Source organism: Megalobrama amblycephala, linkage group LG24 (assembly GCF_018812025.1).
Source record: "Megalobrama amblycephala isolate DHTTF-2021 linkage group LG24, ASM1881202v1, whole genome shotgun sequence".
Taxonomy (NCBI): Eukaryota; Metazoa; Chordata; class Actinopteri; order Cypriniformes; family Xenocyprididae; genus Megalobrama; species Megalobrama amblycephala.
In genome coordinates, this window is record NC_063067.1 from 32,508,720 (window position 1) to 32,652,898 (window position 144,179).

Consider the following 144,179-nt stretch of genomic DNA (forward strand, 5'->3'; position numbering starts at 1 on the left):
ATTTCTGTTTTTTCTGTATGTTTGATATACACCATATGATGAGCTTGAGATATGATCACAGAGGGTTTTTTCACAGCCTACCTGTCTGAAAGAGCTCATTATTATGCAAGTCATTTCAGGTCATTATTATGTGATTCTTTTGTCTTCTCAGGTGTAAATGACCCATTATTCATGATGATTCACGCCTCCACGCATACTGTGTTTCTTGACAAAAAGTGTCTTACAAAATTTAAATCTATCTATTGTTTTACATGAAGGAGTAGACAGCATAATTTTTACATCATTCTGAAGCAAAAACTCTAGTCTACAACCTCCAATACCCAGAAGTCTTGTGAACACATATATAATATTTTTTTGTCCTTATTTCAGTGACTTAAGTTTTTTGTTTTTTCAATAACCACGCATAAACGTTATTCCTTCAAAAATACAAACATGTACATACATGTTTCTCACATATTATGGTAGCCTAGTTTGTGCTGAATACAGTGTAATGACACTTTTTCCATTAATATGTTTAAGAACAACTGAAAAAAGCACAAATCTCAGGGCATGTCAAAACTTCTCCAGGGCCCCAAATCAGCCTCAGACTCCAGAGGGTTAATAATTTTTCTGTGGGATTGCACAAAATAACTATGGGGAGAAAAAAAGCTGACAAATGAACCTTAAAGTGAAGCTGGACCTCTTCCCTCAGAAAAATTCTCGTCGAATCTGCATCAATCATGTAAGTAACTTAGAGTGGCGAATTTAGCTGTTTGATGACCTTTTTGTTTACTGGTTCCTTAAAAACTTATTTTTAAGTTTATTGACCATATCATAATAGCAGCATAAGCGTCACTTTTTAACCATAATGATGTTGATACACGATAAAACTATGAAAAACATGGTACTGTACATGTACATGTACATGTCATATTTCCGGTTTGGAGCAAGTTCTTCAGTAGACCACAAGAGGGCAGTGGAATAGAGGTAATGCAACATTTCTTGAACAAAATTAGAAAGGTTTGTACCTAAACCGATAGGGTAATAGAGAATTCACAGTGTATCTTCTTTTTATTGAACTCAAAAGCACAAAATAGCAAACTTGACCACATGGATGGTTCTTATTTATTTCGAACACTGTACAGCAAACACACAAAACCAAGCAGTAGAAAGTAGAGAGGATAGCCATGTAAACAGAAGTGTCTGCAGGTGGAATCTGAGGGGAACCAATTCTTAAAGTAGTTTTCTAAGCTTTACTCGTTTTCCTCAAAGTTCAAATCTTCAGTGCAACATGTACAGCATAAACAAGGACGTTGCCTTGTAAAGAGACAAAACTCTGACATAGGCTTAGCAGATGGGCTGGCGAAAGAACGCTGTGGTTGATTTGGAATCCATCTATCAACCTTTGCATGGCACTTCTTTTCTTTATATTCAAGAACAGCTCTCGTGTCCTCAAAAATCAGTAACTGTACAAGTTGGAAGTATACAAATTTCCCTTCTGATACCTGCAGGTTGTGTGAAGTGTTATAATTTTCACATAGTGCACAGTCCTGAACAAATGCATTAGTTACACAACAACAAGCCTTGACCATGTTAGCAAAGGTTATTAAGACTCTATCCTGGCCTTCTCTCATCCTAATATAAAGTATGCTATGTTTTTCATTTGGCAATACACACAATTCAAAGCTCATTCATCCATTCAATACTAGAACACATACACGTCCTTTCCAGGATTTCTACTGCTTTCACAGAGGAAACGTTTGTAAAGGGAATCATGGCTCAAGGGTCACGCTTCACTGAAAACCACAGGCTCATGACATTTACACATAAAAGTTGTCATATCTAACAAATCAGAATCATTTCGACAGTGATTAAAAACCATTAGTTCATTGGCACAGCATTATGTGGGAGGAACAGTTTAAAAAATAAAATCACATAAGTTTCATAAACGTATAGAGCAGTAGGGAGTTTGTTATATATCAGCTTGTTGGAAAATAATACTGAATTGTTTTCTGCGATCTCAATAAACTGATTTTTCTTCAAATGCTTCAAGTCTAAATGCACATGCACATAACACATGAAATAATTATGTAATTGTGTCAGCATGTACTGAACTCAAATTAGGTTTTGGCTTCTTTGGACTTCAAATCATTTTTCACAGTTTAACAACACGTGTAGGAAAACGAAATAGAGCATTCAACGAGCAAACGTGTTACTGTTTGTATTGTGCATTTCAAAACTGCTATATGGGGATATTTTGAATCTAAAGTTTGTACCTTGACAAAGTTTCATTTTTCTCTGTTCATGATATCTATAGCATATGTAATGACTACCGAGAGGGGAAAAAAAAAATATATATATTCTGGACATCTGTAAAACAATACAGCAGTAATTTCCAGGGGAAAATGTGCAAGTCCACTATCTTCATATCATGTCTAATATGGAAATAAATACTTTTCAGAGGACCGTCAAAAGGTCTGGCAATCATACATTAATACAGTCTCTCTGGTTTGTAAGGACACTGAACCAGAGCTTTTAGTTAGTTGGATGTATATGAAAACATTTTAAACCCTGCTTTGCCACATGCAGATGAGGTTCAGAATAACAACATAATGTCTGTTGATCAGAGAAGCACGACATACTGTATGTACGCTATCTAGGCTTTTCCCTACAGTTCAGTGTTTGCAAAAAGTGTTATATCTCAATGAGCCCTAGAAAAACTACTCAATAGACACTACTGTCAATCCACTAAGCTAAATCTTCAGCAATGTTCATCAAAAAGCCCCGTGCCTCATGCTTGATGTTAGCATTGGGCTGTCGATAGTACGCTTGGTTAGTTTTCACAATTGTGAAGAAAAAGCAAGAGACTACAATGGCAGCTAAATCGTCTGATCGATGTGACGCTGAGTCTGTCCTTCCCAGACGGTCCTCAGCCGAGAAGTCTGCGCGCCTCTTGAACGAGCATGTCCATATTACCACAGCGAATGAAGACACAAAATAGAAATTACATGGGAAGGAATTGGTTCTGATGTCTGGGAGGCAGCATGTGTTTGTGTGCATGTGTAAATGTTAGTGTTGTTTATGTAAGTGGAAGCAAGAAGCTTAGCATAAGAGGTCTGTCGATGGTGGCGACCCGCTGGCAGTCACTGAGGAACAGTTGCTTCTCGTTGAAGTCCTGAGAACTGAGGAGATCAGGACTAATGGAGAAACAAAGCAAACAGATAAACAGATCGTGTAATACAACCATTTATTAAAGTAGATCTACTTCGATGGCAATAAGTGATTGCTGTTGTAAGATTGGAAACAAGACTTGCAATAGATTTTTGATAACCGCACGGTTTGTTTGTCAGCGCCGTCCACCTAGAGTTAACATGCGGCGCTGACTGAACTGGTTTTGACATGTCATTACACCCTTGTCAAACTGCTATACACTTGCAGGCTCAATATGACAGATAAACACTGAAGTGAAACCATAATAAGCATTTTTGAAATGGATGGATTAATTGTGCATGCAGGAGCTAGCGGTGACAAATACCTTCAATTCCTCATGTGGATCTTGAGTGGAAGATTCTGTTTCCCTGACAACTACAGCCTTGGTTACCAACATGTCAGGGTGCTGTTGCTTGGCTTCTTTTATTGCCATGGCGAGCGCCTTGCGAAAAAGTCATTTATTTTTCAGGTCAAATGAGAAGAAGAGGAAACAAGCAGCCAATGTAATTGTAATATGCTTTGACTAATTCATCTGCACTTTAAAGTTGGTATGAAACAGAAATTGCCATCGTCTTTTCTTTCCTATTGTGAAATATGTCAGAGTGAAACGGTTTCTCAAATGAGAAAAATTTAGGAGAATGCTGATTTTGTTGTTTAATAATAGCCGTGACCTCATTTGATTGACAGATTGCTTGAGGGGAAGGATCATCAGGATCATCGCCGGTGCGCGTCATCAGAAGTTAATGTTTCTGATTAATGATTATGAGGGCACATTCATTTTGAAAAATGCAATGTGCGCAGATATATCATTTATAATAAAAACTGCAACACTACATAAAAAAATAAGAATTGCTAATTTTTCTTTTTCATGGTGACTTTAAAGGGTTATTTCACTACAATTGAAATATGTCTTCATTTACTCACTATCATGATGTTTCACTGATGTTTTCACTGGTTCAGATGAATCGATTTATTGCCCCAGACCTAGTACTTATGCTGTTAAAGTTTAAAAAGCTTACAATGTTTTTTATTTGATTTGATTTGATTTATTTATGTCCTTTATATTATTTATTTTAGCTTTATTTATTGTGTATTTAGCTCTCATGGCATCTTAAAGTTAGATGGTTGTCCTCATGGTGAACCAGTCAATAAATCGCCAGTCATCAAAGAATCCTTGTGCTTGTGAAATTACTGGGGGGAGTTACAGTGAGAATTCATCTACTCTTCACTGGTAGAAGAAGCAATGTTTCGAACCGGCCGTCTACAGAACATCAAGTTAACTCCAAGTTTCATCATTCTGGATTCTACAACCACTGCATACATCAGTAACCAATAAGCAAGAAACATGTAGATGCACAGAGTTTAAAGGCTTGTCAAGTTAAGGCCGACAAAAAGATAAGAGCAGTGGTGGACTTATTCTTGCCATTTGCTGAAAAGAGCTACATAATGAAAACTTTCATGTTCCAAAAAGGTCAAAGAGCATCGTAAAGTCATGCATGTGGCTCCAGTGGTTTAATTCAAAATTTATGAAGCAATGAGATTGCTTTGGGTGCGAAAAAAAAAAGAAAAATCCTCTCCAATGTGCGTTCACAAGGAGAATCTCTCACGTGACGTCACGCCCTGAGGGGAACGCCTGCTTGATCAGCCCTTTAATAATTTTAACGGTCTTTCTGTGTAGCTAATGTGTGTTTAAAATTAAGTGGTGCAACACAACTCGATTTAAAATAAAACCCAGATCAACAAATCCTTGATTAGTGTTAAACTTTGCTTAATTTAATCCTTATTGGTGCAATACACACCCTAGTGTTTTTCACGTTCGCTTTTTAAAAAATCATCCCTCTGTTTTTAGTGATTGAAATCACTGCAGGTGCTGTATATGGATCATAAGTGCCCAAAACTTGCATCTTGTTCACATATTTTTGTTTTTAAGATGGAAAATTGACAGGATTGTGCTGCAGTTACAAGGCTGTTTTGCCCTCCAGGGCTCCGCGACAATCACAGGACTGAAAACTATGAATAGGTTTGGCTAATCTGAGTGAGTAAATGATGACAACATTTTTGAGTGAACTAACCCTTCTAGAGTTATATAAATCGATAAAGTGCACTGAAAAATACCCAGCCCTAGTTCCTTCTGCACCTACCTGATCTTGATCGACATCATCATCACCAGTAATGATAATCCTCTTTTCAATTCTTGTCTCCGAGTAGCCTCCTTTCACTGTCTACAAAACAAAAAGACACGTTTTCAGTCCTCCAAGAAGACCTGTTCTAAACTAGAGGCTAACAGCATGTTTCAGATACCTTTGTAACATGCGTTGTAGTGGCTGATGTTACATTCTCAGTAACCATTAGAGGAGAGCCATCTCTACCTAATGATCCCAAGTTCACCTGTACAAGAATATAATCAAATAACCACTTGTCAAAGCACGAAAACTATAATAAGGTACTGTACTGTAGGTAGCGCTTTCATACATCACAAATAAGGCAGGACATCTGAAGCAAACTCTGGAACTAAAGTTGGAAATAAAAGCAACAGACAGAAAGACAGAGCAGAAGCAGAAACAGAAGAGGGTTTGGAAACTCAAGTTCACCAGATGAAAGAATGGACATGCTTACAGGAGAGACTCTCTCTGTCATAGAGTATGCAGCCTCTCGCATACCACTAATACCGTGGTCCTAAGAGAGCAAACAGAGAAGTTACAATCCAGATGAGATCTACCACAGTGCAGGTAAGTAATAATAGAAAGTAATTACACTTACTTATGTAATTGATGATAATTGACATAATCACAGTCTTCACAGCATGTTCCTCTAAACTATCATACAGTGACATTTCTCCAGTAAAGTATGTATGATGAGCTAAAAGGTCTTTACCGGGTCTGCAATCTCCATTATAGTCGTGGTGACCTCAGAGCCATTGGGCTGCGTCTCGATCTTGACCTCGGTCTTCCTTAGAGCTTGGGAGGCAATGATTTCACTGCTCTCTCTGCTTAGAGGATGGATTGGGGGCGATTCAGAGCTCTCCCTTCTCATCGACTGGGCATTAGCTTGTTCTGTAGAGTCTTTCCTCAGGGCTTGGGCTGCTTTCACTGACCGTGGAGCTTTCTTAGGTACAAAAGGCTTGGGAAAGAAATGAAACAGATCAAGTCAAAACCTGGGAGTGATCATGAGGTTTAAGAAACACAGTGCCAATCAAATGAATTTTGCAGCATATGGTGAGTCATGGTTCAAAAGAAAAGAATAAGAAGCAATGGAAAATATAACACAATTCTGAAATCAAAGAAACCAAACCTGAACTGACTGACTGAACTATGGAGGGCAGCATCAAATGGAATGGAATTAGCATCAATCATGAACTCAAATTCCAATGTAATTTCATGCTTTGCTTTGATGCCCTGTAGAACGCGAGAAAAAAAAAATGGGACGTGATTGCATTCATCAGCACATTTACACATTTACTCTAGTGACCAGTGATTGGGTGAGCCAGCCACTTTGCTAAAAGAGAAAGGATGCTCGTCTACCTCCGGTTTACGTTCCTCCGGTGGCTTCTGTTCTACAACGGGCTTTGGTTTCTCTACGGGCCTCTGAACTTCTACATGTCTCTCCTCCGGAAGGTAGATAGGATCTGCTCCCAGTATAAAGGCCGGATGGGTGGGACGGTCAGAGAGGCCAAACTCAGGTGAGAAGTCTTTCTCCCCCAGCTCAGTCATGCCTCTAGAAAATTCCTCAATACCCGTTTGGAAGTCCATGAGCACAGTGAAGTCCACCTCAGCCTCCAGGCTAGACGTTGAGCTAACAGTGATACTCGAGCATTTGCGCTCAATGCCCAGGTGAGTCTCCTTCAGGTACAGAGTGTCTGGGTCAGGGTCATCTTCCGATACTGATCCCAAGCGTCTCTCCCAGGGCTCTCTCTGAAGAAGCACAAAAAGAGATCTTGGTGCAAGGAACCAGCTGTGCTACAAGAGCTAATGTTGACTGACAGGTAAAACAAGGCAACATAATGGATGTTACATCTTCTTCACATGACAAGAATGAGACAACATTGTGGTGACTGATGGTTAAAGAGTCTAGTAGGGATGCAGGGGTTAGTTTAGTAACTCAAAAGGCTAACTGAAATGTCAGAAGTGTTACATGTCTCTGAGGAAAAACTGAGACAATAATATGCTGATTGAAAATGTTCACCCTAGGGTAGAATACTGCACATCTGTATTTGTATTTCATATATTATTCCTCCGTAGGACATTTTTATAGACATTTTTTATGACTTCATGTTAAATTCATGCTAAGTGCGGCAAGCCTAGGACTTGCTAAACAGTGCCAATGAATCAATGCATGTGGTGGGATGCATTAAATGACATTTCTGTGTAGAACTGTTGTGTAGGATGGTTTGGATCATGCAATCATGCTGTGATGAAGAAAGCAAAAGACAGAAGATTGTAGTGCTTATGTATACAAAAATGTGAAAGCCAAAGAGTTTTAGCAAGGAGGTAGCAGTGGATGAGTGGAAAAATGAGGCACCTGCGCTTCCTCCTGAGGCTCCGCATGAATTGCTGGAGTGGGAAGGGGCTCCTGGAATGTGAGATGAAATAATAGGAAGAGCAATGCAAAGTTAGTGCACTGAAATTTGAGATAACAGGGAAGGAGCCCAGACTAGGCCCTGAACCAACAACCAGACATTTATAGAACTGATCGGATACACTGACTGACACAGATAAAAATGAGAAGTCTTAACAGTGTGAACGAGCGTACATTGCACCACAACAATTGAAAGTTAAAATATATTATGGCAGCTGGGTGCAATTTTGCACTAAGTGCCACTAAAGAGCCTTTTAATCAATCAGAACATTATATCTATATTAGACATCATGATACTCAAAGAGCAGTTTTGCCTGGTTATTACTCAGGCACTTCTTGTCCAAAGTCTTTCTACTGCCAGAACACCATTTCATCAGCACTTTTTCTTGATTTAATTTATTTCCGTTTTAACGTAGCATCTGCTTTGACAACAACAGTTGTGTATGGAAACTGCAGTGTGGGCTTTTGCATAAAATAAAAAAAGCCCTCAAGGTTCCCTGCAGTTTGTTGCAAAATATATTGACCAATTTTTTTTCACAGCCTACTCAAAGAACAAATTCAAAATCCCTAAGAATGAAGTTGGGTATATTATCTTCTAAAACCATTCCTTGTTAAATCAACTTTCAGAGCCCTTCTCATGAACAGTACCATGGCCATTTTTGAAAGTCTTGCAGAAGCCCTTTTGTTTGCAAAAATGGCACTTTAGCATAACAGTATGGTGCACAGGCCTTTGATTCCTTGCAACAACCATTCCCTACATGCCTGGTAAGAGGGAACCAGAGAAAGAATGTTGGAAGGAAAGACCGCACATCAGGTGGAAAGTTAGTGGAACGGAAGCCTGAAGCTTAAGCAATGGAGATTATGTGGAAGATCCTAAGTGTTTCTCAAATGCGCAAGCAGATGTTGAGCTGTGCAGAGGAAGGAGAGGAAAAGAAAGTGGCACATCCTCATCCAATCAGACAGCGGTTACAGTATCTCATACTTCTATCAGCCAATAGCAAGATTAGACAAAAAAACGGACTATTCTACTCATCTCTCCTCAGAAACAGGTTTCTTATGTTTTACCGGCATGTGCGTAATGCAAAACTATAGATATGGATGTGCCGTTTCATGCGATGCTTTAGTTCCTGTGAGTGACAAGCAGATTATCAAGCAGTTGTTACCACTGGTTTCCTCTTGGAAGATTCCATGGTGGAGCACTTGTGAAGACTGTTGCCAGAATCGCTTTTGGTGATTGGTTTGGTGCGTGTATCTCTTGCCCTCTGGGATTTTACAGGCGGGTATAAAGGGGGAATCTGGTCAAAGGCTGGAAATGCTGAATTGGTGGGAAAGTCAAACATAAACAATGGATCTTCAAAAAGAAACTGATCTTGTTCGATACTAAGTCTGTGGTCTGCACTGTTCTTGAGATCTCTTAATTGGGGCCTGTCTTGGACAGACTGTCGGCTATATTCTCTGACTTCCCTATTGTGACAATTACTCATCCAGTCTTGCTTGGAAAAAGTGCCAGTGCTTTCTAAAGCAGCGGAATGTCCGGGCTGAAAGAAGCCATCCAGGGCATTATCGAACCCAGCTTGCTCTTCTTTAGACTTGGTCCCTTCACCTTCATCAAATGATCCTGAAATGCTCTTCTCACTCGGTTGTCCTTGCAGCTTGGCTCCTTTACTGCCTTTCAACTTCTTCGACCTCTCAGGCTTCAGTGGAACAATTCGTTTCACCTCAGACTGCGATGTGTCGCTTGCAGTAGAATCATGTCTCTGGACTGTTGGGCCTTTACCTTTGGGATCTGGTTTAGATGTTTGCTTCTGTAAGGTAGCTCTGGTGTTCTCGGATTCTTTTTCACAGGATTGTCCCTCCCATCGGCTTTCATTATATCGATCTCTCATATATTTGTCAATGGCTGCATTGGGAGAAGCCTCTCCAAAGCTTCTCTCTACATGCCTTGCTAAGTCTTGATTCATGGTCTCGTCTTCTCTATTGGTTATGTACTTTTTATCGCCCCAGAGTCTCTCTGTCGCATATTCTTCGCATCCATTTGTATGAATGACATTCTCTGACAAAGATCTGTCCTGCGGGTGCCCATTATCATATGCTTTCTCCTCCAAAGAACCGGCTCCCTGGAAATGGTTGTACCTTAAAGCAGGGCTTTTAGCACGATTTCTCAGGGGCTTCTCTGGTGATAGGATGGTTTCTGTTAAGGTCCTTTTTACTACATTTTGTTTTTCTCTCATTTCACTGTGTGTGGTGATGGCTTTTTCTTTCATTCTGTCTTCTGTCTCTCTGTTGAATCCAGTGGCTAATGAAGCTACTCTAGGACTCCTGCTCTTTTCGTCTTTTTTACTGATGGGCAGGTCTTTTTGACAACCATCTTGCTTCTCAATCAATAGGGACTCCTCTGAGGCCTATATATCAATAGAGTGAACAGTTTCAATGGCCTGTCAGTGCCAACACTCCCTCTACTGTTACTTGTATAGCGCATTACTTGTATCTTTGCAATATGAATCTGACAAAAACTTATGACGCAAGATAAGACAAGACAACAGTTTTTGATCTGAGGAGGTAAAATTCATGTTATCAAACTTAATGTAAAATGTTGGATGGATGTTTTGAGGTTAAACAAAAGGGAGACATTTATGTACATAAGTACTTAAAATGCCATTTGCTTTTATTATCAAGCAATATCATTGTCTTTATAACAACTAATTAAAGAAAATGAATTCATGCTGTGTTCAAATAAACCACTCCAGCCAGATTCTATTAAAGTTCAAAATTGCTGCTAGCTCTTGACCAGAGGCATGACATGAAATGGTTCAACAGCATCCACTTAAAGAGAGATTAGTCACATAAAAAAAGAGTGCATGAATAACAAATCAAGCATTTGGCACTAAATCTAAGACCGGTACTGACATAAATCTGAATAATCCTCATCAGGAACGTTACAGCAGTATTAGACCAAAATAACACTATTTTTTTTAGCATCTTGCTTTTTAAAAAGTCACCCCACAATACAATCCCTTTGCAGGTTCCAATTACTCACAGATTTTTTCTCCGGAGTGCTGCCGGATGAAGCTCCAGAGAGACGTTTCTCTCTGTGGACCAGTTTGCTGTTGGGCTCTCTCAGCGCTCTTTTCAGCTCATTGATGCTGGCTTGATGTTTTTGCAACACATCCTCCGGTTTATCCAGGAACTGCTATAAAACAAACAGGTCAATCGGTTCAACCACTTACCTCTAGCAATTACTTAAGTGAAGGTTTTCTGGAGACCTGCACAGCTGTTTAAAAAAATGTTTATCTAACAGAGGTAAGTACAGTACATACAGTAAAAACACAAATGCAAACATCAGGCATATGCCCATGAGAATCTTAAGTGTAGTTCTGTTCTTAAAACAAATGAATAGCTTCCCAATGCATGTTGAAATAATATAAAACTCTAATAAACCTATATGAAATGCCACTGAAGTGCATGAAGCATGAATAAAGGTATCCATTCGAACACTTTACATTTTCCTATTTTCAAGGGAAGTCAAAACATTTTACTCTTAACGCTCTAAAACAGGGGTCTCCAACCATGCTCCTTGAGAGCTACCATTCTGCAGAGTTCAGCTCCAACCCTAATCAAACACGCCTCAACCAGTTAATCAGGGTGTACTTAATAATTACAGACAAGTGTGTTGGAGCAGGGTTGGAACTGAAGTCTGCAGTAAAGCAGCTCTCCAGGAGTAGGGTTGGAGACCCCTGCCCTAATATTCTGTGCATAGTAAATATTGTGATGCCAGCAGATTGACAAATCGAACGCCTGCCGTAATAGTTTGGCCCTCTTCTTTATGCCAAAAAATAATCACTACATCTTTTCTTCAACATTTAAGACAACAAAGCAGCACATAAAACATGAAACATGCCGGTGTAGATAACAGATGTCAGATGAAGTGCCACCTTGGCTCAGTTTTCTGTCATTTCCACTAGAAGACAATTACAGAAAGAAAAACTACAACACAGAGAGTGAATGCTCAGGCAGTTGATCGATGAGAAACAGTACCTCCTGTTTAGGACGTGGGGCCAAGTCCTGGTCCGACTGGGATAAAGGGGTGGTTGGGGAAGGGGTATGGTGGTGCAAGCCAAGGAACGGAGGCAGAGGCAAAGTGAGGTAGTGGAGACAGAGAGGCAGAGCATGGTTGAATTCATAAAGCAGGCAGCCAAACAGAGAGAGGAACTCTCATACAGACGTTGATGTTAGCCATGGAAGTACAGAGAGTGAAGAGGTTGTGCCACTGCCTCGGATACAGTGTCAGAGAATTTTCTTAGTCACACATCTATTGAGCAACAATGGCATCCAGTTCAGTGACACAAATCTCCTGATCTTTCTTTTCATTATTCATACATATGAGGTGCAGACTGGTATGTACTGGAAATTATCTGTGAGCATGGATAAGCGATACACCGATGACATCCCTAATCTCTACAAAACCTCTCCAGAACAAATCAATACATGAACTGTTCTGCAAATAGTCTAAATCAACTTGCTAAGACTAGACTAATCTAGCAGTATGGCAAAACGTAAGCTCTGTTTCTGGAGAATGTCCCTGAGCTCCTCCTTACTTAAAAAAGAGAGTGTACTGTGATATTCTGATTAATGAAAACAGATGGGGAAAATGGGACTCATTCTCTAATAATTTTGTACAATTTGCACATGTACATGTTTCATGCAAAATGAAAAGTGGGCCATTCTAAAACACAAACAGTTTATATACTGTAGCCCTACATTATATGTGGCTAGTTTTGGACCTCTTATTTGCCATTATATTAATGTTAATTAGCATTAAATTGTTGCATTAAAGGATTAGTTCACTTTCAAATTAAAATTTCCTGGTAATTTTACTCATCCCCATGTCATCCAAAATGTTCATGTCTTTCTTTCTTCAGTCGAAAAGAAATGAAGGTTTTTGATGAAAACATTCCAGGATTATTCTCCTTATAGTGGACTTCAATGGGCACCAAATGGTTGAAGGTCAAAATTACAGTTTCAGTGCAGCTTCAAAGGACTTTAAACGATACCAGACAAGGAATAAGGGTCTTATCTAAATGTATATGCTTTATATAAACAAATGATCACCTTCCAAGTGCTTCCGCCAGACCGCCAGACCGCCAGACCGCCAGACCGTCGTATTCTTCAAAATGCTTACGCTGTATGTCCTACACCTTCCCTATTCAACTTACGGAACTAACGCGGCGACAGTTCCGTTTTTTTCTGTAATTTGAATACGGAAGGCGTTCTGGCAGAAGCTAGATATTTGACTTCATAACTTATTTAAATATGGATATTTTTTTATACAAACGCTTCTCTTCAGAAGGCCTTTATTAACCTCCCGGAGCCGTGTGGAGCATGTTTATGATGGATGGATGTGGATGGAGACACTTTCTTCAGCTCATACTCATTGATCCCGTTCACTACCATTATAAAGCTCAGATGCGTCAGGATATTTATTAAATTTCTTTTGATTATGTTCATCAGAAAGAAGAAAGTCATATACACCTAGGATGGCTTGAGGGTGAGTAAAGCTTGGGCTAATTTTCATTTGAAAGTGAACTAATCCTTTAAATATTAGAAAGATTTTAGAAAGGCTGCATTCTGTACAACAGTAGCCTAAAACAATGCCTAAATTGCTATTTGGTGATCAGTTACCATTGTTTTTTTCTACTAGAACTGGTGACAAAAGGAAAGTAATTTCAGGCAGGTGACGTTATTTAAATTTGACAAGATTACAAAGATTTTTTGGAATAATGTCCATGGTTGAACTGCACGCATAAGACCAGGAATGTGCATTAAGATAACACACAATCAGCAGTGATTTCAAATTGACTTTACTTGGGAAAAAAGAACAATGACAATCAAAGTGCATTATCCATCTCAGTTCTCCTTTAAGCAGTTGAAAATTAACCATTATACCAAGATGATCCAGCTATGAACAGTGGTCTCATCTGGTTATCAAGAAAAGCCATGAAGGCTGGAAAACTACATGGTCTGCCTTGTGGCTAACAACATAGCAATCATGTTGCTATTTTTTCGAGGCACTCTAAAGCCATGCTAGCAGTGTGTATGCAGATTTAGAGTGCAATTGAGACAATGACAGACAGACAATTAGACACACAGATAGATAAATCACGCTAAAAATACCTCCGTCTTAGAGTCTACAGGAGAGCCTGCCTCCTCCCTCTGTCCGCGAGAAGATGAAGAGAGAAGCGATAGTTAGAGGACAGCAGTGAAGGGTTAGAAGCAGGGAGAACAGTGCAGAATCTGAATTAGACTGAGGAAATTAGCAAATAGGGAGAAGAAGGTGAGTGTACAGGCAGATTTGTAGAGAGGTTGATAAGAGGTTAAATTCAAAAGAATTGTTAACAAAATAGGACAGGCATAGAAATATATTTAAGATTAAGTCAGGGGCAGAGAAGAAAGCCATAGGTAGAAAAAGGTTTTGGGCCCTGCTTCCACCTGGTGTTAAGATGCGTTTTGGTCGGTCGAATCACAAATGGACAAGGGAGACACATTCACGTTTACACCTGGTGTTTTGATCTGTCTCTTTTGTCCACTTTCAACCACTTTTGTCCTGATTTCTCCGAGGGGAGGGTCTAGGGGCAGGTAAATGTATGGGTTTTTTTGTCAGATCTTTCGATCTAATTGACAAAATAAGCTTGCGCAAATCACATATAAATGTGCCCAGAGACGACGGAAAAAATATACAGAGAGCATCAGCATTTCATTTCTGCTCTGAAAGCCGCGAGACCAAGCCGAACGCTGTTAGTGTGTGTTAGAAATCAGGAATGATGAGAGAATATTGTGCTTGGTAACAAACTTGGGTCTTCAGCTGACAAAGTATAAATTCCTTCTGGCTAGCGCGCTTCCCATAATGTTTACGCGTTAGGTCAGTAGGCGGAGAGTATACGGTCTTTAGTGGCTGTTCGAACGCATTCGTCCACATGAGCGTTTCCACTATGAAAGCAATCCGGTCTAATGCGTTTTCAGCTACCTCTGGAAGTGGTCGAAAGTGGACAAGCTCAAAACTTTTTACACCCCATTTACACCTGTATTTAGCACCTGTCCACCTTGTGATCCGATCGACCAAAATGCATCTTAATACCAGATGGAAACAGGGCCTTGGAGTGGAAGGCTTTTAGTTAGAAGGGACAGCAAAGGGGAGTGTTAGTTAAAAATAATGTGATTGGAATTCTTGAAACTAGTTTTATTGAATCTGCTAGGAACAATATATGCATATTGCCACCCAGAGGCAGTATGAACTTAAAACTGCTTCTTTCTCAAAGAAAACTTGTATAACTTATTAGAAAAGAGAAAAACACAACTAAATGAAGAAGCTGACACTAAATACGGTTGTGTGCACAGAACCTTGAGCTCCATAGTCTTAGAGGGAGTGGAGTCACTCTCTAGTTGCTGATCTACTTCGTGTTCATGATCTTGGTCCAGGTCCTGATCCAGACTGGGCTCCAGGTAGTCCTGGTCCAGCTCATCTCTGGGAAGACTATGCACAGGCTCGCAAGAGGTGTGCTGGGAGAGTCTGTCCATAGTGTCCCCTAAAGCAGACTCTGAAAGAGATGCAAAGAAACAAAGCATGTAGGGTAAGAAACCCAAGTTGAGGTAGACATCTCACTTGTAGAAACCTATTCCTTCATCACCCCCTTCAAATCAAGTCTCAAGTAGATGATCTGACAAATATATAGTGGGATCCAAAAAGATGTGATCACAACAAAGTCACACAGAAGTTAGTTTCAAACCAGGCAGCTTTCTGTTGATCAACGGGGTCAATTTGTGTGGACGAAATTGAGCATGAGCAATATCTGCATGTGGATTGTCAGATCATGCCATTTTCTAATGATAATTGGAAATTCTGCAGAGCAACAGTAAATGTGACCTCATGTTAAAGGGTTAGTTCACCCAAAAATTAAAATAATGTCATTAATTACTCGCCCTCATATCGTTCCACACCCGTAAGACCTTCATTCATCTTCAGAACACAAATTAAGATATTTTTCATGAAATCCGATGGCTCAGTGAGGCCTGCACTGCCAGCAAGGCAATTAACACTTTCAATACCCAGAAAGCTACTAAAGACGTATTTAAAACTGCTGTTATGAAGCGACGAGAATACTTTTTGTGCATCAAAAAAACTAAATAACGACTTTATTCAACAATATCTAGTGATGGGCGATTTCAAAACACTGCTTCATGAAGCTTCACGAATCTTTTGTTTTGAATCAGTGGTTCAGAGCATGTTTCAAACTGCCAAAGTCACGCCCCCCAGTGGTAAACCATTGGAATTTCGAAACACTTATCACGTAACGAAGCCTCATTTAATGAAATCACGTGACTTTGGCAGTTTGATACGTGCTCTGAACCACTGATGTGAAACAAAAGATTTGTAAAGCTTCATGAAGCAGTGTTTTAAAATCGCCCATCACTAGATATTGTTGAATAAAGTCGTTATTTTGTTTTTTTGGCACACAAAAAGTATTCTCGTCACTTCATAACATTAAGGTTGAACCACTGTAGTCACATGATCTGTTTAAAATATGTTTTTAGTAGCTTTCTGGGTATCGAAAGTGTTAATTGTCTTGCTGGCAATGCAGGCCTCACTGAACAATCAGATTTTATGAAAAATATCTTAATTTGTGTTCTGAAGATGAACGAAGGTCTTACAGGTGTGGAACGACAGGAGGGTGAGTAATTAATGACATAATTTTCATTTTTGGGTGAACTAACCCTTTAAGAATTTATGACAAATCTACATTAAAACTAGAAATAAAGTTTTGTTCATCCTTTTTCTTTTACATGTTCATCCTTCCATTGAAGCACTAGATGTGGAGGCACTACTAGATCATCTATCTCTCAGAAAATGACTAATTTCAGATTTTGTCACATTATTACATCATAGTTATTGCATCATTATGTCATAGTGCGCCTACTTCTACATCACTGCCTCTTTAGCTCCTCCCACCGATTCACGCATGTCATGAAGTAGTTAATATGAGACAGGCACAAACACAGGATTATTCCAGTCACAAAACAATAGAGATTTCTCTAAGGGTTACAAGACATTTTGAGATGGAAAGTTGTAGAAAAACACAGCCTTTGTATTGCCATCCTTGTGATCCTAACATCAAAAAAGCATGGATGAACTTTATTCTTATGAGTCCCAGTCAGACCACATCAGTAAGACACTGTTCGTTTGTTCGCTTTCATTTTACTGCATACTCGTTTTTAAAGACAGTTTCGCTTGAAAATAAAAGATTATGCCAACTGCATTGGATTCAACAATAATGTCGCAACACACAAGTGTGAGTAACAGTGTTTTTACCATGTGTCACTATTGCTTTGTCGTTTACAGATTGTTACCAAGTACTTAAAACTTTATTTGCCACAGCCAAGACTTATAAAGCATACACTCACCTAAAGGATTATTAGGAACACCATACTAATACTGTGTTTGACCCCCTTTCACCTTCAGAACTGCCTTAATTCTATGTGGCATTGATTCAACAAGGTGCTGAAAGCATTCTTTAGAAATGTTGGCCCATATTGATAGGATAGCATCTTGCAGTTGATGGAGATTTGTGGGATGCACATCCAGGGCACGAAGCTCCCGTTCCACCACATCCCAAAGATGCTCTATTGGGTTGAGATCTGGTGACTGTGGGGGCCATTTTAGTACAGTGAACTCATTGTCATGTTCAAGAAACCAATTTGAAATGATTCGAGCTTTGTGACATGGTGCATTATCCTGCTGGAAGTAGCCATCAGAGGATGGGTACATGGTGGTCATAAAGGGATGGACATGGTCAGAAACAATGCTCAGGTAGGCCGTGGCATTTAAACGATGCCCAATTGGCACTAAGGGGCCTAAAGTGTGCCAAGAAAACATCCCCCACACCATTACACCACCACCACCAGCCTGCACAGTGGTAAGAAGGCATGAAGGATCCATGTTCTCATTCTGTTTACGCCAAATTCTGACTCTACCATCTGAATGTCTCAACAGAAATCGAGACTCATCAGACCAGGCAACATTTTTCCAGTCTTCAACTGTCCAATTTTGGTGAGCTTGTGCAAATTGTAGCCTCTTTTTCCTATTTGTAGTGGAGATGAGTGGTACCCGGTGGGGTCTTCTGCTGTTGTAGCCCATCCGCCTCAAGGTCGTGCGTGTTGTGGTTTCACAAATGCATTGCTGCATACCTCGGTTGTAACGAGTGGTTATTTCAGTCAAAGTTGCTCTTCTATCAGCTCTATCGGCCCTATTCTCCTCTGACCTCTAGCATCAACAAGGCATTTTTGCCCACAGGACTGCCGCATACTGGATGTTTTTCCCTTTTCACACCATTCTTTGTAAACCTTAGAAATGGTTGTGCGTGAAAATCCCAGTAACTGAGCAGATTGTGAAATACTCAGACCGGCCCGTCTGGCACCAACCACCATGCCACGCTCAAAATTGCTTAAATCATCTTTCTTTCCTCATTCTGACATTCAGTTTGGAGTTCAGGAGATTGTCTTGACCAGGACCACACCCCTAAATGCATTGAAGCAACTGCCATGTGATTGGTTGATTAGATAATTGCATTAATGAAAAATTGAACAGGTGTTCCTAATAATCCTTTAGGTGAGTGTATGTTATAAAGCAAATATTTCAACTATGTAACAAGATATTTTTCAACATCAGGAGAATTCAAAACAATTTCACACATGTAATGGCACGGACATTCAAAATTATGTTAATGCAAAGCTGTTACTCAATCATAGCAATGGGTGTTTACTTCTAAGTTTTGAATGTGACACGCCCATCAAAATGGAGTGTTCGAAAAAGATGGTCAAAAATTAACATGCTTTTTGATGTAAAAATCTTGATAACATTATAAGTGGACCTAAGAGAACATTATAAAATAAAATTTAAAAAATGCAGTTCATGACCCCGTTAAGATGTTTTCTGCAATTAATGTTTTTCAAACTGTTATTTTTATCATTTGTAATGAAAAGTCTGTATCAAATCTTAAAACTGCAATTAAAGATGTTTTTTTTAACTAATGGTGTCAGACTTTCAGACCCCACAGTATTCCCTTCAAAAAACAGATTCACTTCACAAGCATTATTGTTTTTAGCAGAGGAATGTGAATGGTGGGTAAAACATTTGTAGCTTAAATGAAAGGTCAATACTAGTAGAGAGGTGAAAATTCAAGTACGATTTAGGCAATTCATGCATCTTGTAATGATCATGGTATCAGAGAAATACTTACCTCCATCTATGCTGCGGGACAGCAGGTACCTCCTACTAATTGATCGTTCAAACTGAGGAGCTGGCCTGTCAATCAAAGCACTGGCCTGGCGAGTCTGGGCTTGGGTCCGCCCACTGTAGCGGAACTTCGAGCCAATCACAAGAAAACCTTTAGGGGGAGGCTCAGGAGAGACCAACCTATAAGAGAAATACCAGAAACAATGTCAGAAGAAAACAAATGTAACATGACAGAATGAGAGTGGATTAAACATTGTGTGTCTATTAAGCCCAGTGCCATCAATGAACAGAGTTGGAGTCAAGACCAGATGCTACAAGACCAATACCATCCCTAGATCCAGACTTGGTATAAGAATTAAGTTCTTAATTAAAAACTTATTTTCTTCCTTTAGTGTCAACCATTTTACATTAAAAAGAAAAAAAGTCCAGATTAAAAATAAAATGGAAATTAACTAAAAATTATAATTAAACAAGAAAATTCATTAAAAAAGGGGAAAAGACTGTGGTCTTATCTGAGACCATTAACCAAGCCCTAGATCCAGAACAAAACCTTAGGTTTCAAACCTAGACCAGGGAGTCAGGTAATGAGGCTTTTTGTGCTCCACAACATCGGACACAATTTCGAACCCCATCTGTGGCTTTTAGGCCGATTAAACATGTTGAATCAGATGGCATCTGCACTGTCAGTGAAGAAGAAGGAACTCTGATTGGCTGCTCAACTTTATTGTTAACCAGTGCATGAGAAGAAAAATGATAGTTAAAATCTTTCCTTTTTACATCATTTTCTCTGAGCATTCTGATACACAAAAAAATTCATAATGACATGGCTATCTGGAATCAAGTGATCAACATGATTCATATTCAGAATGGTAAGTAAGAGCTTATGTATATCTACAGTCCTAGTTTCAATTTCTCTTTTTGAATGATGAATAAAGACTACAGACCCCTGCTGGTATAGGCAATTATTTTCTCTCAAGCAGGTGCACAATGTACGTATGGAAGCTTGTTTCCACCACTGAATAAAAAATAAAAAAGGTAATTGCGACTTTTTATTTCACAATTCTGACATTTTTTCTCGCAACTGCAAGTTTACATCTCACGATGCTGACTTTTTTCTCTATAAACACAATTGTGAGTTATAAAGTAGGAATTGCGAGATAAAGTCGCAATTGCGAATTATAAAATCATAAAGTTCGCAATTGTTGTTATTGTATGTTATTTTTTTATTTTTGCGTTACTTTTTTCTCACATTTGCATGTTTATATTTCGCAATCTGACTTTATAACATGCAAAAAGTCAGTCTTTTTTCCACAGAATTGGACTTTATATCTTGCAATTACGAGTTTCACAATTCTGTGAAAAGAAATCAGAATTGCGAGATTCGCAGTTGCGAGAAAAAAAGAATTGTGAGATAAAAAAGTACATGCTAGTTGACTGTAGTTTTTGCGGTATGTTTAACCCCAACATTTTTGACCCAGATGAATGCGTCGCAAGGTGACAACACAGTCGCTTTCGTCACCACGAGTTCTTTGATGTCAGTTTGTTGTGTCATGGCCTATTGGCCAAGGTCATGTTTAAGTCCTTTGGTTTCTTGCCTAGTTTCCCTGGTTACCCAGTTCTTGTCACCTCGGCAGAGTGACCACCCTCCTCCTTGCTCAGGGCCTAACATACCCGAACCCCCGGGTATGTGGACTAGAGGTCTTCACGGGTCCAAAAATTCATACCCGAACCCGAAGAGACCCGTAAATGTGCTACACGGAACCGACCCGGCCCGACTATTATTTTGAAAGTTGGACCCGAACCCGTGCAGAACCGAGAAATGCCATAAATGTACTACCCGGACCCGTCTAAGCTGGACCCGAACCCGACCGGACCCGTCTGGACCCGATCGGCACATCTATTCCACAGCAAATTGCTATTAATAAGTCAATAAACAAGTTGCGAAAATAAAACGTGTTGTCTTACCTAATATTAGTAGGCTATAGCTTTCTCCTTTGTACCTGACTGTGATGCACTTGCCAAGAAAGTTCATCCGTTATTCCTCTCTTGCCGATTGAAATGCTTAATCCACTCATTATTCCAGCTTTAAAAGTTCACTTGCTGTCACGATGACAAATGCGACTTTGCAGTTTTGCATTATTTCGTTGTATCTCGAGACTCGAGTTAACGCACATAATAAAATAACTTTGTTTGCCCTTTTGAACTATAATAACGATTGCTTGTTCAGTGACATGGCCGCTGACGTTAGCATTACTTATTTGCGGTCATTTCTGTGCTTTCTGAACCGAGTCTGACCAAAACTTTAGATATAACAAGACGGCATAATGTTATTATAAAAACAGGAGAAAGAAAGTGCGCTCGCATGAGACATGCGCGTTAGCTGGAGCAACCTGAAACAAGCTTTAAGCCTCACAGAAAACATTCGTGTGATAGTTCATATTTTGTTAATGATTTGAAATAGGCTATGTTATTTAAATGCGAATGTGCAAGGCTACAAGCAGTTCTTGAGATTTGAAGTTTGTTTGCATTACTGTTGCACACGATAGGAATAATAAAACTCGATGATCGCCGTTCGCTTGCATTAACTCCGCCCGCTCTGCTTCTGATGGCTGGGGTCACTCGTGTTTTTTCACCTTATTTCCCGGCTCATACTTTTCAAGTTACAAAACACGCACAGCGCTGACTGACTCCCAACACGGCCGGGTGATCTCCGAATCAAATCGGCTCGGGTATACACACAATGTTAATCAGACCCGGGAACCGAAGTAATAGATTAGGACCCGACCCGGACCCGGCTGACCATTTAAAATATAGTCCTGAACCCGTACGGGTCCCGGGTCGGGTCCCGGGTCCTCGGGTCTCGGGTCTTCTTTGTAGACCTCTAATGTGGACCAGCATGGCGGACTTCAGCGGTCGAGGCGATCTTCTTTTCTTGGACCAATGATCCTAGATACTTGAAGAACAAGTACAAGACTTGTAGAGAGTTGGAGTCAAGACCAGACACTACAAGACCAATACATCCCTAGATCCAGACTTGGTCTAAGAATTAAAGGGTTAGTTCACCCAAAAATGAAAATTGTGTCATTAATGACTCATCCTCATGTCGTTCCACACCTGTAAGACCTCCGTTCATCTTCGGAACACAGATTAAGATCTTTTAGATTTAGTCCGAGAGCTTTCTGTCCCTCCATTGAAAATGTATGTACGGTATACTGGCCATGTCCAGAAAGGTAATAAAAACATCATCAAAGTAGTCCATGTGACATCAGTGGGTTAGTTAGAAGTTTTGAAGCATCGAAAATACATTTTGGTCCAAAACTAACAAAAACTACGACTTTATTCAGCATTGTCTTCTCTTCCGGGTCTGTTGTATATCCGCTTTCACTCCACAGTGACGCTGCTTCTTCTTCTTCTTTCCTGTTTTACGGCGGTTGGCATCCAGCTTATTGGTGCATTACCACCCCCTTCTGCTCCGGACAGTGACGCGATTAGGACATCCGCGACATGCACACTTATGCACCATTTTAAAAAATATAGCAATACCAAAATACAAACAATGTAGAATAGCTTGAATACAGCGTGCGTCTCCCTCAGACTGTAAACGAAGCTCGGGCGCACCAGATAACACGTCATCAGCTTCACTGTCCAGAGCAGAAGGGGGCGGTAATGCACCAATAAGCTGGATGCCAACCGCCGTAAAACAGGAAAGAAGAAGAAGAAGAAGCGGAGTCGTGAATGTGAATTGACAACAGACCTGGAAGAGAATATAATGCTGAATAAAGTCGTAGTTTTTGTTATTTTTGGACCAAAATGTATTTTCGATGCTTCAAAATGTCGCGGATGTCCTAATCGCCAAAAACAACCACGGCGATGTAAAAGTGCATTACCAACGCCGACAGATGAAAGGATTCAATGGAATCAATTCAATGGAATCAATTCAATGGAAAGGATTCGGGAAGAGAAGACAATGCTGAATAAATTCGTAGATTTTGTTATTTTTGGACCAAAATGTATTTTTGATGCTTACAACTAACCCTCTGATGTCACATGGACTACTTTGATGATGTTTTTATTACCTTTCTGGACATGGACAGTATACCGTACATTACATTTTCAACGGAGGGACAGAAAGCTCTCGGACTAAATCTAAAATATCTTAAACTGTGTTCCAAAGATGAACGAAGATCTTACGGGTTTGGAACGACATGAGGGTGAGTCATTAATGACATAATTTTAATTTTTGCTTGAACTAACCCTTTAAGTTCTTAATTAAAAACTTATTTTCTTAGATACTTGAAGAACAAGTACAAGACTTCAAGTATCAAGTATCTAGGATCACAGGTCCAAAGAAAAGAAGACCGCCTCGACCGCTGAAGTTCTTAGCCGAATTGGCCAGGCAACAGTGCCGTTTGCCTCGCTGTTTGTGTAAGAAGGCCAACATCACTACTGCGACTAAGATACGACTCTATTTAACTTTGATCATTCCTATCGTTTTATATGGATCAGAAACCTGGACTGTTCTTAAGTCGGAACTAAACAAGATCGAGGTCTTTCAAATGCAATGCCTCCTGTTGCGACCAACTTCGGAAAGAATGGATCCAAAAACTGTGGCAACCAGTGTACAATTGAAGAGGCCATCCAGAAGTGTCATCTGCAGTGGTTTGGACATGTCTGTTGAATGAGTGACCTAAGAAACCAATGCATCACCCTCATGGATGCCAAGGCCTTGGCCACTGATCGATATACATGGAGGCGTGTAGTGAACGGGGTCCGAAATCCTGCGGCACCCACAGCAGCGTAGGCTCCGGCCTGACGCTAGCTAGGGAATTAAGTCAAGTCAGGTAAGTCATGTTTAAGTGGAGACTCCAACTCTGTCAATGAAGGTACAAAGAAACAAAACAAGACCCAACGTCTGATTCTCACATTAAAAAAAGAAAAAGAAAAAAGACTGTGCCCAGTGTTGTGGCAATGGTTATATGACAGTGAGCGCCTACCTGAAAAATGTGTGATGTTCAATGCAGACCTTCCACAAGCGCTTAGAGGCACGGTGGTTAGGCAGCTTGAAGCCAATGGTGCTCTCAAACTGCTCGTACTGGGGGTGCAGGGGAGTGTGGGCATGTGATGGGGAGGAAGTGGGGGGTGTGAAGGGAAAGCAGAGTGGTAACGTGTTACTTGACAGAAGATTTGACGAGGTGTAAAATCTGTCTGCTGCTAAAGCTCAAATCAACCGACAGGGCACAATTCTGCATGCCTTTATTTATCAAAACAGTACGTAACCAGAATTTATAAAGAATGCTGCAGAGAACCTGCATAGGAATGAGAGTAAATATTAATATCTTAAAGCTCAAGGTCCACAGAATGGAGCCTGTTATGCTGATAAGATGCTGAACAGTGAAGCATCTTGAATAAAGGCATTGAAATATTGTCGAGCATTCATATCTGACCCTCGCACATAATGGGCAGAGTCAAAGAAATGCCATGCTTTTATGCTAGACAGAATCCCATCGTGAGAGGACAATCAAAGAAAATAACCCCGTAAATGCACACTGCCGAATCCTTAACAGTTAATAAAGGCATCTGCGACTTATTTTGCCTTCTTTCTTCCCTCTCTCCGGATTGAATTCTCTCCTAACCCCATCTCTACTCATTTTCTGCTTCTCTCTCTGTCTCTGTGCCCACTAGGCAAAAATTTTTCACAGCTCAGCCTAATGTTTTAAAACCCTCATCCTTTCCACACTCAGCAAGCTAGCAAACACTAAAGAGCAGAATCTCAAACAATATAAGTAGTGTTTGTCGAGACATAATTAAAGGCATTTTTTAAGTGGCGTAATTAGAAATGCGCCTAAGAAATATTTTATTTCTTTTGTGCGCAGCGGTGGAAGAACACCCACATCAGTCTTCAGAGCACTGGGTAATTTGAAAGCCTGAATAGTGATTTCAAATACTCGAAAAACGTCCTATTCTTTTCTAATAAAGCCACATCATGCAGATTATCCACCCATTTTCTCGCCCACAGCATTAGTCTAAGTACGGCATCCTTATCTAGCTAATGTTTGAACATGCATCTACAAGCGAAAACCTGGAAAATCTCAAAAGACCTTTTTCTCTACCTCTCCAGGTCGGATTTTGATGTAGAAGTTGCTTCTCTTGTAGGATATTTTGAGGATCTTGGGCCAGGCGAATCGGTTGATACGCAGCCGGTCTCGATAGATCAAGAGGCCACTGGCACACACTCCTAGCATGATGTCAATGCCTTCAGAGTCCTTTAAAACACATGAACACACAAAATCAAATCTAGATGCTTAGGTTTTCTGTCACATTTCAGTTTCAGACTGTCGATAGGATTTCATCATGTGAGGTCTGAGCCTGTAAAATTGCAAAATTGGATCACAGGTCCGTTCTAATAGGGTCGTGGACCGCAGGGGAAAGCATTGTTAAATCCGAAATAATAAAATACAAATAACCATATAATCATCACGCAGAGTTGGGATTCCAAAATAAATAGGATATCTACTTTCAGAATGCAGGAGAAAAAACACTAAGCAAAACACTTTTTGACATCAATTTCTTCCAACTTGCAAAGGGCGTGTTTCCAATCAAAATTCAAAGTATTTTGATGCAAATTCATTTGTCACTTGGTAATAGAACCAATACAATTGCAATTTCTGGCCCAGTGTGTGTTTAATATGTTAGGCTGGTAAATCACTTTCTTTTCACATTGTGGGAACTAGAATCACCTATGCACCAAATATAAAGTTATAATGTACCATGTACAACACAGACACTTCTATTCAAGCAGTACCGTTTCATAAATCACAGCATCATACCTTAGCATGATGGAGATCTACACCATACATGGAGAGTTTCTTGGCGTTCTCCAGAAAGTTGATCTCGGCCTCAGCGGGACTCATGCCCCTGGACACAGTTCATGATTTTGATAAATTCATCATTAAATAAACAGTATAAAAACATATGCTATTTAATTGCTTATGCTGTCAATTTAATCTGTTAATTTAGTGTCATTTATTATTTAGTGTATATTTGAGTGCTGTCAAATCGATTAATCATGATAAATCACATCTAATATAAAAGTTTGTTTACATAAAATGTGTATATATATATATATATATATATATATATATATATATATATATATATATATATATATATACACACACACACACACAAACTAACGTCTATTCAATGCTTTAATCGTTTACCATAATAATGTAATTTAATGTCTTTAAGTTATCTTAATTTGGGGGACTTGCTCAGCAAACACTGATAAATGTGATTAATCCAATTAATTAATCAGCATATAATGTAATTAATATGACTAAAATTCTTAATTAATTGACAGCCCTGGTAATTACAGCTCTCTTCTCACCTGTAGGTGCGGTGCAGCTCCATCACCCTCTCCTCCAGCTCACGGGTCTGATTGGGGGCGAAGCGGAACTCGCTGATGTAGTCTGGCCCGTGTTCCTCGGGGTCATAGTCTCCCAGCTCAGCCTGAACGGCGTATGAGCCCAGCAGAGCATGAGTGACAAACGAGCAGGGCAAACGACCTGACAGTATGTCCTCCCTCAGCTGCAGACACAAGTAATACCTGTCCATACAAACACACACGCAAAGATCCAATCACAAACAAAGTCATTAAATCAATTTAAATCACATTACATTTTTGCTACATAAAATAAACTTTAAAGGCACAATATGTAATTTTCTCCACTAGAGGTCGCTTATTCAAAACAAAGGTGTAACTTGATGACGCTTTGATTTCGTGGAATCATGGGAGGTGTTATTTTCACGTCTACAATCGGTGGAAAGAAAACCAACGGGACTTTGGCAGAAATCCAACATGTTCTCCAACCAATACGCCTATATAGGTCGTTTGTCATTTCCCTGAAATACGACCCATAGGAGCATTTACTAAAGTTGCGCCACTATCAACAACAGGACACTTTCATTTTAATGCATTGTTCCCTTTTATCTGCGTCATATTCCGGGTTTCGCGTAGATCAGTTGGCAGAGCATTGCAATATATAACAATATGCAATCACGTGATCATCCAATCGTGGGTTCGATCCCAGGGAACGCATGTGCTCATAAATGACTGCTAATGAGAGACGAGCGCGACGCATATCTCGAGAGCAGTGGAGCTTTTATTATGCCGCAGATGAGTACTTTCGCTTTCTCCGGTCATGTGTATGTGGGGTAACGCAGTGCTGTTTTATCATATTAGACACATTTGTGTGTTGAAAATTGTTATAATGCTACTCTGTGCGTTCGCTCGATGCTACTATGAGACACTTGTTGCACACTGCAGTAAGCTAGACCAATATTAGTTGTAAAACATGGTACTCGCAGAAAACGAGACTTAAACAATAAGACTTGCTGTGTTGAGCTATATAACAATGGTTCGTTTTCTGTCAATGAACGAATCCAAACAGTTGCTCAATTGTCTAATAAAACAATATATATTAAATGTGATATATATATATATATATATATATATATATATATATATATATATATATATATATATATATATATATTAAAATGTCTTGGTGTTATATTAAAATATATTAAAATGTCTGGTGTTTCCATGGTTTCCTACAAAATAAAACCAGAAATAGAGGTTAACGCAGGACATGGTCCATGGATTTTTGATATTTTAATCCAAAAATCTTACACATTGTGCCTTTTCTTAATTTATTGATCTTACTAAATTTATTTTGTCTAGTTGCCAAGGAAACATTTCTCATTTTCATTTAGTTTAACTTGATGTACTAAAAGAACTAAAACTAGAAATGAAATAAAAAAATGTAAAAACTGCATAGACAAAAAAAAACAACACACAACTAAATTACTCAAATTTTAACTAAAATAAAAATGAAAGTGGAAAAGATAATAATAACACCTAATTCAAAATATTAACAGTATATTATAGTATATTAGTAGTATATTATATCTATAGTATCTATTAGTATATATATATATATATATACAGTACAGTCCAAAAGTTTGGAACCACTAAGATTTTTAATGTTTTTAAATGTGGTGTTCGGGTCAATTTGACCCGGAGAAGATTTTCTTTTTCCCGAAAATACTAGTTAATGTTATCGCTTTGGACTGAAACTTAGTGACTTTGTTCCCAAAGGGTACAAAGAAATCTAAAAATTTTTTTGGAAATTTTCTTACTTTTTTGTGGGGGTTTTGTTACCTTGTTACACTTGTGGTGTTCCCGGTCAAAAATGACCGGCCTATAAAAAATAGCTTATAAATCACTCATTATACCATATTTTCACCCAATCTTGGATTCAATCTTTTTGTCAACTTGTTCTCTTTCAATTAGGACTGGTTTTATATTTCTGTTTGCATCTGATTAATCGTGGGCCTCATTTATCTGAGAGTAGGCATCTCATTTTTTGAGTAAAAAACAAATAATTTATGAGTAAATTTGGAAATATGAAAAAAAAAAATGAAAAAAATGGCTACTGTTGATCACACTAGTCTACTCTAATGTTTCACCAGGAATTTTGTTTTGAAACTTTTGTTTTGTAAAAAATATGGCACATAGCCACACTTGTGGTGTTCCCGGTCAAAAATGGCCGGCCTATAAAAAATAGCTTATAAATCACTCATTATACCATATTTTCACCCAATCTTGGATTCAATCTTTTTGTCAACTTGTTCTCTTTCAATTAGGACTGGTTTTATATTTCTGTTTGCATCTGATTAATCATGGGCCCCATTTATCTGAGAGTAGGCATCTCATTTTTTGAGTAAAAAACAAATAATTTACGAGTAAATTTGGAAATATGAAAAAAAAAATATATGAAAAAAATGGCTACTGTTGATCACACTAGTCTACTCTAATGTTTCACCAGGAATTTTGTTTTGAAACTTTTGTTTTGTAAAAAATATGGCACATAGTCACACTTGTGGTGTTCCCGGTCAAAAATGACCGGCCTATAAAAAATAGTTTGTTTTAAAAATTGTGTGTTTTAACGTGTGTGTGTCTGGGTAGCGTGTGTATAAATGTATCGATACATGCACAGGTCCAAGGGCTCAATGTTTGCAAGCACATATGCTCATATGTGTACATGAAAATAATGAACATGCTCCTGAAAACTAAATTGTTCTGTTATTTTCAGTCTCTCCCATTCACTTTCAATGGTCGGCCATTGTGACCATTTTTGACCATGCCTACTCTCAGATAAATGAGGCCCACGATTAATCAGATGCAAACAGAAATATAAAACCAGTCCTAATTGAAAGAGAACAAGTTGACAAAAAGATTGAATCCAAGATTGGGTGAAAATATGGTATAATGAGTGATTTATAAGCTATTTTTTATAGGCCGGTCATTTTTGACCGGGAACACCACAAGTGTGACTATGTGCCATATTTTTTACAAAACAAAAGTTTCAAAACAAAATTCCTGGTGAAACATTAGAGTAGACTAGTGTGATCAACAGTAGCCATTTTTTTCATATTTTTTTTTTTCATATTTCCAAATTTACTCGTAAATTATTTGTTTTTTACTCAAAAAATGAGATGCCTACTCTCAGATAAATGGGGCCCATGATTAATCAGATGCAAACAGAAATATAAAACCAGTCCTAATTGAAAGAGAACAAGTTGACAAAAGATTGAATCCAAGATTGGGTGAAAATATGGTATAATGAGTGATTTATAAGCTATTTTTTATAGGCCGGCCATTTTTGACCGGGAACACCACAAGTGTGACTATGTGCCATATTTTTTACAAAACAAAAGTTTCAAAACAAAATTCCTGGTGAAACATTAGAGTAGACTAGTGTGATCAACAATACCAATTTTCTTCAGATTTTATTTAATATTTCCAAAATTATTCAAAAATAAAAAAAAAAATTACTCAAAAAATGAAATGCCTACTCTCAAATAAATGAGGCCTATGATTATTCAGATGCAAATCAAAATATAAAACCAGTCCTAATTGAAAGAGAACATGTTGACAAAAAGATTGAATCCAAGATTGGGTGAAAATATGGTATAATGAGTGATTTATAAGCTTTTTTTTTTATGGGCCGGTCATTTTTGACCGGGAACACCACAAGTGTTATAGGGTTTTGAACACCACATGAGGGTTAAAAGAAGTTTCGTCTGCTCACCAAGGCTACATTTATTTAATTAAAAATACAGTAAAAAACAGTAATATTGTGAAATATTATTACAATTTAAAATAACTGTGTACTATTTAAATATATTTGACAAAGTAATTTATTCCTGTGATGGCAAAGCTGAATTTTCAGCATCGTTACTCCAGTCTTCAGTGTCACATGATCCTTCAGAAATCATTCTTAATATGATGATTCTGCTGCTCAATAAACATTTATGATTATTTTCAATGTTGAAAACAGTTGTGTACTTTTTTTTTCAGGATTCCTTGATGAATAGAAAGTTCAAAAGAACAGCATTTATCTGAAATACAAAGCTTCTGTAGCATTATACACTACCGTTCAAAAGTTTGGGGTCAGTAAGAATTTTTATTTTTATTTTTTTGAAAAGAAATTAAAGAAATGAATACTTTTATTCAGCAAGGATGCATTAAATCAATCAAAAGTGGCAGTAAAGACATTTATAATGTTACAAAAGATTAGATTTCAGATAAACACTGTTCTTTTGAACTTTCTATTCATCAAATAATCCTGAAAAAAATATTGTACACAAATATTTTGTACAATTGTACACATTAAATGTTTCTTGAGCAGCAGATCAGCATATTAGAATGATTTCTGAAGGATCATGTGACACTGAAGACTGGAGTAACGATGCTGAAAATTCAGCTTTGCCATCACAGGAATAAATTACTTTGTCAAATATATTCAAATAGAAAACAGTTATTTTAAATTGTAATAATATTTCACAATATTACTGTGTTTTACTGTATTTTTAATTAAATAAATAGAATGAAACTTCTTTTAAAAACATTAAAAATCTTAGTGGTTCCAAACTTTTGGACTGTACTGTATATATATAACTAACCATGGAAATTAAATATTAATAAAATATTTTTAAATTTCACTGACGACAACTTAAATGATTCTATAATATGAGTATATATATATACATAGATTACATATATTTTATATATCAATCAACATTATTATTTTTATTATATAAATTTTAATTTATTGTAATTTAACATTTTCTCCAGTCTCAAGTTAATGTGGGTCCATTTCCCCAAAATAGTGCCACTAACAAAACACCACAAGCAGCACAGCAACACTGGCTCAACCAATAATGTAAATTTGGGGTGGGATTATCTGTTTTGATGACCAATACCAGTCAGTGGCAGAGTTAAAGTCAAACCTATTAAAAGACTTTATTTTAGCACTTACGTTTTTCTGTTGCTAGTGCCACAGAAATGACACATTTCAGCTTTAACATGTTTACACTCACCGTGTGATGTCTTCAATCAGCTGAGACGGATCGGGAGGATAGAATTTGACAGCAAAGGAGAAATGCCAGGGACCCACTAAAAACAATCAGACACAAACTCACATTCATCAGACTCAGCCAACCAAGGTTACAAAGCCAATGTGTCTTGTTTTCCCACACTTACCACGGATTTGTTTCTTGATTTCTTTTGAAGGATCTAGCCAATTCTGAAAGAGAGAACAAAATTTCCTCTATCAAGCAGGGCGCACTGATAAGCAAATGCCGCAGTTTCAGCTTAGTCTCCTCCACGGCAGGAGCAATCACCTCATACATATTCTGTAAAACGGTCAGTGCATTAATATTCTGCAGCCACAGGAGCTCTAAAAGAGTAGATAAATGTCATCTCCGGCACACCGCACTCCAGTAAGGTCACCCAAAGCCTGGTGACACACGAAAACATTTAATGCCAGCTCATCTCGGTCCAGAGGAGATGAAAAGAACTGCCTTATTCACATCTCACAGTACCAACCTTCATAAATGACCACTGATACATGTAAAATATAAAAGCGGGAGAGAAATTGTCTCAGAAACTACTCAAAGCTCTAAGTTCAACCCAAGATATTTCCACTGAAAGCCTGGTTATTTTTATCTTCCCACCCGGCCTGCAAATGTCTTTATACTTTAACATTAATCTTCTCTATTATATTTGAAAAATGGCCCATTTCTGTTCCTGGATCTTTCTCTGCCTTTACAAGTGTCTCTGACAAACCATGAACTCTCTGCAGGTCTCGCTTCCCATGCTTGATACATGTGGTTTTCAAACAGAAATCATTCAAACTGCAGTGTGATCAGATTTGTTGGCCTGGGAACAATCCCTGCTGATCACAGCAGCAGGCACAAGAGCCTCAGCTGGGAAAAAGAGCTAAGTGGAACTAGACAGGGATAGCCGTGGCAGTGCATGGTCCTTATGGCTAAACTAGGACTGGGGAGTTCTTCAGAGCATTTCAATCAATCCAATCCTGCCCCTAACAGTCCCAGTCACGAGGACCCTCAGAGCCCCCTAGTAACCACATTACCTCAACCCATTTATGTGCACGACAAAGCCAGTAAAGCTCTATTTTGTTAAATAAAGAGGACAAGGTAGTGGGAATAGATGGAAAACATATGGATGCTCTTGTTAAAACAAGATCATGCATATTGGTCAACATCCCCCGTTGTAGTTACAAATGAGGGAAAGCATAAGATTGCTTTGGATGTCTGCATTTGACAATTTGACAATCAATTTAATCAAATGAGCAATCAATAAATTAACAAAAAACTGTCATCAAGTATGTGCTCTGGTAAAGGATTAGTTCACTTCTGAATTAAAATTAAAAAAGAAAGATGTGAATATCTTGGATGACATGGGGGTGAGTAAATTATCAGGAAATTTTAATTCTGAAGTGAACTAATCCTGTAAGTTAAAGCAATTATATACGAGAAATTCTGTCGTGCAACTCTTCGAGTGTTTGGCCATGGTGATGGGTATGACAGTCTTTTCTTTCATGTAGATTCATACTGTCTTCTTTAGTTAAGTTCTGTTCAGTTAAAATTTCTTTTAGTCAGACAGGAGTGTTTTGTTTACCTGCTTTACTTAGTTTCGGCTACTTCCTGTAGCCTTCGTCAGAAGCGTCACGTGATGTTGCTGTGACGTGTCTTGTAGGCTGCTTATGTTGTTTTGCCAGACAGTAGGGAGAGCTTGCGCCCCCTGCTGTCTGACGCAAACATCAGACAGAATGCGAGAAAGAAACATCCAACAGACAAACAAGAGCAACAAAAGAACAAGCGGAACAGGACAACCTCAAATCAGCCATATCTGACCCTTGCAAGAGGGAAAAATCACATCATGGACTGGGATAATGCCAGGGTCATCCTGTGCTGAAAGCAACAAATATCACCGCTGGATCAGGGAGGCCACTGAGATTCAGGAGACGCACACCAAGGACCATGAACCGAGACAAGGGATCCTAAAGAAATGCGGTCCTGAAGAAGGCATCAGACAGTAGGGGGCGCAAGCTCTCCCTACTGTCTGACAAAACAACATAAGCAGCCTACAATGACACGTCACAGCAACATCACGTGACGCTTCTGACGAAGGCTACAGGAACTAGTAAAGCAGGTAAACAAAACACTCCTGTCTGACTAAAAGAAATTTTAAAACAGGGTATGACAGTGTTGATATGTTTGGTCTTGGCGGAATAGATCTGCTACACTGCTGCTGCTGTTGGTTATTTCTGCTGCTGCTGCTGTACTACTGCCAATACATACACGACACGCTGCTGTGAGCAAATAAGACATGCTGCTGCTGTACAATATAGCATACATTAATTGCCCATAGCAGATCTATACAGGTGGAGCTAGGGAAGGTGGAGGGTATCTGAAAGTGGCGCTGCAACTTGCTACTGCAAATGCTGACCAAGTATTTGAAGGTTGAGCAGCGAGCTCATTGGCTACTGATACAGCAGGAACCAATCAGCTGTACCCTATACAGAATGATGTGATTACGAGCAGATTGAGTTAAAGACCTATCAGCCTGAGCCATCTATGACAGAACATTGTATAAATACGATGGGAGGATGTAACGCTGACCTTTTGGCTCTCCGTGTCACTGAAGGTTAAGCCGAAGTAGTCCTTCTCCAAGAGGTTGAGATGTTCACATACCGCATCCAGTAACACTTGTCCTTTGCAAAGCTTCTGTACACACAGATAAAGAAGAACAGAGAAAGAGCGCAAAAGAATAGAGATTGATTTAGTGTTTGTCATTGTGGAAAATGCCCCCTTACGGTTTTAATCAAAGTCGGGAGCATTCCTAGTCTCTTTACTGGGGCACGATAACCTTTCCTTGAGTAAATGATGATACTTGGGTTTCTGTCATGCAATGTGAAGGTGATTTTTAAATTTTAAAGACACAAGTCAACATCATATTATCTAGTCAGACTCATGTTAACCAGTAAAACACTGGTCAATCATGATGTTTGTAATAAGAGGCCAAAAATCACCACATATGCTGTCAATAAGAGACTTATGCTAATCATACAATTCAAATGGTTCTGATATGTTTTCAGTGCATGTGATCCGCTCTGTGTTATCATGTCTCTGGACCAGAGCAGACTGTGTGCACGCTGTGACAGTTCGCGTGACACTAACGTGAAACCAGACTTCAATGGAAAGCACTGTCTAAATCAATCCCTATCCCCTATATAGTGCACTATGTGCCGTTCACCATGTAGAAAAGAGTAAATGTGTGAATAAGTGATTTCAGCCACAGCTATTTATAATGTAGGGGGCGGGACGCTTCGGATTCTAGAGAGCATTTGATTGGACAGAAAATCTGATGAGAAGCTGAAGTTCAGAGTGATGTCATCAAAATCATTGATCCATATTGGTAAGTTTTGAACACTTATATCTTCTAAATGTGAATTTTGTCATTGTTTTGGAGCACACTAGCTTATAGATAACCCAACATATTAACATATTATTATGCTGCGTTCACACCGAACGCGTCTGGGGCGTCAAATTCGCGCTAGACGCGTCTAGTTGGACGCTTGAACATTTTGAAGTCAGACGCTTCAGACGCGCGTAAAATTCGCTCAATTCGCGCGTCTAAACAAAGTGTGTTCAGACGCGAATTCGCGTCATGGGAGGGGCTTTCATCTGTTTCTGCACAGATCCTCTGAATAAACACATAATCTCGTCAGGTTGAAACCTGTAGCGGCAATTTAACTCGGTTATGTCGGCCGACTTTTGCTAGCTAGAAGGTGGGCTAGTATCAACGGCTAAAATCATGCAAAAAGTCATGCAAAACTAACCAGATTGTCCGATTTCTTCGCTTATTCTCTTCCAGGCAAGGTCCTTTTTATTCCTGTCTCGTAAAAATTAATGACACACTAGAGCTAGGGTGGCCACACACAGCGACATCTTTGTTCTGGTTCCACCGCTGATAATCATAAACACGTTACTACCAAAGCAGAGTCCCTGATTGGTTAACGCGCCGCGAATTTACGCCAAAGTTCAGATTTTTCAACTCGGGCGTTTGGGCTTCAGACGCTCAATTCGCGCGTCAGCCGCGTGAACGCTCAATTCGCGCCGCGCCATTCGCGCGTCAACGGCCGATTCGCGCCGCGCTAGACGCTTGATCGCGCCGCAGGACCCTAGACGCGCGTTTACATTGACTTAACATTAATCAGACGCCTCAGACGCCCCAGACGCGTTCGGTGTGAACGCAGCATTAGGCTAACATATTCATACTAAAAGCCAAAACAAAATGTACATTTTGATTTCATGGGGACTTTAAAGCATGCAGCTAAGTGTGCATTACAGTTTTAATGCATTTCCTTACATATCTAACTAAATATTAAGAGCTGGGCAATAATATATGCGAATATACTATAAATATATTTAGATTACAGTCAAGAAGATAAGAAATTAAACTAAATCATCTGGCCTTTGTTACATGAATGTTTCAAATAACATTTAAGATAGAAGATTTATGTGCTGTTTCTGCAAAAATATAAACCTCATTTCTCTTCAGTCATAGCTAAGCATCTGTGTGCCTTTCTGACCACACCCAGCCATTCTGCACAAAAGAGTGGCATATGCAACACGCCTGAGACACCAGCTCTGGCTTTGCCTTTCTAAAGAAACACTGAGCACTCGCCGCCCAGGGAGGCAGTTTCCCGCGGCGACAGAGATACAGCGCAGCTGTTTCCATGGTAACAGAAATGGTGAGGTTTTATGTGTGTGAGTCTGTGCATGTGTGTGTGTGTCGCCTCCCTGGCCTCTCATGGCTGAAGCACAAGGTTTTTTTAAGAGGGAGAGAGAAAGAGAGAGTAGGTGTGCTACCATAAAAGGCTTCTTAAGTTAGCCAGGGAGCCCCTCAATTACAAAAGCACATTATTTTAATATGTAAAGGTAATTTCATAGTTTGTATTCCAACATAATGCACTTGAAAGACTCAATTTTGAAGGATCCCTGGGTGCAGAAATGTACTTGGAGTTCTGACTAACATCAGTACTGTATTTGTTGCCATTGGTGATTTCAGGCAGTGTTGTACTTTCACAGCTTGCTTCCATCAGCAAGGCTTGTAATGAGACATGCTCTATTGTTTTAATCTACAGTTTTCTGAGTGCAAAGATTTTTATTATTGATGATGTGACAATGAAATGTTCATTAACATGCTTTTTTACTTTAGATATATTAGGCTCTTGAGATTGTGCTTCTCTCTGTGATCAACTCAAGAATCAGCCATTGTTTCAGTGGAGTCAGAGGATATTTAAAGGGACAGTTCACCCATACTCACTCAACTCATTCATTCATCTGTGGAACAGAAAACCAAATGTCTAGCAATACTCTCAGGCTGCTTTTTTACCGTATAATGAAAGTGAAGGGGGTGGGAGGTGGTACTTAATATCTTAAATGAATAGTTCACCCAGAAATGAAAATTCTGTCATTATTTACTCACCCTTGTGTCGTTCCAATCCTGTATGACTTACTTTCTTCTGTGGCACATAAAAGGTATTGTGACTTCCATCGTTGCACACACACACAAAACATTGAGCCAATGCTTAAAACATTTTATTTTTACACAGTAGAAAGAAAGTCATACAGGTTTGGAACGGCAAGAGGGTGAGTGAATGATGACAGAATTTAATTTTTGGGTAAACTAATCTTTTAAACACAGAAACTGCATGTAGCCTTCAAGTACGTCTCAATTAAATAAAATGGCTTTCGATTTTTGAAGCAAAATTTACAATCAATATGTTTTCAAATTCAATTACAAATAATAGTGCTGTCAAATCGATTCATTGCGATTAATCCCATCTAACATAAAAGTCTGCAGTGTGTGTGTGTACATATTATATATTTACAAACTTATGTTAGATTGATTAATCGCAATTAATCGATTTGATAGCAATAGCAAATAAACAATTTATTAGTAGAGTACTTATTTATAAGTTTTATATATTCAATTTATAAGTTAGTAGAGTAATTTTTTTTTTTTTAATTAGTTAGCTGAAATATATATATATATAACAAAATAGTAATAGTAATTAAATAATAGTAATTAATAAAATGTTAAAATAATATTAATATTAATATGTGACCCTGGACCACACAAAATTACTAAAAGTTTAATTAAGATTAAAGTGGAAATTATAACACAAATTCATAATATTCATAATATATGACATAATTCAAAATATTAATAATAGTAATTAATAAAATGTTAAAATAATATTAAAGGTGCCCTAGAATCAAAAATTGAATTGACCTTGGCATAGTTGAATAACAAGAGTTCAGTACATGGAAATGACATACAGTGAGTCTCAAACTCCATTGTTTCCTCTTTCTTATATAAATCTCATTTATTTAAAAGATCTCCGAAGAACAGGCGAATCTCAACATAACGCCAACTGTTACGTAACAGTTGGGATCATTAATATGTACGACCCCAATATTTGCATATGCCATGTTCAATTCATTAGACAAGCCAGTATTAACGTCTGGACCTGTGCACAGCTGAATCATCAGACTAGGTAAAGCAAGCAAGAACAATAGCGAAAAATGACAGATGGAGCAATAATAACTGACATGATCCATGATTACATGATATTTTTAGTGATATTTGTAAATTGTCTTTCTAAATGTTTCGGTAGCATGTTGCTAATGTACTGTTAAATGTGGTTAAAGTTACCATCTTTTCTTACTGTATTCACGGAGACAAGAGCCATTGTTATTTTCATTATTAAACACTTGCAGTCTGTATAATTCATAAACACAACTTCATTCTTTATAAATCTCTCCAACAGTGTGTAATGCTAGCTTTAGCCCGTTAGCCACGGAGCACTATCAAACTCATTCAGAATCAAATGTAAACATCCAAATAAATACTATACTCACATAATCTGATGTATGCATGCAGTATGCATGACGAACACTTTGTAAAGATCCATTTTGAGGGTTATATTAGCCGTGTGAACTTTGTTTATGCAATGATAGAGTTGAGAGCTCGGCGGGGGCGGAGAGCGCGAGCATTTAAAGGGGCAGCAGCCTGAATCGGCACATTTCTAATGATGCCCCAAAATAGGCAGTTAAAAAAATTAATAAAAAAAAAATCTATGGGGTATTTTGAGCTGAAACTTCACAGACACATTCAGGGGACACCTTAGACTTATATTACATCTTGTAAAAAAATGTTCGATGGCACCTTTAATAATATGTGACCCTGGAACTCAAAACCAGTCATAAGTCGCATGGGTATATTTGTAGCAATAGCCAACAATGGGTCAAAATTATCACTTTTTCTTTTATGCCAAAAATCATTAGGATATTAAGTAAAGATCATGTTCCATGAAGATATTTTGTACATTTCCTACCATAAATATATCAAAAATGTATGTTTTGTATTATTTTTGAGTGGATATGCATTGCTAAAGACTTCATTTGAAAGGTGATTTTCTCAATATTTCGATTTTTTTGCACCGTCAGATTCCAGATTTTCATATAGTTGTATCTCAAATATTGTCCTATCCTAACAAACCATACATCAATTGATTATTTATTCAGCTTTCAGATGATGTATAAATCTCAATTTAAAAAATTGACTGTTTTTTTGGTCCAGGGTCACATATAATAATAAAATAATAATAAATAATAATATTAATATTTATATTAATTAAACTATAACAGTAATAAACAGGCTTGTGAGCATTTAAAAGCAGCCACTTGTCATAACTGACACTTGTCCTTTTGGAGTTTGGATGCGAATCAACATCCTTTTTTAGTATTATTATTATATGGAAAAGAGCAATTTGGACATTGTATTATTTCCTATTATGTCCTATGGAAGAAAGAGAGTCAAACAGGTTTGGAAAAATCTGAGGGTGAGTAAATGATGACAAATTTTTTAAATCGGGGTGAACTTTAGCCAAGGGTGACAAATACACAAGCCTGGTATACCCTCCTCTGAAATGCTGGAGTATTATTTACTCCATGGGGCCACTAACGTGTCACAGTTATAGATTTCCCATCCTCCTCCCCTTCAGTGAAGCGTAGAACACTGGAAGTATAGGCAGCCTTTGACCTTTAGATTGGACAGTCTGTCTCTCTCAGTAGGTGTTGCTGCATCAGTAATGGCAACCGGACGGGACGCACTACCAGAGAGCTACGAATAAGACCCCAGAGAAGAGACATGTCTGAATACACCCTGGAAATCCATCAGCCAGCAGACCCCCGGGGCACACAGGCAGACATGGCACTGATCTCAGAGCAGTATGTGGCACTCCCTGGAGAGCTATAGTGTGGGAGGGTTTTTTTCCTATCAATGAACACCCCCGCCCCCATCAGCCCACACTAGCATTCATATCTCATGTGCTGTAACTCCCAGGAGCACTGCAGTAGGGAACATGAAGCTGCAGTGAAATTCAGATGAAGGGATTGAAATCATGTGAGGTCCAGGGATAATCATTGTGATTTTTTTTTTTTTTTTTAATTATTATAATATCTATACTTATTCCTATTGTCAGTACAGCTGGTGGTTGGTATGGGTCCAATAGTGTAGTTTCAGTTAAGATTTTTTTATGTGTATAAAATACATGAAATATTAGCAATATACTTTTTTGAAGGAGATATAAAATTAAACTAATATTAATTATATATAATTAATATTGATTATATATAATTATATGATCCACTCTGTGCTCTCGTGCCCATCGCGTCATTCGACGTAGCGTTGATAGTTCCCACGAAAGGGAACGTCTCGGGTTACTGGTGTAACCCTTGTTCCCTGAGTAAGGGAACGAGACGCTACGTCGAATGACGCGATGGGTTCCAGAGGCACGAGAGCACAGAGTGGATCATATTCGACACATGCGCAGTACAATTTTTTCTATATTCTTTACCAGACATCATGTCATCAACGGGACATTCGCTGGGCAGGATCGGAGAAGAAAATAGTGCATCCACCATTGCAACATAGTTCAGAAGATAAACCAAGAGAACAGGAATAAAAAACGATGGAGAAGGCATGCTTCTTAGTTTATTCGTCTAGTTTTGAATCGCTCTTTCCACACTCTTCTTCAACGACTGCACATTATGCACAGTACTGTGCATATTGCCACCTAGTGGACTCTTCTGTCACTGTTGCACACGCAACAGCGGGGTGTGCGGCCGGCCGAAAATTACGTCATGCGGACGGTGCACGAACGCGGGCGCCCGAAGTATACCCGGGGCTTTACATGTACCACCTGACTGCTGCAGATTAATTTCGGCGTTGATTAGTGTTATAGAAATGCATAAGTCCAAGTCTGAGGGTGTGAACAGCTCCAGGTAGAACGTCACAGGTTGCCATCTCTTAAAGGCCCACTGAAGAGTCTTGGAACGTGCAGCATTATTCAGTGTGTTGACGTAATTTCAACTGAAACAGGAAGACAGGGCGGGATATATCAAACAGCCCCGTCCCTTTTTTTAAAATAGCCAACAGTGTTTCGTTTATATATCACAGCTCGGCCAGAGCCGCTGAGCTCGGTAAAGCTTTGGTTTCCTTCTAATCTCTAACCCTTTCTCCTCCTAATCTCCTCTATTTTGCTTTAAAATACAGCATTCTGTGCAGAATTCAAATGGGTCCAATTCATTTTGTGGTCTGTGTCGACTCGAATATGATCCACTCTGTGATCTCGTGCCTTTGGACCGGAGCAGACTGCTCACGCTGCGGCGGTTCACGTGACACTAACGCGAAAACGGACTTCATTCGCGTCAATGGAAAGCATATTGACACTGTCTGAATCGTTCTCTATTCTCTATATAGTGCACTATGTGCTATTTACCATGTAGAAATTAGTAAATGTATGAACAAATGACCGATTTCAGCCGCAGCTTCAGTGTCTGTTGATAGTGTAGGAGGGAGAGAGCATTTGATTGGAAAGAAGATTTGATGAGAAGCTGATGTGATGTCATGAAAATCCGTGATCCATTTCAGCGGAAGTGAGAGACTGTAAGTTTCGAATGCTCATATCTCCTAAATGCGAATTTTGTCATAGATTTGGAACAAACCAGCTTATTCATAGCATTAAGGCTAACATATTAATACTAGAAGCTAAAAAACTTAAATTTTGATTTCAGGGGGACTTTAATTACAGTAGTTACAGAATGGCATGAAAGCAGCATAAGCTTGTTGTTTTGGTTCAGGAGGAATTGTAAAAGGTGGCTGCTGTTTGTTTGTGGCACTTGGTGACTGTCTGTCTACAACTCTGTACAGCTCTTACGGAAAGCTGTGACGATGTGAAGTGTGATGAGCAGGGTGTGCGGAGGTATGCAAATACATATGTTGACAGGCAGGTAGAACATCCTATCCTATTCGGTCTGAATATGGACGAACATTTTTTTTTTTGGTCCTGAGACTTCCACAGAAGATATATGTATATTTTATGTACATTACACCACATCTGTTATTGATTGCTATCAGGATGTGAAGAAAGTTTCAACCAGTATAACAAAAAGTGTTTATGAAAAACATCGCCTACCTTATCTTTACGTCTCAGTAGCAAAAATGCAGATAGATTTGGGAAGTTTGATTCATTTCATTGAATCAGTTACTTCAAACTTTTTCAGTATCAGTTCAAAACACTGATTAAATTTTTTTTTTGTATATATTTTAGTAAATATAAACATCTAAAACCAAACAGTGAAATTAATTAAATGAAATTAGCTCGTTTCAATCAAATAATAATGAAAGTTAATTGTACTAAATAGAAAAAAGCCTCAAAATTGCATTGTAGTAAGTTCAACTTAATATGATTGAGTTGAGCTGCAGCCAATTTCTAATTCCCAGCATGCTTTGCGTCAGACTGTATAAATAAATGTTAAAATTAAGTGTTATTTTGTGCGTTTTTGCACAAGATTAACATAGGGAGGTAATATTTAATGTTGTGTTATGATTTACAGGGGGTTCTGTTATGTTAGTTTTATAGGGTTACCACTGTGGTGAAGAGCAGAGCCTGTGGTTATGTTGAGGATAGGTTGCAAAACTTTTAAGACTCTGTTTGATTATATACAAGCAAGTATATAATGACAGTCTCTTTGATAGTTATAATAGCATGTGTCATTTGCTATCTAACATTTAACTAAGACCTGAATGTAATGTGTATGTAAATGAACTGTATGTAATTAACATTATGATGAGTTGGAGGAGGCTGAAAACTGTGGGAGCGAAGGGATGCCGGAGACGGGATTGTTAATGACAGACACCTGTGCTCCGCTTCCATGGCTCTCGGCCCCACCCCACTTGTCACAAAAATTTTAAGTTCTGCTAACTTAAAAAAAAAGAGAGAGTTAGTTTACTTAAAAAACTAAAAAGTTTCCTCAAATATTTTGTGTATTCTGAACTTATAGAGTTAGTGTACTGTTATTTTAATGCAAATGAATACTATGATTAAATATGTTAAATTAGATTTTTACTAAATGTTGAATCTTGTCAAGTAGACTACTTCTAAATTATGATTATTGTTTCTATTGACTGAAAATAATAATACATAATATAGAACATTGAGATGAAACCCTGAAAAAATTTCAGGATAATTATATAATTGTAATAACCATACCTTTCAAAAGTAGCCAGTAAAATCACATGATCCTTCAGAAATCATTCTAATATGATGATTTGATGCTCAAGAAACATTTCTTATTATAATCAATGTTGAAAACAGTTGTGCTGCTTAATATTTTTGTGGAAACCGTGATACTTACTTTTTCCTGATTTTTGATCAATAGGACAGCATTTATTTGAAATAGAAATCTTTTGTAACATAAATGTCTTTACTTTCACTTTTGATCACTTTAATGCATCCTTGCTGAATAAAAGTACTAATTTCTATCAAAAACACATATATACATAACATTTTAAAACATGTAAGAATTACACAAGGAATAAACTAACTATTGTAATATTGGTGCATATGAATACTAATGAATACAATATTAAGCAAGATATTTTACTATTTTTATTTGTCAAATAGAATACTTCTAAATTATGATTATAATTTATTGTGATAGAAAATAATCATACTTCAAAAGAATACTACTTAGTTAATCTATAAATACTGACAATTATCTGATCAATCAGATGAGGTATCAAATCAGGATATAGTTTCTCAGCTACACTGCTCAGCTCTACTGGAAAAATCACAACTAATCTAGCTGGTTAAGCAGTCGGCAGAGGTGTGGTTGACTTGACAAAGGAACACAGCACTACAGCACAACAGTATGTGAAATAGCTGAGAGCCCTAGAGGTCTAGCACCATGTTTCTTCAGAACACCACAAATTAGTTTTAGCGCACGCAAGCAACTGCTGTACCTCCACCCCGGTCTCATAGGCAGATCCATCTAGCAGTGTGACTTTCACAGGTACTGTCTTTGGTCTTTTGGAGGATTTCTGCGGAGATCTGGACATCCTACTTGGCGTTTTCTCCGACGAATCATCCGTGTCTCTATGCTCATCCGACATCTTTGAATCGTGATCCTGAATTCAAGTAATCAAAAAGCATAATTTAAAAAAAAAAAAAACAGTTTTCCTGGGTACAAACAAATATAGTCTGAAATCATGGTGTAGCGTTCAAAAGCAATGCATGAACGGATGTTTTATGAATGAATTTCAAATGATAGAAAGTTGCATGGCATTGTCAAACGTATTACAAGGCATGATATTTTAATAAATTATACATCATAGGCTTACCATATAACCTCCGTCTGCTGTATTCTTTGTGGTTGAACTTCTCTCTGACATAGCAATCACTTGCAGTCCTAAAGTAATAAAAAAAAAGATTGACCAACTCATTAAACAGATTAAACTTTCCTCACGCTCGACATTTTAATTTCATATTCACTTCTTTATAGGCCTAACAGGCTAATAAACATACTTTAATGAACATGTACATACTGTATATTTGACCATTGTCAACATAGTGGTATTTCAGTATATTGAAGAGTTTTTTATTCTTAAAACAAGAATCTTCTGTCTTCCACAAAATGAACAAAGCCCTATAGGTTTGGAACAACATGAGATTATTGAATAATTTTCATTTTAGGTGAACTACCCCTTTAATGTGATTTGATAGAAGAAGAACAAACGCATCTGTTGGTTTATCTAATGAGCCATGCTGCGGCATGTTCATGTGTGCTGCAGAGCGAATGTTTCATAGTTAGTCACCAAATGACCAGTACAGAGTCTCTTTACTGAATCAATGCCTGCAAGAGAGGACATCGGTGACTTATAGCGCAGGAAATGTGTTCATTGACACATATTGATGAGAAACGACTAAAACATTGATCTCATATTAATAAATTAACAAGCTGCGATACACAGTTTGAGTACACACATTTACTATGTTGAAATGAAGCACTTAATGAAATGAGTAAACATGAGCATTTTATTTATTGCCCATGCTATTTTCCTTTCTCTGGAACAGAAATCTTGGTAAAATAAGACTGACGGACGTAAAAGCTTAAAACCTGACTAAATGTACAATCCTTTTTTAGCAAATAAACTTCTCAGTGTTTAATGGTGTTGAGGTGTCGCAGCTTGACAGTTTGATACCACTGTGAATATGCTAATCGCCTTCATTTCCATCTCATTCACTTGCACCACTGTGCTACTAAAAGCCCCAAACATCTCCCCCATAGAAAATCTCCAAATATCACTCAATAAAAGCATTGCAGTTACAACAAACAAAGCTCCTCATATGGCCATGCTAATTTTCATCGTTCGCTCTTTACGTATTATCCTCTAAATGTAGCCGTGATTCAGTCAGAAGACAAACAGCCGGTCCATTAAATGGCTAATCTATACATTTAACTCTGGTCGCTGACTTATGTCTTTTACCAATTAACCGATTTTAACTGAAACTCTGCAGTTTGCCTTAATGGAGGGCTTAATGCTTTAATTATTTTAGCTGAACTGTTACGGCCTTGAGGGTTTAAGCTTGATGTTTTTAGAGGACACGAAATTATAGGGAGAAGATCAGGTTCAGGAAACAGTCAGATTTAAACTGTCCATGTGAGCTTATTGCTATGGCCATGACATTTCTATAGATGCTGACAAGAGAGAATGTAGACTGATAAAATATGATGAAGTATCTAGAAATGTGAAGATGAAAAATAAATTGTAAAAATGTTAAAGACCCTGAGTTTTGTGACTCTTGGTCCATCTCTGTTAGCTTTAAAGCCATCTATATCATTCCAAAGTGGGGCACTATACATGAACAAAATGCCAGTTTTGCCATTCATTTAATTCTGCACCCACTTTAAAATAACATTACCGAGCACATACAGTATTTCTAACAGGCCACCTCTACTGTAAAAACAGGAAAATGGTAGTGCTGTAAAAGCACTGTAAAATACATGACACCCAATCACATTAAATCATCTTTTGCAGTCTAAACTGACTGCATCCACACAAGCAGCGTGCATATGATAGGTTGCGTGCAGAGTATGCTGCCTTAGCGCTACATTACTGCTGTTATCGACCTTGTACCTTTGAAAAAGTGGGAATTTAGCATTTACTAGCATGACAAACAAATATAGACACAGACTGTGCATTGAGATCAATTTAAGACAAACTCTTTTCGATACAAAAAAATACCCAATGTGGGTTCTTGTTTTTAATGTTGATAATATATTATATGAGCAAGAATGCAAATTTTCACTAAAATCCACATGATTGCAAATGCGACATTTTATTTTTACAACAAAAAGGTAATATTCAGTGATGTACATACATAACACAGTATTGTTTGCTCTGTTTTGAAAAGAAAAAATAGTTCCAATGAAAGCAGCAGCAGAGCGGTGTTTCGTTAGTGAACGAATCTGCGGTTTTGAACAAATCGGTAGAGTCAATGATTCAATGACCCATTCATAAATACAGCCACTTGATTTGTTACTGAATAAATGAATAACTCGATGACTCTCTCATTAAAGGGTTAGTTCACCCAAAAATGAGATTTCTTTCATTAATTACTCACCCTCATGTCGTTCCACACCTGTAAGACCTTCGTATTTGGAACACAAATTAAGATATTTTTGGATGAAATCAATTATCCTCCATTGAAAGCAATAAAATTACCACATTCAAGGTTCAGAAAAGTACTAAAAACATGGTTAAAATTGTCAACATGACTATAGTGGTTCAACCTTAAGCGATGAGAATACTTATTGTGCACAAATACAAAACAAAAATAATGACTTTATTCAATAAATTCATCTCTCCCGTCATTCTTCTATGCTATTTTTGTTGCAGCGCTTCCAGGTTATACGTCCAAATGGCGGCTCAGTATTGGCAGACGCCTCTTAACGTGAGCAGCACGACGCATGCGTGTGATGCTGATGCAGGAGCCGGCCAATAATGATCCGGCATTCGGATGTAAACACGGAAAAGCAGCACTGTGCCAACTGTGTAACAGACTGACAAGGAAGAGGACCAATTATTGAATTAAGTTGTTATGTTTGCGCACAAAAAGTATTCTTGTCACTTCATATCATTAAGGTTGAACCACTGCAGTCACATTGACTATTTTAACAATGTTTTTGGACATCGAATGTCGTTGCTTTCAATGGAGGATAAAAAACCTTTCTGGTTTCATCAAAAATATCTTAATTTGTGTTCTGAAGATGAAAGAAGGTCTTACAGGTGTGGAACGACATGAGGGTGAGTAATTAATGACATTATTTTCATTTTTGGGTTAACTAACTCTTTAAGACAGTGTTTTGCCCCCACCTACTGGCGGTTTTAAATTTAACATTTAAAAATATTACTTCATTTGTACCATTTTTTCATATTTCTCGATTGAACATTTTTTAACATTATCTCATAACATTAGCCTATTTGTGCCATTGTAATTGAATTCATGCCACCTCTGAGCAGCATTAAACAGTGTGTAAATGCATCTAGATGCAGCTTGTGCCACTGCAGTGCCAAGATAGCTTTTGTTGATGATTGCATTTGATTAAAATCATTGATTTAGTTTAACTTATTGCTTTTTTTATTATATCAATAATTAAATTAATGGAATTTGGAATATAAAACATGACACACAATTAATAGGGTTAGAAAAACTTAATAGGGTTAGAAAAAATGTACCTAAAAATCCATTTAAGGATGATAATGAACTCCTAAAAGTTGACAAGATTCAGTTTTAGTGCATTACACATTTAAAGTCTGCATGAAACAGAAATTGCAATAGTCTTTTCTTCCCTATTGTGACATCAGAGTGAAACGGCTTCACAAATGAGGATTTTTGGGGGGAATTGGTTTGACGGTTGGATGATTGTAGTTTGCTATTGGTCAATCTCATGTGAGTGACAGGTTGTCCCGCCTTTGCGCCAGTAAACATGACATCAGAGAAGAGATGTTGTGAGAGGGAGGGAAAGTTATTTGGATTAAAGGTTACAAGGGCATATGCATTTTTAAAATTCATGGTGATTTCATGGTGACTTCAAAATTTACAGACTTTCTCTTCTGGAAAAAGGGAGCAAAAATATTGATGACTCATCCTGCACAACACAGAATTTTGTCCAATCAAATGCTCTCTAGAAGATGAATGCCCCTCCCCCTAAAACCATTTGCTACCAACTATTAAAATATCGAATCATGGTTAATTTTATATGCCCCACCCACACTTCCTGTTTCACCAGCAAATGCATTAACACAAAAGACAAAACTGCACTCGTCAAGCCATTTCAAATGGCCCCTTAACGCTAATGTGATGAAAAGAGCTTTTCAAAATCAGTGTTAAAAACTTCTAGTGTTAAAACACATTATCTACTCAAAATGAGATGAGCCAAATGAAATGGCAGCTACAGAAATGTATGAAGAACCAGAATAGTCACGTTTGGTCTCCCAGCTCCTTCTCTTTCAGTTAAAGTGTCTTCGGATCAATATATTGACGAGGCCTTTTACTGGGCTAAGAAGGTCAGTTTATAGTCTAGAAATTATGTGCCTCCATCAATGGATAGTCGTCAATGTTACCACAAATCAATGTTTTAATGTTTGACTAAAATTATAATAATCATACTATAAAAAATATGACTGTATTTAAACCAATAATGTGTGTATGTGTGTGTATACTGCCACAAGACTCAACACAAACTAAAGAGTTTGAACCTTAGACATACACTGAAGGCTCATAAGCTAACGGCTTAACAAAACAATCCTGCCTCTGCAGAGGTCTCAGTCAGCCCTGCTTGAGCTCAGAAAACAGCATACGCTTTAATGTGACCATAGCACAACAGCCTGAAGAAAACGACTAGGAATAAGTAAAATAACGTAACACACTAACACAAGAATGCAACTAAACGAAGAGGAGACACACCTAATTAAATAGCACAATTCACCTAGAGCTAATGTAATGAAATGTGAGCCATTTCATTATAGCTATAGTCTAAATGTTACAAGGCATTGATTTCATTTTCAGTGCAGAAATACTGAGACATACTACACTCTTAGAACAAAACGTTCAGCGGGTTTCAATATAACACCATATGGTTCTTGACTCAGTTTTAAAGAACCTTTTATGCCAAAAAGGCTCTAAATAATGCTCTAAATAAAAAGCTCTTCTATATATTCATAAAATTTAATCAAAATAAAAAATGAATTAAAAATAAATCCATAAAATGAAAAATTCTATATATGAAGCATCAGACAGAAAAAGGGTTAGTTCACCCAAAAATGAAAATTCTGTCATTAATTACTCACCCTCATGTCGTTCCACACTTGTAAGACCTTCGTTCATCTTCAGAACAAAAATTAAGATATTTTTGATGAAATCCATGAGCTTTCTGGCCTCTGATAGACTGCAACGCAATTACCACAGAAAGGTAGTAAAGACATCGTTAAAATAGTCCACATGACTACAGTGGTTCAACCTTAATGTTATGACGCAAAGAGAATACTTTTTTGCTCAAAAACAAAAATAACGACTTTAACGACTTCTTTTCCATGTCGACGCATGTTTTTTTTTTTTTTTTTTTGTGCAGAAAGTATTCTTGTTGCTTCATAACATTAAGGTTCAAGCATTATGGTCACGTGGACTATTTTAACAATGACTTTACTACCTTTCTGGACCTAGAAAGTGGTAATTGTGTTGCTTTCTATGGGGGATCAGAAAGCTCTCAGAATTCATCAAAAATATCTTAATTTGTGTACTGAAGATGAGGTGTGAGTAATTAATGATAGAATTTTCATTTTCAGTGAACAAACCCATTAATGTTCCATATAGAAACTATACTTCTAAGAGTGTTGAAGAAATCATCAATTCAACTTATGAATACGTTTAAACCTTTTATTTATGGTTAAATATCTCCTGTAAATCATTTTCAAATCTTGGATAGATCAGCAGACTTGATGATCTGACTGGCATGTTATTGAAATATTATTTTTAATTTCACAAAAGTTAAAAAAAAATATGCTAATTCTAATAATAACAGTCTCAGTTCTGTTTAACACTTTAATCATGTTTCAATTCATTCCACAGATTTTAACTCAAAACTGTCCAAAAAATTAAAATCCACATATGTATATATATTATTATTAATATTACAGTACATTTACTTTTGGCAAATATAAATAATACTTTTACTAAATGATGGCAGGTAGATTTGTTACAATTGCCTGAGATTCCATCTCATAAAATTACTCTGATTCTGATCATGCATTCATTAAAGGGGGGTGTAATGCTATTTCATGCATTCTGACTTGTTTACACTGTTAAAGAGTTGGATTATCATGGTAAATATGGCCAAAGTTTCAAAAGACGTGTTGGACTTATGATGTATTTCTGTGCCAAAAATACTTTTTTTTTGAGTATGGGGCTGTGTGACGTAAACGGGGGTGGAATTCCTTGAACGGGCACTTCTCCCGGAAGAGCGCACATGCACACGTCGACCAGAGCGAGAGAGCAAGAGCACGCCCATCAACGCGCATTCGGCTTTATGGAAGTCGTCGGCAGCGCTGCACATATCACAGGACTTCACAAAATCAACAATGTCACCAAAGAAGTGTGTTTTTGGTTGTGAGGGAAAGATAACCTTGCTTCCCAAAGAGCCCAGTGGAGCTGAGAGTTTTGTGCTCACGCATTACATTGATGCGCTCTTGATATTTGTTATTAAAATAACCATAGAAACTGATAGTTGCAATCACTTTTTTATTGGTTAAAATGAATGGAGAATCTCTCGTGTTTTCCGTGGCTGCTCGAGCCCTCAGGATCAGCGCTTATGGTTTCATAAACAAGGCCCAGTTCTACGCTGGATTTACAGATCATTTGAAACTGAAAGATGGAGCGGTCACAGCGATAATGATCCCGGTTATGAGTCGGAACCGCAGGTGGTGAGTAAAACTGCTTCAAATGTCTTTTTTTTTCGCAATAGGTGCCTAAGTGCATATAATGTAAATGACACAAACGTAGTGAATTCATAAATTCATTATTCATCATTCACTACACACTATATTCATTATAGTGATTCAAAAGTTATCCATGGATAACACGATGGTGTATTGCGTGTGTTTAAATATATTTGTTTAGCTGACCATATAGCTTGCAGCCAATCTCTACACAAAAGCTGCACGTGCACATGACTCTTTAGCTCCGCTCACACGGCACGCCTCCAGGCGCTCGGCTGTTTTCGGAAAGACTCAGTACAGCGTATGTATCTTTTGTAAATATAATAAAACTAAAGACTTTTCGGCGATATGATGGATGCTATACCACTCTATTGGTACTCAAGATTAACATGAGATTGGCGGAAACTGTGTGTGATACCCCCCCTTTAATAAGACAAAGATAATGTATTCTTCTTCAAACATATGGGAAGCTTCTGAAGAAATACTAAGACCGGTGGAGGGGAGACAGAGGTGCATTCAGAAAGACAAAGAGAGAACACTTCCTTAAAAATGCCAACCAAATTACTGCTACCTAATAAGTGAGACTTTAATTCCTCTGTATAATTACATCTTCCTTGTAAACAGATGACGGATAATGTGGCATTAGGAACCGTAGTGTTGAAAAGCCAAGATTAACATTCTACATCCAGATGCTTATATTGGGATTTAATGCTGTCGAGTTTTGAAACACACACACGGCAATTTGCACAACAAGAAACTGGGGAGATTAAAAAGACCAATAACCAAGCACTTCAGAAGACGACAGCGTGTGGATGTATACGAGTGCTAAAAACTCCCAGAGAGAAATATTCAGGAAACTGCAGCTCTTGGAAAGAGCAAGAGATGAATTGCAGAACATCTGGCCCACCGTCCCTTGTTCCTACCATTCAGAAATCTACAGAACCACCTCGGCTCAAATGCTACACAAACGCCGACACATCTTGACTGTAATAGGTCTCTTTTGAGTTCATACACCTGGGACGGTTCCAGGAAAAATCGACTCCCTGTAAAGCACAGCTTTAAATACTTCAGTTCAAAGAATGTAATACAATTGTGATATGCAGCCTTTTTGATGACAGGGGGTTAGCACTGATTGGACTACCATTATTCTGAGATGAATAAATGAGATGTACTTTAGCGTGATTGCTCAGGAAAAGGCAATTTTTGATTGCTAAGGCAAAGGTGCGACACTCAGCCAGTGAGATCATAAGTGCGGTTCAACAAAAATAAATGGTGACCATGCTTTTGCCAAGGAGGATGTGTTCCTTTCCCTAAAAATAACCAACCTCTAACATCAAAAGAAATAACTGATAATGGTTAACAAGAGAGTTATCCAAGTCTTAAAGGGAAAGTTCACCCCAAATTTTAAATTCTGCCAAAATAATTACAGTCAATGAGGTCCAATGTTGTTCTAGACGCCACTGACTGATTGTGTGGACAAAAACAATTGCAACATGCTTCAAAAGTACTGAAGAAATAAGCATTTAGGACAACATGAGGGTGAGTAAATGATGAGAAAATGTTCAATTTGGAGTGAACTTAAGCTAGTTTTGTGTAGGCAGACGACTATCGCCTGTTTCAGGTGCAGATTATTTTGGGCCAAGAACTGCCCACTTAGACAAGAATAGACTGTCTGACTGAGATGAGAAGCAAAAAGTTTCGTTTTGGTTTTGTTGTGCTGTTTAGGGAATCTGAAATAGCACGTTGCCACATTAATGTGTGGAAGAATAATTGTGCAGCGCTGTACATGTGTACACAGCTCTACACAGACTAAATTAGCAGAAATGTGTTGAATTTGTAATCAGCTTATTTCTCAGAGATAAATCAAAATATGCAATTATACTTAGTTTAAGTGCATCAAACAAACATCTTTCAGTGATTTAATGCCAATAACCTGGCAAACTTCAGCATTTTGAGGAAGAACTATTGATTGGATTTGCTAATTGAAACTTAGTACTACCTTAAATACAATGGGGACAGAATGATAGCAACCATAAAGACCCATAAATACAGGCCCAAATCATCACAGGTTTATGGAAAACCCTTCACTCATAATCTTGTAAACATGGGTAAGCAAATACAATGTCGAAATACAATAGCTTTTCATTGAAGAATAATGAGTAAAGGATTACAAGGCAAGATAAAATGTATTGCATTTGCAGAGACGGGGCCTCTCGTTTAATGAAATAACATGCATGAGATTCGTTTCTCTAATGTCATCTGTTTCACCCCCTGATCATTATACATGAATGACTGCTCTGGTCAATACACACCTAATCAGCAGGCTCGGAGAGATAATAAGGAATCCGACATGGGGCGGTTCTGCTTTTGCCCTTTTTTTTCTTTTCTTTTTGTCTAGATGTTTTACCTCTAGGAGTTTATTTTCTTGCAGATGTCAGTGTTAAAATTTACATGTAAAATTATGGATGATAAGATCAATGGGATTTTATATTTGTGTTGACTTGAATAACACGGTTTTTGACAAGCATTGCAAGATTGTACATTAAATTATTCAGCCAATACTACATGGACCATCAGTGAATCACTTTGAAACTAATGGCAGTGGAGATTTGTTTACACGTAAAGGATACTTACATCTCATCTCAGACTTTTCTCATCCAAAAATATCAGAGCCAATCATAGGATATACAATAACTTTACAAAATAGTACGCTGAGACATGTTATAAGACTGCGGAGCAACATTTACGTCTAATATAAAATTAAAGGGATAATTCACCCAAAAAATAAAACTTTTTTTTCTTTACTCAACCTCATGTTGTCCAAAATCTGTATGACTTTCCTTCTTTTACAAAAGATGAAATAGTCATGCTGCAGTCCATGGCAATCAAACACATGACCATTGCTTGTGCTATTTCTGAATGTGTTTCGTTAGCATGTGGCTAAATACCCGGTATACTTCAAACGAAGTTCTTTTTAGTTCTTCGTTTTGGGGTAAAACGAAGTTCGAAATGCGTGACCAGCGATATACTGTAAACGAACATCTGACGCCGCCAACACTGCTGAGAGCGACGGTTAGATTATGTAAATATGTGCCGTGCACTTTCTACTCTAATAAAATAAACACAACAAAAACGAGAAGACAGCAAGCATTTATTACAGAAAGCATAAGAAAAGCATCTAATCATAACAGCATGGTTATGTTAGCACGAGCTCTGCAAATTAGCACTCCAGTCACGTCACGTCTTCATATAGCATTTTATTCAATAAATTGCTTAAAATCAAGCAGCTTTACAGTATCAAACATGAAAAACAGTGCTAGTGCCTCATTTTTTACAAGCACAACTTCATTTTGTACTATAGTGGCTATCCAGTGTATTCATGTTTTCACCCACGGAGATCTTACCTCAACAAACTCAAACACACGAAATGAGTCAGAGAAGACCTCCATGTGAGTGAAGGCAGAGCCTCGGCGCACACCTCCTGTTACGTTATCGTCATAGACCAATGGTAGTACGAAGGTGTTTTGCAGCTGGAGCGAACTTTTCCTGAAAGCCATTTCGAACTTCCAAAAAGAACACAAAACGAACTTCGTTTTGGCCTGATTTTGTTCGAAATGACGCCACATCAGTTTGTTCTTCGATTTCGTTTGAAGTATACCGGGGCCTTTAGCATTGTTGTTCACAGAGACCAGAGCCATGTTGTTATTTTAATTTTTAACCCAAAAATGCATGCAGTCAGTATAATTCATAAACGCATTGTAGCGTCTGGACCAATCAGGCACACAATTATTCATTATATTTAATGAATTACCCATAAACTCACTCTATCAAAGTTCTGTGAACCCATCCCCCTAAAACTGCAACTAGCATATTGGCCATACCTACGTGATCTGATATGTGGTATACAGTTTGTAATGATCCATTTTGAGAGTTATATTTGCTGTGTGAGCTTCTCCTGTATTATTTATGCCTCAGTGTATTGGAATCGTGAGCTTGGCGGCGGGGAGCACGAGCTAATTTGCATTTAAAGGTAAAATCAGCGCATTTTTTCTCCCACCCAAAAAAATAGGCAGTTAAAACATGGTATAATAATAAAAAACCCATGGGGTATTTTGAGCTGAAACTTTACAGACATATTCTGGGGACACCTGAGACTTATATTACATCTCGTAAAAAGCATAATAGGTCATCTTTAATCTACACATGATTACAAATAAGATTTGAGAGCTATAATGGAGCGGAAGACTGACTTAAAGGGGCTCTATGTAAGATTCTTACTTTAATAAAGCATAAAAATGCCCCGATATGTTTGCAGATATTTAGGAAACATACTAAGTTCACCTACTTGTTTCTCAGAAAAACAATGCTACAGCAGATATTCTACTTTGAAAATGTGCGTTCCGTGTTGGAATGTCTGTCTTTGTTTTGGTCGGTGCAAAACCTCGTGCTGCCAGTTTATCCAATAGTATTTCGACATCACAGGTTGCCAGTTGGCGGAAAACACTGCGTATTGTAGCCATGGAAACTAACAAACAAACTGGGTCAGAGAATCAGGCAAAAACGTAAGCGGCGCATTGTTTCATAACTTTAATGGTAAGAATTATTTACAATAAAGACTACAGAAATTAAGGTAACCAATGTAAAATAATACTGAATGTTCTTACCTGAATAAAAACCCAGTTAACCTGAAAAACTTAGGCTGCATCTGAAAACCTAGGTAGCTGTCTTGCTGCCTCGCTGTCTTATAAGAGAATGACTTGTACGGCAGCGTTTGTGCATGAAGGCACCTCACGAAACTGATTTCGGACAGACTTCTGAGGCAGCGTAACAGTTTAATGATCTATAGCAATATAGCGCGAACTTTGGTGAGAACTAAACAAATATTTAATTATTACAGTAGTAATTTCTCTATAGAAATTATATCAAAATTGAAATATGTTGGTCAAAATCATACATTTATACACAAACTGAGCAGCAAATGCAACTTTCGGATGCCATCTTTATTTTTCTAGCTCAACTGTCACAGAATGGAAAGCACAGGATTGTGGGATATCAAAGGCAGCTAAGGATACATCCATGCTTCCTTCAAAAATCGATCTGAGGAAGGTATCTCATGAGACAGGAAGTGAAGCTAACATTTGATTCGGACGTGCCTTGATGCCTTACTACCTTGAAATGTGTCCTCAGAAGGCAGCAATTTTCTTTTTTCGGACGCAGCCTTAGTTTCATAGCTCTCTTTATTCTATTGCATTTATTTGAGCTGTTTATATTTTATTACTTACTTTTACTTGTTTTTTTAATGAAAATGAAACTCTGCATTGAAGAAAAGTAGATTTTTTTGTATATGTTGTCAATTAGAAAGAAAATCGGAATCGGCCAAGAAAATTGCAATCGGTGCATCTCTACTAAAAAGCCTCTGAATCCATCTAAATATATCTATGAACAACAGCATATCAAAACAGATAAATCAACTCATCAGCTTACAGTGTTGAAGTCTCCTCAGCTTTCATTGTCAATTGCGCTCCCTATTGTTGCTGGCAACCGTATGCTGTAAAATCTGGCAACCCGCGTCTTTGAACGAGGGGGCGGGCAAAAACAATATTTTGAATTTGGACTGCAGTACCTATTTTGAACACTGGGTGTCATTCCTACATAAGAGCCCCTTTAAAAATGATCTAAATTTCAGTCTGTTCTTCACACAAACCTATTGTATGCCCTTGAGGAAAGCATGAGTCATATAGACTACATGGAAAAGAGCAGCGTGAACATTCTTCTCAACATCTCCTTTTATGTTCCACAGAAGAAAGTAGGTCAAACAGGTTTGGAACGACATGAGTGAGATGTTTTTCATTGTTTAGCCCTTCAGAAGGTATTGTGAAAATAGCAATTCTGATATTAAAAGTTAAATAATTAATTCCCCTAAGCTCTTAATGAACAGTGGTGATTAGATGCACACTTTGACCTTTGTGTAGTAGCTTTCATGGTGGGTCTGCTCTTTCATCTGAAGTGTTTCCTCCAACTAAAGCACTCACCATGATCAAAACTGCATTTAACACAGATGATGATGGATAATTAAAATGCCCAAACAGAGATCAAGCAGCCTTATCGTGTTGCACTGAGAATTAAATCTGATCAGCAGCTATAATGTTGTTCATGTACATGTAACCATGCCTTTGTTTATCATCAAGTCAGAGGTCAGGTTTGATCGCGGATAATCCAAATGGATCACTGATGCAGTAGAAGATGACTTAGACCTCTACAATAACAGTTAATTAAGAGTGTTTGTTTGTGAATGTGTGTTTGCTTAGATGTAGGCTAACAAATGCTGCAAAATATCTCTGCAGTGTTTATGAGATTATCAAACACAGACATTATGGAACAAGACTGCTGCCTCTGATTTGCTAAAGTTCCCAGTTCTGCCATAATACACATTGGGAGCGCAGTAGTGAGCTGGCACTGCCCCAGGGCCATATGGACATATGGAGAACTGAACCTGATGTAACCAGTGACAAGCCCAACACTTTTTTTTCAGTAGCATGATGCTATCAGAACAGTAACCTTCATCTGCTGAAGCATAACAAACAACTTAGAAGGAAAAAGGAATACGTTGAATAGTACATATATATTGGGAAGACTTTTGTTGCATTTTCTGTGCTGATTTGGTGAAAATATGCAGAATTTTGTGGAATGAATTTTAACCCTATAAAGCCTACTGTTTCATATTTGATACACAAATATCTAATTAGATCAAAATGTTGCTGAAAAAAAAAACGTTGTACACAATCTACTACATGCCTTCTGTTGTCTGATTGATAGTTTATACATTTTTTTTAACAAGTAAAAGCTCTTTTAGTATAATTAAAAAAAAAAATTGCGCTGTTGTCCTTATTACGAGCGCTGGATTACTCTGATCTAGTGTTTTCAATTCATACTTGCAGCCGGAGGGCGCTCTGTGCACCTTCAGTCCACAAATGCCTCAGTGAAGAAAATGTATACCATGTGACATTCCAGGAACTAACAGAGGCTTCCAGAGATCACTAACCATGCAAATAGACACTTTTGAAAGTAATAAGTACACGATTTTGACGATATGTGGCTTATCTGTGTTCTTCATGCCATGTCGGGTATTAATAATAATAGATTATATTTATAATGCAATGCTAATCGAGATAGCTTTTTTCATTGTGCAGAATAGCACAACATAATATGTTTTCTGTCTGATTTTTGATCCGAAGCCACATCACATCACAGAAGGTTATTTAAAACACTCGTATACGTATATTGTACGTTTGGAGCAAAAACATGGTTTTAATCTTTGTGGTGTGCTAAGCTAACATGCTAACAAGCCCAGAGATGCACCTGTTCCGAGCTAATGCAAATAAATCATTTTGAATTGTAAAGCTCACCGATTTTTTTTACATTTTTTTCAAGAAGGGCATTAGATACAGTTTCAAAGAAGGTGAAGTGAGAATTTCTGATGGATAAAGCAAAAAGATGAACTGCATAACAAAAGCAGTTGCTTTAATTACTCTCAAGGACAATATATGCCAGTATATGAATATATCAATAGACTGACATGTTATCATAAGGTTGAAATTGGGGCAGGTCATTTTTTACACTCTTGCCAGTGTCGACCGGGAATACAAATGTCTGCTGCAGTCCAAAACATTTAAAATGTCAAAATGTTCTCAAAATGGTTGCAAATGGCAAGCTAAATGGGAAATGATCTTTTTCCTCCAATTATGGTTTTCTGTAAGGCCAAATCGGCACCAGAGTTAACAGCAGGATGAAGACTTGATTCAAATGTCCTCGACTTATATGTCCTGATCTTCAGTACCACATTCTACCACGATTTATTGTGCTTGCATTATTTTTATCCCATTACTTGCCATTTCATAAGCAGTCTGTCTGTCTATCTCTCTCTATCCTAATTAAAACTAACATTGAAAATGATTATTTTCAAGACACTATTCGAGTACAGGACACTCGCTAAACCAAATGCTTTTATAGCAGCCGTTTTGGAGTGCAGCTCAGGATGCTGGCCTGCTTAGATAAATGCCCCCAAAGCCAGCAAAATGATGGGGAATAATTTCCTGCAAAATGACGGCCGTACTACGCCATTTGTCATCGAGTATCTTCCCCTTCATTCTCTCCCTGCAGCCTTGCTGTTGGAAAATAGATCTACACTTGGCGACCAGTTCTCCGTAGCTCCTAGCACAATCACTCATCTGTAGTGCAATCTGCTATAGGAATCCATCATTTATGGCATAACGCATGCTAGTAGAAGAAAGGCACAAGGCACAGGCTCTAGTAACTCAAGACAAACATGTCAACAGTACGCACAAAACGATTTTATGGAAGTGACAAAATGTACATGAGGAAGAAGTAATGAGGGAAAGCCTCTCTGTATTTTCTCATGCATGAAGACAGGAGCTAAGGTCCAAATCTTTGCTTGCTGCCTACTGCCTACATAGGTGGCATCCTAACAAAAACGGAAATGCAGGAACTTGCAATAATTGATTTTAATAAAGGAGGCACAAAGAGGGATGACACAATATTTGAAAGCAGCATTTCTCTATTTTTGATTCCAAGGCCTCCCATTGTCCAACACAAATAATCGAAGGCCAACACAAAGCCATGCCTCCTTCAAAACATATGAACACACACACACACATCGTATCATTGCATTCATACTGCAAACAATGATTGGAAGAACAGTTTTTGGTCTTGAGACTTTCACAGAACATATATGTACATGTTTTAATATTTAGACTCCTTCTATTATAGATTGCTAACAGGATGTGAAGAGAGTTTCAACCGGTGTAACAAAAAGTGTTAATAAAACAAATTGCCTACCCTACCTTTAAGGTAGTTTTTAAAATATAATTAGATAATAGATTAGATAAGATAATATAGAAAATATAGCAGATTGTACTACAGATTTACAATAAGATACATTAGGCTTTATAGAGTTAAATGGATAGTCCACACAAAAATGAGAATTCTGTCATCATTTACTCATCCAAAATTGTATGACTTTCTTGCATAGATAGGACACATATGCAGAAGGTTTAGCAGAATGTCCAAGCTGCTTTAAGAATGTGAATGGTGAACAAAACTGTCCCTATTTCCCATACATTTTCATTTATAGATATATCCTTTTGCAAAAAGAAATAAAGTCATACAATTTTGAAACATCATTCGGGCGAGTAAATGATGACTTTTTTTCATTTTTGGATTACTCCTTTATTACGGATAAATATCCATAGCACATTGATTGTTACTTATAATTTTCAGTATTGAGTTATATTTATAATCAACATTTCTCTCAAATTGTCCACCATCTTGGATTCATTTTTTCTCTGAGCTCACTGCATTACATTGCATTACATTGCATTATCTCCACAAAGGACAATGACACTGCCTTTGAATTTGTCCAAGAGAAGGCAACATAATTAATGTCCCCCTGTGGCAAAAATCAAGTTTTTAAAGGGATAGTTCACCCAAAAATGAAAATTTGATGTTTATCTGCTTACCCCCAGGGCATCCAAGATGTAGGTGACTTTGTTTCTTCAGTAGAACACAAATAACTTGGACTCCAACTGTTGCTGTCTGTTAGCTGTATAATGTACTTATGTCAATGGAATTGCAAAAACATTTCAGCATCTATGGGAACGAGTCAAAAAAACTTGCATGGGTAGTTTACAGGGTAATCCAAATTAAGGGACCCTGCGGCTCGTGACGACATGCATTACAGATGTCCAGATGTAAGACATGCAGGTGTTTTTTAAATTAGAGATCGGTTTGTGGGAGAAACCGAACAGTATTTATATAATTTTTTACCTCTAATACACCACTATGTCCAACTGCGTTCAGCACTCGCTTAGTGAGGTCTGATCGCGCTCTGACAATGGCAGTGATGTCTAGCGCTTATACTTCAATGAGTGCCAGACAATACTTCCGCTGTCAGAGCGCGATCAGACCTCACTAACCGAGTGCTGAACGCAGTTGGACATAATGGTGTATTAGAGTTAAAAATTATATAAATAATGTTCGGTTTCTTGCACAAACCGATCATTTCGTGTCTTAGGACATCAATGAGCCGCAGGGTTTAATTTGGATTTGTCTATGCATATTTTTTGACTCTTATAAATAGTGTTACCATTCACTCGCATTATAAGACTGTCAGATGGCGATGGTTGGAGTTAAAAATCATCATTTGTGTTCTACTGAAGAAACAAAGTCACCTACATCTTGGATGCGCTGGGGGTAAGCAGATATACATCAAATTTTCATTTCATTTCATGAACTATCCCTTTAAAGTAGGCATAACATCATAATATACATCTTACACCCGCCATATTGCTAAATCTACCCGATTTTTCATATCAACAGAAAAATATACCGCGATAACCTGGCTTCTTTTGAGACTCCCTTGCGCAGTCAGTTAATGATATGCTAAAGCCCACCGGCACTTTGATGTAGTGATGTCCGGTTCGCGAACGAATCGTTCTTTTTAACCGGTTCTTTTCAGTGAACCGGTCGAACCAGTTCACCAAATCGGCCTGAATCGTTCCAAACAGTTCGCATCTCCAGTTAGCAAACACAAATCCACAAATTACTAAAGTTACTCACTTTTTGACGTGCCTGACGCTACCTCTCGAAATAAACCAACATCCCGGAGTTATTCAGTTACTCCAACAGTACACTGACTTAATCTGCTGTGAAGAGAGAACTGATGATGATGAGCACGAGCAGCAGAGCAGCTGATATGAGTGAGCATGCGCGGCGTACACGAACGAACGTACACGGCCTGTCACCGTTCTAGTTCTCGAGTCAAGAATCGGTTGCAACGGTTTTCGGATCATCAGTACACAACCGAGAACCGCTCCTTTCGGACGTGTCCGATTTGAGAACCGATGAGCTGATGCTACTGCGCATGCATGATTCAGCGTGTGATCTGAAGCTACTGAACAGTAACATCACAGCACCGGCTAACTAGGACAACTGATGCTATGAGAGGACTCGAATGAGGGGCCAATTTGGCGAAACGTAAGTTTATTTAATTACAAATAAAACGGAATGTAAGAGGATCATGGTTTCTGCTCTGATGAAGACTAATTTATTCACTTTATAACTGTAAAACTTTGTTTGCACATCACTGCCTGTATATGTCATGTGTTTGGATGCTTTAGATGCAAAACTAAATTGTAAGAAACACTTCAGATTATAATGTTTTAGTTGACTGATGTTATGATTACAGACTTTATATATTTGAATATGTTAAGTTTTTTCATCCCGGCCCGCGATAGACGACGTCATCGCGGATGACGTCATTACGTCGGAGCGTAAAAGAACCAGTGAACCGTTTTTTTCAACCGGTTTATTGAATCGAACTGTCCGAATGAACCGGTTCGTGGAAAAGAACTGAACTTCCCATCACTACTTTGATGCGATTGGTTACAAGGTAGTTTGTGACGTCAGAAACACCAGCAATTTCAAGTTTACTGCAGTTTTAAAGAGAAAATACTAAGCAATGGTGTTGACTTATGAATTTGCACACGGTTTGTCTTAAAGCATATATACCAGATAGACATAAGTCAACACCATTGCTGAGTATTTTCTCTTTAAAACTGCAGTGATCTAAAGACAAAAACGCTGTTTGAAATCACTGGTGTTTCTGACGTCACAAACTACATTGTAACCAATCATGTCAACGTGCCGACAGGCATTAGCATATAATTAACTAAGACCACTCTGAAGCAAGGGAGTTGTGTGACATTAGCAACACATTATTAGCTGTTTGTCATAGTCAAGCAAAAGGCTAATCATATTAATTACCGTTATGTGTCAGACTTTGTAAAAAGCGATACCATCGTGCAGTGTGTTCGGGCTTGTTCGAGCGAGTGGAGGCGGGGCTAATAAGCATATTTATAAGTCCATGTATACTAAATGAACCAAAGGTGTAGAGTTACATTTAAGCTATTTTAAGTCATGAAGACATTTTTTTTCACAGGAAAAAAAAAACATTTAATTGTGTCATTTTGGTGATCAAAGATGAGTTTTAAGCTATAAAATGATTGACTACAGGGGGACTACATTTTGGAACAGCCTTTGCATCAGGAGCATATATAACGCTTTAAAATGTAGCCTAAGGAGGCAGCTCACTACATTTTGAATCGGTAATGGCTGGAGTTCTGTTTTGAGGGAGCTGTGTTGCCCTTTCAGAAGGCACAAAACCCTCCTTGTTCAATACAAGAAAGTGCTCCACTGTAAAAAAGGAAAACACAACCAAACGTCAGCCAGGTCTTATATCAACTGAGTGAGTTTAAGACAAATCTGACAGCTCAGTTTTGCAAAATCTACTTACCATCTCGGAAAAATCTGTTCAAACAGCAATGCCATAATGTCATAATGCAGAACAACCTTCAAATAAACAAATACAATAACACAGGCGCTCATGTGCAAAAAAAACAAAAAAAACATATCAACCTCAGATACATTTGTAGCCCCAAGCCCATGAGTCCTCAAATGGCGGCATACAGAAGAAAGTGATGACGTCACCGGTGCAATCAGTCTCTGAGAGCGGTGTACAGGCAGAGAGGAGGAGCACGAAGAAAGAAAGGAAAGCAGGTTTTCTTCAGGGCCCCTAGTTAGCATGCACATCATACACGGCCCCTCTCAAATTAATTGGAGCATTCATATTAATGCTGTTTACCTCCAATCCATCAATCTGTCCTGACCGAAATTTGGCTGATGCAATGGAGCGGCGTGCAGTCCAGCACGGAAACGTCCTTGTCCTAAGAATGAGACTGTTCTGGCCATGGTTTAAAGCTAAAACCCATTCAAATTGACTGGGGGGGATGTTGCCCGAATTTCTAAAAGGCATCCTATGAAGCAACAGGAGTTAAATTGAAAGTCGGCCAAGCATGTAGGGTTCTCAGCGAGAGTGTAAAACCTCAAACCAGAGAGGACTTTTATTGCTCGGTTGCGATAAAAACGCAGTTCGGTGAAAGTGCGAACAAACATCTCTAGCCAAAGGAGCATCACACCAATTTGGGGAAAGACCATCCCTGAAAAATCCTGTCAAACAGCCTTTGTTGTGTTACAACATCTGCCTTTATCCATACCGTAGATAAATACATTAACGGAAGAAGGACTGTGGACATTTCCTATTGGAGAATTCCGCAGGGAAAAAGTGAGAATCCACAGATGCAGACATCATCCTTTAAGAACGTGCCATCTCGCATCACTGAGCAGTTCAAGGGCATGCAGATAACTGCATATTGAATTAGACATAGATTCTCTTTCAATGACATGCCATAAATTCCTAATGAAATGAGACTCTCTATGGGACTCACAAACTGATAAGGACACAAATAATTTGAAAGTGAGAATTTTGTCATATAATTTAGCCATATAACAAATTACAGGCATCTGGCCTGTCGGCAAATTATTTTGTTGCCCGCATCATGCTAAATACGAATATGTATTTATTGGAATTTGCGCCCAAAAAGAAGCGTGAATATTAGGCAGTGTGATTTTAATTTTCCACTCCTGACACTCTGCAGTGTGTACGTGGCTGTTGGTCCTATTAGCACGGAAAAGAAAAATGTTATTCAAATCGTGAATGAGCACTCCTTTTATAATCACTGAAGCTGTCAATCACTTCAGTTTAGCGTGACTGAGCATTTCTTGCTAAAATTCTGCTATTCCAGATTTTCTGCAAAATCGCTCAACTCCGACTGCCCAAAATCTGCATACTAGCTCTGACTTTCGGCAACTACAAAGTAAAGTGCCTCTATTATGCTATTTTAAAGATTCTTAGTTTTGTTTTGGATGTCTGCTACAACATGTTTACATGCATCAAAGGTCAAAACAATGCTTTCATTTTATCATAAATTACATTGCACATCACTACATTTTTCAATGATTCTCAAACGACTCGTCCGATGATTCAGTCTCTCTAAACCCCTCCTTTCCGTGAGCCTGCTCTTCTCTGATTGGCCAGATGGCACATTCTGTTGTGATTGGTCTGCCGCTTACAGCACCCGTTGGAAGCGAAACTCCCTTTACCACAAAAGAACTTCAGTTCCGGTCCGGAGGCTTCCGGAGCTCAGCGATTGTTCACACTGTAAAGAAAGTTATCGATGGCGTCGATATCAATCCGACCGCAAGTCCAATGATGAAATATTGGGTGAACTACTTATTCGACCCAGTTTGACGTACAACATGAGATGTTGCAACTGTAATTCCTCACCATCAGCATTAACAAGTGTATGTCCATCAAGAAATTGATTTGTATATTTCTAATTTATTGTCGTGCACATGTGGGAACTATCATTTAACTGTATCAATAATAGTGCTAACATTAGCCAAGCACTAACGTGAATGACTGATGTAACATTAAAGTTTGTAAAACAACACAGCAAAATCAGTTAAATCAACTCTGCTCAGAGAACATATGGTCCCTCTCTACATAGAGTTAAAATAACACTGAAGCAGAGTTAAAGTTATTGAGGTAATATGCTGTTTGTGGAGTTGTTTAATCAGATCCTGAGAGATTTAATGTCTTTTATCTTCAGTTGATTTCATCAAAGACTATGGCTGGAAGTCATTTGTAGTTATTGTGTTTCTCTCTTCGGTGATTCTGCTTGTTAACAGCAGGTGTTCATCACTAATGCTCAATCATAACTTAATCACTTAATTATCTCACTAACTTTAACTGCTTCAGTGTTACTTTAACACTATATAGAGAGGGACCATATGTAATCTGAGCAGAGTTGATTTAACTCTGGAGATTTTGCTGTGAAGTGTTGCTACATCCTTTATCATTACTTAGAGTTGTATGAACGACAGACAGTCTGTATTAATGGACTGGAGTTAGCCAGTTAGCCGGAGATCTAATATAAAACACAAAACGATGTATTTTGAACACCCGGTAGAAAATATATTGATCAATAATTAATCGTACTTACAGGCTGTGATTCTGAGGAGCAAGTTGGTCCAAATAAAGTCGGTACGGTCCCATATTTAATGGATAAGCATTTAGTAAATCCCATTTAGACCGCACAGAGATTTGAGAAGCAATCGTTATTCTGCTGTTGTATCGCTGTGGCAATTTTAACCACTGAATTTTCACTTCCTTATCCTTTGGAAGTGAGTGCTTACAAAGAGAATTTGCTTTTGCAGAGAAGAAAACAGCATCTTCTCGACATCACGAAACAACATGAAATCAGATACAGCGTTTGAGGGCAGGACAAAATAGACGTTGTTCGCGGGCAGCCAATGATGGCCATAGGTGAGCATTAGGCAAATATGTTACCCACTGACATGTGGCCGTCACGGAAGTGGAATTCAAATTATTAAAGGTGCCCTCAAATGAAAAATTGAATTTGTCTTGGCATAGTTAAATAACAAGAGTTCAGTACATGGAAATGACATACAGTGAGTCTCAAACTCCATTGTTTCCTCCTTCTTATATAAATCTCATTTGTTTAAAAGACCTCCGAAGAACAGGCAAATCCCAACATAACACCAACTGTTACGTAACAGTCGGGATCATTAATATGTACGCCCCCAATATTTGCATATGCCAGCCCACGTTTCCAACATTATGAAAGGCATTAGACAAGGGGAGCCATGAACGTCTGGATGTGCACAGCAGAATCATCAGATTAGGTAAGCAAGCAAGGACAACAGCGAAAAATGGCAGATGGAGCAATAATAACTGACATGATCCATGATATCATGATATTTTTAGTGATATTTGTAAACTGTCTTTCTAAATGTTTCGTTAGCATGTTGCTAATGTACTGTTAAATGTGGTTAAAGTTACCATCGTTTCTTTCTGTATTCACGGAGACAAGAGCCGTCGCTATTTTCATTTTTAAACACTGGCAGTCTGTATAATTCATAAACACAACTTCATTCTTTATAAATCTCTCCAACAGTGTAGCATTAGCCGTTAGCCACGGAGCACTATCAAACTCATTCAGAATCAATGTAAACAATATAACAGTATACAATACTCACATAATCCGACGCATGCATGACGAACACTTTGTAAAGATCCATTTGAGGGTTATATTAGCTGTGTAAACTTTGTTTATGCACTGTTTAAGGCAAGCGCGAGCTACGTGGGCGGGGAGCGCCAGATTTAAAGGGGCCGCAGAGCATAAATCGGCTCATATTTAATGATGCCCCAAAATAGGCAGTTAAAAAAATTAATTAAAAAAAATCTATGGGGTATTTTGAGCTGAAACTTCACAGACACATTCAGGGAACACCTTAGACTTATATTACATCTTGTTAAAAAATGTTCGATGGCACCTTTAACAATTAATTTAGGCTGTTCAGAGTCGGTTCTTTCTTTGAGAGACAATAACTTTATTTATCGTGCACTTTCGGCTTCACAACTTTGCAGATCGTTTACATTCACATACAGCTACATTACACATTGCACGAAAGGTAATATTTGAAAAAGCATAATAGGGGCACTTTAAAAGAGATATATGACCCACAAATGAAAATTCTGTCATTAATTACTCACCCTTGTGTCGTTCCACACGTGTAAGACCTTCGTTCATCTTCGGAATACAAATGAAGTTATTTTTGATGAAATCTGAGAGCTTTCTGTCCCTCCATTACGAGCAACGCAACTACGACATTCAAGGTCCAGAGAGGTAGTAAAGACATCATTACTCATCAAGTACTCAATGTGACTCCAGTGGTTTAACCTCAATGCTTTGTTTGCGCAAAAAAAAAAAAAAAAAAACACAATTCACCACTTTATTTACAAAATAATATTATCCAAAGCATGTTCACGGAACAACGTCCGATCTTGAGTAAACACAACATGTATGCATTGTGGTGTTCTCCCTACTGGATTGCAGGTCAATATTTTCCTAAATAAAGTGGTAAATTATGTTTGCACTTGCATCGCTTCATAAAATTGAGGTTAAACCACTATAGTCACATGACTTTAATGATGTCTATACTACTGTTCTTGACCTTGAATGTAGTAGTTGTGTAGAATGCCAATAGAGGGGCAGAAAGCTCTCAGATTTCATTAAAAAAATATCTTAATTCGTGTTTAGAAGATGAAACGAAAGTCTTATGGGTTTGGAACGACACAAGGGTGAGTAATTAACGACAGAATTTACATTTTTGGGTGAACTAACCCATGTTTTCAACAGACATGTCTGTGATTGGCTACATTGCTCAACGCTAAAAAATTATTAGCGTTGTAATTATTAACCTTTGACGTTTCTCAGAGCGCAAATGCAAATACGAACAGGAGCATTTGAAAGCAATAAGTTGGTACTCGCTAACCTACTTCCAAATTAAAAAAATATATTTTAAAAATGTGTCACTTTTGGCTTCTAAAGTTGTGTATTTCTGGGCTGCAGGTTGATGCATTTTACTTATACCAACAGGGTTGCTAAATGCTGTTGAGCCAGTTATTCCTTACGCATTGTCGTCATTCCTATGAAGTCGCATCGTGCTACAGCAACCGAAATGTGTTTACTACCTCCACAACTGTCACTGTCACAAAGCTCCTTTAAAACATTCACGGTGACACAATGACAGACTCTCAGTCTGACACACTGATTGAGGCCTGTTTTATGAACACATCTCTAAAGACAGGAAAATGACAGCAAAAAGCTATGCAATGTTGAGGTAAAGAGATTTCCTGCAAAGAAGGCTGCTCTTTGTAAAGTTCTGTTGCCATGGCGATTCAAACACGAACTGTCTATGGAGAAAGTCACCATTTAATAAAAAAAAAAATGAATTTAGCCAGTGGGTATCCTCTTGACAAACTGACATTAAAGGTTAATCAGTTGGGTTGTTTTTTTGTTTTTTTTAATTCTCACAATTAAGTAAACCAAGCTTCAGAATTGCTTGTGACTTGAGCTCATCAAGGGAATCATATAAGCAATGTGAACCCTAAACAACTGTGCAGCATTGCAGCTTTTTACCACACAAGATGGTAAATTCTTATGCCAAGGAACTTAAAATAGCCACAGAGGGAATGAATTTCAAAGCACTTACTATAGCTAACTCTGAAAATCTACATATAAGCCTATGATTTTGAAAGTATGAAGGGTTTGAAGTAAATAAGCTGCATCTGAGGGTGTCTGCTTCTTAGACCGAGTGTACAATGAAAGCTCATAGATTAGTCCTTGTCAGTCCCAGCAAGGCGCAATGGCAGAAAGCCTGGAGTAACGAAATGCTCATTTACTGATTAAACTAATTTCTTAAAATGGCAGTCAAAGTAGCCAACTCAATTCACAAATGATTTCTTTTGGCCAGCCTCATTCACTTATCATACATCCTTTCCACTTCCCTCACCGACTCAACGGTCTCAGCAATGGCTGAGATGTATTGCAAGACTGTGAGATCAAATGGACTTTGTAATGAGCGTATAGGCAGACAGACTCATTAGGGTTATGCAAATTAGTTTTTTTGGTTTCAGACAAACACACCTGTCCACACACTGACACATTGAGAGACAGATTTTCCATATGAATAAGTCACATTAAAAAGGTGTCTTGATCAGTTTGATTCTTTAACCATGACAATATTAAAACGCTTTAATAAATTTCCTAATTTTTTCTGAACAAAATGTGAGTTGCTTGCAAATCGCACAGTCAGGCCATTGAGATGCGGATGCTAATGTGTTCGGTGTGCTTCCTGACTGAAGTCAAAAGAGCCCACCATCAAGCAATGTTATTTTAGTAATATTTATATATTATTATGGTAACACTTTACAATAAGGACACATTTGTTAACACTAGTAAATGCATTAGCTATTACTGTGCTAGACTGGGACTTACATATTGTTGCCCTATTGTTGGTTTGATTGCTTCTATTGTTCTCCTCATTTGTAAGTCACTTTGGATAAAAGCATCTGCTAAATGATTAAATGTAAATGTAAACTAGCAATGAGCAATATGTTTTTTTAAAGCATTTATTAATTTTTGTTAATGTAAATATAGTTGTTCATGGTTTGTTCAAGTTACCGGTAACACTTTACTTAAAGCCTTTATGTATAATGCATTATAAAGATATTCATAATGCATGTTATAATGCATTATATCTTTCCATAATTGCAACCAAGATTAAAATGCATTATAATATTTGCAGATTCCTTGTTACATCTGAAATTGGTTGTTTGTCACATGTTTTTAATGCATTATACTTTCTAAAGGTGTAACATAAGTATAATGTATTATAACTGTGGTTACAATTATTCATGAGATCATACAATGCTTCATAAGGTGCATTACAATGCACAATTAATGCATTAAAAATACTTTTATAATGCATTATATATAAAGGCTTTAAGTAAAGTGTTACACAATTAACATTAACTAAGATTAATAAATGCTCTACTAGTATTGTTCATTGTCAGTTTGTTAACTAATGTAGTTAATTAATGAAACCTTATTGTAAAGCGTAACCTTTGTTATAGCATTTATCTAGTATTTATTCATATTTTTAATTAGCTTTTATTTTTATACTTCTAGTTTTAGTAATTTTGTATTGTGCTTTTGTCATTTTTATTTTTTTTTTTTTTTTTTTTTTTTTTCAGTTATAGTAATTTTAGTACTTCAACTTATTTTAGTTTTAGTTTTAGTTTACAAAAACAACACTGCCACCAGGTCTCTATGATACTCCATATGGTTCGGGTTTCCATTTTATTCTAGCTTCATTCTTGAATTGATTTGGGGCTTAGTTTTTAACAGCAGATGGCGCTCTAGGTTAGTTTTTAACCGCATGCTCAAATGCTCATGAAGAAGAGCGCTCATGCATTCGGCTATGTACGTGCACCTCAGAATGCTTTTATGACGCAAGATTAAAGTAAACACCCTCCAAACACCCCTGTAATTCACTTCAACCTTTTCGAATTTTATGCATGATTATTTTATAGAAGGTTCAAGTGGTGTGTGTATAAAGTTCACATACGGGTGTTTGCAAAAAAAAACTAAGCTCAGAATCGATTCGAGAGAGAATCGCAATGCATTTGGAAAATCTCAGAATCATTTCTTGATTCGCGATTCAACTATTCATTGTCCCAGCCCTACTAGATTCCCATAGTAAAACATCATGATGGAAAGTATTTTAAGGGTCTTCTAGGCAAGACACAAAAGCAAATCCAGATTCGATATTGAGAGAAGTAAAACTGCTTTTTACTCCAAGGTATCAGTGCCTCCTGGAAGATATCCACATCTACCCCTTCATTTTCCGCCTGGTGTCCATTTAGAAGATGTCAGTGAATCCAATGAATGTGAAAGGGTGTCTGATGAAGCGGCAAGAGAAAATTGCGCTGACTCACGGCAATCAGGCCGAGTCATGCTGTCACCCACAAGACCACAAAGCTTAACTGCCTTGTGAATAATTTACATTCTTCTGTACGATCAGGGCAGAACTTCATACACACAACTGACTCATATACAGGCAAATAAGCTCCCGTGGGAGGCTGCCCTCCTCCTGTGAACATCAAAACCTTCCCAACCCTGACACAAAGGCACAGGAACTCTCTTCTTGGATACACACGGCAAATGGGACGCTGTTAAACATGAATGAAGAGTGATCTGCACTCTCTGAGCCCTGCGAAGGGGGTGGAGAGGTAGAGAGGGGGTCATTTGTTCAGTTTGTCAGCCCTGGAGGCCATAAGAGCACACAGAGAGCAGAGAGGATGGATCTTGCCGGGTTACAGGGAGGGAAAAAAGGCCACAAAAAGAGGCTTATATTAAAGATCAAGACGTTATGTCATAGTGCAACATCCTTTTTATTCAGATGCCTCCGTCTGGTCGATTTTTGAGGGCGTGCACATTGTGGATCGCCACAACGTGCAGTCAGGGTTATTACAGTCAACTGAAACAAAATATTTTCATTACTTAAAATAAACATTAATTAGGATAGCAGTTCACTCAAAAATGAAATGCCTGTCATTTATTACTCACCCTCATGTCGTTCCACACCAGTAAGACCTTCGTTCATCTTCAGAACACAAATTAAGATATTTTTGATGAAATCTGAGAGCTCTCTGACTCGTCCATTGACAGCAATTTAAGGCTGATTTATACTTCTGTGCCGTAGGCTATGCATCTGTTTTCATTTATACTTCTGCGTCGTTGTCTGCGTCGACGTGCACGCAGACCACTAGTAGGCAGTGTCAACATCACGTTGAGTATCGAGGTAAAAGCAGAAGAAGCAGCAGCTTGTCATCATGTACATTGTCAGAGAAGCTTACAAATAGAAACGGCAGAGAAGCGGCAAATAGGTAACGACTTTGTTGCAGTATAACTGTATGACTGCATGTCTCCCTGAAACAGTGCGTTTCTCATTATTATGGAAGTTGTAAACGCTCGCCAGTTTTTTTACTTGAGGGAGGGGTTCTAGCAGACCAATCACAGCGCTTGCAGTCTGCGTAGAATTGACGCGTTATTACATTTTTGAAGAGGTGCACGTCAGGCTACGTCGTAGGCTATGCGTGGTACAAACAACCAACGCTGTAGCTACAGTGTACACTCGACACAGAAGTATAAATCAGCCTTAATTACCACTGTCAAGGTCCAGAAAGGTATTAAAGACATCATTAAAACAGTCGACGTGACTGCAGTGGTTCAACCTTAATGTTATGAATAATGAAATGGCGTTCTGACCCGGAAGAGCTGCACTATCTATACTACATGAACAGTGTAGGAGACTGACATGGAAGAGAAGAAATTGTTGAATAAAGTAATATTTTTGTTTCATTTTTGCACACAAAAAGTATTCTCGTCACTTCATAACATTAAGGTTGAACCACTGCAGTCACGTGGAGTATTTTAATGATGTCTTTTCTACCTTTCTGGGCCTTGACAGCGGCAATTAAATTGATGTCTATGGACGAGTCATATACCTCCCGGATTTCATCAAAAATATCTTAATTTGTGCTCTGAAAATGAGCAAAGGTCTTATGGGTTTGGAACAACATGAGGGTGAGTAATTAATGACAGAATTTTCATTTTTGGGTGAACTAACCCGTTAACTGAAATAAAGTAAAATACATATGAAAAAAATATTTCTACAAAGAAGGAAAAAAATAGTAGGCTAAATTGTGCGCACGATTTACTATTTCGTTCCCTCGATTTATAAATCATGTGCACGATTTAAAGGTGCCCTAGAATCAAAAATTGAATTTACCTCGGCATAGTTGAATAACAAGAGTTCAGTACATGGAAATGACATACAGTGAGTCTCAAACACCATTGTTTCAATTTTGTTAAAAAAAATCTCCTTCTTATATAAATCTCATTTATTTAAAAGACCTCCGAAGAACAGGCGAATCTCAACATAACACCGACTGTTACACAACAGTCGGGATCATTAATATGTATGACCCCAATATTTGCATATGCCAGCCCATGTTCAAGGCATTACACAAGGGCAGCCAGTATTAACGTCTGGATCTGTGCACAGCTGAATCATCAGACTAGGTAAGCAAGCAAGAACAATAGTGAAAAATGGCAGATGGAGCAATAATAACTGACATGATTCATGATATCATGATATTTTTAGTGATATTTGTAAATTGTCTTTCTAAATGTTTCGTTAGCATGTTGCTAATGTACTGTTAAATGTGGTTAAAGTTACCATTGTTTATTACTGTATTCACGGAGACAAGAGCCGTCACTATTTTCATTTTTAAACACTTGCAGTCTGTATAATTCATAAATAACTTCATTCTTTATAAATCTCTCCAACAGTGTGTAATGTTAGCTTTAGCCACAGAGCACTATCAAACTCATTCAGAATCAAATGTAAACATCCAAATAAATACTATACTCACATGATCCGACGCATGCATGCAGTATGCATGACGAACATCTTGTAAAGATCCATTTGAGGATTATATTAGCTGTGTGAACTTTGTTTATGCACTGTATAACTGCACTTATAGTCGAGAGCTCGGGGGGCAGGGAGCGAGAGATTTAAAGGGCCGCAGCCTGAATCGGCTCATATTTAATGATGCCCCAAAATAGGCAGTTAAAAAAATTAATTAAAAAAAATCTATGGGGTATTTTGAGCTGAAACTTCACAGACACATTCAGGAGACACCTTAGACTTATATTACATCTTGTAAAAACTGGTTCTTGGGCACCTTTAGTAATGAAATAGTAAATCATGCACACAATTAATTTTTTTTTTCTTGCATGTCATGTCGGGCTCTGTATATTTCTGCTAGTTGCCAAAGCAATATTTTTTGTTTTATTTTGTGTATCTACTAAAACAACTAAAACTAAAATAAAAATAGACATTTTTTTTTTTAAATGTATAAAAATGACAAAAACTTACTAAAACTTTAGTTTTTACTAAAATTTAATAAAAAATATATATATAAAAATAAAACTAATTCAAATATTAATATCTCAATTATATTAAAGGGATAGTTCACCCAAAAATGAAAATTTGATGTTTATCTGCTTACCCCCAGCGCATCCAAGATGTAGGTTCTTTGTTTCTTCAGTAGAACACAAATGATGATTTTTAACTCCAACTGTTGCCGTCTGTCAGTCGTATAAAGGCAGTAGATGGGAACTTCATCTATAAGAGTAAATAAAGCTTGCTTAGACAAATCCAAATTAAACCCTGCGGCTCGTGACAACACATTGATGTCCTAAGACATGAAACGATCGGTTTGTGTGAGAAACTGAACAGTATTTATATCATTTTTTACCTCTAATACACCACTATGTCCAACTCCGTTCATGACTCCTTTAGTGATGTCTGATCGCGCTCTGACAGCGGCAGTGATGTCTGACACTCATTGAAGTATATGCGCGAGACATCACTTCCGTTGTCAGAGCGCGATCAGACATCACTAAAGGAGTCATGAACGGAGTTGGACATAGTGGTATTTTAGAGGTAAAAAATGATATAAATACTGTTCGGTTTCTCACACAAACCGATCGTTTCGTGTCTTAGGACATTAATGTGTCGTCACGAGCCGCAGGGTTAAATTTGGATTTGTCTTTGCAAGCTTTATTTACTCTTATAGATGAAGTTCCCATCTACTGCAATTATTTGACTGACAGACGGCAGCGGTTGGAGTTAAAAATCATAATTTGTGTTCTACTGAAGAAAAAAAGTCACTTACATCTTGGAAAACTTTTTTTTAAATTATAAGTAGTTATTTTTTATTTTTATGATCTTATGTAAGCACTGTAGTCAGTACTGCAGATATTCACTTGGAGAAAAGCTAAAGCACACTTGAATTTGTTCTAGATCATCAGATTATATGTTATGCAACATTTTTTCAAGTCATAGGCCCTGTCAGAAATGTGAACTTGTGGTCTTGCAATGGACCGTCTGTAAAGTCAACGAGACAGTAGGGTGTCCCATTTGTCATTTTATGATTCTGAATGGTTTTCACAGGCGGCTTGAAGCATCTTTTTGCCAGGTCCGAGCTAGTGCAGACTCCATTCCCAACAGTTTATGCAGCTTTATGTCACCAAAATGTGGTGGCTAAATGGACCGCAAGGACTTAGGGATGCATTTGGGACAGGGTCATTGACTGTCTCTGCTCCAAAGCAACAAAGCAGCTATTGTACCTTCTATTTCAGACTCAGCCTATGGGGCCATTTACATCGTTTTCAACTAAAAACTGAAAACTTTTTATGTGTTTTTTTTTTGACTGTTCATTTACACAACAATGGCGTTTCAAGTGCAAGTTTTTGAAAACCATACCATTATCGTCTCTGTGTAAACTACAAAAACGCGAATTTGTGAAAACGGTGACGTCATGCGTACTGTGTGTTCAGTCTATAGGCGTGTAGTGTTTCTTTACAAAGTGACATCGCCAACTACTGGCCCGGCAGCAGAATACATTGCGAAAAACGCAAAGGAAAAACTTTTCAGTTTTTGTAGTAGCCTACATCGCTGTCGTGTAAACGTGCCCTAAATGTTCAGTTAATTGAGAGCACACATTTGGCCGGTTACCTCCAGACTACCTTTGCAACACATTCCCCTTTTCTTGTACTCATGGGAAAAAATGTTGTTAAAAAAGGATCTTAGTTGCATTCCTACCTAATATTTTGAAACTGCCAAATGCAGCACAGTGCAATACATGTCAGCATACTGTCATCAGGGGAACTCATGGGACGTTATATAGGAATGCTGAGAGCATGTTGGAGGTGTGTGTAGGACGGGACGGTTGCAGTTTGCCATTAATAGCACGCTGAGCTCAATTAGACCAAACAACGTGATACAGGAATAGCTTGCAGAATTTTTGTATTGCTACAGCCTTGACATGAATTAAACATCTGGTTTTTGCTTGTTTGTTTTTTTTGTTTTGTTTTTTAGCTAAATAAATAGTGATGCCTGCTGTTTACTATTGCTCATACTTTGAGTTTTTTTTTTTTTTTAAGGAATTGAACAAACCTCTAAAGTATTACACTTTGGCACATTACTCATCCAGCACAGTTTCGGCTAAAGAATAACACATCAAATCATGCGGCTTGTTGAGGAGAGGTGTGCAATTACCATTTTTACCCTTTCACACATTTAAAATATTCTAGCTGAGCCCCTGGGTGAGGTTTTTTTGTTTGTTTTCTTTTGTTTTTTAAGATTATATTTGATTGTATCACCTTATTATTTCTATGCCAACGCTTCAAGCATGTCTTAGAATAGATCTATATCTTTTTATTTAATTTTTCCTTTTTATTCAAAATATTCACAAACATGTTAACTATATTATCCTGAAATGTATTTTGTCAATAAACACCTTTATAATGATGATGTTAGTTGATCTGTACTAAGTTATAACAGGCGGTGGATGTTGTGATGTTAGTTTGCGCAGCAACAGAGAGAATCAGAGATGCTGGAATCAGTGTTGGGGAAAGTTACTTTTAAAAGTAATGCATTACAATATAGTGTTACTCCCTAAAAAGTAACTAATTGTGTTGCTTATTTTCTTTTTATGGAAAGTAATGCATTACATTATTTTTGCATTACTTTTTTTACATCCGCCTGGGCTGGGCTTGCTTGTTTGTTTTTTAATAACAAAAAAAAAGAAGTTTTTTTGCAAATGTTAAGGCCCTTTCACAGCAAAAGTGAAATGAATAAGCCTCAGGCTGAAGGAAATGCATATTCACTCCTGTAGAGTAGAGGCGCAGCTCAAACAAACCTTTCATCAAACCATTCTGGATTAAAGAAGAATAGGATACAGGAGAAGAAAGTTCAGCACTCTTATTTCTAAATCTAATCTAAAGTCATTTTTGCTTATTAGTATGGTTGAATTAGATCACTGAAGGTCACCAGCAAAGACATCGGTTAATAAAGTGAGATTAAATGCATAAAGTATATTTGTATAATTTAATATAATTAATTATTACATGTTTACATAAAATTCTGAGATTGCATTTCACTGTTTTTGTTCATTTTGAAGAATACTGAATGTTTCTGTGGAAGTGAGAAGAGTAAATGCGTGTTCACATTGAGTCTAGAACTACAATAACCATCATGTTCACACAGCGCACTTCACTTTATTTCGCTCAACATGTGGACAGGCCGAGCTGTCAGTCAATAAATGTGAAAAAGTAACTTAGATATTAAATTGAAAATATATTGCGTTACTTTACTAGTGAAAAATAATCTCAAGTTACTGCGTTACCCCCAACACTGGTTGGAATTACAACACATAAATTCATCCATTTTTTCTGAAAGAAATGAAAGTAAGTGGCCGGGAGAAGAATAAACTTTACAGATACCAACACAATGTCTGATGTGAATAAAACATGTTGTCAAATTGCTTAAAAGGTGTATTATGGGTGCTTCCATAGACATCAAACTATAGGCCTAAATGTTTTTTTCCAAGGACTTCTGTGTATATAAATGTCTGAAACGTAAAATAAACATTGTGTGGATGAAAACATTGAATAGCTGTGATATATGACAAGAGCTGAGACATTCAAATGAGAAATCACTAAGTAGGTTTTACTTTCCCCACAACCCATGAATTGTTAAATATAACTAGAGAATGTGCGCAATTATAGTAATTTTTTCTTGACTTCCCAGTAAGCATACATCTCCAAGAGCTCTGAACATCTGCAAAACATCTAATTATTATGTGCATCTAATAGCATCTTTAAAAAAATCTGCTTACTAAATTACAAACATCTTTAATACATCTGAATGTCTTTTTAACATCTAGAGCTGCACTGCAGATGAGCAAACTCTCTAAAAACACATTTCCAGATGAAAAAGCAAACAGACATCTGGGTTATGTCAAGTTTTTGTAAATTTCCACCACTTTTCCAATTTACAATTCTCTAATATTTCCAAGCTTGAAAAGCAATTAGATCCAATAGATGAAGGCCTTTGTATACTCAGCTGAGTCTCTTCAAGCAAAACAATCTGGCTTGAACCACAAGGGTGCTGTATATAAACAACAAGACACACAATAAAACGCCAAAAAATACATAACAAGTCCAGTTGTTTTCTGAAACGCGTTGGCAAATGTTAATTTTTCTCTCAGCGCGCTCCTTTCGCTCTATTATAGGAAACTAACACGGAGAGCAGTGGAGCGTATGTACTCGCGCGCTCTCCATAAGTCTCAACAGCTTTCAGTTAATTGGCTTCTCGAGCCACACGAAGCGCGCGCGACTGCCCCTGGTGCCACACCCTCTTTTCATTAAACAGCCTTGACACCTCAGTTACATTTGAGTCACCAATAAGCAACATTTTAAATTAAAGTGAAGCTGCCACTCCACCGCATTCAGACCACGAAGATAAATGTTATTCAGCGCGTGATACAATCACCTATAGGGGCTGGCCAATCATTTAATACCTCAGGCCAACGGGGAAGAAACACAGCCTAATATTTCCTTTTTTTAAGCTTTATGCACGTAATGCATAAGGGTCAGGACTGTCCTCCTCCATAAGGTGCACTGACAGGCACGCGCCGCTCATTTACACGTATTGTTCAGCATAACAACGGCATCCTTTCTATGTCTTCTCTAATAAACCCATTTTTTACGTTGATAAAATGACCACAGGACTGAGAGCAGTAGCAAGCCCTTGTTAAGTCACCGGCCTGATGCACAAAATGTTAATAAGATAAAAATGTAAGCCTCGTCACAAGGACATATGGACTGAGCCCTCGCTGCAAGCGCTGTTTCAACCTGTTTATAGTGCACACTTTACGGATAGTGAGCATACGCCGGATGACATCGCAACAAAGAGCCCTACCTGTCTCTCCAGGTTTGACGCGCGGATTTCCGTCCAAATGCCGACCATTTAGGGCTTGCGAATGCCACCGCCCTGCTTCTTCTGTTCTCCGTCAAAGGATGGAGACTGTCCGAGAGGATGAATGAGCGGAGCAGCGGACAGAGGGGGAAGAGCAGCTCTCGGGTGGATGGATGAGAGGAGAGGAAAAGAGGAGAAGAGGAGGAGGAGAGGCGCGTAGGGGGCGTATGCGCGCTGGAATACACCAAACTCCTTCCTCACAGCTGAGGGAGCAGCGCTGAACTGAACGCGCACCGATTTCATCATCACGGATGCGCTGTGAGCCTCAATTCCGCTTTATGCACGTCCGCATTCCTGTAATTCAGTGAACCGCTTAAGAAATAGATACATTAATGTGAGAATAAATTGTATAATCGTAGCCTATATTTTGAGTTATAACATCGAGTCGTCTCAATGGCAAAAAGTGCCCCAATCACCCTGAATTCACCCTATATTCACCCTATATACACTTAGAGGTCTTATAGGACATCATTACTAACTTTAACAAATTTAGAAAAATAATAATTTTTTTTTTTTTTTTTTTTTGTATGTTGCTATTCAGACAGCAATGTGCGCCAATGGAAAATTTAAAGGGGCTATATGTATTACGAATTTCCATGTATTAATCGTTTTTTTATTGCCCATGTGTTAACAGCTTGTAATGAAACTTAAAAAACGATGTAATGTCCTTTAAAGGGTTAGTTCACCCACAAATGAAAATTCTGTCATTAATTACTCACCCTCATGCCGTTCCACACCCGTAAGACCTTCATTCATCTTCAGAACACAAATTAAGGTATTTTTGTTGAAATCCGATGGCTCAGTGAGGCCTCCATAGGGAGCAATGACACTTCCTCTCTCAAGATCCATTAATGTACAAAAAACATATTTAAATCAGTTCATGTGAGTACAGTGGTTCAATATTAATATTATAAAGTGCCGACAATATTTTTGGTGTGCCAAAAAAACAAAATAACGACTTATATAGTGATGGCCGATTTCAAAACACTGCTTCAGAGCGTTATGAATCAACGTGTCAAATCATGATTCGGATCGCGTGTCTAACCATCAAACTGCTGAAATCACGTGACTTTGAAGCATATTAAATGACAAAATTTTCATTTTTGGGTGAACAAACCGTTTAAGTCTGTAGACTGATTTTTATGTGAAGAGGGGGCTCGGGATGTTTAACGGGAAAATAAGGTCACTGTGGAGTGTGTGCACGAATCAAGGCAGGAACACAACAAGCCGACACCGACGAACTAGTGGCGATGAAAGCAGACTGGGGGGTTGGTTCACGTCGGCAGCGTCTGTGTCCACAGTTGCCCTGACACACCAAACCAACGCTCGACAGCCGACGGCCAAGTAGCATGTCCGTTCTGCGCCTGCGTAAGATGAAATGCCTTTCTGTACCAGCAGGTGGCAGTAGCTGAACAGCCAATCAGAATGATCAGATGGCCCGGCGGACTGACTAGCTTCGACAGTGACTCAGCCGACGATGCAGAACACACTGAGACTCTTAGTCGGCCGACCATCGGCTTGGTGTGTTCCTGCCTTCAGGAGTGCAAGCGCAAGCAATAAGTTACTGGCTGCAGTTCACTTAACAGCCACCGGTGTCACTAATAACAAGGGTTTCTGAAATCTACATATAGGCCCTGTCCCAAATGGCACACTTCATGTGCACTTTTGGTCTTGTAGGGTGACCGTAGGGTGTTCCATTCGTCATTTAAGCTTAAAGAAGGGTGCTCATGAGCGCCCCCTTTGCGGCTGCTATGCGCCCTCGATGCACACTTCTGCTGAGCCTGCAAGACTGTGAGCTACGCAGAGGACTTTACCCGGCAGTCAAAGCGGCATTACGTCGTGAAAGTGCGGACTCAGAGGAAGACCGTGAGGGTTTAGGGTGCTATTTGGGACAGGGCCAAAGTCCCTTTAAAGTCCCTGTAAAGTCATTTTAAAGTATGTGTTCTGAGTTTGTCACACCACAGAAAAATGTGTTATTAACCACCCAGCCAAATTTGAATGATTAAAAAAATCGGCAAGTAAATGAAATAAGCTATCAAAATCTCGAAAAAAATAGGCAGCGCTCTCTGCTCTCAAACGCTGGGGGCGTGTCCACTGTCGGCGCTGAAACCACACCCACTCGCGAGAGCTGCCGTCTCAACTTACTTCTAATGAGTCAAACAAACCTCAAAAATACTGATGCATATAAACAAAAGAATCACGTTAGAGGGTTGCACATTTTAGTAGAGTTACTGTGGACTACCTACTATTTATAACATAAGCACACACGACAACTTACACTCATTGGGCACGTACTGCCGGACTGTTGTCGAGTCGACAAATGACGGTGCCGCGAGACGGGAGAATGAAGGCCGGGACGGGAGAGAGACTGTCCGGCCCCATATATCATCGGTTATCGTCGGGACGGTAAGAAGGCCGAGGCGGGAGGGGGGTGGGCCGAGGTCTGTTCAGTCACATTCACCAAAAACAGCGGATTATCAATGAACCCCAGCTGTCTGATGAAATCCTTCATATCATCGTTTTAGGAAATTTAAATAAGGAGACCGAGCATATATTGTATATTATAACAACCATGTAATATGCATTTGCGTGACAAAGGTATTACTAGCTAAATGTGCAAAGAGCTGTATGACTGTAATGACACTCGAGATTGAGCGAGTGAACCGCTGTAAAGTTAGAGGCGGAGCCGCGCTCGGTGCGTCATCGACAGTTATATAGTGTTAGGGGAGGGGCTATGCTCGGGGGACGATGTGCGTCATTAGACCCCCGTTATAGCTCCGCCCAAAAAATCCTGAGCAGAGACTTGGTGAAAAACTGTTTAACGCTCTAACTTCACAATTAAGCATTACACAATTCACAGACTTTGTAATGTGTTTCAGCAATACATTTGTAACATTTATAAAGTGGTTAGAAAGAATTCTCAGAATTGACTTTACAGGGACTTTAAAGGATTGGTTCACTTCTGAATGAAATTTTTTCTGATAATTTACTCACCCCCATGTCATCCAAGATGTTCATGTCTTTCTTTCTTCAGTCGAAAAGAAATTAAGGTTTTTGATGAAAACATTCCAGGATTATTCTCCATATAGTGGACTTCACTGGGGTTCAACGGGTTGAAGGTCCAAATGTCAGTTTCAGTTTCAATGTCAATAAACTTTCTTCTGTGTAGCATAAAAGAAGATATTTTGAGAAAAAACGTGTTTTGTTTTGTTTTTGTCCATACAATCGAAGTCAATGGTTGGTAACCGAATATTTTTGACATTTTACATTTTAACATTTTTCAAAATATCTTCTCTTATGTTCCACAGAATAAAGAAAGTCATACAGGTTTTGGAAGACATGAGGATGAGCAAATTATGACAGAATTTTAATTTCTGGATAAACTATATCTTTAAGATACCACATGCATTACACATGCACATCTTTTGTAGTTTGTCACAAACTAATATTGCAATAAACCTGGGAATTTAAAACACAAATTAAGAGGAAAATGCAAATGTACAACAAAAAAAAATACACAAATACACAATCCAGCAGCCATAATGTATGTAAAGCAAAATTATAAGAGGACAATTTTAAACTTAATTCAGCTCAATTCATGCTCAATCCACATCCTCCTCCATAAATCCAAATATCTAATGATGTAGACAGAATCCTGACCCCATGCAAACACATTAAAACCCCCTGTGTGCACAACCGGTTTACTGAAAGCCCTTCTACTTACAGACTGATAGAAATCTTTCACTTCTGAATTAAGGCAACCATCTTAAATGCACTGCTGATGAAACTGAAAGCAATCATTTTATGTGACGGCCTGCTGCCTGATATCTTTTTTTATTATTAAAGTTTTGGAATGTAATATCTCAAATATTTTTCTATCTGTACAAATAATTGCACTAATTTCTGGAGTATTATTGCATATACAGCCGTATTAAATAGTGAAGTACAATAGCCTGATAGGAAATGTGCTCTGTAGTGGGAGTTCATTTGTAATTACAGCACAGGAAATGAGTGTGCATGCTGAGAAAATTACAGTGGAGTGTACAAATGACAGTCCTTATATACACAAGTGTGTGTACAAAGCAAGCAGAATTCCTATATATATACACTGCTTAACAAATTTATTAGACCACCACTCAATGTAAGGTTTGTGCCACAGCTGCCCTAAACTAACAGTATTGGTGATGACCAATGTTTAAGATTCTGTAATGGTTAATCCACACCAATGTAAACTCTTTAGTCAAATTAGTGTTTCTAATGCTAATTTTTGTTCAGCCTTACATTGTTCAAACCGGAGTCGACACTGATGGAGAGACTCAGGAAGAAGTTACAACTTTTAGAATGAAACTGGACGTTTCTGAATGGTTAGTGGATAAATTTATGAAGTTGCTGTGGAGTTGATGACTGTACCATGGGTGGAAATGTGCAGATTAAGAGAAGGTAATATTATAATAAGATTCCCTTCCTATGTCATAAGGGGAGCGAAATCTGAGTGGCTTGTTTTTTTCACATGCTTGCAGAAAGAGGCTTGCCAAAACAAAGTTACTGGCTTGTCCTCTTTCATGTTTTCTGGGTTGGTAGATGCACCGGGGACCCGAAAAATTCATTTTCATGATATGTCCCCTTTAATGGACTCAAAAATAGATTGCATAAAAGTTTCATCAAAAAGGACAATTAGAAAATATTTGGAAGTCAATAACAACAGAAACTGTGGAAAAGTACAGTGTGGAAAAGTACAGTGCCCTCCACAAATATTGGCACCCTTAGTAAATATGAGCAAAGGCGGCTGTGAAAATAAATCGAAAAATTGTTTATCCTTTTTATCTTTCATTCAAAAAATTCTAACCTTTCATCGAAGTAATACAATTGAAAGTGGGGGGAAACTCACATCATGAAAAAAATGTTTTTCTCTAAAAATTATTTTGGCAATTATTGGCACCCCTAGAAATTCTTATGAGTAAAATATCTCTGAAGTATATTCCCATTCATATGTACATTTTTTAGCTCACCAGGGTGATCATGAACATGAAATTGTCCAGCCGAGACTTCCTGTTCCACAGGAGTATAAACATGAGGCCAAATTCCCTTAATCATTCATCACAATGAGTAAAACCAAAGAATATAGTTCTGATGTGCAGCAAAAGATTGTTGAGCTTCACAATATAGAAAGTGGCTGCAAGAAAATAGCTAAAGCATTGAAAATCCCCATTTCCACCATCAGGGCAATAATTAAGAAGTTCCAATCAACTAAAGATGTTACAAATCTGCCTGGAAGAGGACGTGTGTCTAAATCGTCCTAATGCGCGGCGAGGAGGAAAGTTTGAGTGGACAAAGACTCTCCAAGGATCACAGTTGGAGAATTGCAGAGATTAGTTGAGTCTTGAGTCTCAGAAAGCCTAAAAAAATGATCAAACAGCACCTACATCCCCACAAGTTGTTCAGGAGGGTTTCAAGAAAAATCCTCTGCTCTCATCCAGAAACAATCTCCAGCATATTCAGTTGTCAGACAAGACTGGATCTTCAAACGGGACCGGCTTCTATGGTCAGATGAAACTAAAAAAAGAGCTTTTTGTCAGCAAACCCACCAGATGGGTTTGGTGCACACATGGATAAAAAGTACCCCATGCCCACGGTTAAATATACTGCTGGATCTTTAATGTTGTGGGCCTATTTTTCTGCTGGAGGTCCTGGACATCTTCAGATACATGAAATCATAGATTCTATCAAATACCAACAGATAAAAAAAAAATCAAAACCTGACTCCCTGTTAGAAGTCTTATAATGGGTCATGATTGGATCTTCCATCAGGACAATGATCCAAAACAAACATCAACACCAACACAAAAATGTGTCACTGAGCCCAAAATGAAGCTTTTGCCATGGCCATCCCAGTCCCCTGACCTGAACCCTATAGAAAATGAGAGAAGAAGCACCAGCATGGAGCTGGAATCTGAAGGATCTGGAGAGATTCTGTATGAAGGAATGATCTCTGATCTCTTGTCAGGTGTTCTCCAAACTCATCAGGCATTATAGAAGATGACTCTGATGTTAGATGTTATCTTTGGAAAGGGACATTGCAATAATTGGGTGCCAATAATTGTGGCCAACGTGAACTAGAGAAAAACATTTATTTCATAATGTGAGTTTCCCTCATTTTTAGTTGTTTTATTTAAATGAAAGGTTAGATTGTTGTGAAGTTTTTGAATGAAAGATCAAAAGGATAAACAATGTAGATTTATTTTCACAGCCATCTTTGCTCATATTTACTAAGGGTGCCAATATTTGTGGAGGACACTGTATATAAAAACAACGCCAGCAAGAATGCAAGCTGTTGAGGCTAATAAAGGAGGCCATAAAATAATTTATACATTTGTTAAGCACTATATATATATATATATACATTTAAGTCTGAAATACATGCTAAACAATCACCGGAGTGAAATGATAAACAATAAATACATCTGCTTGGTACAGCTGGAACTGTTGCTATGAATATTTCAACCAGAGGATGGCAGCATTATTTTTTTCTGACCATGTAATGGTTCATTCACAGGCCTTTGTGCTTTGTACACAGTGGACAGATGTGAAATACGCTACTCCCATTTGCACAGAATATGTGGGAAAAGCATTGTCGGGGACAAGAGCGATCTTTCGAGTAATTACCATCATTATGCATATTTTACTGGGAAACAACACCCTTGTTTTCAGTCCTTTGTGGTTTGGAGAGAATGTCAAGAAAAGTTCATTTGTCATGTTAGAGATAAAATCAGATAGTTGGGGAATAGAGATCGGGACTGTGAAATGTTTGTCATAACATGTCCCACAACCCACCTAAACTAGGTCGCAACCCAAAATGAGCCACAGGTTTTTTCTGACAGGGTTGCACACAGCAGGGAAAAATAATGCTAATTTCAAATAATAGAATTCAACTAACCATATAATTGTGATAAATATGTTTAGCAGCCTTTAAAGGGTAAGATAAAACAACTTTTGCTGTTGATGTCAAATGAGTGCATGCAAATCTTTTTTTGATACAAATTCATCTGGCGTTTTAGAGGCCTAGCCAAACGAGGCAAATGCCAACATGGAAAGGTTGCATGACGTGCCCTCATACTCTCAAGCTATGAACAAAAGTATGCAAAGTAAAACAAAAAATACAACCCAGACTTCATTTAATATGGGTTCACTTACAGGAGAAATGGTTTGTTTTAAAGAACGAGAACATGAAATCATCAAAACAATTCAAGCCATTTAAAGGGTTAGTTCACCCAAAAATGAAAATTCTGTCATTAATTACTCACCCTTATGTCGTTCCACACCTGTAAGACCTTCATTAATCTTCAGAACACAAATTAAGTAGGGCTGTCAAATGATTAATCGCGATTAATCGCATACAAAATAAAAGTTTGAGTTTGCCTAATATATGTGTGAGTACTGTGTGTAATTATTATGTATATATAAATACAAACACATTCATGTATATATTTGAGAAATACTTACAAGTATATGTATTTATTTATATTTGTATATAATTGTATTATATATAAATAAAAATATTTTGTACATAAATAACAAATTTCTCTTAAATATATACATAAATTTGTGTGTATTTATATATACATAATAATTATACACAGTACTCACACATATATTAGGCAAACTCAAACTTTTATTTTGAATGCGATTAATCGCGATTAATCCTTTGACAGCCCTAAAATTAAGATATTTTTGATGAAATCCAAGAGGTATATGACTCGTCCGTAAACAGCAATATAATCACCACTTTCAAGGTCTAAAAGACATTAAGACTAAAGACTAAAGACATTGTTAAAAAAGTCGACGTGACTACAGTGGTTCAACCTTAATGTTATGAAGCGACGAGAATACTTTTTGTGTGCAAAAACAAGCAAAAATAACAACTTTATTCAACAATATCTTCTCTTCTGTGTCACTCTCATATGCTGCTCCTGCATCAGCATCACAAGCATGCATCGTACTGGTCACGTGAACAACGTCGACCAATACTGAGCCGGCATTCGGGCGTAAACATGGAAGCTCTGCAATGCGTTCACTGCGCCAACTGCGTAACAGACTGACAGGGAAGAGGAAAAATTGTTGCATAAATTTGTTATTTTTGTTTTGTTTTTGCGCACAAAAAGTATTCTCGTCGCTTCATAACATTAAGGTTGAACCACTGCAGTCACATCGACTTTTTTAATAATGTCTTTAGTACATTTCTGGACTTTGAAAGTGTTGATTATATTGATGAGTCAGATACCTCTCGGATTTCATCAAAAATATCTTAATTTGTGTTCTGAAGATGAACGAAGGTCTTATAGGTGTGAAACAACATGAGGGTGAGTAATTAATGACAGAAATTTCATTTTTGGGTGAACTAACCCTTTAGAAAAACAACATTGTCAATGCTCCTTTCCGGCCAGTGTCAGGTTAATATTTTTGCATATTGTTGGGCCTATGGAGTTGATGGTAATATTAATACATTAAAAGTGTTTAAGTTTAAGGAAACTCAGATTACTTTTGCACGATGTATTGGGCTGCCGCTTGATATCCAATGTAAAATCTAGGCCTAGATGGAAAAATTGATTCAACAACTTGCCTGATACAACAAGGCTTGTTATCTATGATCAAGTGGTGGTTAAAGCATTGGATTGGGGGAGGGAGGTGTGTCTCAAACAAAGATAAAACACCTCTTCAGTTCATCTTACTCATAAGAAAATGGGAGAATTTGTCAGAGCTAACTTTAAAGGGAGGACAAATATAACAACCAGCCAAATATTGGACAGATGTGTCATTGAGTTGTTTTAATGAGATTCTAAGTTTTACTTTTTCCACCTACACGTTTATCTGAGGGAGAGGGTGCATTATTATTGCTGTGTTCAAATGATATTGCAAATTTTCTCTTGAGAATAACATGCTTGATAAGAGTGTTAAAAAAGATGTTAATTGAATATAACACAAAAAAGGCAATGTTTTTTAGTCAGTTAATTACTGCAAGAAAACATCTTGCCTGACTTCAAAACTGTAACAATGACTTTTTATATTAAGTAACAAAGAAGACTTTGTATCTATGCAAATTGTTTACTTCACCTGCGTGGTTTTAAAATTGTAATACTGTTCTTTGTTCTCATGTTTTCCATACAAAATGTGCATGTCATGGTGAGCAAAGTTCTTATCATAATCTGCTGACAACATCATATAAATATTCATATTCATCCCATTACTCAAGAGACAAAAACATGAAATACAGACCTCAAAACTTGTCAATACAAATTACAAATGTGTTTTCAAAATCAACAACAATAAAACAAAAGTAACAATCAAACAATACAACCATATTAATTATTCATGAGCATGCTGACAATGACTAAAAAACTGCATTAAAACAACTCACCTACACTTGAAAAACCATCGGAATATGAAAGCTGTTAATAAACCTTAGAACTTCAGAATTGTAAGTATAAAATCCAATAAAGAAATATTTAAATATTTGGATGTTTGGCGACATTGCTGACTTGATCTAACAATGCATCGCATTTTATCGTGATATTACGGAGCCCCTAAAATGACACTTGGTATAAAGAAAAAACACGAGGAAACATTTGCACACATTCTTACGAACATTCGTGCACACGAGAAAAGCTTTTTTGCATACACGCAGTGAATTGGATGCACGTATGAACACGCAAATGTTTTCTTATATAGCCTACTGTAAGACCTCAACTGGATACCAGGAACATTTCCCATAACATCCAATGTACTTGCTACATCGTAAGAGCAATGGCATCTATCGTTTATGCTGCGTTCACATTCCTACTTCCAACTTCTAAAGCCGTGATTACAAGCTTTGTTGGCAGAAAAAACGGGAGTCGATGAGGATACCGGGTTTATTCGAGCCTATTTATTGGGATTATCCCATTCATTGACAATCATTCACCACATTATCTAGTCAGCTTTCTTTAATTTCACTCAAATAATGGCTATTTTTGCTGTGTATAAAACATTCAATAATGCTTCAACTGATTATTCAAATATGTAAATATGCATTACTTTAATGACAAGACAAGGTGATGTAGCTATTGTGGAAAAAGCTAATAAAGACATCAGCAATCATTCTCCTCTCTGCCATGTTTAAAGTTTATGGCACACCTAACTTGGGAAATTGGGTATCAAAATTATCCCCGAGCTTCCCAGTGGTAAATATGACTTGAGAGGGCATTCATGTCCAATTTTTTACTAAGAAACTTGTATTTACAGTAATTCCAATAGCACATGAAGGCAGCATTAGACTGTCTCAGTATGTGTTCTTGTCTGTAGGCTACTTGTGTTCTTGTGGACACGTGAAACGTCATCAGTCACCGCCCAAACTGTTCCAATTCAAAGCTCACATCTCCAGCTGTGTTCTTGATCCGCCCCTTTTATCGAGGATGTATCGAGAGGTGACTTGTGCGGACTTGAGACAGCCAGGTATCCCAGAATGCATCACGCACTGATCAGCAAGCGGCAATAGTAAAGGAGAAAACCCGCGTAATTTAAACATACTACGGCTATAATATCATGATATGTAGTTTTAGGAGTTTTTCAGGTGAGAATGTACTGGTTTAAAGTTCAAATTTGTGGTTTATTGATAAAGATAGTGCCTATTTGAATATACTGACGTTGTGAGATCCAGGCGATCACCGGGCGCTCAGTGCTCATGTACCCAGCTGAGAACAGTCTTACCTCAGCTAGTCCTTCTGACGTTTGCCGCTGGCTCTGATGCCTCTGTAAGTGCTTAAAAATCAGATATAATTAATCTTTTGTATATCTAACAAGTGATCTTTGGTCTCATTAATCTATAATTTGTTCCGTGGGAAAACGTTTTGGCTGAGAGCAAAGTGAAGTTTCATAACTTTATATATTTAGGCTATTTAACTTTACTGTTGTAGTCTACTAGAGTACTGACTTTGTATGTTTGACTGAATTGTTTGCTTTATTTCTTATTGTATAGCTTCTTATACCTTACTTATTCTTTTATTATAGCTATTATTGTTCATTAAAACTGACATTTAACAAAAAGAGACAGGGTTGTGTTTTATGTTATTTCATTTTTTTACAGTGAAGATAATCTGAGTATGCACATATTGCCTGAAACACATATTACTATGTTTAATATTTTTAAAATGTAAATGAGAGGCATGGTGTGTTTTATATTTCGTTATAAACACTATACATGCAGTGAAGATAATCAATGAATGCTTTGCCTGAACCACATTTGTGAGGCTATTATTATGTTTAAGATTTTTTAGTCCTCTGGAGTCCGTTCTCCTGAACTGAACTTGCCAAGTCCAAACTAAGGACGCAAGTCTGAACATTGCATACTTGGTATTGAGAAATGCCTTCTGTCTCATTCTTATCCCACCATATGGTGGACCTGCACATAGAGATGACCACAACAGCCCTGAATGTCAGCCGAGACCATGACAACTAGACGAGCCCTAGAGACAGACCCGCTGTGAATACCTTGTCGACTCAACAGCCATTGGCACAGATCCTCAACGAAGAGCCAGACAAGTCCTCTGCACAGACCCCTATGGCCAGCTTCAACTCCTTCCACCAAAAATTGCCATAATGTATCCCAATCTCAAGCAGAAGGAACTGGATGAAATATTCGTATTGATATCAATACACATCCGACTTTTGATGCAGTCTGGAATTAAACCACAGTATGTTCATTCGTCTGGCCAGAGGAGAACTGATCCCCGTCTGAGCCTGGTTTCTCCCAAGGATCTTTTTCTCCATGGAGTTTGGGTTCCTTGCCACTGTTGCCTTTTGGCTTGCTTAATTGGGGACGCTTAAAGGATTAGTTCACTTTAGAATTAAAATTTCCTCATAATTCCCTCACCCCCATGTCATCCAAGATGTTCATGTCTTTCTTTTTTCAGTCGAAAAGAAATTAAGGTTTTTGAGGAAAACATTCCTGGATTTTTCTCCATATTGTGGACTTCAACGGGGAGCAAGAGGTTGAAGGTCCAAATGTCAGTTTCAGTGCAGCTTCAAAGAGCTCTACATGATCCCAGATGAGGAATAAGAGTCTTATCTAGTGAAACAATTGGTCATTTTCTAAAAAAAATAAAAATGTATATACTTTTTAACCACTAATGCTCGTCATAGCTCTGTGATGCTCCACTCATGACGTAATCATGTTGGAAAGGGCAAAAAACTTCATCTCATTTTCTCCTCCAACTTCAAAATTATCAGATTTTTTTTTTTTTTTTAAATGACCAATCGTTTCTCTAGATAAGACCCTTATTCCTGGTCTGAGATCATGTGTAGTCATTTGAAGCTGAACTGAAACTGACATTTGGACCTTCAACACATTCCTCTCTACTGATGTCCACTATATGGAGAAAAATCCTGCAATGTTTTCCTCAAAAACCTTATTTTTTCTTGACTGAAGAAAGAAAGACATGAACATCTTGCATGACATGGGGGTGAGTAAATTATCAGGAAATTTTAATTCTGAAGTGAACTAATATTATTGACTGACACTTTTGGATGAGAACTGAACAGAACTGGACAATGACATCACTGTATTCTCCAGAGCTGATTTATAGATAAAATGAACTCATTCCATTATTGGCAAACTTTACAGAGTTATTGAACTGAACAGAATTCCAACTGAATAATGACTCTTTACCATTGTCTTTTTGGAACTGTTTTACATCAGAATTGAAGTCTGTTTTAAGCATTAAATCATTATTTCCTGTTTATCACTGTACAGCTGCGTTGTACATCTGTATTGTATAATGCGCTAAATAAACAAAGGTCACTTGACTTGACTTGTTTTCACACAGTGCGGTCATTTAATTCATTCAAAATGGGCAGTTAAATCCCTCAGGTATGTGTTTTATTAACCTGGACTTGGAATGGATTACATGAGTCAGTTTCGGAGTCTCGTGGAATGTGTGATCAGTCAGAGTCACCATGCAAGATCTGCGGCAGATAAGTTTGATGTGTTCTAGTTGAAGGCCCAAGTATCTACTCTCTATCTGTGTACTGGCAGAGGTGATCTTGTAACTGAGCTCGTGTAGTGCATCAGAGCAATTCAGTTTAAATTCTATTTAAAGGTATTATGATCTTACACAGGAGTATTCAAATATCAGATCAATGCATAGTGTATTTAAGAGTGATTGATGAATTGTATTATTCTGTTTAATGGATGTTTTTTAAATGAAATTCAAATTGAGTTGAGAAAATGCAATGACACTCACACCTTAAAATAATTTCATAATGGATTATAAACCAAAAGCAAATTGTCCACAAGACACTAGTCTGTGAGCCATCTGGGAATGAAAGCTTTCAACATAATGAACTAATCAGGTCGCAATAATGCCTGCCAATTTCTTGAATCTCACCATGCCTGAGTGCTCTCCAATGTCTTTGATGCAATTTGAAGTCTACATTGAAGTATTTCTTTTTACTGAAATAAAGCAGAACTTGGTGAGTGTCCCCAGATGCCTGCTTGATTCGGTCTCAAAATGGTGAGAAAAGTGATTTTTCCAAAAACTCAGCCTGAATGCTCACAGTTTCTTGGCTGTAGTACAACACAAAGGGCATCTAGTTCTTCAAATGGCCACAAACTCAATGTCATTCAGACATCTCACAGAAAATGAGTATATTAGTTTTAAAGCTTCTTCAATACAGTAAGCCACCCTGTGGGAACTTCTTTTGTAATGGTGCTGTAAAAACAGTTCAGTTCAGTGTGTATAACCTTGGGTCACAGGGGCTTTTCATGTGATTTATAAGTGGTTTGTGGTTTGATTTCAATCACATATTTTGATGGAATCATCTTAAATCAGTCAGCGGAAATCCCTAGAGTACAATGTATTCAGTAATGAAAGACACTATAATTGTACACAAAACTCCCTTCACTCCTATTTTTTTACTCATAGTATATTTTCTTGTTCAAAGGAAACAGAGTGCTTGTTATGTTGCCCTTTAATATACTGTGTGATTCAGTACACATCTGTAGTACATAAATCTCAGAGTTTTTAAGGAACTGTATAAGCCAAGAACACTTTGCAAACATTAATATTTTCCCAATTACACTAAATTGTACCATAGCAATCATGTAACTAACACCAAAAAGTATGAGCAATAATAAAGGATTCATTCATAACAAAAAATAATGGAAAAAAGGACGTTGTGGCCATGGAAAAGTTTTATTGGGGTTTTAAAAAACATTTCCATTGGTTTATTTCCCAAGTTAAAAAGATCTCCCAATATGGTCTCCAAACATCTATTTTTTTTTTTATCAATTTCCCTAATACTTTCCATGAAGAAGCGTAAAGATGTATTAAAACATATCGAATATGCATGAATCATTGCTATTGAATTTAATTCACTTAAATTTTAGTGCCTTTGAAAACACATACTGTTCCAAAGCAGGTGTATAAAAGTAGCACCTTTTAAAACCCACAGCCAGAACAATAAAAGAGATTTATATAGTGTAACCAGTTTAATGATGATAATATTGGATATCTGGGCCTGTTCAGAACACATTTTAAAATGATCTGGAGCTTATTTACTATAGAGCTTATTTGATCTGGAGCTTATTTCCAGTTCCTGTTCTAAAGAACGAAGACAGTTTAACTATATACAGTGCTCAGAGTAAACGAGTACACCCCCTTTGAAAAGAAACATTTTAAAAATATCACAATGAACACAAAAATTATTTCCAAAATGTTGACAAGACTAGGTTTTATATAACATCTGTTTAACTTATAACATGAAAGTAAGGTTAATAATATAACTTAGAGAATTTCCAGTTTTACTCAAATTAGGGTGATGCAAAAATGAGTACACCCCACTGAAAGTCTCTGGAGCAAAGCTAAATTTTAGACTACAAATGTCTAATTTAACAAGTATTCAACCACAGGTGAGTTTAATTATTCATTACACAGGTTTCCAGCAGACAGTTGACTATAAAAGGGTGTTAAAACCCCTTCCCATTTCATGCTGTCAGCAATGGCACCACATGGAAGAGAAATGTCACAAGACCTGAGAAAGAAAATAATTTCTTTACGCCAGAAAGGTGAAGATCAGCAAAGCTTTATTTATCAGTCAGAATACTGTAGCAAATGTGGTACAAAAATTTAAAAAAGATGGAACTGCAATCATTTCACAGAGACATCCAGGTCGTCCACGGAAGTTAACACCTCGACAGGAGCGTCTTCTGATGAGAAGGGTTGAAGAAAATCGGCATGCAAGTTCACTGCAGTTATCTAAAGAAGTAGAAAGCCAAACTGGGGTGACTATTTCCTGTGACACAATACGGCGTACACTGCAGAGGAATGGCATGCATGGATGGCGTCCACAAAAGAAACCTCTCCTAAAGCCCAGGCACAAAAAAGCCCGCCTAGAGTTTGCCAGGGCCCATGCTGTCAAAGATGAAGACTGCTGGGACTCTATACTCTGGAGTGATGAGACCAAGATAAATGTTTTTGGAACTGATGGCGTCACAAAGGTGAGGAATGCAAAGAAAAATGCATGGTGCCTACAGTGAAACATGGTGGTGTAAGCAGTATCCTTATGTGGGGCTGCATGAGTGCTGCTGGTGTCTGGAGCTGCATTTCTTATGCATCATGAATTCACAGATGTACTGCTCTATACTGAAAGAGAAGATGCTACCATCACTCCGTGCCCTTGGTGATGCACTTTTCCAACATGCAATGATCCAAAACACACATCTAAGGCCACTGTTGGATTTCTGAAGAAGAACAGGGTGAGTGATTCAGTGGCTCCTGATCTGAACCCAATCGAACACCTATGGGGAATTCTGAAGAGACAAGTCAAGCATCACTCTCCATCCAGCATCCAGTCTCTAAAAGAGGTCATTCTTGAAGAATGGAAAAAGATAGATGTTGTAAAATGTTGCCACTTGTTCATTCCATGCCTAGAAGACTTGGTGCTGTCATTAAAAATCATGGAGGCCAAACAAAGTCTAGATGTTTTAGTTTTTGTTGTGGGGTGTACTCATTTTTGCATCACCCTAATTTGAGTAAAACTGAAAAAGTAATCTGTTATATTACTAACCTACTTTCATGTTATAAGTTCAGATGTTATATTTAACTTAGTCCGTGCCAACTTGGTCATAGTGCACTTTTTCAACATGACAATGATCCAAACACACATCTAAGGCCACTGTTGGATTTCAGTGTGTAAATAAATGAAGAAGAAACTACTTCCACAGGATTTAAATCTCAAGTAACAGAGCTCAAGTGATTAACAAAGGAACGTTGAGCTTCATTGGCTCATTGTAATATGTAGAGTATTATGACAGAGAGATGATCTGAACCCTGATAAATCGTCATAATCACAAACAGTTTGAATGTTCCTGAGGAAATGATTTTGTCTTTAGCCTTTTAACATTTAAGAATCCCATGACAGCGCTGAAGAGATTTGTGTCTCATAAGATGTTGTTTAAAGAAAAAAAGTCTTTTTTTCGTCCATTTCAATATAAAAGCATCACTCTACATAAAGAAATTCTTTGCCACCCATGGCGTAATGTAACTTTCACTGAAGTTGAAATCCAGACTCTCTCTAAAAGTTATTTATATAAAATATTTTTTAAGGACAATAATATTTAAATTAACAACAATCATTCAGTATAAGAAGTTGAAATAAACACAAGAATGTCAAACGTACAAAAAGCGCTCTAGATTTAATAGTAAATATGTTGAAACATAATATCTAAGCCAAATTAGCTCTGGAACAAGTTGTAAAGTTTGGAAATGGGTTGGTTCAGGAATGTGCTACCAGGATGGTGTGTCCATTAAAACATGGTGGATCCAGTACTGAGTCCATGATCTTTATTTAACAATTGGAAGCACAGGAATCGAGCCATGGCAACATGAGATTCAAACGGAGTTGTATGGTGTCTAAAAACAAAAGACAATAAAGAAGAAACAAGTCTTAGAAACAATTAACAATATAACTCAAACAAATCATATAGTCCAATTAGCTCAACAAAACAGTTTATCAAATAAGAACACTAATACATATGAATTAAATCACATAGAACTCAAACATACATAACTTCAAGAAATAACGTTGAATACCAAAAGAAATAAACTTACATGGTCAGAAACACATCAACTCTACAAGAAGCTCTCTTTGAGGAGAAGGAAAAGAAATGTCAGCTTAAGCTGCATGCTTTACACACACCAAACAACGGCAGCTAAATAATGATTCAGTGCACCTGAGGAGACTTAGCTCAACAGTCACACCCAAATATGGCAACAAATTTGCATTTAGAGAATTCTGTACAATTATTTTGAGTCATCTAAAAACTTGGTGTAATAAGTCAGTTGTAGGGAAGGAAGAGGACAGGGTCACTTTGACTGCTGACTGAGTTTTTATTTCAATAACAAGATGTCCAAACAAAAGTCTGTGCAGCACAATAAACAATCACACCCAGGGCTTCACTCCATATGCTCTCCAGCTCAGTCCCAGTGTCTCTCAGTCAGCAGTCCCTCTCTCTCTCACACTCCTGCTTCTCCTGGTGTTTTATCCTGTCTCCGTGCCAATTACTGGAATTAGAAACAAGTGTTCGTGATTTACAATTAACCCACTCACTCACCACGCGTTCCCGACTCTCTCTCCTGTCACTTCTGAAACGCCCTCCCTGCCAACTTGGTAAGTACCATAGAACAGCTGACAGGGCGTACATAGGGTTTCCCATCAATAAGAACTTCCACAACCCTAATCCTGCCATCAGGACTGGGCAAGATCTTTGTGACAGTTCCTATAGGCCAAAGTCCCCGTGGAAGCTGAGGATCCACTACCATAACTACAGCATCACCTGAAATTGAATTCCCATCCTGTCTCCACTTCGGATGACATTACTTGAGGCAGGGAAACATCTTGCCGCCCCATCAACAATTTATTAGGAGGCCAGAGGTGAACAGGCAGCCAGGGCGGAGCAGGCTCTGGAGCTAGCTCATGAGCTGGAACCAATGTTGGACTCTGGTTAGGGATTGGAGCCATCTCTGTACTCTGGTGTGGTGGCCATCTTGGCTGAAGGCTCTCTTTCATGGTAACAGTCTGATGAATCTCTCTCATGGGAACAGAAATTCTCTCTCAGGAAAATCATCTTTGTGTGGATGACGAAGGAGTAGCAGCTCTGCTTGATTATGACCAAGTCTGTTCTCTGGAGTTAAATCAGGGGAAAAGTTCTCAATGGTATATGCAACCAGCTCTGACCAAGTGTTGAATTGGGAAGGGCCTAATTTGGAGAGGCTTACTGAAACTTGTGTCTGGCCACAAAACAAAGGTTTTCTCAATTCCAGTGCCACATTATCAGGTGCAATGCTTGGATACTTAGGCCATTGATAAGGTACACACCAGAATTCATCAATGAGAGTTATTTCTCTTAGGGTCACAAACTTTTGCATTTCCTGCTCATATATTGCAACACACTCTGGATTCTTTGCAAGCTGGCATTTTGTGTGATGCAATACTGGCATTACTGATTGCTGAGAAGTATTCAGATTAGGTACATGTTTGGCTTGGAGCAAGGGAGTAGAATCTTAAAACACCATTGATCTGTAGGCATTCTGTTTTCTGCTCCAGGCACTCAGTAGCTTCTTGGTCTTGCTTTGACTGAAAAACAGCCTTAAATGTCTGGGAATAGGGGAGGACATCAACCTGCCGCAATCTTTCTACATCCCTCTATAACTGATCTTTAGGAAAAACAACTAAGAAGTGGCACTGAGAGGTAGAATTAGTGTCTGTTATCAAGGACATAGGACCCTGCAGTGCCCATCCAAGACGAGTATGCAGTGGTGCTGGACTTACAGGAGGACCGAATACTACTCGTTCTATTTACTTAAAAGCTGTTGAACATGAGAAGCACATGCCAGTTCCTTTGCCCCTTCATCCTGACCCCATGACTGAAGCATGCCTACAAGAGCCTGGAATCGTAATCCAAACTGACTGAATCCAGTGGAATCCCCGGAACGAATAGCTGGAAGGCTCTAAATGGAAGCAATCTCCCGCAACACTAAGTGATGAGGCTGACCATATTTCTTTTGGAGGTCTTTTAGTGCTGTAGTATAAGGCTGGGGATCATGAGCATATCCAAAGCTAAGTGCCGCGCAGCATCTAGCTTTAAATTATCCAAAAGTATATGATATTTATACTGTTCCATTTCCTCCGGAGACAGCAGATTCTTTAGCGCCATATTTAGCATTGCGAATACTCGGGATCATTACTTTTAAAGCATGGAAATGAAGGTCTCTCAACTGGACCCAACCTTAAAGTCCCAGTTGGTAAAGAGGGCTGAACATAAGCTGCTGCTGCTGCTACTGTTTGACTCTCAGTTGAATCTATTTGAATCTATATAAGGGATCACTGACAGAGGGCCAAATGATGTCTGAGGTACAGACACAGGAACATCACTAATAGCAGTCACATCTGAGGGTCTAGTGAAAGGTCCTACTGGTCTAATCGAAACTGGAAGTATTGAAGGAACTTGACTAATTGAGGATGGTACTGCCATTGGAAAGAGAGGGCTTGGATGAACAAATGGACCATAAGGTGGATATAATGCAGGAGTAGGAAAGGACACTGGATAATTTGGAAACATCCATGGGAAGAATGCATTACCCTGCATTTGACTGGAAACAGGCCCACCGCTTCGTGTTACATGCTGATCATTGGATGGATAGACTGGATATAATGGGTGTTGAACTGATGATGATGATAACCAAGGGGGAACATTACCAAACTGAGTTGGATTCATTCTCATTACAGGATAATTTTCTGAAGACTGGGACTGTAAATGAATACGCTGTGTAGCAACAAGTTCAGTTGGCATTTGTGAATCAGGAAGCTGTAGAGAACATGGCTCTAATGACCCTCTCCCTTCTTGTGGCAATGGTGTAGGCAGCATAGATCATGGTGGAGGAGGGAGAGTACTTTGTCTGCTGAGTTTAGGAGGTAATGTAGGTGGGTCAGTATCTCGTTTTGCCTCATGCTGTCTTAGGCATTCACCCAATTCAAGGATGACAGAAGCTCTGGAATTGCCACCCTCTTGATTATGTTTAACAACAGGAGATGTTTGATTAGAACTCTGGTCAGAACTGATTGAAAAGGACTCAGCTTGAGTCTCAGATATGGTGCTACCAGGATGGTGTGTCCATTAAAACACGTTGGATCCAGTACTGAGTCCACGATCTTTATTTAACAATTGGAAGCACAGGAATTGAGCCATGGTAACATGAGATTCAAACAGAGTTGTATGGTGTCTAAAAACAAAAGACAATAAAGAAGAAACAAGTCTTAGATACAATTAACAATATAACTCAAACAAATCATATAGTCCAATTAGCTCCACAAAACTGTTTATCAAATAACGCTGCATTCACAAGGGGGGTGTCAGCGTCAACGCTTGACAGAGGGCGTGTCTGAAGCTTGTGTTGACGCGACTGTTATAGTGATAACAGCCAATCACATTACTTTCCGGTGTTGCACAAACGCAATTGGCTAGCAACTGCTCTAGGGTATTTGCATAGGGTGATCTGATTGGATGATGCCTGCGTTGGCGCTTGAAAAGTTGAGAAACCTTCAACTTCTGCCACCTGCAATGCGAGTGAAGCGACGCGACAGAACCCACAATTCAGTTCGGCAACACGTGATGTAACCCATTCAAAGTAAATGAGAAGCATTAACGCCGGCGCCCCGTGTGAATGCAGCATAATATATATGAATTAAATCACATAGAACTCAAACATACATAACTTCAAGAAATAACATTAAATACCAAAAGAAATAAACTTACATGGTCAGAAACACATCAACTCTACAAGAACCTCTCTTTGAGGAGAAGGAAAAGGAATGTCAGCTTCAGCTGCATGCTTTACACACACCAAACAACGGCAGCTAAATAATAATTCAGTGCACCTGAGGAGACTTAGCTCCACCCATGGGTGACTGTCATGTGACCACCAGGGAATTCTCAACAAAGTAATAGATTAATAAGGCAAAAGATTGCCCATTTGATATACCCAAAATGAATTATACCTTCATGTTTAAACACTATCTACATAAGAGCCAGCAGCAAAGTCCTGAAGGACTGGCTGATATGAAGCTGTTCTCTGCGGGTACATGAGCGCTGAACAGTTGCTGGCGGCCTGGAGCTTCGCATATCCGAAAGCGACTAAACTAATTTTCAAATAGGCGCTATGTTTACATATCTGAGGTCTAAACAACTATATTTTCGTCTAAAAAAAACTCTTAAAACAACATTCCGTTACAAAATAACAGTAGTATGAGTTCCCGTGGCGATACTGGTGGAATATTGCATAATTGGAAAGACCTCTAAGCCAATCAGATTCGAGAACCAGAACGATAGATAGATAGATAAAATGATAGAGCGATAGATAGATAGATAGATAGATAGATAGATAGATAGATAGATAGATAGATAGATAGATAGATAAAGTTGTTCGTTTTTCACAAGTTCTTTCTACAAACTAAATTATATTTTATAGACTCTCTACACTAAACCTTCAACTTCTGTAAATTATTCAGAATGAGGAGGCTGCAGATTTACATTTAATAAAAATGCCTGACCATTTTCAACTCACACTAAAATGAGCTTTATTTTGCCCACCAGCCATTTGTTTTCAGTAATATTTTTATATATTAGCCATTCGTCTGAAATTTTTGTCCTAGTGGAATTATAGTTTGCAGAAGGGGTTCTTTTACTAGCCTGTATTTATTTATTTCAAGTCCTGCCATGGTTAGGTCATGAAAGTGATTAAACTAGAGATTTTCTGTACGGTTTCGCAGCTGGGTCTGGGCAAAGCTTCAAATATGTGTTGTTTTACTTGGCTGTTCAATCAAACTGTGTTTGCTTTGTGCATATATATGTTTGAATACTGATGTTACATATATATTTTTGTTTCATGTACTTAGTGGCTTTTGAGGTAGAGCTTCTTAAATACTCAAACTCCAGGCATTGTATTCATTAATGCCTTCAGGAGTTTGGCTCCCAAAATGTTTTTCATCAAAATAACTGAAAGTGCTTATGAAAACCTTGTTTGTTGTTATATAAGCACATTTGGAAATGATATCCACAGAGAATATAGCAATATAGAATATAGAGAATTAATGCACAGTCAGCCTAGGGCCAATTCAAATTATTTCTGAATTACAACAACTGATATGAAAAGTCCTTATTTCCCTCTGTCCACAAAAACAAGATTCTTGCGAGTGAATTGTTTCTTTTCTTTTTTTTTTCTCCCTCCTATATAATTGGTGTGGAATTCCTCTTTCTCCACTGCAGCTAACCAGGGTGTTGGATGGGAAAACTTCCTGATGTTTGTGGGTTTGATTCAGGGTTAGCAATAGGCAGGTCCTATGCCCAAACATGGCTTCTGCCAAGACCCTTATGAAATTCAGATAAGTAAATATGTCATTTTGCATTAAAATATTAATTTATCAGTTCGGAATAGAACATTAGATACAAGAATATAACACAGCTGTATAACTCTGGGTACTGTAAGGGTTATGTTCGGTTTAGTTGTCGTTCTGTTGTTGTGCTTCTGTTTTCTTGTGTTCCATTTAGTCATTGATTACTCCCTAGTTAGTTGCCATGGTTACTGATTAGTTTCACCTGTGTCTCATCTAGTTTCCTTTGTTTGCTCTGTGTATTTAAAGCCCTGTGTTTCAGTCGTTTATCCATGTGTGATATGCTATTTCCTAAGTTCCTGTAATTTAGGGGTCATTTACACGACACTGTTTTTAACTAAAAACGGAATCCTTTTTATGCATTTTGGCCTTTTGTTTACATGACAATGGTGTTTTGGGGGCCTGAAAACAGGATTTAAAGTGTGCTTTTTTGAAAATTATACCATTATTGTCTCTGTGTAAACAAAAATAATGACTTTTTCAACAATTTCTTCTCTTACCTGTCATTCTCCTACACTATTTACATTTTAGAGATACTGCAGCACTTCCGGGTTGTACATCAGAATGTCGACTCAGTATTGGCCAACGATATACATATGAGCAGCACGACACATGCGTGTGATGCTGATGCTGGAGCCGGCCATTAATGAGTAGGCATTCTGACGTAGAACCTAGAAGCGCTGCAGTGTCTATATAACGTAAACAGCGTATATAATGGCTTAGAAGAGAAGTAATTGTTGAATAAAGTCATTATTACACAAAAAGTATTCTTGACGCTTCATAATATTAAGGTTGAACCACTGCAGCCATGTGGACTATTTTAACGATGTCTTTACTACCTTTCTGCGCCTTAGAAAAATGCAATGACGTTGCTGCCAATCTGTGGTTCAGAACCTCAGATTTCATCAAAAATATCTTAGTTTGTATTCTGAAGACGAATGAAGGTCTTACTGGTGTGGAACGACATGAGGGTGAGTAATTAATGACAAATTTCATTTGTGGGTGAACTAATCTTTTAACATCACATAATAAGAATAACTACTATTTCAACTTCTAACCTCAGAATATTTCATATGTATTATAGGCTACTATTTGATCAGTTATGGCCCCCAGATTTCAACAATTAGGTTTTATGTAACACTTTACAATGTCTAATAAATTGTTAACATTAACCTTTGTTATTACTAGTTAATCAAAAATGTTATAATTTGTTCACAGTGAAGTAACTAATGTTAACAGATACAATTTTTGACCTTAAAAATGTAGGCCGATTAGTCAATGTTGAGCTTATAAGATTAATATACTGTAGAAGTATTGTTCATGTTAACAAATGAAACCTTATTGAATATATTGTTACTGGTTTTTATTGCAACTCAGAAGTTTTTTAAACACAAATACATATTGTCAAATACATCATCATACTGTAAAGAAAATTGAATTCTTGGAATTTCTGTTTACAAAAATGTCCCAAAATGTCACGATTATTGCAGTATTTAGAATACATCTTTTTTTTTTTTTTTTTTTGAGGGATAAAAAGTTAGGGTTGTCATAAATGCCACAGTTTACTAGTTTGCAGTTTTGAGGCAGACCAGAAACCACATGCCTGGTATTCAAAAACGGCCAAACTAATGTCTTCCAGCTCTGAAGGTAAAATAAATAATGGACTAGGTACGTCAACATGAGCGAATTCCTCAACGGTGAGAAAGATTAGCTGCTCAAATTCCTCAAGTGGAGAGAGACAAGTGTGCAAACGGCCTATTGTATCATAGGCTATCTATACACAAGGAACTATGAAGGGACCTAAGTGCCTTTTAGTGTCATGCTGACACGAGCTGTCATTTTTCAGAGCATTTGTCGCTCTTCTGAAACTATACACGTATGTGCGAGCGCGCGGTCACCGGTGGGTGGTGTCAGCACGCGCTATAAATATAGGTACATTTGATCTGAACATTTAAAAAAAATCGCTTTTTCCTTTACACCGGAGATTTTACTGAGATGATGATGAAGATGATGCTCAGAATTGCTCTCGGCACTGAAATGGAATTGTTTTGGAAGATATTTTTCATATAGAACTCCGCCTGACAACTTTTCACAACTAACTATTGGTCGCGCGCGCAATAAGGACGCTGGTAAAATGGCAAAACTGTTTGCGGATGCCCTTTTGTTAACTGTGAGCTTGTTAAACATTTTCACCGTGGGTAAGTGCTACTAGACTGAACCGCTGTCCTCTGTCTGAGTTTTACATGAGTAAAGTATGTTAAACACTTTAATAGGGTGTTATTTTACCAGTAAGTTTTAGTTTTAACTTACATATTTTTGTCTCTGGCTGTTATATGGTTAATTAGTGTGAATATCTTGCATTGTGATATTATTGTCATGAAAATTAAGCACACTTTCTTTAAAATTCTAATAAAAACTGTTCCTCAATAATGTAATGCAATAACAATAAGAATAGAACTAGTATAAAACATGGAAAGACTTTACAATAAGGTTACATTTATTAACATTAGTTAAGTATATTAGTTAACATGACCTAACAACTAATTAAAGCATTTATTAATCAGACAGTGTTAATGTCAACATTTACTACTACATTATTAAAATTAAAAGTTGTATCTGATAATGAACATGAACAATGAACAGCTGTACTTTTTTAAACTAACATTAACAAAGATTATAATACTGTAACAAATGTATTGCTCATTGTTGCATTAACTAATGTTAATGCTAATTTTTGCACTATAGTAGTATTTGTTGCAATGCTTTAATGTATGGTTATTTAAATAATACAATTTTATTACGGTATGTTGTCGGTAATGAGAAACGCTATTGAGAATAATGGGAATTAGAAAAAAAAGTCACACAAAATCATAGTCCTACAATAGGCTAAATTATATATAAATATAGCCTATATATATATAGTATTTGCTGTTATTGCGCTGTTAAATAATAATGATAACGATGTATTATTGTTCAAATTAAAGGTGCATCATTGTCCCGGACAGGAGACCTGCACTCATCTCCAGTCTTCTGTGATGATCCGAACAGTGTTTTACATCAGCAGACAGAAGCAGAGCTCATTTCAGCATCACACACCCACACGAGATCCAAACGCTGCACTTGCTACTCTTTCAAGGACAGGGAATGTGTTTATTACTGTCACTTGGGCATCATCTGGATCAACACCCCACAGTGAGTACATTTACAGTATTATTCACAGGCTATATAATACAGAAGATAATTTGCAATTGATGATTGATTTGTATAGTTCCACAAAAAAAGAAAGAGAAAAAAAAAAAAAACAGTATTTCACCAAATCTTGTACAGTATGCCTATATAAATTAATTCAGTTGCTCAATTTTTTTTTTTTTTTTTTTTAATTAAGCCCAGTAGTCTCTTCCAGACAAAAAGGAAATTAGATGTATGGGTAACACTTTAGGATACTGTTCTGTCATTAATGAATAACTACATAGGAACAACTGAGTAACAATGTAATATTAACTAACAAGAAACTCTGATTAACAAAACTCTGAATATTGTATTGTTAGGGTGGTCTCAACAAAATGAACCCCTGGGAAAGTAATAAACTCAATGCCTGAGATTAAGGCAAGGACTCTCCGTCATGCTGAAGAACCCATTTTGAAAGTCTTTTGTCCAGGCCAGTAGCTTGTTGAATGATCAACCCATGTGACCTTTATATTCAGGACAGGAACACTACTTAAAAGTAGTAATTGGATATGGTCCGTTCTTCCTTTTTTCTTTTTCAATTTATTGGACCGAATAAATTTTTTCCACCCACACTGAGTAGTTGTAATTCAGCTTTACAAGGGGTCTGAGGACAAATAATAATAATAAAATAAATACAGTACAACCCCTGAAATATTTCACTGAGCTGCTAAAATGTAGGTTTTAGTTTTTAAAAAAAATATATATATAAAGCCATATATATATATATATATATATATATATATATATATATATATATATTATTATTATTATTATATATTATTTATTTATTATTATTTTTTTACAAATTGTATTAACTATATATTTACTAAATAGGTCAGTATTATATTATATATATTATATTATATTATATTATATTATATTATATATTTAACCATGACTTTAAATTAATTAATTTTAGGTTTTTTTTTATTATTATTAGTATTTTGATATTTATGATATTTATTTGAACCTGTCTGACCAGACTGGAGGAGTGTTATTGATTTAATGACGTTTGCACTTTGAATTGTACATAGCTAGAGGTCCAACTAAATTTCTACTTTACTGCAATACTCACCACAAGCACATTGTTGATGTGACTCTGTTTCCATGGTGATGGCTACTGTCCATGGTGCTGATGTAATAGAAGAACAGTGTTCTCAAAAATTTAGAGTTTGAATAATATTACATTTTGACAGCCAGCAAAAACTGTATATTTAATTAAAAATAAACCCAGTTTCTGTGCTCACTTGGCTGTATAGTAGCCAGAATACCAAAATAGCTAAAAGGATTAATAAAGGAGTCATAAACAACACTTACTGTCTATTTAATATCATCTCACAGCCAGCAAAAACATGATTAAAAGATATGTGTAACATGTATTTCCATGTCTGTTTAGTTTCATTGTGTTTTAGTTCTGTTTTTCCTGTTCCTGTTTGCCTGTGTTCCCTGTCATTGTAAGCTGACCTAGTTTCCTAGTGTGTGCCAGTTTTTTTCCCTTAGTTACTAATTACACTCACCTGTTGTTCATTTAGTTACCTCATTACCTATCCTTGTGTATTTAAGCCCTTACACCGTTTCTACACCGGATGTGATCGTTGTTGCATTCGCATCACGTTGCGCCACACCGCACCGCAACAGCTTTTTGCTGTCTACACTGAACGCGACAAACCGACCGTTGCAAAACACTTGGACTACGTCAGAAATAAAACGAGGAATCTGTTTACTGTCGGGAATTTGTTGTGTCGCGTGAGGCCGCGCAACATCCAGTGTAGACAATATCACGGAATATAATGAGTTCTATTGTCTTTTGACGTGTCGCGTCACACCGTTTGCGTCCAGTGTAGACACGGTGTTAGTTCTCCTCAGTGTTTTGTCTTGCGTTATCTAGGTTTGTAGTACTCAAGACCGGTCTTAAGACCATTTTTTGAAAGACTTGGTCTTGTCTTGGTCTTGGGATATCGCTAAATTGCCATTGCATTGTCTGATTTCTTTGTTAACATCATTAATTTGATTGGATGTAAAACTCCCTGCTTCAAATGCAATCAATAACTTATTTCTAAATTCATTTATTTTGATACTGTTGTGCCGGGTCAGAAATCAACAAGGGATTGTGTCAAATGTCACCAAAATTAATACAAATGCCCACAAAATTCAAAATATGATTGCAAAAAAGTACTTGTATAAGATATTTATATTATAACATATGATATAATTAAGCAATATCACAAAAAAGAGGGCTGTTTTCACAAATATCATCACAATTGCAAACGTGATATTGATTTTTTTTTTTACAAATGTTCAATAAACAAATTTTTATTTTTAAAACATTATTTATGCATTTATAATTTTACCAATTCAGAGGCAACTTCTGTTCCACCTCTGCAGTGTAAAAATGAATTTTGTTAGTGATTTCAAATGATTGGTAACAGCTCTATAGTATCTTATTATTCTAATTGTAATTATTGATTAAAAAAAAAACATTTCTCAGGCAGTAAATGTGTGTCACGATCACCGTCTGCCCCTGTCAAGTTTCGGACTACATTTCCCATCATCCCCCCTGCCAGTCACATGCTCACACTCCTCTCCAATCATCATCTGCCACATCCACCCTTGCACACCACACTGATCACCACACCCAGCTGCAGCTCATTTACAGGACTATAAAGGACTGTCACATACACCACCTCACGCCGAAGTCTTGATTACCTTGTGTGTCATTTCTGAGCGTTTATTCCCTGTCTGTTCTGCCTGTTACCGTTTGGACTGTTACCCTGTTTATCCCTGTCTGCCGCCTGCCTCGACCTCTTGCTTGTATACCGACCTGTGAGTGATATCTGCCTGTCCTGATCATTGCCTGTTCCTTGACCACGATTCTGCCTGTTCCTTGCTGTTCCTGTTCGCTCCTGATTGACCATGCCTGTACGACCACTCTCACTTTAACCCTCTGGAGTCTGAGGCTGATTTGGGGCCTGGAGAAGTTTTGACATGCCCTGACATTTGTGCTTTTTTCAGTTGTTCATAAACATATTAATGACACAAGTGTCATTACACTGTATTCAGCACAAACTAGGCTACCATAATATGTGAGGAACATGTGTGTACATGTTTGTGTTTTTGAAGGAATAACGTTTATGCGTGGTTACTGAAAAAACAAAAAACTTAAGTCACTGATATAAGGCCAATAAAAGTATATTAAATCTGTGTTCACAAGACTTTTGGGTATTGAAGGTTGTAGACTAGAGTTTTTGCTTCAAAATTATGTAAAAATTATGCTGACTACTCTTTCATTTATAACAATATACTGATTTAGTTTTTGTAAGACACTTTTTGCCAAGAAACACGGTATGCGAGGAGGCGTGAATCTCCATGAATAATGGCTCATTCTCACCTGTGAAGACAAAAGAATTGAATAGTAATGACCTGAAAAGACTTGCATATTAATGAGGCATTTCAGTCAGGTAGGCTGTGAAAAAAAACTTCTGTGATGTCTCAAGCTCATCATGGTATATGAAACATACAGAAAAATTTTATTACAATATAAAATAATGGTTTTATATTATACTTTAAAATATAATGTATTTCTGTGATGCAAAGAGTCTGAATATAGGCTTTTAGTTTAAAAGCATGCACATTAGGAGAAATATAGGATTCTCATATGTTTATGTCAATTTTCTATACAGAGGAGTTATTTTTTATTTAATATTCATTGTTATCTCTATGAGCGCTGGTGTTTGCAATTCATACTGCAGCCGGAGGGCGCTCTATGCATTTTAGTCCACAAATTCACCTAAGAAGAAGACGATATTCCATGAATGGTGTTTACCAATTCATACTACAGCCGGAGGGCGCTAAAGAAACAAAAACTCACTTAAAACTTATCAATAGAAGAAAACAAACAGGAATTTACTGAATGTCTTCCAGAGATCGCTAACCATGGCTTTTTCATCCAGATAAACAATTTTCAAGGCAATAAATACACGATTGAGATGATGAATGCATGTGTTGTCTCTGAATTTGCCTGTGAATAGCGCTGGCTCCGTGGGTGTGGCCGCATTAGTGGGTAATGAGCTGAATCACGGACTTCTGACATGGCTCTCTTTTCATACAGATTACATAAACACAGAATGTTTGTTTTCGATTTGACTTGCACGATTTAAAACCTGACATTTCAACGTTTTGTTAGACATAAGTATGAATTTTTTGTGATTAGTATTCACTAAGTTACACTTCATTTTCTGAGAACTATCAGATTGGACTTCGTTCAGAGGGAGATGAGAGATCACGCATCATGTTAGTTTTCTTTATTTTACAAAAAGCACAACATTTTGTTTTTACTCTGAGTGTATACAAATAAAAGAAGATATTCTATAGTTTCAATTGATGTATTACTTATGTCTCTATGACAAAAAATGACAGAGTATTTTAAGTCTGTTTTGCTGCAATGTGAAAAAAAACCTGCAAAACGCGCCGGCGCGTTTTTAGACCTCAGAGTGTTAATAAAAGCTGCAAATGGATCTTACCATGAGTCCGCATTCGTTACAATGTGGATCTTTCAGATGAATTTGAGGAGTGCTAGTCTGGTCTTGGTCTTGACTCGGTCTCGACTTGCCTTGGTCTTGTCTTGGTCTCAACCCCCCAAAGTCTTGGTCTTGTGTTGGTATCTACACAAACTAGTCTTGGTTTCGATTTGGTCTCGGTTTAGGTGACCACACCAAGAATTGTTTTTGACCTGGCATGCCTTATGAACTTTCCCGACTGCTCGCAGTGCATGTTTTTCAGGACCAGCCTGAACAGCACAAAAAGGCACGCTTGCCTGGTGTTGGTCCTCAGGGGGATTTCGCTGCATTTGTGGAGTGGGTGCTGGTGAACTGCAGATCACCATTCACCATCTGTCCAGTTGAGGACATCACCAGCCCCACTCTAGACCCAGAGCCCAGCCAGCCACCTCCTCCACTCTGCACAGAGGGAACGCCTGAGCCCACCACAGATGGGTAGTCTCAAGTCTGCCGCAATGTACGAGCCAGATAAAAAGGACTGAGCCAGCCATCGCCCCGGAGCCCGAGCCCCAGAGTGAGCCTGACCAGGTGTGTGATCCGGCAACATTGTCCGTCCCCGTGCTAGGGCTGCTAGTAGTAGTATGAGGGCATGGAGGAAAGCCCCACCCACACTCCCACAACTGAGAGTTGAACTGCAGCTGGCCTCTGCATTGTTTGAAGAAATGGTCTCCAATGTCTCCGCTGGTCCCAGACCCAAGTCTCCTGTGTCCAGTCAGTCTGTCAACCCTGGTCAACGCTGGTTCCTGTCAGGCTCCTCAGTTCCTTCATTGTTAACTCCAATGTGGTGCGTGGATGCACCTCTGATCTTTCGATCACCAGCTCCAGCCGTCGAGTCAATTACTCCATCTTGGCTCGTCGACCTGTTGGCTCCACCTGGGACCATTTTCCTTACGGCTCCACCGGGCTCCTTCATACCTCCGGCTCCACCTTGGTCTTCAGTCCCACCGGCTCCGCTCAGTCCTCTGGCACCCTGGCTTCCATCACTGCAGCTCCACCTCGGTCTACAGAGCCATCGATGTCAAATGGACTTATCGGCTCTTCGTCTTCGCTTGGGGCTCCACCTCCATCAGCTTTGTCTCAGTTAGTTGTCCCCCTGGTGTTATCAGCCAAGTCTCCACCATGGCTCCTCTCTCCCTCGACTTCACCATGAACCATTTTCCTGGCTGCTCTCTGGGTCCTCACCTGGCTACTCCTGCTCCTGGCTACTCCCATCGTCATCGCCACCCTGGTTCTCTCCCTCTGTCATTTCCCCCAGTATCCTGCACTTTACTTGCTCTGCTTGCTCCTCCCCCTGCCTTCCTTCCTTCCTCAGTTTAGTTTCATTGTGTTTTGGTTCTTGTTTTTCCTGTTCCTGTTTGCCTGTGTTCCCTGTCATTATAAGTTGACCTAGGGTGTGTCTCAATCAGCTTCCTAGTTCAGTAGTCAAAGCACTGATCAGGGAGTCAGCCAATTTAAGGGATGTCTCAATCGCAGAATCCTGAAAAATTTGCTCCCTAAAAGTCCCACAATGCACCATGAAAACCAGGAACGCAGCGATTCTCACTATGTTCTCTTAATAGAAGTGCGAAACTTAAATCACGTGAGCCAACCTACCATATATAATGACACGCAATAGATGTTTTTAAAAATACAAATCATTATTTAATTATATTCCAGCATAAACATAATCAAGCTAACATTTATAATTTATTAACTGCTGAAAAGCAAGTATTTATCATGATGTACTTTAAATTACATTTAAAGCAAATCATAACAATATGTTTAATATAGATATATATTTCATGCGTTCAGTGGTGTGCTAGTACAAATATGACAGCTTGCAGTTATGAATGAGTTATCGCTATTTAGCCAAATACAAGAGGAATCTCCACAGGACTTTTAGTAAAGTGATTCAGACTGACGTTGAGCTATTTGAGGCTCATCACTCACCATGGATATTGACAGGCAATCCTTGAGGAATCTGCTCAGATCCCTGGCTCCACACTGAAACCAAATGGTCAACATGAGAACAAACACTTCTGATGTGAGATGAGAGGCATGCATACTGAAAGAGAGTACTAAAGAGAGTGGCTGGAGATCAGAGAGAAGCTCATATAAAGTGCATGGAAGCTTTCCCAGATGAGACTGCAGAAAGATTTTTGGCTGCTGCTACAACCCATCATCTCCATCACTAGAGGCAGTCTCTTAAGTTTTATCTCCAACAATGTGATTTCAGCGTTGTTTTGAATGTAACCGGTTTCTTTCCTTTTAGTTTCTTTTAGTGCTTGTACAAAACGAAAAACATAGCATACAAAGTATCAGAAGTTAAAGGTATATATTTCTCCTGTATGACTTTCTTGCTTCTGTAAACAGTAAAGAAAACGATTGTTTTGTGTTTTTTGTCCATACAATGGAAGTCAGTCAAAAATTTGTGGTTGCCAAAATACTTAAAAAAAAAATCATCTTTTGTGTTCTGCAGTAGAAAGAGAGTCATACATGTTTGAAACGGCATGAGGGTGAGTAAATGATGACAGAATCTGCATTTTGGTGAGCTGTCCTTTTAAAATACTGTAAAATACACTACCATTCAAAAGTTTGGGGTTCAAAAGTGAGATTTTATTTTATTTTAAAGAAATTAATACATTTTTATTACATTTCAGCAAGGATGCATTAAATTGATCAAAAGTGATAGTAAAGAAATTATTAATTTTACAAAAGTTGTTCTTTTGAACTTTATATTCATAAAATAATTCTAAAATGTATCACAGTTTCCATAAAAATATGAAGCAGCACAACTGTTTCCAACATTATTAATAATAATAAATGTTTCTTGAGCAGCAAATCAGCATATTAGAATGATTTCTGAAGGATCATGTGACACTGAAGACTGGAGTAATGATGCTGAAAATTTAACTTTGCCATCACAGGAGTAAATTACATTTTAAAAAATATTAAAGGTGCCCTAGAACTTCTTTTTAAATGATGTAATATAAGTCTAAGGTGTCCCCTGAATGTGTCTGTGAAGTTTCAGCTCAAAATACCCCATAGATTTTTTTAAATTCATTTTTTTAACTGCCTATTTTGGGGCATCATTAACTATGCACCGATATATAGGTTGCGGCCCCTTTAATTCTCGTGCTCCCCCTCCCCCGGAGCTCGCGCTTGCCTTGAACAGCATAAACACAGTTTACACAGCTAATATAACCATCAAAATGGATCTTTACAAGATGTTCGTCATGCATGCTGCATGCATACATCGGATCATGTGAGTATAGTATTTATTTGGATGTTTACATTTGATTCTGAATGAGTTTGAGGCTATGCTGCGTGGCTAAAGCTAACATTACACACTGTTGGAGAGATTTATAAAGAATGAAGTTGTGTTTATGAATTATACAGACTGCAAGTGTTTAAAAATGAAAATGGCGACGGCTCTTGTCTCCGTGAATACGGTAAGAAACGATGGTAACTTTAACCACATTTAACAGTACATTAGCAACATGCTAACGAAACATTTAGAAAGACAATTCACAAATATCACTAAAAATATCATGTTATCATGGATCATGTCAGTTATTATTGCTCCATCTGCCATTTTTCGCTATTGTTCTTGCTTGCTTACCTTGTCTGATGATTCTGCTGTGCACATCCAGACGTTCTGCCCTTGTCTAATGCCTCGATCATGGGCTGGCATATGCAAATATTGGGGGTGTACACCCCGACTGTTACATAACAGTCGGTGTTATGTTGAGATTCGCCTGTTCTTCAGAGGTCTTTTAAACAAATGAGATTTATATAAGAAGGAAACAATGGAGTTTGAAACTCAGTGTATGTCATTTCCATGTACTGAACTCTTGTTATTCAACTATGCCAATATAAATTCAATATTTAATTCTAGGGCACCTTTAACCATTTAAAAATTATTAACATAGAAAACATTTATTTAAAAATATAAGTTGCTGTTTTTACTGTATTTTTGATCACAACCTTGAACTTTTGAATGCTACTTTCTCCTGAAACTGGTTTGGTCAAAGCACCATTTGTGTTTTTGCTAGTTTATCGCAGGCTGTGTTTGAAATCCATGGAAATATTGGTGTACTTACGGTCGCTCGATCTGGCTGGACAGTGTTCATCTGTGTCTTAAGCCAGGGTGGATGAGTTCAGCCCAACATGTGCCATGTGTGGTGTGATTTAAATTTTAATAATCTGTTTGGCGTGATTCTGGCTTGATTTTTATGGCTTTGTTCTCTGTAACATTTATACACTATCAAAACTACATTTCAGCATGATTTACCAGCCCACCCGTTGTCTCAAAAGCAATGCCATACCTCTTCAGATTCATGCCAACTTAGTGAGACTATTCTGAATATTTGTTGTATCACAAATTTTTAATTAAACAAAGAAAAACGTTTTCATTTTGTGTTTAAGCAAAAAAGAAGGAAATTAGCTGAAAGGGGAATTAAAGCACATTTCATGTGCAACATACTGAACAGAAAGGTCATGTACACACTGGAAGCATTATACGACAACGTGCTAAAGAATCCCCTAAATCATTCCAGAGACACTCTTAAAGTTGTTATGGTTGGCATAGTAATTTCCACAGCAATGTTTGGTAACACTTTATTTAACACTTTATTTTGATGGTCCCCCAAAAGGCATTCTACTGACTATAAGTAACTACATGACAACTTATTCTACCCTAACCTAACAGTCTACTACAGTCATCGAATACTCTGAGAGTTGACATGTAGTTGGAAAGTTACTTTTAGTTAGTAGAATGTCTAAAGTGCACCATCGAAATAAAGTGTAACCCAACGTTTTACTGGCAGTAAACGATTTAATATCATTTAAGTTGAAATGACTTGCACAGCCTATTTGATTATACTTAAAAATTTAACTTAAGAACTTAAGTTGAAATAGGTGGAAATTATTTATAGTGTGCAAAGAAACAGCAAATTGTTGTTAATGTGTAATTGTTTGATTAAAAACATTTGGTCGTATGAAATGAAATGATGAAATATATTGTGAAATGTCTGTTCTGTTCCCGTGTCTGCAGGCGCACAGTTCCGTATGGCATGTCAAGTTACCGCAGCCCTCAGCGATTGAGACGCTCCAGTGGGACAGAAGGGCTGCTGCTTCACCGCTGCACATGTGCAGACCACAATGATGCTCAGTGCTACAACTTCTGTGATACAAGGTACACAAAACTAATACATAAGCAAATCATCTCTGTTTATTTATTGTATTTATTTAATTTATTATCCTTCCTAGTCCTAAAAAGTCTACATACACTATTGGTCAAAAGTCAAAAGTCAAAAGTCAAAAAAAAAAAAAAAAAAAAAAAAAAAAAATATATATATATATATATATATATATATTTTTTTTTTTTGACTTTTGACTTATATAGATAGATATATATATATATATATATATATATATATATAGAGAGAGAGAGAGAGAGAGAGAGAGAGAGAGAGAGTTTGTTTCCAAAACGCTATAAATCCATTTTGATTAATTTGAGTAAAAATGTGTTTTCTTTACCAAGTATGTGGCAAGATGAAAACCACTATTTTCTGTTTCAAACTTTCACATAGCATCTTTAGGTTATAATAACATTAAAAATTCAAATCCAGATTTCGATTTTCAAAGATTTTCTTTATATAAAAACTGATTATTTTTTCCGCAAAATGTAATGTTTTTTTCCAAAAATGCAATTAAAATCCATTTAATCCACTGAATTAATACAAAAGTTATTTTTCATATTGAAACTGTTGAAAATACACAACAAAGTAAGTTGATCCACATATATGACAACCTCTGAACTTTGTCAATACTAATCTTATGTACAGGCACTGGACTAAAAATACATTCAATCAGTCATCGCTCCCAAAAAAAATTCAACAGGTCAGCTTGTTATTGCTCTAAATGAATTATATCTCCGTTTGTCATTACCGATTAAAGAGTATCTGCCGCCACTGCACGGTTAAAATAAAAACAACACATTTGCCGAGTACACTGGAATTGACTGCAGTATAGCGACGCCCCTGGGTAGTTGCAAACATTCAAATAGCAATCATATTATGTTTTTTTTTTTTTTTCTATCAGATTTTTAGGATCAAAACTAGCAATGCCAGATTCGAGAATGAATCATTCTTGGTCAAACAGATTTTAAAAACTGTTCATGATTCAGTTTTGGGGACCATGACAGAAGTTTGATGCTGTCGTAGAACAAGCATCAAGTCCTCCCGACTCGAGTGCCTCATCTTCTTAATCTCATCATGTAAATGATTTCGATGGCTTACGTTTCTTACCCACTGCAGAAACCACCACAGGTTCATCAATGCCATCAAAATTGATTCATTTTTATGTTTTTGTTGATCGCAAAGCACAAAGTAGATAAGGAAAACTAGGATGCCGGGTGTATTCAGAGCGCTACCATTACTGTTTACAGTGCGTGGAATGGTGTGCTGTGATTGGTTGAGAGGATATATCGCATTCTGCAGAGAAGGAAGAGTGGCATAAAACTAGGGAGAAAACATGACAGAATAACACGACAGAAATTGCATTTTGAGTACAATTAAAAATTGACTTTTCAATACTGATCAGATACAATACTGATTTTGGCAAGAACTTAATTTTTTTTAAAATGCCGTTTATCGCGTTTTGGAACCAAACTCTTCATATATACATACAATACGGTAAAACAGTAATATTGTCAAATATTAAAATAACTGTTTTCTTCTGTCATATATTTTAAAATGTAATTTATTCCTGTGATGGTAAAACTGAATTCTCAGCATCATTACTCCAGTCTTCAGTGTCACATTATCCTTCAAATATTTTTGAGAAAAATGTGATACACTACCATTCTAAAGTTTGTACGTAAGATTAAAATAATAATAATTTTATTCAGCAAGGATGCATTAAATTGATTTTAAAAAAGTGACAGTAAAGACATTCATAACAAATAAGATGTGAAAACAACTCATTCTAAACTTCTGGTGTTAAACATATAAATACAATGGCACCCACATTTACACATCAGTGATGCTTTACATAGAATTCTTCTTTTTTGAATGCATAATCAATCGATAAATTCTCAGATTCTTGAGAAAATTGTTGCTGATTCTGAATTTCTGATTCCATCATTATTTAGTGTGTGATACTTTGTGGTTCTGTTTTGAATTATAAAGAACACAGAATGTGCCTGACCGAAGACTGAGAGGACGTTAAACCACTGGCTTCTCATGACATCTCGACCCTCTGAGATCAGGACTAATGATCAGCATCAAACCGGACACCAAACTAGGCACAGGTTTTGGGTTTTTACAGATGTGGAGCAAAACCTAGCCCGCATTCCTCGCCATGTTATATTTCCTGGAACACCCTTGACTCATCTGGTCCACGGTAACAAGTGAATTCTTTAGAAAACTCTTTGCAGATTTCGGAAGCATGTCTGTGTGGCACCAACATCTTTGCTTCAAGGGTTATGTCCACTTGTTTCAGTGTGACTTTGCACTGACTTTACATCTAATGCAAATATTCATTGGACATCCTTGAATTTGGGAGCCTTGCAGTATTGGAAGTAAATCTGTAAAACACACTCTGGATAATATCCACTTTGTGGGCAGATTTTCAGAGAGCACACAGATGGATTAATGGGTGAAGATGGAGATGAAGCGTGTTTTGAATTTTTACGTGTACCGAGGCTCCTTCACTTTGCCCGATAACGGAAAATGAAACGCTTAACGTTGTTATTGTGGATGAACTGTTAGGAAATCTCCTGAGAGAAAGATTGGCTGATTAACGCCACAATTTTTTAAATCTCCAGATAATATCCTTCTACATTTTTTGCTCAAGCAAAATGTATCCAGTCTCCACAACAGCATATGACATTTTAAATTCCTCAGATGTCTTTCAGCTCCAATCTTATTATTCATGCATGAAAGAATGGGTCCACTGGGACAAATGCAGAAAGCTGAATATTATACGAAATTGTCTAATAATCAAATACTATACCAAATACTATACTAAACTATGACCTGAGAGTTTAATTTATTTATTTTTATGTACCTAAATGCTTTATTCACCAAATCATTTAAGGAGACTTGCATTAAACATCTTTTAATGGCTTATTGCCAATAATAATTGTATAGTTTCACTACTACTTAATTTGCACTGGTATTATTTGTATTTGTAAAAGCTTTTAATTATCATATGGTCATTTTAGACTGATATTAATGACAATCTTGATTTAGTGAATTTGTCATACAAAGAGCGCCCTTAACCAACGCAAGTTCCTTTAGTCAGTTTTCCTTTAATAATACAGCAAAGAGGAATGATAAATTGGCAACTCATTGGAAAAGCTGTTGTAAAACGATATGTAAACCATAAGAGTTTTACCAGTGCTTGCAATATATGATTTTAAATAAACTTTTTTTTTTTTTTTTTGGCTACTTTGTTACACAACCTTTTGGAAAAAAATGTCAATAACATCATATTTATAAACTATGGAATGTTGTTTCCGCCACATAATAGAAAATAGAAAAAGGTAATTGCGACTTTTTATCTCACAATTTCTACTTTCTTCTTGCTATTGCGAGTTTATCTCACAATTCTGACTTGAGATATAAACTTGCAAGTTATAAAGTCCAAATTGTGAGATATAAACTTTTGTGAGGACAAAGAAATGTTAGATAAAAAGTTACAATTAAGTTTTTAATTGTGAATTTATATCTCACAATTCTGACATTTTTCTCACAATTCCAAGTTTATATTTCACAATTCTGAGAAAAAAGCCCAAACTGTGAGATATAAACTCATAATTCTAAGAAAAAAAAGTCAGAAGTCAGAATTGTAAGTCGCAGTTACCTTTTTATTTTTTTATTGTGTGGCAGAAACAAGCTTCCTTAATAAATTGTATTTCTGCAAAATATTTTCAAACTAATAGTGTTTGTGGAAACATAAATGAAAATATTATGTAGACATAAATGTTCTAAAATACAAGCAAGATACAGTTTCTGTCTGCTTTTCTTATAATGTCGGTCTAAAGCAGTTTTACATGGGATGGCATGATACGATAGCATAAATGACTCAGCAGCTGTATGTATGTTTTATTTTCACATGATTCAACACAGAGTACGCACATCTTTTCTTCCTTTTTTCTTATTTTCACATGATGCCATTTTTTTTTTTATTTAACAGGTTGTGTATAGTATTTGATGATCATTTATTCTATAAAATGTATTATATATATATGCCATTTTTAATTTAAACATTTATTTATTTGCAGTCTGTTTCAGCACTGGCTTGTTCATCAGATTTTGTTTTGATATTAACTGGTACACGACAAAATCCCCAAAGTTAAATCAACTCTGCTCAGAGTACATTTGGTCCCTCTTTATATAGTGTTAAAGTAACACTGAAGCAGAGTTAATGTTAATGAGATAATTAAGTTAATTGGATAATTAATTATTAATTAAGAATTAATTATTAAGATAATAAATTAAGTGATGATTGAGTATTAGTGATGAACACCTGCTGTTAACAAGCAGAATCACTGAGAAAAGAAAAACACAATAATTACAACTAACTTCAGCCACAGCCTTAGAAGAAATGAACTGAAGACAAAAGACATTAAATCTCTGATTGACTTTATTTCTGTCACATGTCTACAGAAGCTCTTATTGAGAATTAACAGAGTTTTAGATGTTGATGTTTTATTGGTCAAAAAATGATGGCACCATCATTGTAGTCAGTGTTTGCTTTAGTTGGGCTCTTGACCCTTTTATATTTTTGAAATAATTTGCTTTTAAGCAGTTGCAATAGTGTTTCACAGCAAACACTTGTGCATTACTGAATCAAACGATTGAATGAGCCTATCAGCTTACATTTTCTGCTTGTAAGACATTTGAATGAACATCAGAAAGTGATCTCTTTCTTTGCCTTCGGATTATTGACTGAGATTCAACTATTACCACCGTAATAGAGTAAACCAATTGCCACCGTAATGAATCAATGCTAAAGATGAACAACGGTTACCACCCAGGCTTAGACATGAACACTTATCTTACAAACCTTAAATGTGGTGATGATAATTATTTATACTGCAGTGCATGATGGGAATTTTGTACTATGGTGATACCCAGCATGCATTGCAGCGTGAAGCATTTTGTTGATTGTCACCATTGTTGAGATTCATATGCTGATTCTTGATGTCTCTGTGTGTCTAAATACAGCACTACATGATTTTAAAATCATTCATGATAACTGCTTTAACACTTTGTTCTCATGCTTTAACTTAACAGGGTTGGTAATGCAAAACCTAAATGTATAAATGACAAAACACATTAGTTATCGCAACCAGGCCAGCTCACAATGCTTAACAAAATATACAAAAGCAGTTAATATTTGCTCAATGTAAAACATTGACCTCACTGCTTTACAAAGTCATGCATTGTTCCAGAGAAAAATCAAATATAGTATGTCAAGGGTCAAGAGCCCAACTAAGGCAAACACTGATCTCCATGATGGTGGCATCGTTTTTCCCTTTTGTTTTCTTTCCCAATAAAACATCAACATCTTAACCTCTTTTAATTCTAATTGAAAACTTCTGTGGCCATGTGACAGAAATAAAGTCAATCTGGTTTGTAATAAGTGAAGCTGGTAATGCTGTCTGTGGTGTTGTTTAATCAGATCTTCTTCATAGATTGTCTTTCACTTTCATTTGATTTCATCTAAGGCTGTGGCTAAGTCAGTTGTAGTTTCTGTGTTTTTCTTTTCTTTAGTGATTCAGCTTGTTAACAGCAGGTGTTCATCACTAATAATCATCAATTAATTCATTGCTTAATTATCTCATGAACTTTAACTCTGCTTTAGTGTTACTAGAGAGGGACCAAATGTACTCTGAGCAGAGTTGATTTAACTCTGGGGATTTTGCTGTGATAATTTCACTTCCACTCTTCAATGTTTTTCCTGTGCCTGTTTAAAAAGACTTTTGTACATAGTTTAGACAATTGGGCTTTCTGATAAGCTTTCTCAGTATGTCCAGTCTGTCCCTCTGTTTGTCCTCAAACTCGAGCAGTGGTTTAAGCAGTGGAAATTGTGCGCTTTGCATTATGCATAAAATTCTTAAACATCATATCAGAGACCCACAGTGTGTCAGTTATGGAGGCCCCGTTTTTACAGCATGCTACCAAATTCAAAATATTTCAACAACTGTAATAGTTAGAGATGTTGGATGATATATACTTTTGCCTGAGAAACTGTATTTATAGCAAAGAATGTGCCGATGGTATTCTGAATTTCAATGACATTCCATTCATGAACAGAAACTGTTAGATGTGGTATCTTGCATAACATTTAATCTATGTCTTTGAATATTACATAGTTATGTGAGGCCAGCTATGAAGTGCTGTTGTGGCTTCAATAAGTTGAAGGGAAATTCTGGGTTAAATTAAAATACTGACAGCCTCTGTGACATTCTTTAGTTTTTATTGTCGAAGTAAGAGTGTTGAACTTTCTTGTCCTTCATCCTGTTGTTCTTTAATCCAGAATGGCAGCACAGCTGAAAGATTAGTTTGAGCTGTGCCCTCTACTGTACAGGTGTGAATTTGCCTTTTAAAAAAAAAAAAAAAAAAAAAAAAAAAAAGCAAGCCCAGCTCAAGTGAGAAAAATGTAATTTAACACATTACTTTCCATAAAAAAGTAACGAAGCAAAGAAAAAAAAATTAGTAAAAAAAGTAACTTTTGTAACACTTTATTTTAATGTGTCCTTGTTGCATATATTACATGTATTTACTATAGTAATAACCATAAGTTAGGCATAATTGCATGCAACTAACCCTAAACCAAACCCTAATCCTACCCTGACCCTACTTAATTAAAATTACTCAGTACTTATATTTATAATTACATGGTAATAGAGACACATTAAAATAAAGTGTAACTTTCCCCAACACTGCTTACAATGTAAGTCTTTACCTAAACAATGATTGTCAACTTCATGATTCAAAGAATATATTGCATATTTAAAAAATCAATAGAGTTAAATTTCTGTTTTTAAACCCTGACCCCATTGATTTCATGGGTTGTATTGTAATTAGCTGTCAATAGAGCTATAAATACAGAATATATAAACGTGTTTGTTCAAAAGTTTGGGATTTTTATAATATTTGTGTCTCAACAAGGCTGCATTTATTATCAAAAATACAGGAAAAACTGTAAAATTGTGAAATATTATTACAATTTAAAATAACTGTTTACTATTGTAATACATTTTAAAATGTAATTTATTCCTGTGATCAAATCTGAATTTTCAGCATCATTACTCCAGTCTTCAGTGTCACATGATCCTTCAGAAATCATTGTAATATGAGGATTTGCTGCTCAAGAAACATGTCTTAATATTATCAGTGTTGAAATCAGTGGTGCTGTTCAGGATTCTTTGATGAAGTTTAAAATAAAAGCATTTATTTGAAACAAATGTTTTGTAAAATTATAAAAAGTCTTTACTGTCACTTTTGATCAATTTAAAGCATCCTTGCTGAATACAAATATTAATTTCTTTAAAAAAAAAAAAGAAAGAAAAAAATACTGCTCCCAAATCTTTAAATGGCTTTGTTTAATATTCCTACAAGCCTCTAGAAGAAAGTCATTCCTATTATTTTGTAATTATTATGTCTTGCAACTTTATATGTATTTTTAAATAGATTAATTAGTGAAGCTGGTCTATATCACAATAACACACCTGTTCTGAAATACTGGATCAACAGTGGATCCAGTTCTAATATCATAAGAAACATTTTATACCTGTGGTCCTTTTGCACACTCATCAACTAACATAGTTAACACCTATGGTAATGTTTCACTTATATGAACTTGACTTTAATATATTGATTATTTCAACAGAGCTCAATCATAGTCCTTTTTCAGGTGCCTATATCTAATACAGTCCCAGCATGCCTCTTGTTTTCATGCATGCTCCGGTGCACAAGTGGAGATTTTAAAAAAAAACAAGGGCAAAGTAATTGCTTTTAGGCATAAAGGGAATTTTGATCCCCTTGTGGCAATCTTTCACAGACAATTAAGCATGTTGTCTTGATGATCGACAGCCTCTGCGGCAAGAACCATCAAATTCATTCCAGAAGCAGCTGACTGGAGCAATTTTATAACAAGTCTCTGGTTCTCAGATGTATGATGCAAGCTTTTTTATGATAGATAATCTTTGTTTAAAGGGACATTCGACAACTAAATACAATATATGATGGTGAGGTGTATTAGAGGGAGAAATTATAGATGATCTATATACACTGCAGTGTCAATGGTGTAAACAGTAAGTGTTTAATGTAAGAGTGCAGTTGACTGAGAAATTCTACTGTGATGTGACTAATGACGTAATGCTCTGATCACAGATTTAACTTTTAGTGAAATCTCTGATCATTTAACTTCCGTATGTGATGCATTTCTGTGTGAAACAGGGTATTCAAGAGGGAAATGTAGGAAGGGGCATGATTTTAGTCATCAGGAATGGATTGTTACATACCGCAATTGAGCCAAGTGATCGGAGCAAGATACATTTTTAAGATAGATCATGAAAACGACTGCAAATGTAAATAAATAAGAATAAAAAATAATAAAAAATAATATGAAAGCAAGCTTCATCAAGACAAACTTTGAACATTTGATCAAACAAAACAAAGTATATATATATTGGGGTTTGGGCTCTGTACGATTTTTTGTGTGCTTTTGAAAGTGTTTCAGGTGACTTATACTCACCAAGGCTGCATTTATTTATATAAAAAATACAGTAATATTGTGAAATATTATTGCAATATTTCTATTTAAATATGTTTTAAGATGTAATTTATTCCTGTGATGGCAAAGCTGATTTTCAGCATCATTACTGCAGTCTTCAGTGTCACATGCAGTGTCCGAGTTATGTAATCAGATTACTTTTTTCAAGTAACTAGTAAAGTAACATAGTTTCAGTATTCCTCAAAATTAATAAAAAACAGTGAAATGCAAATTCAGAATATTATGTAAACCTGCAATAATTAAATGTTAAATTACACCGATATACTTTATGTATTTAATCTCACTTTATTAACCAGTGTCTTTGCTTCTGACCTTCAATGATCCAATTCAACCATACTAATAAGCAAAAATTACTTTAGATAAACATCACTTTTGTGTTTAAATTTATTTATTTTTATTGCTGAAGTAGAGCGTTAAACCTTTTTCTCTTCTGCGTCCTGTTCTTTTGCAGTCCAGAATGGAGCTGAAAGGTTTGTTTGAGTTGCGCCCTCTACTGTACAGGCGTGAAATTTCATTTCTTTTTGCATTTGCACTTTTGGGGCCCTATTTTAATGATCTACAGTAAGCGCATGGTTTAAATCGCATGGCGCAAGTGCACTCAGGGCGTGTCAGAATCCACTTTTGCTAGTTTAACGATGGGGAAAATGGTTGGCACGCCCGGTGCATGGTCTAAAAGGGTTGTCCCTAGTCTCTTAATGACTAATGGGTGTGTTTTGGGTGTGACGTGCAATAAACCAAGTCTCATCTCTCATTCCCTTTAAAAGCCAGTTGCACTCGCACCATAGCGCATACGCTGTTAACATGGTGGAATTGCAAGCGGAAAAAATGAACGCTTCTCTAGCAAGGAAACCGATCTGCTTGTTCCTTGGTATTCAAGGAACATTCCTTATTATTATCAAAGTTAAAAACAGTTGTGCTACTTAATATGTTTGCAGAAACCATGTGATACAATGTTTTTCAAGATTTTTTTGATGCTGTTTTATTTTTTCAAATAAAACAGCATTTATTTGAAACCGAAATCTTTAGTAACATTATAAATGTCATTTTTGATCAGTTGAATGCACCCTTGAGCAAAAGTATTAATTTCTTTAAAATAAAAATCTTGCTGACGCAAAACTTTTGAATGGTATAAACAGATTTGTGAGATGTGGCCAATTCAAATTCAAACTCATGAAACAAAAGTGAGCCAATTGTTCAATTACAAAATAACCCTGTATTAAGAGCTCAACAAAAATATCTTTTTTGAATTTCTTTGGTCTGTTTTGAATTTTTTTGGCCCCCATTTTGGGAAACACTGTGCATATGTTAACTGTTAAATGTTAATGTATAATCCACAGTCAAGTCATGTTTGCTTGTGATGTCTTCACATGCCAAATGTGCCAGATTAATCTTTCAAAGGTCAGCTGTGCATTATTCTAAAAATCAAACAATGAATAGTTTGAACACCGTTATATAAAATTCAAACTTTCACGCTCACAAGACCCGTTGAAAGGTTTTTGCTTATCAGTGATTTTGATTATTAGTTGGCAAGTGTTTGGACGGCTGTCTCAAGGAGAGAGGCTGGCTCCAAACCTGAAGATGTCCATTCCAACCACCAAGGCAGAGAGTCAAACTGCATTAAGTTTGGTTAGAGGGTTCTGGCCACACATACCAGAGCCTGGAGTCATGTCCCAGCATTTGATAACACTAGTAGTAATGGAAAAATCGCTCACAGCCTTTCATAGGAGCATTTGGAGGTTGATACAATATTCCTATAAGCTGAAAATTGTTCCTTTCTCAGCTCTAGAGGACATGCAGGTTGTTTTTCCTCACATTTTCCCTGACCAGAGCACCAGAACCACAACCTCAAACCTGGACAGGACAGCATGAGAAGTTCATCCCTGCTGGGATCTTTCCCTATTTGGGGCTGAGCTGTCAGGATAAAGACTGCACGCCATATCCTGGCCATAACGCTACCGTCCCACTCAGAGGCAATTACCCTCCACGCCAACATTCCACTTTGAATCCAACAATGCTTAGGGAAGCTCTGGGATGAGGACTCTGGACCAGCGCCACAGAACAAGGAGGTTTTTCACCACACTTTGTGTTTGCTTCTCATATCTCCCAAGGAGAGATGAAGGATAAAAACGTACTAGCCCAGGCAGTTGGCATGGCTGGAGTCATACAGGTAATCCTTTCTCTATGTGTAAAGGATTCTGCTGATCCATGGATGAAGTACATTTCATCCCCTGAGCTTTGCTTTGCTTTGAAGAGATGGCAGATTGGTTTTTATAGACAATTGTCCATTTGGACAGCGTTTTGATGTAAGATTTTGTGAACTGAGAGGTCGAATCACACAGCTGCAGAACATTATCAGCCTACAGTGGTCAACATATCCTGCCTTGGTCACTTGCGAACTCACATAAAGTCAGTGCCCACCAAAATAAAGCGTTGTTTCACCAAAAACTCCCAAACCAAACACAAATAATGCGCCTTGGATGCTGTACAGGGGTCAGGGCCCTTTAGGGTATAGCGTGACCAGACGCCCCCAGTTGTTGGTGTTCTGTCCCAGACTGGAGCTGCCCCGTTTTACAGCTCATTCAAAACAACCCGCAAATACACCAATATGCAACTCAAATACACGGCAAAAAACATACAGCAGCATGTTGGTAATCAGAGCAATCGTGATTATTATTCACCAACAGAGGGGGCTGTGCAGCTAGTCGTGCATGCGCCGCTACTCCATAAAGAACGCAACCTGGTCCAGAGCGTCGTCAATTATATATTTATATAAAAAACGGTTTCAAGGTAAATAACATACAGGGTGTGGGATTGTTTTGCACAATTTTAAAGGTGCCCTAGAACCAGTTTTTACAAGATGTAATATAAGTCTAAGGTGTCCCCAGAATGTGTCTGTGAAGTTTCAGCTCAAAATAGCCCATAGTTTTTTTTTTAATTAATTTTTTTAACTGCCTATTTTGGGGCATCATTAACTATGCACCAATTAAGCATGTGCGGCCCCTTTAAATCGCGCGCTCCCTGCCCCCCGAGCTCTCGACTATAATACATCCATTTACAAAGTTCACACAGCTAATAAAAGCCTCAAATGGATCTTTACAAAATGTTCGTCATGCAGCATGTCTAATCGCATAGAGTAAAGTATTTATTTGGATGTTTACTTTTGATTCTGCATGAGTTTGATAGTGCTCCGTGGCTAAAGCTAACATTACACACTGTTGGAGAGATTTATAAATAATGAAGTTGTGTTTATGAATTATACAGACTGCAAGTGTTTAAAAAATTAAAATAGCGACGGCTCTTGTCTCCGTGAATACAGTAAGAAACAATGGTAACTTTAACCACATTTAACAGTACATTAGCAACATGCTAATGAAAGATTTAGAAAGACAATTTACAAATATCACTAAAAATATCATGTAATCATGGATCATGTCAGTTATTATCGCTCCATCTGCCATTTTTTGCTATTGTTCTTGCTTGCTTACCTAGTCTGATGATTCAGCTGTGCACAGATCCAGACGTTAATACTGGCTGCCCTTGTCTAATGCCTTGAACATGGGCTGGCATATGCAAATATTGGGGTCATACATACTGTATTAATGATCCCGACTGTTACGTAACAGCCGGTGTTATGTTGAGATTCGCCTGTTTTTCAGAGGTCTTTTAAACAAATGAGATTTACATAAGGAGGAGGAAACAATGGTGTTTGAGACTCACTGTATGTCTTTTCCATGTACTGAACTCTTGTTATTCAACTATGCCGAGGTAAATTCAATTTTTGATTCTAGGGCACCTTTAAACGTCCCCAAAAGTTCCGCATTCACAAAGCAGTAATTTCCACACACACATCTTAACTATATCACATGATGAAGGTACACGGGTATGAATAAATAATAATAATAATAAAATAATAAATAATAATACACTTGCAACTTTGTACTTAAAATGTGTCTAAAATGCGATATAATAGTTAAAATTAGTAATAACATTTGTTTATAATAGTAAAAATATTTGTTAAATGTCATTTTTTTACCGTATCTTCTTATATTTATGTTGTTTTATTTTTGTAATGTGCCTTTGTAAAGTCATACTTTTGTTATAATAGGCATATTGTTTTGGACTGCTTCTGGTAACTATTTTTTGGTAAACTGTATTAAAACTGGACCAAAAATCCTAATAATCAAACTAAAACATAATTATTTAATGTAATAATAGCCTATTTAAAAAAAAAAATATTAAAAAAACATAAAAAAATGTATTGTCGCGTTTTTTAATTAATAAAAAATAACAAATGATATTTCTGTGATATTTTGACCACTCAAATAGGAAATGTCCCCGGTTTCCATTTAAAAAATCTGGTCACCTTACTTTAGGGGGCCTCTGCGAACTTCCAAGTGGCTGAAAAAAAGGCCTAAAATTAATTAGTTATTGGATTAAACATTTTAATATGTTTGTTAATAGAAAAAGAGAAAATGTTAGCCTAACAGCAGCAGTATAAATGGAATTGCAATATACGGGCATTTAAGGTAAGCTAACCTAGCTAGTTTTTATTTAATTTTAATATCCGAATGTTAGTGAGAAGAAAAAATAATAATAATAGCTAATTTGAAGGTGTCTTGAGTATATTTAACAAAACATACAAAAAGACCTGAACCGGAAGCAATGCATATGGAAGTTTTGGAAAATAAGGGCTTTGGAGTAAAAAAAAAAAAAGGGTTAAGCATCACTGATAAAGCTCATCTAACTCCTGCCTTTATTCTGCAATGCATGTTTATTTGTGTGAGATATTTCGAAAAATCACGCTGTTGTCAGACTACGTTTGTTTTTGGACACATTTTTGTGTAACAAGCTTCTGTGCACGTGAAGATTTTGTTTCCTTGTGGATAATTTTATTTAAATTATGCTGCCACCTAGTGTACATTCATGTTGTTTACACCAAGAAGCTCTAAAAGACAAAAGCAAATATTTCCAACATCGTAACATTTATTACCAACTTCATTCCTTTGTTTTTGCGTCTATGTATTGCTCTTTCATGAGTCAATCGATTAACAGGATATAAGAAAAAAAAAAAAATAAAAATAAAAAATATATATATATATATATATATATATATATATATATTATGTGTGGTATGGTATCTGAGAGCAGAGTATTTATTTATTTTTATTTATTTATTTATTTTTTTGTGAGTTATTTTTATTTGTATTTGGATAAAAAATCTTGCTTATTGCCAAAAGCAAATCCAGATCTGTGATATATGGATCATATATCTGTGTCAGAGTGTTTTGGGAGGTTTGCCTCTGAACGTCACTGCGGGATGCAGCGCGGCGATTGGTCAGCGGTGGTTGCTATGACAACATATAGACTACATTCTAGTGTCACGCTGCTAATGTTCCGCTGTTGTCAGGTTAGTTACGGACATGTCCAAGAATAAGGTAAGTGAGTTTTGACACAAACGTACAACTGAATTAGGTGAAATCGTGTGCTATACAAGAGCCATTCCTATATACCGTCTTTAAAATCAGCTTTGCATTACACAATTGTGTGACGCTCCAGCATTAATAAGGTTTGCTGTAACAAACTTTCTTTAAACAGCAGACAGCTGGACACAAAGCTGCTTACAATTCCCAAAGGAAAAAGGAAGGGTAAGTCTGTGAGCTTTTGTTTTCTAATAAAATTTCTTTCATTCATTTAAGTGTCTTGATAGGCCTACTTTACACCACCGCAATACAGTTTGGAGCAGTAACGATTTATTTACCTTTATTTTAAGGTAACGTAGTTATACATTACTACATGTATTTACTATAGTAATAACAGTAAATTATGCATAATTACAAGTAACTAACTCTAAACCAAACCCTAACTCTAACTGTAACCCTAGTAAGGACATGTAGTTAATTAATATTACTCAGTACTTAAGTAAGTACAATGTAACTACATCACCATAAAATAAAGCCAAAATGATACTTTTATTCAGCACGGATTCATTAAATTGATACAAAGTGACAGTGAAGACATTTATAATGTTACAAAAGATTTATATCGCAAATAAATGATATTCTGTAAATCAAATAATCCAGAAAAAATGTAACGCTGTTTCAGCAAAAATATGAAGCAGCACAACTGATTTCAACATTGATAATAATCAGAAATGTTTCTTGATCATGTGACTCTGAATAATGCTTAAAATTCAGCTTTGCATCAGTAAATTACATTTTAAAACATATTCAAACAGAAAACTTCTTTCAAAAACATTTAAAAATCTTACTGACCTCAAACTTTTGAATAGTGGAGATGCTTGTACAAACTGCATTTAAAAGAAAAAAGCGTTTTTATATTTTATCTGAAGTTCAGACTGTTGTCTGTATATGGGTCATTGACGTAAAAAAACAACATAATGGAGATATAATTAATATTGTATGAGTTGTATTATATTGTATAATATTGTATTGATAAGTTTTATTAAAGGATTAGTTCACTTTCAAATTAAATTTTCCTGATAATTTACTCACCCCCATGTTATCTAAGATGTTCATGTCTTTCTTTCTTCAGTCGAAAAGAAATTAAGGTTTTTGAGGAAAACATTCCGGGATTATTCTCCATTTAGTGGACTTCAATGGCCTCCAAACGGTTGAAGGTCAAAATTACAGTTTACAGCGACCCCAGACGAGGAATAAGGGTCTTGTCTAGACAAACCAATCGGTCGTTTTCTAAAAAAAAAAAAAATTTTTTATACATTTTAACCATAAATGAACTAGCTATCATCTTGAACTAGCTCTCTTCTTCTTCTTCTTCTCTATTTGAATTCCAGCAGTGTAGACGCTGCTAAGTGTATTACTGCCCTCCACAGGTCAAAGTTTGAACTAAATTGTCATATACAATATTCTAGTGCAAGTATATAACAATTAGTTCAAACTTTGACCTGTGGAGGGCAGTAATACACTTAGCAGTGTCTACACTGCTGGAATTATAATAGAGAAGAAGAAGAGAGCTAGTTCAAGATGAGCATTTAAAACTTATATATATTTTTTTTTTTTAAGAAAATGACCTATGGTTTCTCTAGATAAGACCCTTATTCCTCGTCTGGTATCGTTTAAAGCCCTTTGAAGCTGCACTGAAACTGTAATTTTGACCTTCAACCATTTGGAGGCCACTGAAGCCCACTATAAGGAGAATAATCCTGGAATGTTTTCATCAAAAACCTTCATTTCTTTTTGACTGAAGACAGAAAGACATGAACATCTTGGATGACATGGGGGTGAGTAAATTATCAGGAAAATTTATTTGAAAGTGAACTATTCCTTTAAGTGTTAACAATGAGGTTATGTGTTTTTTATAATCAATTAACACTGCTTTTGTCATTTTTTACAAGATGGAGAAAATTTGTCAGCAAAAAGTCATTCGGTTTAACCAAAATTTCGGTTTTACTGAATGACACTTTTGGTTATACCGAATGACGATGTTTTCAAACAATGCTAACAGGCTGATATCTAGCTAGCTAACAAAAGGACAATCAAACATTATATTTAGTTCAAGTTTTTGAAATATTACATTTTCCATGTTAATGTAAAATGTATCTGATGTATTGGGACATTCGTATGATCAAGTGAAAACATGAATTTATCAAATAGTTAAGAGAGAGTTAGTTGCTTTGCTTCATGATTTTTTTTATTAATAATACACATTTGTTTACAAAGTACAAAAGTGAGAAATAGCCAAGAGAAAAGAGCCAGGGGTTCAGGGACGGCCAAACATGACATCACATTGAAAATAAGAAAGGAAAATAAATAATTAATAATAATAATAATAATAATAATAACAATAAATAAATAAATAAATGGGGAAATATCAGTTAAACAGATCACATAAACATAATCCTCCACACAAAACAAAATAAAGATTATACAAAAACACCAAAAAGTGAGCATACATTCAGAGTTTTAGTAGCCTTTTTGTTACAGGAGGTAGATAAGTATTTAATATAGATCTTAACATCATCTTGAAAGTGACAAAAATGGGGGGTCACTTTCATAGTTTTACATTTGTGAATAAAGTATTTTACAAGTAAAATAATTAGGTTGGAAATAAAAAAGACATTTTCATGCTGCTTCTCAAAAATACTTTGCTTCACGATCATGTGGTCCTTTGCAGGTCTCTGAATGATGTTACATCCTGTCACATGATATTGACCACATGACTTGATCTAAAATGGTCCCTTTAGATTGGATGGTTGAATGACATCAATGAAATTCATTTTTCCGGACATTCTCTCTCATAACAAAGCAACGACTTCTTCTACACATAATTTCAATACCATTTTGCACTATGTTGATATATGATGTTATAAAATCATGCCAGATATTTTAATCACAAATTAAATGGTTGTATTGACCTTTGGATGTTTAAACCGAATGACTTTTTGACACTTCAAAATCTTTAAAATACCTTTATATGTAGCGAAATATAATTAAAACCTTTTGGATTCATTAAAACAGATCTAGTTGTACTACCTTACATACTTTAGATATCATATCTTTGTTTATTATTATTATTATTATTATTAAGGCCTTTGGACAAAAAAATGGCCCGTCACGTCATTGACCCATATACATATGTATGAATAAAAGGTCACTTACAGGGTGGTTCATTTTTTTAGGGAGGGAAGGAGTTGCATAAAGTACAGATGTGGCCTGTTCAACACCATACAGGATGTCCTAAACCAGAGACCAGGTTGGGTAGAGGTGAAAGAGTAAGTGCTGTGCTTTTACTGTGTGTGTTTTCAAACCCTACAGTATCTTCTTTTCATCATGCATTCATGTCTCTCCATACAGTGATGGCGAGTGGGACTTTAACTGGTGTGATGTTGGATGGCTGAGAGAGAACTTCGATCACTCGTACATGGAGGAACACGTGCGGATATGTCACTTCCGCAACCACTACGAGGTTGAAATTATACAAATTACATTGTATAATACATTGTATGAAATGCAGAATATTGTGTAGATTATATAATCATGAATAATTTATATTTTTCAGCTGACCCGTAAGAACCTGATGGTGAAAAACCTGAAGAGGTATAGAAAAACTTTAGAGCGGGAGGCTGGGCGTTTAGAGGCAGCCAAATGTGACTTCTTCCCACGTACGTTTGTGCTGCCCAGTGAGTATCACATCTTTGTGGAAGAGTTTAAGAGAAGCCCAGGGAGCACCTGGATCATGAAGCCTGTGAGTGTTTATAGCAGTACGATACTGCCAAAATGATCATCAACAGGTCATCCATCGTTACAATAACTTCTCAACACAGGTGGCACGATCACAAGGGAAAGGAATTTTTCTGTTTCGAAAACTCAAAGATATCATAGATTGGAGGAAGGTAATACAACTTTGATAGCACTTAATCTTAAATCTTTACATTTTCCCAAACATGTAAATTCTGTCATTAGTTACTCAGCCTCTTGTTGTGTAACTGTGCTGCTGTTGGTTTTAGGACGGGACCCGCTCTGAAGAACAGAAAGATGAGGCTCAAGTTGAGAGCTATGTCGCTCAGCACTACATTGAGAATCCCTACCTCATAGCTGGTACATCTAATGCTGTTTTAAGGACAGTTCACACTGCACCGACAGATGCTGACAGACGACACTTGGTCAGGTTTTGTCAGATCAGTGTGTTACCTCCATCAGAGCTTGTTTTCAAAAACTGAGCACTGAATCAGCGCTTGTTGAGTCGTGGAATGTCTGAGAAGTGACGTACAAACCCGATTCCAAAAAAAGTTGGGACAATTAATTTACAAATCTCATAAACTTATATTTTATTCACAATAGAATATAGATAACATATCAAATGTTGAAAGTGAGACATTTTGAAATGTCATGCCAAATATTGGCTCATTTTGGATTTCATGAGAGCTACACATTCCAAAAAAGTTGGGACAGGTAGCAATAAGAGGCCGGAAAAGTTAAATGTACATATAAGGAACAGCTGGAGGACCAATTTGCAACTTATTAGGTCAATTGGCAACATGATTGGGTATAAAAAGAGCCTCTCAGAGTGGCAGTGTCTCTCAGAAGTCAAGATGGGCAGAGGATCACCAATTCCCCCAATGCTGCGGCGAAAAATAGTGGAGCAATATCAGAAAGGAGTTTCTCAGAGAAAAATTGCAAAGAGTTTGAAGTTATCATCATCTACAGTGCATAATATCATCCAAAGATTCAGAGAATCTGGAACAATCTCTGTGCGTAAGGGTCAAGGCCGGAAAACCATACTGGATGCCCGTGATCTTCGAGCCCTTAGATGGCACTGCATCACATACAGGAATGCTACTGTAATGGAAATCACAACATGGGCTCAGGAATACTTCCAGAAAACATTGTCGGTGAACACAATCCACCGTGCCATTCGCCGTTGCCGGCTAAAACTCTATAGGTCAAAAAAGAAGCCACATCTAAACATGATCCAGAAGCGCAGGCGTTTTCTCTGGGCCAAGGCTCATTTAAAATGGACTGTGGCAAAGTGGAAAACTGTTCTGTGATCAGACGAATCAAAATTTGAAGTTCTTTTTGGAAAACTGGGACGCCATGTCATCCGGACTAAAGAGGACAAGGACAACCCAAGTTGTTATCAGCGCTCAGATCAGAAGCCTGCATCTCTGATGGTATGGGGTTGCACGAGTGCGTGTGGCATGGGCAGCTTACACATCTGGAAAGGCACCATCAATGCTGAAAAGTATATCCAAGTTCTAGAACAACATATGCTCCCATCCAGACGTTGTCTCTTTCAGGGAAGACCTTGCATTTCCAACATGACAATGCCAGACCACATACTGCATCAATTACAACATCATGGCTGCGTAGAAGAAGGATCCGGGTACTGAAATGGCCAGCCTGCAGTCCAGATCTTTCACCCATAGAAAACATTTGGCGCATCATAAAGAGGAAGATGCGACAAAGAAGACCTAAGACAGTTGAGCAACTAGAAGCCTGTATTAGACAAGAATGGGACAACATTCCTATTCCTAAACTTGAGCAACTTGTCTCCTCAGTCTCCAGACGTTTGCAGACTGTTATAAAAAGAAGAGGGGATGCCACACAGTGGTAAACATGGCCTTGTCCCAACTTTTTTGAGATGTGTTGATACCATGAAATTTAAAATCAACTTATTTTTCCCTTAAAATGATACATTTTCTCAGTTTGAACATTTGATATGTTATCTATGTTGTATTCTGAATAAAATTTTGAAATTTGAAACTTCCACAATATTGCATTCTGTTTTTATTCACAATTTGTACAGTGTCCCAACTTTTTTGGAATCGGGTTTGTACTTTAATCTGGTGATTGTCCGCGTTTGTCGGCATCTGTAGGAGCAGTGTGAATTGGCCTTTAGCTTAATATTTGATTACTTTAACTTTTATTATTATTGCTGAACGTGTTTTACCTCTACCACCAGGGAGAAAATTTGACTTGAGAGTCTATGTTCTAGTAACATCAGTAAGTGAGCTTTTTTTTTTCTTTTTCCTTTTTTTAAATTGTTTTTCATATGCAGTGTTATTTTTTCCATTGATAAAGTACTTTCTCCTGCTGCAGTGGGAAACCTGTTTGAAAAAGTCATATTTGCAATTTCATGGAAATTAACGACATGTTGGAATGAGACTTGTATAAAGCGATCACGTCCTTACAACTTTTCTGAGCTCCATTTTGTAACACCTGAGAGTTGCAACGTAATGCGAAAACTCTCAAAATGGAAGCGGCCTCAGCTGTAAAATGTAGTTAAAGCTGCAGTCCGTAACTTTTATTGATTAAAAATGATCCAAAATCAATTTTTGAGCAAGTACATAAGCAGCCAGTGTTCAAAACTATCTCCTTACCTTAGCCTGATTGACAACGGTAAGCTCGTAATAATGTTTTCTAATTTGGGTGGGTTTCCACGGGAAATTCAAGCATGCCGCCGTTTGTCTCTGTGTCACGTCTGTTTACATAAAGAATGAGTCAAAGCTAGTAGGCTATATCATGTGAGGTGGATCATTTATAGCCTTTTCTCACAGCAGCTGCAATAATTAAACTTATCATTTTGATGGCGGCTTGTAATCCAGAAATGTTCAAATGACAATCATCAGTGACAACTGGAGATTCACCCATAGTCAAAAGCAAAAGACTTCAAACTGCAGAGTGGCTACAGAAATTTAAATCTACATGTAACGCTAATACATTAACAGTTAACATTAGAGAACAAAGTAAAACATTAATACTAATTTGCATGTGCAATGGTTTGACGTGATCCGAGCTAAGTGATCGTTAGATTTAATCATTTGCAGCGCAATTTATTGTAATTTGATCAGAACAAAAGTGGCAGACATGTTACTTGTTCAGATGACATTTCCTACTTTGGCCATACTTCCAAGATTACAATCTGTGATTCTGAAGTACAGTATCCACACCGGTGCGGTCACTGACAGTAAACATTAGATCCGCGCTGAGGAGCCGTGCCGAGGCCCGAGGCACAACCCACGCAAAGATGATAATTCCACAAATAACTGCATTTGCAGGTTTCAAACAGAGATGGCGACAAAAAGGCAAAACTTACGGACTGCAGATTTAAGCAGTTATTTTGTAATATTTCAGTTTAATAACTCCTATTAATGACTATTGTTAATGTTTTAATAATACAAGAATAATCTGAAAATAAATAAAAGACAGTTTAATGTGGCTAACAATTGAATTGCTACAGTGCAAAAAAAAAAGATTTTTCGAGGTTTTAAATAAATTTGATGTGTTATTTGCCATTTCTTTGTAATTGTTATTGAAATTTACTTGCAATTTCTGAGTGAAATTTGTTTCTACACCAATTTTTTTCAATGTACCTAATGTTCCTAAACTATAAGCTTGCAAGTGCATTATTAATGCATTATTATAATATAATACATTGTATTTGCATAACAATTGTTACTGTACTTCTTGCATTGAGGTTTTTGATTGTTGATTATTCAAATTACACAGATTTATTTTGCCATATAAACTATATAATTCTGAGTCCGAGATTTATGCTCCAAGTAGAATGTCCCGGTTGTCATCTAGTAATTATGACATAGCATGTTGCACTTTTAAAATTAGACAGACAATATAATGAACATCATTTTGTTTTTGGCAGTATATTCCATTGAAGGCCTGGCTGTATCGTGATGGTTTTGCTCGATTTTCCAACACCAGGTTCTCTCTCAACAGCATAGACGATCAGTGTATCCTTTGCATATATTTCTGAACTACACACATTATTTATATATTACGCCCCATAGCACAGGAACAGACATGGAATTCACTTGTTTATCCCCTTTAACCTTGATGTACACAGACGTTCATCTCACCAATGTTGCAGTGCAAAAAACAGCTCCTGATTATGATCCTGAGAAAGTATGTTGGAAGTGTACTATTATGTTCATTAAAATATACTTCATTAAAAAGCAGTAATCTCTGACTTTCACTCTCTCAGGGTTGTAAGTGGCAGATGCAACAGCTGCGCTGTTATCTGACTGCTAAGCATGGTTTCGAGACAGTGCAGACTCTGTTTAAAGAAGTCGACAACATATTTATTCGCAGCCTGCTTAGTGTACAGAAGACCATCATCAATGACAAACACTGTTTTGAGTTGTACGGATATGACATACTTCTGGACCAGGATTTAAAGCCGTGAGAATGCTTTATTTTTGATTGTTGGGAAAGCATTTCATGTTGCTTATCGGAACTGTATGAATGTAGAAATACTTTGCATTGCTAAAAAAAAAAAGAAAAAAAAGAATGACAGCACAACTTGCCATCATGCAGGTGGCTAATTGAAGTGAACGCTTCACCCTCCCTCACAGCCAGCAGTCAGGAGGACTATGACCTAAAATACAGACTGCTGGAGGACACCTTGCACATTGTAGACATGGAGGGCCGGTACGATTTGACAAAATGATATAAAATTACATGCAAGAGAGTGGAGGATTGTCTAAGTTGACAATGTTGTCCAAAACATTCTGTTGTGCTTAGTCTGACAGGCAAGGAGAAGAGGGTTGGCGGATTTGACCTGATGTGGAACGATGGACCTGTCTACACGGATGTCGGTCTAGAGGCTCTGGGTTGTTCGTGCCTCGTGGCAAATACACACCTTGGTTAGTGTCTTTTACTGCCTAATTGGAGATCTGGGCCTATAGTGCACTCAATGAGCCTGTTTCTGTCCATAGTTGAGCATTTTTGAATTACATCCAGTTCAATGAGAAATATATTCATTAACATATTGCATGTATGATATTTTCCAAAAATAGGATACCAAACACCACTTTGAAGTCTTCAAAAAGTAATTAGTCAAAGCACTAGTTAAAGGGTTAGTTCACCCAAAAATGAAAATAATGTCATTAATTACTCACCCTCATGCCGTTCCACACCCGTAAGACCTTCATTCATTTTCGGAACACAAACTAAGATATTTTTGATGAAATCCAATGGCTCAGTGAAGCCTGCATAGCCAGCAATGGCACCAAACTTCTCAAGATCCAGAAAGGTACTCAAGACATATTTAAAACAGTTCATGTGAGTACAGTGGTTCAACCTTAATATTATAAAGCGACGAGAATACTTTTTGTGTGCCAAAAAAACAAAATAACGACTTTTCAACAATATCTAGCGATGGCCGATTTCAAAACACTGCTTCGAATCTTTTGTTTCAATTCAGTGATTCGGATCGCGTGTCAAAATGCCAAACTGCTGAAATCACGTGACTTTGGCGCTCCGAATCACTGGACTGAAACAAAAGATTCAAAGCAGTGTTTTGAAATCAGTGGTTCAATATTAATACTATTAATATTGAACCACTGTACTCACATGAACTGATTTAAATATGTCTTTAGTACCTTTATGGATCTTGAGAAGTTTGGTGGAGTTGCTGTCTATGGAGGCCTCACTGAGCCATTGGATTTCATCAAAATTATCTTAATTTGTGTTCCAAAGATGAACGAAGGTCTTACGGGTGTGGAACGACATGAGGGTGAGTAATAAATGACAGAATTTTCATTTTTGGTTGAAGTAATCCTTTAAAAATATGTAATTGGTAACAGGGTTGCAAATCATATTATTGCTACTTTTCATGCTGTTTGCTGTTACACATCTAAGTTTTCTCTCTAATGAAAATGGGATTTGCACCTTTATTGCCTAAAAAATAATGAAACACCTATTTGTGGAAAGTGTCACATAACATATAGCATTTAGTAAAGTCTCCTGCAATAAGTACAAATGCTTTTTGCTCTCTTTGTATTTACACAGGCTGTGTGAATGATCGCCAAAAACAGCTTCAACATCTTCTAAAGCCTTTCCCAGGACAGAAGAGAACATGAAAACTTGCAAATGACATCTAATCAGTGTGAAAAACTGCATGACATCCCACAAATACCCACAATGCTTATAATATTTACCTAATGTTTCAGATGAGTGTCAATATGAGCATTTAAGTACCAAGAAGATATAGCAAAGAAAATTTTCCTTCGCATGCTGAAAATTGGTCTGTCATTGTTTACTGATTTATAATGAAATTATAATAACCATATCAATTTCTGCATTCAAATAAATACTGTAGACAGAGGCTCCGATGATGTAATGAAAACTGTTTATTTTGTATCTCATAAAAATAGCTGCATTCAACTCTACCAAAAAGTCCCAACAAAATAAAAGCACAATCTGACAATGATAGGACAAAAAATAGATTTTTGCGTGTTTTTTTGCGTGATATGGGAACTTCACATTACATAACATCCAAAATGAAATGGTGCTACATACAATACATCAAGTATAGAAATGTGGTACCACGTACTGTATGGCCTCAACCTGTACCAACTTTCAAGTCATATGCATTACACATATAAAACTCCAAAACTACTACCATCATTGTTCTTAAAAAAATAAACAAAACATGCTATATTTAGAGACATGAAGTTCAATGTAATCACCTGAAAAGTTCTCAAAAAGTAAACAAACATAGATAACCTTGTTGACATATTAATCGTTCCATCCCCATCAACACAAACCGCACCACAAAACCACCATCGGCAATCCTAACATCACAATTCAACTACATCTAACTTAATGAGAAGCTAAGTAATGTCTTCCAAAACATTCAAAGATAAACAATGCAATGCATTACACAAAACATTCTTATTAACTTAATAAATGTCAAATTATTTAATAAATAACAAGAAAAGAAGTCCTTGTAAATAGCACTTTACAAAAATACAGTCGTTACAAAACATTCATTGTTCATCTCAAAAATATACATTCTTTGACCAATAGTGCTTACTAGACAAAACACCACTCACTGACATTCTCAGCCATACCTCCCTCAAGTAAGAGATATGTACATGCACACTAGATTGAAGTAAGTTTTTTATTTTATAGAGGATTTGTGCGTACAGTTAGTAAAGATAACCTGCTTTTAAGTACTTAAGCAGATAAAATAAATATATCTTATTGAAGAAATGCACTTTGAAATCTACTAAAATGATGAAGAGGCATGATTTCTAAAGAGAAGGATACTTTTATAAGATGCGGTCACATTTACCGTTGTTCAGCAAATTTGGCAAAATTCAAACATTTCAATAGAAATCCATCAATTGGGAATTTCGTCTGAAGGTAAACAGGTTCAAGTTGTCGTTGACCAACAGAAAGCTCCTTGGTTTGACTTTGCTTCACACATCACTACACTATTGCCAAATAGACAATGGTCCTTTTTCTCGCCAAACTTTGCCAAAATTTTGCTAATCTGACCGCACCTTTATCCTTTTTACATATAACTACACTTAACTGCAGTGATATTGGAATCATTTAATTAGCTCTTCTTTACAGTACGCAAAATGGAAATGTTTTGAGGCAACTGAAAATAGGCATGAAAGGAGCACTAACTACTTGGCGTACTGAGCATTTTTCACTTTGCCAGTAGTCTTGGTAGCAGATGTCACTTTCGCATCGCAGCTGTCGGTGACCATTCTTTTAGTGCCAGATCTTAATCGCACTTCGCCGGCTTCGGCTCTTGGACAATCCTTTACCATTTTTTTCCCTGGACCACCACCTTCCCGCTTTATAGCGGCAGGAACTCGCCTATCAGCCCCTTCACGTTTCGCTCCAGGTGGATCTTTCTGTCTCTCTGCCTCGTTTGACCTTCCAGTCTTACCTTTTCTGACCGAAGAATGGGATTTGACATTCGTGTTAAGTTCATGAGATGCCCTGCGCACGTTGCCCACGGCCTGCATGTGGTTCTGCTGAGCCTTTGCTGCTTGAGGACTGACCAGGTGCTGGTTTTTCGATGTGGTGCGGTTTTCGGAGGTGGAGGCCCGGCTTTCGCTGCTGCTTCTCTTTTGGGTGTTGGCCGGAGGGGCTTTGCGCTCTAAAAGAGGGCTGAGGCGGGAATGGCGTTGGTAGGCATACGAAGAGCAAGTGCCGTTGCAGAGTGGGTAACGGATATGGCAGTGAGGACAAACTGGGCGAGAAAGCTGGGTGGATGATGGGCTGCCCATAGAAGAGAAGAAGCCCCGCTGACCCTGCCGAAAGCTTTTTGGGGAGCTGAGGCGTGTTGGAGGAGCAGTGTGAGGCCTGGTCCGGTTGCTGTTTGCTAGGACACTAGTGGCATGACCTTTTGTTCGGATGATGGGCACGATGTGCTGCCCACTCTCAGCCTGAATGGTTTGAATCTGGTGCCACTCCAGTTGGAGGAGGCGCTCCAGATACTTCTCTAGCAGCCCTACAGGTTTTGGCCGGGGAGCCTTCTTACCCTCCGTGTTGAGGAAAATGGCAAGCTGCCTCAGGCTCCAGGTATTGAATGGAGGTGGCAGGAAGTCTGGGTAATTGTAGCTGATGTCATCGTTCTCCACCGTCCTGGGTCCAGGAATGTGGGGATGCAGGTCCATGGTGTTGAACACCTCTGCTCGGAGGTTAAGCTGAGGAGGAGTGCAGGGAGAAGGCAGCACAGGGAGCCTCTCGGAGTCAGACAGATCACTGGCGCTGTCCGTGTCGTCCTCCTTGTGCTCCAAAAGGCGGAGTGACTCCAGATCAGGGACTTGCTTCTGCAGGGTGAGGTGCTGCAGCACTGGCTGAGGAGCTAAGGGCAGCGAGAGAGCACGACGGCTCTTCTCCAAGGCCACGTGGCTCTGTACCATCTCTCTATTGCACTGAGACTCCAGCTGAATTTTCTGCCTTTCCTGTCCACGCTCGGGACATGAGAGTTTGGGATGTGGAGGCCTCAGGTCTGATTCTCCCTGTGTGCTACAGCAATAGTTCAAGTGAGATATTTTATCAGTATATTTATTACGGCTGGGTTGACAATATTGATTTGTCAGCTTTAATCAATCTTCATTTCAGTGAAATGATAACGATTTTTAAATCCCAAGATTAGCCCGATTCAGACTACATTCCAGGTTCAGACTACATGATTTTAGCCCGATTCTGCTACGATCTGCTCGACGTGGGGTGTTGTGGGGATTCGTAAATGACGATGGGGATTGGGACGCAAGATTCACTCATGTAGTGTGTCAAAGTGGACGACAACCGATGCCGTGTCTGCGATGCTTCACGCCGTCACGACAAAGACTAGCATGTTTTTTTTTCAGTCGTCCATGACAAGTTCCATCACGTGTGTGACGCTGGCCAATAGAAGCACAGAAATGCCGTCCTATATGCTTTCAAACATGCAGAAATGAAAGAGAGACAATGATATAGACCCCTTAAAAGTTTGTAAACATTGCAACGTTTCTTGGTGGGCGGGGCTTAGCTGGAGGCAAAAAGAGATGCTGTTGACAAGCGTAAGCTAGCATGTTTAAGGAGGGATTTATTAAACATAGATGCAGAAGAAGGTTCAGAACTGTCCGAATATGTACAGTCACTGACTCTGCGGGACCGTGACAGCTATTTTTGTAAATTAACTTAAGTTTTGGATATTTCCTAGACAACATATGAATTACTTTCAGGTGGTTCGGGGAATTTTGTAAAGGCTTATTGTCTAATGTAACCTAACGCTGGACTAACTATGATTATGGCTAGCAATGTGGATTATTTTAAGAGACCATTCAAAGGATGGCACACACATCTATCGCTGTATGTTTGTTTAACATTTAATCTAGCTAGTGCGCTGAAAGTTGGCGACTTTTCACCTATAAAACAGAAACTTGCTGATTTGTACTAGATAAAACCAACACACCATTACATATGCATCGATTATTTTACCTGACATGAAGTGTGCACTGCAAACACGAGTATTATTTATGATCGTCTCAGTCCAGTCTGTACGCCGTATTGCTTTCAACCACAATGATCTTTTTGATTTCTGTGAAGGAATGTCTGCCGGGATCTGGTAAAACTTTCGTTTTGAACCAAAAGTCCTGTTCCTTCTATTCTGGCTGTCAAAAACACAACAAGATGACATTTTAAAGTCAAAACCTCAAACTTTTAGCGCGCCCGCTATTAGTTCTTATTTATGTTTTGCCTCCAGCTAGAGCGGTGACGTCACAGTGACGTAGGCAATTAAGGGGTCTATAGTTTCTGCTAAATGTTTGTGAAGCTACTATTGCTTTTCTGATGACAAGACAGAGCAAAACAAGCTGCTAGCCACTGTTTGTTTATGCTCAAGGCACCTTCTGTCAGTCGACAGTCCCATCTTCTTGATGACGGCACGCACATGGTTAAAGACGGCACGTGATGAATGGTCGGGTAGCAACATGAAGTCCTACATGTTTCTTGTCCACGTCATGACAAGATTTTAGGAGTCAAAATCGTATGAACTGACACAGCGTTTCCATTACCCTTCAAATTGCGCAAATTATAATTGCGAACTGAGCGAATTGAATTACACTCAATGGAAACACGTGAATTTCGCAAAAACTCCCAAATATCACAAAAAAGTCCGGGTTGTTTTTCAGGCAATTCGCAAAACTGCAATGGAAATTTACAGGTCACCTGATGTACAGACACATCATCATTCTTTAAAGATAGCGCGGTATGTTTGTAAAGAAGACGAGACGGGGTGCTTTTCTTTTCTTATTTATGCATCACTTTCCGCACGCCTCAGCTTCACCCCATAGATGCAACGGGAGGATGCAAGAAAAGAAAACGAGGATGGGGTAATCGAAGGAAATCTTATTTGTATACTGGAATATTCTTGATCCCTCGAGCGTCAGTTTAAAACGTCATAAGCTGCGCTCGAGCCACGAGGGATCTTATCTTATTGAAGTTTGACATCTAATACTAATTGAATTAATCTATTAACAATTAATAATTAACATAATAAAAAACGAATAGTATTAGATGTCTATGAACCTGTGCATCCTCACTCATAGCTCCTCAGGAAGCTTTCTCACTCCTCGTTCCTCACTTCCTCACGGTGCATTTATAGAATTGAAATGGCCTTCGAGATTTTCTTTGATTGGTTTCCAGGTCACAGGCTGGAGGAGCGAAAAAATGAGGAATCATCCATTTTAGTATTGAAAAGCACCCAGGGAAGCATATATGGGGGAGAAGGGCTTCCAGAAGTCGTGGCAAATATTACACTCTAAATAAAGCTCTCGGAAAGAAGTATCTTTTAGAAAATGACTTATCGCGAGAGTTTTAGTTGCATAACATCAGTTAATGAAAACACTGTCATTTCACAAAAGTCTTTTCTCGACATTTAGAAAAAAAAAAAAAATCACAAAAGTTTTGTGCAAATCTGTAATGGAAACGCAGCTAGTGACTATTGTAACCAACAAAAATACTGTTTAGTCTGAACCCGGCATTAGTCTGTTCTGTTGATGTGAACCAAATTTCATTATTTGTAGCGTGCCTCCCATCCAATAATCGCAATAACCTTTGTGCTTTATGTTTGATATTTTTTATAATCATAAGTTCATACAGATTTGCATGTGTGTATGAATGGAAGTCAATGGAACGAAAAG

At 37.4% G+C, this 144,179-nt stretch overlaps 4 protein-coding genes across 18 annotated transcripts in view; 2 read left to right on the forward strand and 2 right to left on the reverse strand.

Annotated features, from left to right (window-relative positions):
• Positions 1-1,086: 1,086 nt before the first annotated feature.
• si:dkey-178k16.1 (band 4.1-like protein 1) lies at positions 1,087-79,589 on the reverse strand. 9 transcript variants are annotated; one of them, XM_048177916.1, is made up of 23 exons: positions 79,140-79,569; positions 44,241-44,308; positions 43,863-44,027; positions 34,103-34,207; positions 31,659-31,701; positions 31,496-31,571; positions 26,436-26,654; positions 25,876-25,963; positions 25,159-25,311; positions 24,043-24,140; positions 19,053-19,228; positions 15,160-15,356; positions 13,936-13,974; positions 11,800-11,835; positions 10,802-10,954; positions 8,928-10,166; positions 6,711-7,100; positions 6,064-6,309; positions 5,806-5,865; positions 5,491-5,577; positions 5,331-5,411; positions 3,515-3,631; positions 1,087-3,176 (listed from the first exon to the last, which is right to left on the reverse strand). In XM_048177916.1, exons 2-23 carry the CDS (start codon positions 44,289-44,291, stop codon positions 3,171-3,173), a joined length of 3,825 nt encoding a protein of 1,274 aa, XP_048033873.1. In that variant the 5' UTR covers positions 44,292-44,308; positions 79,140-79,569; the 3' UTR covers positions 1,087-3,170. The 9 variants fall into 9 exon arrangements, 8 of the variants coding, with proteins under 8 accessions (XP_048033873.1, XP_048033872.1, XP_048033871.1 ...); XM_048177915.1 differs by having other exon boundaries at positions 10,802-10,951; positions 25,147-25,311; XM_048177914.1 differs by having other exon boundaries at positions 25,147-25,311.
• Positions 79,590-102,750: 23,161 nt separating this feature from the next.
• Positions 102,751-117,912, forward strand: edn3b (endothelin 3b). Of its 2 annotated transcripts, none has more exons than XM_048179200.1 (4): positions 102,751-103,870; positions 104,657-104,864; positions 114,492-114,632; positions 116,629-117,912. In XM_048179200.1, the coding sequence occupies exons 1-4, from the start codon at positions 103,807-103,809 to the stop codon at positions 116,666-116,668; spliced, it is 453 nt and encodes a 150-aa protein (XP_048035157.1). In that variant the 5' UTR covers positions 102,751-103,806; the 3' UTR covers positions 116,669-117,912. The 2 variants fall into 2 exon arrangements, with proteins under 2 accessions (XP_048035157.1, XP_048035158.1); XM_048179201.1 differs by having other exon boundaries at positions 102,752-103,870; positions 104,678-104,864.
• Positions 117,913-128,569: 10,657 nt separating this feature from the next.
• ttll9 (tubulin tyrosine ligase-like family, member 9) lies at positions 128,570-138,766 on the forward strand. Of its 2 annotated transcripts, none has more exons than XM_048178083.1 (14): positions 128,570-128,685; positions 128,846-128,895; positions 131,907-131,999; positions 132,082-132,193; positions 132,287-132,472; positions 132,552-132,620; positions 132,735-132,825; positions 134,690-134,730; positions 136,388-136,475; positions 136,589-136,647; positions 136,727-136,923; positions 137,059-137,172; positions 137,266-137,387; positions 138,535-138,766. In XM_048178083.1, exons 1-14 carry the CDS (start codon positions 128,671-128,673, stop codon positions 138,603-138,605), a joined length of 1,308 nt encoding a protein of 435 aa, XP_048034040.1. In that variant the 5' UTR covers positions 128,570-128,670; the 3' UTR covers positions 138,606-138,766. The 2 variants fall into 2 exon arrangements, with proteins under 2 accessions (XP_048034040.1, XP_048034041.1); XM_048178084.1 differs by having other exon boundaries at positions 128,583-128,685; positions 128,849-128,895.
• A 91-nt stretch (positions 138,767-138,857) lies between these two features.
• fam217ba (family with sequence similarity 217 member Ba) overlaps positions 138,858-144,179 on the reverse strand; it is an 8,489-nt gene continuing 3,167 nt past the window's right edge. For all 5 annotated transcript variants that reach the window (XM_048178090.1, XM_048178089.1, XM_048178086.1 and 2 more), the window contains one exon: positions 138,858-141,519. In XM_048178090.1, coding sequence (XP_048034047.1) covers positions 140,163-141,413 — 1,251 coding nt within the window. In that variant the 5' untranslated portion in view covers positions 141,414-141,519 and the 3' untranslated portion in view covers positions 138,858-140,162. The remainder of the gene's footprint in view (positions 141,520-144,179) is intronic.

Excerpts from the sequence above, each read along its gene's own strand:
- si:dkey-178k16.1 (XM_048177914.1), bottom strand. The coding sequence starts at position 44,291 with ATGTCAGAGAGAAGTTCAACCACAAAGAATACAGCAGACGGAGGTTAT. Across the intron at positions 25,964-26,435 it reads GAGCTGCACCGCACCTACAG|GGGCATGAGTCCCGCTGAGG; the intron begins GTGAGAAGAGAG and ends AACTGTGTCCAG. Across the intron at positions 7,101-8,927 it reads CTTCCAAGAGGAAACCAGTG|AGAGAGCCCTGGGAGAGACG; the intron begins GTAACAACTGCT and ends GTGCTTCTTCAG.
- edn3b (XM_048179200.1), top strand. The coding sequence starts at position 103,807 with ATGGCAAAACTGTTTGCGGATGCCCTTTTGTTAACTGTGAGCTTGTTA. Across the intron at positions 104,865-114,491 it reads ATCTGGATCAACACCCCACA|GCGCACAGTTCCGTATGGCA; the intron begins GTGAGTACATTT and ends CCGTGTCTGCAG. Across the intron at positions 114,633-116,628 it reads TACAACTTCTGTGATACAAG|AACACAGAATGTGCCTGACC; the intron begins GTACACAAAACT and ends TGAATTATAAAG.
- ttll9 (XM_048178083.1), top strand. Across the intron at positions 132,194-132,286 it reads ACTTCCGCAACCACTACGAG|CTGACCCGTAAGAACCTGAT; the intron begins GTTGAAATTATA and ends TATATTTTTCAG. Across the intron at positions 132,621-132,734 it reads ATATCATAGATTGGAGGAAG|GACGGGACCCGCTCTGAAGA; the intron begins GTAATACAACTT and ends TGTTGGTTTTAG.